The 133,698-nt window shown below is 39.9% G+C and overlaps 8 protein-coding genes across 9 annotated transcripts; 5 read left to right on the plus strand and 3 right to left on the minus strand.

Moving 5' to 3' along the window:
- Positions 1-9,662: 9,662 nt before the first annotated feature.
- Positions 9,663-10,622, plus strand: LOC116599745 (olfactory receptor 52B4-like). The gene has a single exon (XM_032359722.1). It carries the CDS (start codon positions 9,663-9,665, stop codon positions 10,620-10,622), a length of 960 nt encoding a protein of 319 aa, XP_032215613.1.
- Positions 10,623-21,039: 10,417 nt separating this feature from the next.
- Positions 21,040-33,674, minus strand: TRIM21 (tripartite motif containing 21). 2 transcript variants are annotated; one of them, XM_032358690.1, is made up of 7 exons: positions 33,591-33,674; positions 31,396-31,851; positions 27,693-27,788; positions 26,410-26,640; positions 24,560-24,582; positions 23,797-23,897; positions 21,040-23,536 (listed from the first exon to the last, which is right to left on the minus strand). In XM_032358690.1, exons 2-7 carry the CDS (start codon positions 31,801-31,803, stop codon positions 22,989-22,991), a joined length of 1,407 nt encoding a protein of 468 aa, XP_032214581.1. In that variant the 5' UTR covers positions 31,804-31,851; positions 33,591-33,674; the 3' UTR covers positions 21,040-22,988. The 2 variants fall into 2 exon arrangements, with proteins under 2 accessions (XP_032214581.1, XP_032214582.1); XM_032358691.1 differs by having other exon boundaries at positions 33,608-33,630.
- Positions 33,675-46,746: 13,072 nt separating this feature from the next.
- Positions 46,747-47,784, plus strand: LOC116599746 (olfactory receptor 51G2-like). Its single transcript, XM_032359723.1, has one exon. The coding sequence runs from the start codon at positions 46,747-46,749 to the stop codon at positions 47,782-47,784; it is 1,038 nt and encodes a 345-aa protein (XP_032215614.1).
- A 14,858-nt stretch (positions 47,785-62,642) lies between these two features.
- Positions 62,643-63,590, minus strand: LOC116599051 (putative olfactory receptor 52P1). Its single transcript, XM_032358695.1, has one exon. The coding sequence runs from the start codon at positions 63,588-63,590 to the stop codon at positions 62,643-62,645; it is 948 nt and encodes a 315-aa protein (XP_032214586.1).
- Positions 63,591-78,633: 15,043 nt separating this feature from the next.
- LOC116599747 (olfactory receptor 52K1-like) lies at positions 78,634-79,584 on the plus strand. The gene has a single exon (XM_032359724.1). It carries the CDS (start codon positions 78,634-78,636, stop codon positions 79,582-79,584), a length of 951 nt encoding a protein of 316 aa, XP_032215615.1.
- An 11,431-nt stretch (positions 79,585-91,015) lies between these two features.
- On the plus strand, positions 91,016-91,960 carry LOC116599748 (olfactory receptor 52K1). Its single transcript, XM_032359725.1, has one exon. The coding sequence runs from the start codon at positions 91,016-91,018 to the stop codon at positions 91,958-91,960; it is 945 nt and encodes a 314-aa protein (XP_032215616.1).
- A 10,919-nt stretch (positions 91,961-102,879) lies between these two features.
- On the minus strand, positions 102,880-103,833 carry LOC116599049 (olfactory receptor 52M1-like). The gene has a single exon (XM_032358693.1). It carries the CDS (start codon positions 103,831-103,833, stop codon positions 102,880-102,882), a length of 954 nt encoding a protein of 317 aa, XP_032214584.1.
- Positions 103,834-121,850: 18,017 nt separating this feature from the next.
- On the plus strand, positions 121,851-122,804 carry LOC116599050 (olfactory receptor 52M1). The gene has a single exon (XM_032358694.1). The coding sequence runs from the start codon at positions 121,851-121,853 to the stop codon at positions 122,802-122,804; it is 954 nt and encodes a 317-aa protein (XP_032214585.1).
- The last annotated feature ends 10,894 nt before the right edge of the window (positions 122,805-133,698 follow it).

The following is a 133,698-nucleotide window of genomic DNA, read 5'->3' on the forward strand; positions in this document are numbered from 1 at the left end:
TCAGAGTTTGGATGTTTCCCTTCCACTTCTGTTTTTTGGAATAGTTTCAGAACAATAATTATTCTTTGAATGTTTGGTAGAATTCTCCTCGGTAGCCATCTGGCCCTGAACTTTTGTTTGTTGGAAGGTTTTTGATTACTGATTCAATTTCTGTGCTGGTTTTGGGTCTGTTCAGGTTTTCTATTCTTCCTCTTTCAGTTTTTGTAGTTTGTTTCTAGGAATGCTTCCATTTCTTCAAGATTGTCTAATTTGTTCACACATAGTTGCTCATATTATTCTCCTATAATTATATTTCTGCAGTGTTGGTTGTGGTCTCTTCTGTCTCATTCATGATTTTATTTGGGTCCTTTCTCTTTTTGATAAATGTGGTTAGGGGTTTATTGATCTTATTCTTTCAAAGAACTAAGTTCTAGTTTCTTGATCTGTTCTTTTTGTGTGTGTGTGTTGTTTGTTTGTTTCTATTTCATTGATTTCTGCTCTAATCTTATTTTCTTCTCTTGCTGGATTTAGGCTTTATTTACTGTTCTCTTTTTGGGCTCCTTTTAGGTATAAGTTTTGTTTATGTATTTGAGACTTTTCTAGTTTCTTAAGGCCTGTATTGCTATATACTTCCCTTTTAGGACTGCCTTTGCTGCATCCCCAAAGTTCTGAATTATTGTTTTCATTTTCATTTGTTCCATGTATTTAAAAAAATTCTTTAATTTCCTGGTTGATTCATTCATTCTTTTGTAGGATGTTCTTTAACCTTCATGTGTTTGTGGTTTCTCCAACTTTTTTTCTTGTGTTGTCTTTGGACTTTTATAGCATTGTGGTCTGAAAATATGCATGGTATGATCTTGGTCTTTTTGTACTAGTGGAGATCCAATTTGTGACTATGATCTGTTCTGGAGAATGTTCCATGTGCACTTGAAGAATGTGTATTCAGTTGCTTTAGGATGGAGTGTTTTGAGTATATCTGAAGTCTTATCTGGTCCAGTGTGTCATTCAAAGTCCTTGTTTCCTTGTTGATCTTCTGCTTATCTGTTGCTGTGAATGGGGTGTTAAAGTCCCCCACTACTATCGGATTAATGAGTTCCCTTAATTTTGTTATTAATTGGCTTATATAGTTGACTGCTCCCAAGGTAGGGGGATAAATATTTATAATTGTTAGATCTTATTGAATAGACCTCTTTATTATGATACATTGTCTGTTTTAATCTCTTATTACAGTCTTTGGTTTCAAATCTAGTTGTCTGATACAAGGATGGCTACCCCAGCTTTCTTTTGAGATTCATTACCATGATAAGTGGTTCTCTACCCCCTCATTTTCAATCTGGAGGTGTCCTTGGGTCTATAATGAGTTTCTTCTAAGCAGCATATCAATGGTTCTTGTTTTTTTTCCCCTAAATCCATTTTGATATCCTATGTCTTTTGATTGGACCACTGAGTAGTACATTTATATTCAGAATAAATATCGAAAGATATGAATTTAGTGCCATTCTTTTTCCTGTAAAGTCACTGTTCCTGTAGATTGTTTCTTTCTAGTCTTCATTATTTTTAGTCTTTTTCTCTGCTCAAGGGATCTCCTTTTAAATTTCTTGTAGGGTTGGTTTAGTGTTTACAAATTCCTTTATTTTATTCTGGAACACTGAAAAGAAATAAAAAATAAAAATTTAAAACAAATTCCTTTAGTTTTTCTTTGAACTAGAAACTCTTTCTCTCCTATTCTGAATGACAGCCTGGCTGGATAAAATATTCTTGACTGTATATTTTTCCCATTTAGCACAGGCTGTCCTTTCTTGCCTTCCAGGTCTCTGGACAGGTCTGCTGCCAGCCTCATGTGTCTACACTTGTATGTTAAGGACCTCTTGTCCTGAGTTGTTTTCATGATTTTTCTCCTTATTTTTGTAATTTACAAGCTTCAGGATAATATGTTGAGGTGTCGATCTATTTTTGTTGATTTTTGAAGTGGGTTCTCTGTGCCTCCTATACCTGAATGCCTGCTTCTTTCTCCAGATTAAGGGAGTTCTCAACTATAATTTGTTCAAATCTTCTGCCCCCTTTTTCCTGCTCCTCATCTTCTGGGACTGCTATAATAAGGGTATTATTTTGACTTATGGAGTTGTTGAGTTCCTTGACTTTCCCTTTGTGATCTCCGTTTCCTTTCCCTCCTTTCAGCTTCCTTATTTTCCATTTTATTTTTTATATCACTGATTTACTCTTCTGTTTCATTCATCCTTGTTTTTATGGCCAGCTCCTGGGACTACATCTCTGCATTTTAAATTTCAGTCTGACTAGATTTTAGTTCTTCTCTCTATACAGTAGGGGATTGTCTAGTGTGTTCTCTGCTTTCCCCCTACCCAAGCCCAGCTAGTATCTTTGTAATAGTTGTTTTAAAATTCTAGTTCAGATATCTTAATTATATCTATATTGATTAAATCCTTCGCAATGAGTACTTCCATTCTTTTGAGGGTGAATTTATGTCTCATTTTGTCCAGAAATGAAAAGAAAAACCAAAACCAAAAAAAGTATATATAAAAATAAAAATTAAAGAATAAAATTAAAAAATAACACATATTAAAAGACTAAAAAATAAAAATACAAAGAATGCCATATACTGTTTTCCCCAAGAGCTGAAGCTTTGCAGGCCTCTATGATCAGTAAATTTGGTGAGAGCGAATTGTTTGCACTGGTCTTTTGGGGGAGGGGCCTGTTGTGCTGATGCTGATTGTTAGGAGTACTTGCCCTAGTGGAAATGCGCCTCCAGTGCACAGGGGGAGGGCTTGGTGTAAGGGGTTATGGACTCCACCAGGTGGTGCTGTTTTGCTCCCTGAAGGCTCTCAACACTGATGGGTGGAATGAATGGGGCTCCTCTGCTCTCTCGCCTGGAGCTGAAAATTCTCACCTCTTCACTCCTCAGTAAGCCTCAGAGAAAAGCAGCCAATCACTCTTGTTGCCATAGTTTCTGTCGGAACTCTGTTCAGGCGGCCTGTGACCAAGCATTTTTATTTCAGGCATGAGACTGAGTTTTAAAACTCCAAATTTCAGGGACTAGGCACAACTCTGCCTTTTTCTAGACCTCTCCTACGAAAGTGGTCATGTGACTATGCAGCAGTTCCTAGTTTATAGCAACACAGAGAAGAAAGCTGGTACCTAGACCCACTGTTCTCAGCTGGCTGTCTTGCTTCTATGCCTTGGAACTCTGCTGCACTCAGACACCACTGCCTGTTTTTCTTGTGACCCTGGGGATCCTCAGGCCATGCTGTCACACCTGGGATTCTGCTCCACTTCACTTGAGCACCTTTAAGCCAGGCACATCCCCTCACTGTAGCAGACTTCTAAAAGTCCCCATTTTGTACTCTACTTCTTTACAATACTTTGCAGTAGCTTCCTTAAGCAGGTTTCCCACCCCCTCTTCTGTATCATCAGCTATATCACTCTGGATTTAAGCTTCCACACCTCTAACCTTCCAAACAGTGGCCTCTTTTCTACTTGAAGACTTGCATCATTTTTCTTAGCCCTCCAATTGATTTCTCAGGTGTTCAGAATATCTAGTTATATTCGAGGGATGAGACAAACTTAGGATATCTCTACTCCTCTGTCATCTTAACTCCTCTATGCATAATTTATGACAACTTTATTGCTATTGGAAATCATTTGAAATTATAGATTTAGGAATATATTGTTTACTTGAAAATATTAGCAATAAGTATAATGTACACATGAAGTATATTTTGTGCCAAAAGAAATACTTGTTATGTAATAGTAAGTAAAAATATGACCTACAAATCATGATATATTATACATGAAGGTATCACTAAATGACAAAATGTTTTCTAAATATTAATGGTTTTATGAATAATTATTAGTAATTATACTTTTTTTTAAAGATTTTATTTATTTATTTGACAGACAGAGATCACAAGTAGGCAGAGAGACAGGCGGAAAGAGAGAGAGGAGGAAGCAGGCTCTCCACGGAGCGGACAGCCCGATGCGGGGCTCGATCCCAGGACCCTGGGATCATGACCTGAGCCGAAGGCAGAGGCCTTAACCCACTGAGCCACCCAGGCGCCCCTTAGTAATTATACTTTAAAGAATATTGTTAAAGTGCTGAATAATAAAAACTTAAATCTAAATAAATAAGTGGGATAAAAAAGATAAATAATGGACCTACTTTATTTTTATTTCTTTTCCATTTAAAAAAAAATTTTTCTTTTCAGCATAACAGTATTCATTGTTTTTGCACCACACCTAGTGCTCCATGCAATCCATGCCTTCTCTAATACCCACCACCTGGTTCTCTCAACCTCCCACCCCTCGCCCCTTCAAAACCCTCAGATTGTTTTTCAGAGTCCATAGTCTCTCATGGTTCACCTCCCCTTCCAATTTCCCCCAACTCCCCTCTCTCCATCTCCCCTTGTCCTCCATGCTATTTGTTATGCTCCACAAATAAGTGAAACCATATGATAATTGACTCTCTCTGCTTGACTTATTTCACTCAGCATAATCTATTCCAGTCCTGTCCATGTTGCTACAAAAGTTGGGTATTTATTCTTTCTAATGGAGGCATAATACTCCATAGTGTATATGGACCACATCTTCCTTATCCATTCATCCCTTGAAGGGCATCTTGGTTCTTTCCACAGTTTGGCAACCGTGGCCATTGCTGCTATAAACCTTGGGGTACAGATGGCCCTTCTTTTCACTACATCTGTATCTTTGGGGTAAATACCCAGTAGTGCAATTGCAGGGTCTTAGGGAAGCTCTATTTTTAATTTCTTGGGGAATCTCCACACTGTTCTCCAAAGAGGCGGCACCAACTTGCATTCCCACCAACAGTGTAGGAGGGTTCCCCTTTCTCCATATCCTCTCCAACACATGTTGTTTCCTGCCTTGCTAATTTTGACCATTCTAACTGGTGTAAGGTGGTATCTCAATGTGGTTTTAATTTGAATCTCCCTGATGGCTAGTGATAATGAACATTTTTTCACGTGTCTGCTAGCCATTTGTATGTCTTCATTGGAGAATTGTCTGTTCATATCTTCTGCCCATTTTTTGACATGATTGTCTGTTTTGTGTGTGTTGAGTTTCAGGAGTTCTTTATAGATCTTGGATATCAACCTTTTGTCTGTACTGTCATTTGCAAATATCTTCTCCCATTCCGTGGGTTGCCTCTTTGTTTTGTTGACTGTTTCCTTTGCTGTGCAGAAGCTTTTGATTTTGATGAAGTCCCAAAAGTTCATCTTCGCTTTTGTTTCCTTTGCCTTTGGAGACATATCTTGAAAGAAGTTGCTGTGGTTGATATCAAAGAGGTTACTGCCTATATTCTCCTCTAGGGTTCTGATGGATTCCTGTCTCACGTTGAAGTCTTTTATCCATTTCGAGTTTATCTTTGTGTACGAGAATGGTGTAAGAGAATGGTCGAGTTTAATTCTTCTACATATAGCTGTCCAGTTTTCCCAGCACCAGAAAAATAGCAGTTTTATAAATGTATTGTAGTATGTCACTGATGTGGACTATTTAGTCACTCAAATTTTTCAGGGAATATTTATAGACTACTATGTGGCATTGCATTAGACTGGAGACATATGCAGCTGAATTAAAGGAGCTACATGGCTGATAGAACATTTATTACAAACTGGGGACATTTATTACCAATTGTAAATTCAAAATTCCTGTATTTTGAAATAAAGCATGCAACATGTACAGTTTAATCTTACCATATATAAATCCATGAATAAGGGAGAAAAGAATCTTGGAAGGTCATCAGTGAAAATGTTCTATTGATAATCCTTGGATGTTGGAATCAAAGGATTAGTCCTATATACAAAATGATATAAATAAACTTTCTGTGGGTTTGATTTTATTAACATTTTATCATGGCATGGTCAACATAGCACTTAATACATATTGATTGAATGGGTGGTGAAAGAATAAATGAATGTTTGAGAGAATCTATAGGATTTTAGCTCCTAATATGCCTCTGTGCCTTCTGGAAGTCAAGGATGAAAAGGATGACCTAGAGTGAGGTGTGGGGCCTTGATAAACGTCCCTAACCACAATCCTATCCTCTGCCCTGCCCTCTCCCCTCTAAAACTTCTCTCTCCTTCTCTGTTCTCCCAAGTCCATACAGCCTCTTGGTACTTTTCATAGGGGGCTTCTAGTATTCAGGCAAGGAAGGGTTAAGTGCTTACTGTTATGTCACTGCAGTAGTGGAAATCCCAAGGGAGAAGAGAGTCACATGAATAAGTTCATGGTCGCCATGATATTTCAAAGATGCTCAGATGCAGTTCCTCTTTCAACCTGGTCCCCTGGCCACTGCACAGAGTCTCCTGGTTGTGGGAACACCCTGCCATCTGGGAAGGGGCATGGCTTCTGTCTGTGGTTCCTCAAGGCTGTGACAGACAGTTTGGGTGAGGAGAGATGTAGGTTGGTATTGACTCAGGATAGCCTGATTCCTCTCTGGGCTCTTCTGTTCATAGGCATCAGTGGTGGGGTCTGAGCATGGGGATAAATTTATTGTTGAAATATATAGGAAAAATGATGGATTGCCATCATCATTTGGTAACCCTTTAGAGGCTGTATTTGGAATTCACCATCCCCTGGCGGCAAAGACAGAGAGGAAAGACTAAAATGTTTCCCTAGATGCTTTGTGGCATAGTGGAAATACGAGTGGAAGGAGAAGCAGGAGACCTTCTTGACTCACTTTCTCTATAAACTTGGGAAAATTGCCTTTCTGTCTGTGGCCTTGGCAAAAAGTTACATGATCATTCTAAAGCAGGGGTTGGTAAAATTTTTTTTGTAAAGGGCAAGAGTAAAAGTCTTCACCTTTAAACATGGTCTCCATTGCAACTACTCTGTCCCACAAAAGTAGTCCTGAACAATAAGTAAATATGGTGAATGGTTGTGTTCCAATAAAATTTTACTCACAAAAGCAGGTAATGGGCAAGATTTGGCCCACAGGCTGTAGTTTGATGACCCCTGGTGTAAAGTGCCAACCAGAATTGATCTACCCAAACATGAGTCAGAGATCTAAAATATTGAGGTGAACTGGCGACACAGGAGTGTTGTCCTATGGTTGCATTTCTGTGAGAGTCCTTTCTTCTGGCAGTGGTAAGGGCTATAAGCCTGGAGACAGGGGAAGAGTGGAATAGTCTCTGGAAGCTCTACCTCTCAGAAGAAACTGATTTCATGTGAGGAGAATCAGTGTGCTGAATGAAGACAGCAAATTTATGACCTAGGTAAGTCGTAACTTACCTCTGTGGGAGTGAGTTTGTTAATGACTGTGTGTGAATTTGGGTGGGTATGTCTGTGAAGAAAAGTTTAAAAGTATGTATGTGCATGTTAATGTGTTCACAGTGCGGCGCTATTTGTATTAATAGTGAAAATGTGTGTTAGTGTATAAATCTTCATCAAAATTGGTAAGAGTGATTATACACGTGGTGACTATACAAATGAATGTTTGTGATAATATGCACCTGAATGGAAGATTGTGTGTCTGTATGTGGATCTGTAGCAGGCACAACTGGAATCAAATACCAGTGGGTCTGGTTCTAAACCTCTGTGATTTTTTTCTGTATTACATTGTCTTGCATGCCTTACATATTGTGGAATAGATAGGATTAGAAGAGAGTGGGGAGGAAGCCAGAGAAAGGTGGCTTAGGTAGTAAAAAATAACAAAATGGAAGTTTTAAAAGATAATGGAAGCTTTTATTCTAATGATCTTGGATTTAAATATCAGCTTAGCTATTAGTTGTTTGACTTTGAGCAATTTCTTGTCTGAGAGTCAATTTCTTCATGCATGAACTTGTGTTACACTCAATTTCATAGATTTAGTGTGATGATTATGAAATATCTAACACTTTTTAAAATTTTTTAAAATAAGTTTTTATTTTTTAAATTTCTTTTCAGTGTGCCAGAATTCATTGTTTATGCACCACAACATTAATAGGTATTTAATGATCACACAAAAGTATTGACAGAAATTGGAGATTCCTGATAGCAAATTAAAAGTAACATTAGATTTGGCAACTGTGATATGATAGATTATTTTAGAGAAGGAAGCCTTAGCAGCATATTGGGGTTATAAGTAAAGTGGGTTTGGGTAAAGATTAGGGGATGATAAGAGGGTAGAAGGAGAGAGAGCACATTCTTCTGTGAGACTAAGATGAAGGGGAATGAGATAGTTGAACATATTTTCACATGATATAAGAAGCTAACAGAGAGGGAAAGTTTGAAGTTACTAGAGTGACAGATTAGTGGGGAGAGGCTTAAAGAGAAAGTTGGGGTCCAGTGTGGATGGGGTCCAGCCAGATGGATGGCTGAGCCTTGAATAGGGGGAAAAGGTGATTCAAATATAAATTTGTAGATGGCAGAGTGATGGTGGGAAGTTTAAATGAATGAAAAATAATTGTTTTTATTGTTTTTGTTTCACCTTAAGCCAAGAGGAAGGAAAACACAATCCTGATGAAGGGGACCAACGTGGAGTAGGGCAGGTATGAGTGACTCTAAGGATGGTGTGGTAGCCAAACTCTAGCTCCACAATTTACTGGCTAGGTGACCTTGGGTAGGGTACTACTTAAATCCTGTACACTCTGTTTGCTCCCCTATCAGTAAGATGAAGGAAATGACTGCATTTATCTCAATCACCACAGTGTGAAATAATGTACATGCAGCCCTTAGTACAGAGCCCCTCCTAACTAATCTGTCTCCATTTTCCAACCTGTCTCCTCCCTTCACCATCCATCTTACACAAAACTGAGAGAGAGAGAACTACTTAAATAGCTAACTTCATCATGCTATTCTTTCATCACAAATCCTTCAGTGGCTCTTATTGCTTCAACATAAATTCTAACCTCCTTACACTGGTACTCAAAGTCCTCAGTGATGACCCCTACCTCACTGCATGACATTATTTTCTACCATTTTGTACCACATCCTCTTTGCTCTGGTAACAGTGAATCATAATTTTCCTCTAAACTCCATGTCCTTCTAGATCTCTTGGACTTTGTTCATGTTATTCCCTCCTCACATGACTTTATTTGATAAAACATTACTTCGTCAAGGTTCCACTTAGACTAGTGCCTTTTAGAAAACCTTTTCTGAATTCCTGGGAAGCTCTTCATGTTCCTACAACTCCTAGTGTTTAACTTTTCCTTTACATTATCTGTATCATTTAGATATTTTACTTAATTGTCTCCCCCAAGTAGGTTCCCTAAAGAGCCATGGTAGGTGCTCAGCAAGGCTTGTTAAAGTATTGTCAACTGTGACAAGTTTCCTATTGAGAGGCATATTATATTCTGATAGTCAAAGTGGAAACTCCAGTATTTGTTATTCACAGCTCTTAACTCTTTATAACAACCCGAGACTGAGATCTATAGCATTCTAGAGCTGGAACAACTCTATTACAAATTAAATAATCCAACTTCTTCCCAACATTAAATTTAAGGCAATTAAAGAGAGACCCAGAGCAGGGAAGTAATTTTACTGAGATCACATAATGCATAGAATGTCAAAGAGTTTTAACCCATATTTCTGGACCTTCTGACTAGGATTCTTTCCACAGCTCATCCAGTGAAAAATGATCTTTTCCTACCTACTTCAACAGTAGTCGCCCTTTTTTGGCAAAAGAGAAGAGGTGTCTGCAGATCTTAGACATCAACACTGGGTGACTTGTCCTGGGAATGGCAACCCTCAACTATACTGGTACCAGCCACTCATTCTTCGTTCTGGTGGGCATCCCTGGCCTGGAAGACCAACACACGTGGATTTCTCTTCCTTTCTTTATTTCCTACCTGGTTGCTGTCCTTGGGAATAGTCTCCTTGTCTTCATCATCATCACTGAACGTAGCCTCCATGAACCCATGTATCTCTTCCTCTGCATGCTAGCTGTGGCTGACCTCATCCTGTCTACTACCACTGTGCCCAAAGCCCTGGCCATATTCTGGTTTCATGCTGGGGAGATTTCCCTTGATGGCTGTGTCACTCAAATCTTCTTCATCCATGCCACCTTCATTGCTGAATCAGGGATTCTGCTGGCCATGGCATTTGACCGCTATGTGGCCATCTGTGACCCATTGCGCTATACTGCAGTGCTCAGTCGTGCCATAATCATAAGGGTTGCCCTGGTTGTGGTCATGAGAAGCTTCTCTGTGATACTCCCAGATGTGTTCCTGGTCAAGAGACTGCCTTTCTGCCATAGCAATGTGCTACCACATACCTACTGTGAGCACATGGCGGTTGCCAAGTTTGCTTGTGCTGATATTCGTGTCAATGTCTGGTATGGCTTGTCTGTTCTCCTCTCTACTGTAGTGCTAGACTCCTTGCTCATCTTGGTTTCTTACACCCTCATCCTCAATGCAGTCTTCCATCTCCCTTCCCGAGGAGCTCGGCAAAAGGCCCTAGGCACATGTGGCTCCCATCTTGGAGTAATTTCCATGTTCTACTTGCCTGGCATTTTTACAATAATTACCCAGCGGTTTGGACATCATGTTCCCCTCCACACTCACATTCTGTTGGCCAATATCTGCATGTTAGCTCCTCCCATGCTGAATCCTATAATTTATGGGGTCAAGACCAAGCAGATTCGAGAGCGTGTGGTCAGTACTTTTCACAGTGGAACCATGCTGAGTCTGTGTGACTAATCAGGTGGTATATTTACCACTATAGGGCCTCACATTTTCTTCCCCTGCTTTGCAGTGCCTTATGAACTAAGGGTTCTATTGGTTGTGAACAAAGTGATACATTATGACTTTGAAAGATAGATTGCCATATTGCTCTGAGAAGGGTAGTGTTTAGAAGGGTAGTGTTTAGGTAGTGTTTAGAAAGTTCATGCCCTTAGAAAAGGGCATGAACTTTTTTGGATATCAAAGTACAAGCAATAAAAACAAAATAAACAAGCAGAACTACATCAAACTAAAAAGCTTCTGTATACTAAAGGAGGCAATCAACAACAACAACAACAAAAAACAGGCAACATATGGAATGGGAAAAGATATTTGCAAATCATGCATCTGACAAAGGGTTAATATCCAAAAAATACAAAGAACCCATACAACTCAATAACAAAACTCAGTGGCAAAAGAATAACATGGTTAAAACATGAGCAAAGGGACTGTACACACTTCTTCTTCTTCTTCTCCTCCTCCTCCTCCTCCTCCTCCTCCTCCTCCTCCTCCTCCTCCTCCTCCTCCTCCTCCTCCTCCTCCTCCTCCTCCTCCTCCTCCTCCTCCTCCTCCTCCTCCTCCTCCTCCTCCTCCTCCTCCTCCTCCTCCTCCTCCTCCTCCTCCTCCTCCTCCTCCTCCTCCTCCTCCTCCTCCTCCTCCTCCTCCTCCTCCTCCTCCTCCTCCTCCTCCTCCTCCTCCTCCTCCTCCTCCTCCTCCTCCTCCTCCTCCTCCTCCTCCTCCTCCTCCTCCTCCTCCTCCTCCTCCTCCTCCTCCTCCTCCTCCTCCTCCTCCTCCTCCTCCTCCTCCTCCTCCTCCTCCTCCTCCTCCTCCTCCTCCTCCTCCTCCTCCTCCTCCTCCTCCTCCTCCTCCTCCTCCTCCTCCTCCTCCTCCTCCTCCTCCTCCTCCTCCTCCTCCTCCTCCTCCTCCTCCTCCTCCTCCTCCTCCTCCTCCTCCTCCTCCTCCTCCTCCTCCTCCTCCTCCTCCTCCTCCTCCTCCTCCTCCTCCTCCTCCTCCTCCTCCTCCTCCTCCTCCTCCTCCTCCTCCTCCTCCTCCTCCTCCTCCTCCTCCTCCTCCTCCTCCTCCTCCTCCTCCTCCTCCTCCTCCTCCTTCTTCTTCTTCTTCTTCTTTCTTTCTTTCAGAGAAAACCTACAAATGACCAACAGGTACATGAAAAAATTCTCAACATCACTAATTACCAGGGAAATTCAAGTCAAAACCACAATGAGATTTCACCTCACACCTTTAGCATGGTTTTTGTAAAAAAGACAAGAGATAACATGTGTTGATGAGGGCCTGGAGGAAAGGGAGCCCTTGTGCACTCTTAGAATATAAATTGGTAGAGCCACTAAGGAAAAAAGCATGGAGGTTCCTCAAAAAACTGAAAACTCAAACTGTCATATAATCAGAAATTCTACCTCTGGGTATATATATATGAAGGAAATGAAGTCACTATCTCAAAGAGATAACCGCGTGCCCTCATGTTCACTGCAGCATTATTTACAATATCCAAGACATTGAAATGACCTATGTGTCTAGAGAGATGAGTGGATAAAGACAATGTGATATACACACATACACACTATTACACAAAATGGAATACTATTCAGATATAAAAAGGAAATTCAACCATTTGTGACAACATGGATGAGTCTTGAGGCATTACAGTAAGTAAAATAAGTTGGAGAAAGACCCATACTGTATGATCTTACTTATATGTGGAATCTAAAAATAAACCAAACTCATACAAACAGAACAGCCTGGTGGTTTCTGGAGGTGAGTAGTGGGGAATGGAAGAAAGGGGTGAATGTTGACAAAGTGTACAGCTTCCAGCTATAAGATGAATAAGTTCTAGGAATGTAATGTATAGCATGGTGACTACTATAGTTAGTTAGGACTGCACTGTGTAATTTGGAAGTCTCTAAGAGAGTAGATTCTAAAAGTTCTTAACACATGGAGAAAAATATAACTATGTAAAGTGATGTATGAGTTAACTAACCTTATTGTGGCAATCATTTTGCAATATAGATGTATTAAATCATTATGTTTTATACCTTAAGCTTATAAAATGTTATGCCAATTATATTTTAATAAACCTGGAAGATAAAATGTACACATATACAATAGAATACTATTCAGCTATAAAAAGGAGAAAATGCCACCATTTTTGACAACATGACAGGAGGTGTTTTACTACGTGAAATAAGCTGGACACAGAAAAAAAATATATGATCTTTTATATGTGGAATCTAAAAAAGGCAAATTTACAGAAGTGAAGGGTGGAATGGTGGTTGCCAGGAGCACCAGGGTGGGGGAAATAGGCATTGGTTGAAGGTTACAAACTTTCAGTTATGAAACCCAAGGATCTAATGTACAGTCTGATGATTATAGTTAATATATTATTGTATACTTGAAACTTGCTGAGAGTTGACATTAAATGTTCTCACTACACACACAAAATGTAACTATGTGAGTCAAGGAATCTCTCAATCAGCTTGATTGTGGTAATCATTTCATAAAGTATACATGTATGTACATGGTGTACATATAAGTACACCTTAAGTGTATACAGTTTTTATGCCAATTACACCACACCAACACTGGAAAAAATTTAGAATATAATGGATAGTTTCATAAAAGTATCATAATCTATAAATTCCTTGATTATACCTTTATCATATGGCTGTGAGAGAACTAAAAAAATATAAACAGGATCTTGAATATATATGACAGAGTAAGCACTGGATACATTTTTAACTTCTTAGCTTGTTTATCTTTAAATATTTGGTGTGATAATTTCTGCCTCTTCTAATACAAAAAGAAGTTGTAGAATCAAAGACCACAAAAGTCAACAGGCCTTACTTGCATTTTAGTGGAAAATATTAGAATTAGAATTATTGCGAGACCTGTAACCCTGGGGATAAAAATATATGTTTATAAAAAATAAAAAATTAATTAAAAAAAAAAGAATTATTGCTGGTACAATCTTTCTTCATTTCTCAAGAGAATTTTTGTTTGATATGCAGGGTATACCTGGATCATTTTTTAGTAATTATTGATGGGTTAGAAGTTGAGATACTCTAAAATCTCTACAACTTAATTCCTTTCAATGGGGCCCAGGGGGATGGTAGTATGTCATTTGTGTAGTGGATATCTCCAAGTATTGGGGTAACCAGATATGCCAAGGTATTTGGATTTTGAGAAAAGAGAATATTTAAGTTTATATCATCATGTTAGTTTTCTCCTACTAGAATATCAATTCAAGGGAACAACTAATGGTGTACTATACAGTGGCTAACTGAACATTAAAAGAAAAAAAACGAACAAACTATCATTTACATTAATCACTCCAAGGCAAAGACATAGCAGCAGAAAAGTGGATTTTATAATTTACCCTTAAAAAATTTCTCTGTGACCTTGACATACAGAATCCCACCATTTCCCAGTACATCCCCATTCATATAGGACTGGGTGCTCCTTTTCTTCCTTCTGTTTATCAACCAAGACAACATTGATTTTGCAAACTTTTATTGGTTTAGCTCTATAATATCGTCATCTTGCCTGAAGATTCTGTTCTTTTTATCCTTCCTTCAAAGTAACTTCGTCCATTGTTAAGATAGACCTATATTCATTCTTATAAATAATTCTTTTTAATAAACCTTAAGGTCACTGACATCTTTGTACATTATCTAAATTTCATGAAATGAATATTTACCAGATTTACAGAGAGCAAACTGAGATTCTATTTTATTTAAAAAGATTTAATTCCAGTGTAGTTAACATACAGTGTTTAATCAGTTGCAGGTATATAATAGAGTGATTCAACAGTTCCATATATTACTCAGTGCTCATCAGATAAGTATACTTTCTTTTTCTTTCTTTTTTTTTTTTTTTTAGATAAGTATACTTTCTGTGTGTGTGTGTTTTTTTTTTTTTTTAAAGCGTGTGCTCCATACACAGTGTGGAGCCCAACATGGGGCATAAACTCACAACCCTGACATCAAGATCTGAGCTAAGGTCAAGAGTTGGAGACTCCACTGATTGAGACACCCAGGTGCCCCCAAGTAAATGTACTCTTAATCCCCCTCATCTATTTTACCCATTCCCCCACTCACCTTCCTTCAGGTAACTATCTGTTTGTTCTCTATAGTTAGGAGTATGGTTTTTGTTTTCTCTCTTTATTTTGTTCTTTGTTTTGTTAAATTCCACACATGAGTGAAATAATACAGTATTTGTCTTTACCTGATTGGCTTATTTCACTTAGCATTGTGCTCTCTACATCCATCCATGTTGTTGCAAATGCCAAGATTTCATTCTTTTTTATGCCTGAATAATATTTCATTGTGTGTGTGTGTGTGTGTGTGTATGTGTGTGTGTGTGTGTGTTTCACATCTTTATCCATTAATATATTGATGACCCTTGGGTTGCTTCCATAATTTAGCTATTGTAAATAGCTATAAACATAGGGGTGCATATATCCCATCAAATTAGTGTTTTCATGTTCTTTGGGTAAATACTTAGTAGTGCATTACTGGATTGAAGGATAGCTCTGTTTTTAATTTTTTGAAGAAACTATACTGTTTTCCACAATGGCTCTACCAGTTTGCATTGCCAGTAACAGTGCATGACCGTTCCTTTTTCTCCACTGCCTTGCCAACACTTGTTTTTTGAGTTTTTGGTTTTAGCTATTCTGACAAGTATGAGGTGATATCTCATCGTAGTTTTGATTTGCATTTCCCTGATGATGAATGATTTTGAGAATTTTTTCATGTGTCTGTTGGCCATCTGGGATTTGGAGAAATATCTGTTTATATCTTCTGCCCATTTTAATTAGATTTTTTTGGGGGTGTGTGTTGAGTTGTATAAGTGATACATAGAATTTTTTTGAGAGTTAGTGCATGAGTAGGGTTGGGAGGGGCAGGGGTAGAGGGAGAGAGAAAATCTTAAGCAGGCTCCATGCTCAGCATGCAGCCCAATGTGGGGCTCAGTCTCACAACCCCAAGATCATGACCTGAGCCAAGATCAAGAGTTGTATGCTTAACCAACTGAGGCACCCCAGTTTTTTAAAAATTAATTTGAATATAAGCCCTTTATTGGATATATTATTTGAAAATATCTTCTCAATCAGTAGATTGTCTTTTAGTCTTATTCGTTGTTTCCTTTGCTGTACAGAAGTTTTTTATTTTGCTATAGTCTCAATAGTTCATTTCTTCTTTTTGTTTCCCTTGTCTCAGGAGACATCTAGAAAAAAGTTGCTACAGCTGATGACATAGCAAGAGGTTACTGCCTGTGCTCTCTTCTAGGACTTTTGTGATTTTAGGTCTCATATTTAAATAGTTTATTTTTGTGTATGGTGAAAGAAAGTGGTCCAGTTTCATTCTTTTGCATATAACTCTCCAGTTTTCCCAACACCATTTGAAGAGATGGTCCTTTTCCCATTGCATATTCTTGCCTACTTTGTCAAAGAATAATTGACCATATAGTTGTGGGTTTATTTCATGTGCTTTCTCTTCTGTTCCAATGATCTGTGTGTCTGTTTTTGTGTCATTACTTTACTGTTTTGATCACCACAGCTTTGTAGTATAACTTGAAGTCTCGAATTGTAATGCCTCCAGTTTTGTTTTTCTTTTTTTAATCACTGTGGCTATTTGGGGTCTTTTATTTTTCCATACAAATTTCAAGATTCTTTGTTATAGTTCTATGAAAAATGCTCTTTGTATTTTGACAGGTATTACATTTAAATGTGTAAATTGCTTTGGGTAGGATAGACATTTCAAAGAAGAAATAATGCCTATTCTTCTGAAGCTGTTTCCAAAAAATAAAAATATTTGTTTTTCCAATCCACAAACATGGAATCTCTTTGTGTTATCTTCAATTTCTTTCATCAATGTTTTATAGTTTTCAGAGTATAGTTTTTCACCTTTTAAATTTTATTAATAGATATTTTATAATTTTTGTTGTAAATGGGATTGTTTTCTCTATTGCTTCATTATTGGTGTACATAAATGCAACAGATTCCTGTACATCAAATTTGTATCCTGTAATCTTGCTGAATTCATTTATCAGTTCCAGTAGTTTTTTGGTGGAGTCTTTAGGGTTTATTTGTATAGAGTAGCATGTCATCTGCAATAGTGAAAGCTTTACTTTTTCGTTACCTGTTTGGGTGTCTTTTATTTCTTTTTGTTATCTGATTGCTGTGACTAGGACTTATCCAGTACTGTATTGAATGAAAGTGGTGAGTGGACATCTTTGTCTTTTTCCTGACCTTAGGGGGAAAGCTCTCGCTTTCCCCCCATTAAGGATGATGTTAGCCGTTGGTTTTTCACATAAGGCCTTTATTACTTTGAGATATGTTTCCTCTAAACCTACTTTGTTGAGGGTTTTTATCATGAATGGATGTTGTACTTTATCAGATGCTTTTTTCACATCTACTGAAATGATCATTTGGTTTTTACCCCTTCTTTTGTTGATGTGATATATCATGTTGAGTGTGAATACTGAACTACCCTTGCATCTAGGGAGTAAATCCCACTTGATAGTGAATGATTTTTAAAAATGTATTGTTGGATTTGGTTTGCTAATATTTTGTTGAGGATTTTTGCATCTATGTACATCAGGGATAGTGGCCTGTACTTGTCTTTTTTGGTGGTATCTTTATCTGGTTTTGGTATCAGGATGTTTTCCTTCCTCTTCTATTTCTTGGAAAAGTTTGAGAGGAACAGGTATTAACTCTTAAATATTTGGTAGAATTCATCTATGAAATCATCTGGACCTGGACTTTTGTTTGATGGGAGTTTTTTTCTTTTAAATTAGGTTAGTCACCATACAGTACATCATTAGTTTTTGGGAGTTTTTTGATTACTGATTAAGTTCCACTGCTGGTAATCAATCTGTTCAAATTTTGTTTCTTCCTGCTTCAATTTTGGTAAGTTGTACATTTCTAGGAATTTATTCATTTCTTCTAGGTTGTCCAATTTGTTGGCATATAATTTTTCATAATATTCTCTTTCAGTGCTTTGTATTTCTGTGATGTCAGTTGTTATTTCTCCTCTTTCATTTGTGATTTTGTTTGAGTTCTCTTTTTTTAATGAGTCTGGCTAGAGGTTTATCAATTTTGTTGATCTTTTCAAAGAACAAGCTCCTGATTTAATTGATCTGTTCTATTTAGTTTCTAGGTCATTTATTATTTCCTTCATTCTGTGATTTGGGGATTATTTTTGTTTGTTCTTCTTTTTCTAGATCCTTTAGGTGTAAGGTTAGGTGGCTTGAGATTTGTCTTGCTTCCTGAGATAGACCTCTATTGCTATAAGCTTTCCTCTTAGCACACTTGTGCTGCATCCCAGAGGTATTGGACTGTGTTTTTTTTTTTTTTTTTTCATTTCTCTCCGTGTAATTTTTGACTTTTTAAAAAAAATTTCTTGGTTGGCCATTAATTGATTAGTAGCATGTTATTTAACCTCCATGGATTTGTGCAGTTTCCAGATTTTTTTCTTGTGGTTCCTTTCTAGTTTCATAATGAGGTCATGACCATGAGGTCAGAGAAGATAGATGGTATGACTTTGATCATACAATGATCAAACTGATTGAGACTTGTTTTGTGGCCTACTATTTGATCTAGCTTGGAGAATGTCCCACATGTACTTGAAAAGAATATGTATTTTGCTATTTTAGGATGGAATGTTCTGCATATATCTGTTAAATCCATCTGATCCAGTGTCATTCATAGTGACTGTTTCCTTGTTGATTTTTCTGTTTGGTGATCTGTCCCTTGATGTAAGTAGAGTGTTATGGTTTCCAACTATTATTGTATTATGATTTATTAGCTCCTTTATTTGTTATTAACTATTTTATGTATTTGGGTACTCTCATATTGGGTGTATAGATATTTACAGTTGTTCAAATTTTTGTTTAATTGTCCATTTGTTATTATAGTGTTCTTGTCCTTTGTTACAGTCTTTGTTTTAAAGTCTATTTTGTCTGATCCAAATATTGTTACCTGGCTTTCTTTTCATATCCATGTGCATGGTAGATGTTTCTCCATCCCCTCATTTTCAGTTTGCATGTGTCTTTAGGTCTGAAATGAGTCACTTGTGGGCAACACATAGATGGGTCTTGTCTTTTCATCCATTTTGTCACCCTATGTCTTTTGATTGGAGTATTTAGGTTCATTTACATTTAAAGTAATTTTTGATACATATGTATTTATTGTCATTTTGTTACTTGTGGGTTTTTAAAAATCCTTTTTTTATTAACATATAATGAATTGGTTCAGAGGTACATCTGTGATTCATCACTCTTACATAATTCACAGCACTCACCATAGCACATACCTTCCCCAATGTCACCTCATCCCTCCCACTCCCTCCCTTCCAATAACCCCCAGTTTGTTTCCTGAGATTAAGAGTCTTTTATGGTTTGTCTCCCTCTCTGGTTTCGTCTTGTTTCATTTTTCCCTCCTTTCCCCTATGATCCTCTCTTGTTTCTCAAATTTCTCATATCAGTGAGATCATACAATAATTGTCTTTCTCTGACTCATTTCACTTAGCATAATACCCTCTAGTTCCATCCATGTTGTTGCAGATAGCAAGATTTCTCTTTTTTGATGGCTGCATAGTATTCTCGTGTGTGTGTGTGTGTGTGTGTGTGTGTGTGTGTGTGTGGCATCTTCTATATCCATTCATCTGCTGATGGACATCTAAGCTCTTTTCATAGTTTGGTTATTGTGGACATTGCTACTATAAACATTTGGGTGCATGTGCCCCTTTGGATCACTGCATTTGTATCCTTAGGGTAAATACCTACTAGTGCAATTGCTGGGTCTTAGGGTAGTTCTATTTTCAACTTTTTGAGGGACCTCCATACTGTTTTTCAGAGTGGCTGCACCAGCTTGCATTCCCACCAACAGTGTAGGAGGGTTCTTCTTTCTTCTCATCCTCACCAACATTTGTTGTTTCCTGACTTATTAATTTTAGCCATTCTGGTTGGTGTGAGGCAGTATCTCACTGCGGTTTTGACTTGTATTTCCCTGATACGCAGTGATATTGAGTACTTTTTCATGTGTCTGTCAGCCATTTGGATGTCTACTTTGTAGAAATGTCTGTTCATGTCCTCTGCCCATTTCATGATTATTTGTTCTTTGGGTGTTGAGTTTGATAAGCTCTTTATAGATTTTGGATGCTAGCCCTTTATCTGATATGTTGTTTGCAAATATCTTCTCTTATTCTGTCAGTTGTCTTTTGTTTTGTTAACTGTTTCCTTTGCTGTGCAAAAGCTTTTGATCTTGATGAAGTCCCAATAGTTCATTTTTGCCCTTACTTCCCTTGCCTTTGGCAATATTCCTAGGAAGAAGTTGCTGCATCTGAGGTCAAAGAAAGAGGTTGCTGCCTGTGTTCTCCTGAAGGATTTGGGTGGATTCCTTTCTCATTGAGGTAGTTATCCATTTTGGGTATACTTTTTTGTGTGGTGTAAGTAATCATCCAGTTTCATTCTTCTGGATGTGGCTGTCCAACTTTGCCAACACCATTTGTTGAAGAGACTGTCTTTTTTCGACTGGACATTCTTCCCTGCTTTGCCAAAGTTTAGTTGACCATAGAATTGAGGGTCCATTTATGGGCTCTCTATTCTGTTCCATTGACCTACGTGTCTGTTTTGTGCCAGTACCATACTGTCTTGATGATGACAGCTTTGTAATAGAGATTTGTGGCTGTTTTTGTTGTTCTTTCTCATCCTTCTCTCCCTATTATGGTTTGCTGAACTTCTTTGGTGATATACTTGGATTCTTTTATTTTTTGCATGCTTATTACTGGTTTTTGATTTGTGATTATATATACTAAATTTGTATATAACACCCACATATAGCGGTCTATATTAAGTTGATCACTTAAGATTGAACCCATATTTAACTCTTCTCTCCCCATGTTTTAGGTATATATTGTCATATTTTTCATCTTTTTGTGACTCTTTTGACTGATTTTTACAGATACACTCATTCATACTTCTTTTATGCTTCCGACTTTTTAAAAAAATATTATATGGCCATTTAAAATCTTTAATCAAATTTCATCAAAGATTACCAGCCATATTACATGCCATGCTTAGCTTTCTATAAACAGCTTTGCTTTCTGTGTGTAAATCAGTGTTAACGAAATAAAAAATAAAACCGTATCCTAGGCAAAGAACTTTATTAACCTTGTTTCAAACTTTATTTGCAGGCTTCTTCAGCTTAATTAGCTGCAAAGAATGCATTGTGTATAAGCAAAAACTGAAAAGAGCTGCAGTGTCCAAGGGGCTTGGGCTTAAAAATATCAGAGATCTAGATTTTATCAGATCCATGAGCAAAATCTTAAAAAGCAGTCATAATATAAAATAGCAGCTCCCAGTAACTTCTTCAAGTTTTATCTTTTTCAGAAGTTGACTCAATTCAGTTTGCTTCATTCTTGGAAGCTTCATCAAAATTCCCCACAAGATCTGGAACTTCATCATCATCATCTGCTCCAGTAGCAAGTGGTGCTTTTCTATGCAGAGATTATTTGGGCAGAGCTTCAGCCAGTCTTCTTAAACTAGTCAACCTGTCTGCACCAAGTTGGTTTAAGATACTGGGTAGCATTTCTGTCAGCTGCTTTGTCTCAGCATGGCCTGTGTTCATGCCAGCGATGCCTGAACTTTGGGATTGTTAAAGTGGATTACTGTTCCTTGGTTTGTGAACATAATTCACTTTTCAATATGAGAGATATTGTTTACCCCTAACTTCTTTAAGGAGAACTGAAGTTTTTTTTTTTTTTTTTTTTTTTTTATCATCTGCTGTAGCCGTTCTATGAACCACCTTCTTCTTCCGCGAGCAGTTCCTTTCCCACCAATGTGCACTTGTGCTTGCAGTTTGGTGAGTTTCTCCTGGTTCATGAGTTTCTTTCATTTTGTTGGAGCAGAAGTGGGACCGCACAGGGGACTAGGGTGCTCAGAGGGGTCTTGGGCGGACCAGCTGAGATTAGGTGCACACACGTGGGGACGCAAGATGGCAGCTAGAGCATGCTTCCTACTTTTACTTGTCTTTTCTTTCCACTCAGAGTCCCTTTAACATTTCTTGTAGAACTGGTTTAGTGCTCATGAACTCCTTTAGCTTTTGTTTGTCTGCTAATCTCTTTACCTCATCCAGTCTGAATGATAGCCTTGCTGGATAGTCTTGGCTGCATTTTTTTTTTCACCTTTCAGCACTTTGACTCTATCATATCACTCCCTTTTGGCCTACAAAGTTTCTGCTGAAAAGTTTGCTGAGAGGCTTATGGGGTTCCCTTGTACATAACTATCTTTTATCATGGTGCTTTTAAAACTCTCTCATCATCAAAGAAGCAGAAACTAGTAGGAGATAAATATGATGGGATTTATTGCAAGGAATTCACTTATGCAATTGTGGGGGTAGACAAGGCAGGTCCTAAATCCACAAGACAGGGCATCAGAAACAGCAGGCTATAACTTTGGCAGGAGCTAAAGCTGCTAGGGGTAGATGGATCATCTTCAGTAAAGCTTTGCTTTTCAGGTTTTTTACTTAATTGTCCTGTATAAGTTAGGCAGGCCTAATAAAATCTCCTTAAAGTCACATGATTATGGACTTTAATAACATCTACAAAATGCCTTCACAGCAAAATTTAGATTAATGATTAAAGAACTGGGGGCTTATGGCCTAGCCAAGTTGACATATCAAAAATCTATCCCACCTTCCATTTAGATTGATACACCTTTTGACCAACTCCATTAAGAATATGTGGTTGGAAGTGCATGATAGGGATAGGGGAGCACAGGAGCTGGATATGTGATGTGGTAATGTAAGGCATGCATCACTCAGCCTTTATTTTCAAAGGATGATTGTTTTTCTATAAGTTTTGTGGAGCCATTTATGATCTGATGTGTGTATGTTACAACAGTAATCCTAAATGTATACAAGAACAAGGATCGAATGGGATATGTCAAGGCCCAATGCATTTAGGAAGCCCTTTTGCAAACCATGCAAGGTGTATAAGAGATCTGACAAAAGGGCTAGAGCTGGAGAGGAGAAAACAAGACTTGGGTCACATAAGACAGCAGAAACAAATTTTGGTTGATTGAGGTGGTTTGAGCCAAATAGAAGTAGTTTATTTCATGGAAGGAATCAGAAAGCAATCTAGTGCAAGAATGCTGATGTAGATTTTCAGGGAACTCCCCTGCCAAAGTCTGCTTGCTGGTATCCTGGCCCCTCTGCAGAGACAAAGTGGTTCAGAGTTCCTGGGGAAATGAGGAGGGTCAGTGGCTGAGAAGGGCACCAACAGGAGAGGTATTGGTATCCAGAGAATGCCACAACAGGTCAGTGGATCCCTATCACCCCATCTCCAGAGGACAGAGGACAAGAGGAGCTGCATTTCTTCCTCCATCATTAAAACCAGTACTGAAGAAGGGCCGTAGAGGTCCAGCGAAGGCACATTCAGAGAAGGTATAGATGAGGGAGCCGTGGTCAGTGATGTTATAGAAGGAGACAATGCGGGCCTCATAGTCCAGGAAAATCCCAACTTGGCGTGGAGGGACCTGAAGGTGGAGGGGAGTCTGGATGCAGGTGCCAGCCTCATATTTTTGTTTGTTCCACAGCCAAATTGTCCAGAAGCCCGTGTCAGGGCTGAGCAAAAATTGCCCCTTCCTTTGCACAGAGTCTCTACAAACACCCAGGTCCCAGGCCTCCTTCCCTGTCACATCTACCTCCCAGTAAACCTGTCCAGAGTCAAAGCACTGGGCACCCAGGACCATGGGATAATGGTCAAATCTGTCCTCATTTTCAGGCACTTCCTGCTGTCTGTCTCCGAGCCTTACTTGTCTCCGATCCTCTGAAAGGATGAGCCATGGATTGGCTGTGTGTGGATCCAGAGTGATGTGTACTGCAGAGAGAGGAGCACAGTCAGGCAGGGAGAGGGAGGGGAATCAGGAACCCTGGGCCTGTGGTGTGAGGTAAGGATGAGAGGTAAGCATGGCCTCACTGCGGGAGGAAATACCCCCCAGCCTGATTTTAGAAGGAACCACCTATCTGTCCCTGCCTCACCTTACCCTGACTGGCTATCTCTCCCTGACCCTGGGACCCATTCTGCACCCTTAACACCCCCTGTGTTCCCCAGTCCCACTTTCCTGGTGCTTGCCTCACCTCCACATGTCCTCAGCATCCTCTTCAACCCTGGCACAAGGCACACATTCCTCAGGTCTGGGGAGGTGATGTCCAGCTCCTTCAGGTTCCAAGACTCACTCCTGGGCAAACAGTTATAGACTCTGTTTCCAACTCTTGCCTCACCCTCCTGAACCCTGATACTATAACCTCACTTGTGGATAACACTTTGGTGCAAATTTACAAATACCTGTATTAGGATCCCTGAGGGTAGAAGGCAAAAAGTGGTAGAACTTAGTTCCTATCTAGGTGTTCCTGATTACATGAGCTCCTGAAGCTACGGTGTAGTCTCTATCTCCTCTTCAAGCCTGAGGTCAGCAGGCAAGCACATTCTGTTTCATTTTACAGGTGAGGTATCTGCTACAGATGGAATTACTTCCATAAGGAAGATTCCATGTTGCTGGTCTCCCCACCTGGCTATTTCTGGGAGATGTGTAACCAACCAGATTCTTTTTAAAGAAAGAGTTCTAGGAGGCTGTGGACTTAGAACTTCACAGAATTTCCCAGTTTGTTGGGGCTTCACTTTGTAAAGCTCTTATAGTCCAATTACTTTGGGCAGCTCACTGAGATGTCCATTAATTAGCATCAGACCAGAAAATATTTTATGGAAGACTGGATCTTTGAGAATAGGGAGTAGAATGGGGAAAACATCAGTGCATGTTTTTCTAACTTGAAAACCTTTCCCACAGGTATATATGTATGCTTCCTTCCACCCCCTCCTCTTATAAAGAAAACCTCCTCTTACCTTCCCAGGACATTTTTCACCTCCTGAGGAGAAAAGAGATAAGAGTATGAATTCTGGATCACTGGTTTATCATGGAGACCTCAAGACCTCAGTTCTGTGGGTGAGGTGATGCCCTTCCCCACAGAGGCCCATGGGACATTGCTTTACCCTGTTCCTCTGGGCCAATACCTGAAATATTTCCCACCAGCCTGGAGGAGAAAGGGTGTGGATATTTGTGGGGTAACCAGCATGGGTGTGACCTCTAGCGAGGAGAAGAATGACCAGTTTAAGGACTGTGATTCGGAAGGTAAATGAGAATGCCCAGACTTGTGGGTAGAGGAGTTGGAGGAAAGTGGAAAGAACAAGTAGCCCAGCTTGGCCAAAGCCCAGAGGCAGTCACAGGGTGAGAATGGCCAAGTCAGGGTGCACAGAAACTGCTCCATCTCATTTGCAGGCTTGTGTTGTTTGGGAAGGAAGGGCTTTTATGCTGGAGTTAATGCTACTTTCTCATGTATGTGAAATTGAATCATTTGAGAACATGCTGTTTCAGGCCTTGGGAGCTCTTCACTAGGAACTGGCGCCCTCCTAGGCCCAGTCAAAAGTGTGTTTAGAAAGCATGGTTCAGTGTTGGGAAGAAGCAAGCTTTAGAGTGGAAGAGGGTCTGCCAAATCAGGCCAATCCAGTCAGTCTTTTTGCACAAACAAAAACAAAGAATGGCTTCATGACCACATCTGACAGACACCTTGAAAAAGTTTGGGAAGAGGAAAACTGTAGGACATCAGAGCAGAAGGGACTTTTTAGACTCTGGTCTCCCATAACAAGGTAAACATATAGGGGATGAGAGAACATACAGGGATGAGGTTTTTGGTTGTTTTTTTTTTTTTTTTTTTTTTAAACAGTTATATGCTTATTTTAATTTTAGCTATGGCTCTTACTATTTGGGCTAAAGTGGTTAAGTTATTTAGCTGTAGTCTCTGAGTTTCTCAACCTCTCCGCTCTTCTGTTTTCTCATCTATGAAATGGGGATAACAGAACCCACCTCACTGCATTGTTGTGACAGAATGAATACACTGAGGTGTGTCCTACGTGCTATTTAAGAAATGGCCGTTGTAGACATGAAAACAACAACAAAAAAATCAGTAACATATCAACACATAATTTTGTGACTACTATTGCTTAGGACAAATTTCCTTTTATGGTGAATTTCTTCCAATGAAAGAGTGAGACCATGTTAAGAAAACACAATGCTAACAGGATTTGGGTAGTTCATAGAAATGGCAGGAAGTATGAAGATGATATACATTGTGACTAAAATCTGGGGAATCTTTGTTATTCAGTCCACTCCCTCCCTCTTGTTTCACAAGTGGAGAAAGTAGGTCTTGGAAAAGAAGAGCACTTGCCCTAGAATTATGGAGAGAACTGATGGCAGGGCTGGGGCTGGGCTACTGTCTCTTAATTTCTAATGCCATGTTCTCAGTTACGTCTATGAGAACTTTCCCAGGGCCAAACCATCATGAAGAAGCTTTTGTGGTTTCTCTCATTTAGTCCTCACAAAAATCCTTTGAGATATGTAATATTATAATGTCCACTTAACATAGGAGAAACCTGACACTCTGAAAGGTTAAGGAACTTTCTCAGGATCGTGAAGCTGGTATGTGTCAAAGCAGCTCTGATGGGGATGCCTGCTTTTTAAAATTGCTGCAAGGGAAATTCCCTCCTAAGTTGGACCTTTCCATGGCTTGAAAGCAGACCACTCATGGGTCTGAATTCTGGTTAGTCCAGACACCGAGTTTCATTTGCTGATGCTAGAGCTCTCTGAGGCTACCCATTTTTCAGTTCATCCTTGAGCCTCAGGGAGAGGGCCGGCTCACCTGCAGCAGCTCCACAGCTGAACCCCTGCTCCTCCTCTCCAGCTCCATCACCAGCTCCTGCAGGGCTTGGCTCTTCTGGGCCAGCATGGCCTCCACCTCCCCCAGGATTCTCAGTTGGTTCCTCTCCTCCATGTCTAACCTCTGCAGTTGCCGTTGCTCCTCTGTAGCCAGGAAGTTTTTCTGCTGCACAAACTCTGCATGAATTCTCAGTTTGTGTGTTTCAACCTGATTCTTTAGTGTCAGTGGGAAGAAAGAGAAGGTTCAGGAACGAAGGTGTTTATATCTATTTCTATTCCCTGTAGACTCATCACTCTGGGTCTGAGAACATACATATGTACACACTATTTTGCTGGGGAAGTACGAGGGTGAGGCTTCTGGGCTAACAGAGAAATGGGATTATGGGGCAGGGGGCACACTGTAGCAGTCCTTCAACCACAGCTGCATGGGCCCATGGTATCAGACTTTCTACAGCCTCTTTCAAAACCCAGTCAGTACCCAACTGAGCTGCTCTGTCTTCATTTCTCCATGAGTTCCTGAGACTGTAACACCTGTCCCCACCGCCAACAACCTCCCTCGCAACACTGTCCTCAGTCCTGAGGAAAGAGAGTCCTTGGATAATCTTTGCCATCTCCTATTAGTAACTGAAGGTCACTTGATGACACAGGATGACTCCTTTTGTCATCACAGCCTGACTTACCCTCTCCAATCCCAAATGTTCCCTTTCTGGGCTCTATTGGCCATGAGTTCCCTCCATTCCTCTAATCCCTGCCCCCTGCCGCCCCCCCATCCCACTTACAGAGGCATAACAAGCTTTAGTTCTCCATTCTACTTTGGACCAGTGATCTGGACAAGGTCAAGCACTTACCCAGTCACACTGTTTTTTCTATGTTTTGCCTTGGTCATTCCTGTAAGTCTGTTACTCACAGCCTTTGTCATTTCCTGACAGGTATAGTCATTGGTGATCTCTATATTTCTATTGGGGAACCTCTGTCCCAGACACCAAGGCAGGCATGCTATCATGTTTTAAGACTAGGCTCAAGGATTGGGAATTTAAGGTATGGCTTGCTCCTCTTGGCACCTTCTCCTAAAACTCTTGATTTTTCTGATTGGGAACACTCTCCTTTTTATTTTCTATCAGAAGATCTAGAGGGCAGCTGATTCTTCGAGAGTGAGATATACTATCACTCCACATATGGGCATAGCTATGGTTAGAGCTTGAGACCAGGACCCTGGACTCTGCCCTGGCTTCTGATCAGAGATTCCCTTTGGGATGTGACACTTGCCTTCCAGGCTGTTCTCTTTGTTGCAATATTCACTTCCATCTCTTCGGCCAACTCCTGTCCTTTTCTCAGTTTCCCTAATGCCACTTGAAGCTTCTCCTGCAGAGAAAGATAGGTTAGCACCCAATTAGACCAAGAAGTGGGGTGGGGTGGCATGAAGATGACCATGCTGGTACTTTGAAAAACCTGAGTGCAGAGAAAGAGGGAAGACTACAGTCTGACTGGGATAGGAATTCTGTGGATAAGAAGACTTTGGGAAAAGCCTGATGTTTCTTAAAAAATGCATCCAAGAAGATGGCAGAGGAATAGGAGAACCTATTTCAGCTGGTCCCCTGAACTAAGCTAGATATCTACAAGAGCACCCTGAACACCTGTGAAATAAGCCTGAGTTGTAAGATTATACACTTCTGGATCTCTACAGGGGCAGAGGATCAGCAGCGGAGTGGTACAAAGTTGTTGAGAGTGCACAGACTGGTATCAGAGGATAAACAGAAGGGGAAGGGAGCCACCAGAAGATAGAGCTACCCCATGACCCAGCAGTTGCACCTCTGGTTATTTACCCTAAAGATACAAATGTAGTGATCCAAAGGAGCACATGCACCCAAATGTTTATAGCAGCAATGTCCACAATAGCCAAACTATGGAAAGAGCCTAGATGTTTATCAACAGATGAATGGATAAAGAAGATGTGATACACACACACACACACACACACACACACACACACATACACACTGGAATACTTCAAAAACCTTAAAAATTTGCCATTCGCAATGACGTGGAAGGATCTAGAGGGTATTATGCTAAGTGAAATAAGTCAATCAGAGAAAGATAATTATCATATCTCTCTTACATGAAGAATTTGAGGGGCAGGGCAGGGGGTCGTGGGGTATAGGGAGGGAAAAAAATGAAACAAGATGGGATTGGGAGGGAGACAAACCATAAGAGACTCTTAATCTCAGGAAACAAACTGAGGGTTGCTGGTGGGGGGGTGGGATAAGGTGGCTGGGTTATGGGCATTGGGGAGGGGTATGTGCTATGATGAGTGCTGTGAAATATATAAGCCCGATAATTCAGAGACTCATACCCCTGGAGCAATAATACATTATATGTTAATAAAAAGATTAAAAAATCAAAAAATATCAAAACAAAACAAAATAAAACAAAACCTCCCAAAAAACTAGAGTCCGGGACCTGATGGATTCTCTGGGGAATTCCACCAAACATTCAAAGAAGAAATAATGCCTATTCTTCTGAAGCTGTTTCAAGAAATAGAAAGAGAAGGAAAACTCCCAGATTCTTTCTATGAAGCCACTATTACCTTGATCCCCAAACCAGGCAAAGACACTATCAAAAAGAATTCAGACCAATACCCCTGATGAATGTGGATGCCAAGATTCTCAACAAGATCTAGCTAATTGGCAAAGAAGTCAAACTCTCTGTCTTTGCAGATGACAGGATACTTTATGTGGAGAACCCAAAAGACTCCACCCCCAAACTACTAGAACTCATACGGCAATTCAGTAATGTGGCAGGATAGAAGATCAATGCTCAGAAATCAGTTTCTCATACACTAACAGTGAAACTGGAGAAAGGGAAATTGAGAAGTGATTACATTTACAATAGCACTGAAAAACACAAGACACCTTGGAATAAACCTAACCAAAGAGATAAAGGATCTCTACTTGAAAACTATAGAATAGTCATGGAAGACTGAAGAAGATACAAAAAGATGGAAAAACATTCCATGCTCATGGATCGAAAGAATAAACAATGTTAAAATTTCTATACTTTCCAGAGAAATCTATACTTTCAATGCCATCCTGGTCAAAATATCATCAGTATTTTCCAAAGTGCTAGAACAACCCACCCTAAAATTTGTACGGAACCAGAAAAGACCCCGAAATGCCAAGGAAATGTTGAAAAAGAAAAACAAAGCTGGGGCATCACATTGCCTGATTTCAAGCTTTATTACAAAGCTGATCACTAAGACAGCATGGTGTTGGCACAAAAACAGACACATAGACCAATGGAACAGAGTAGAGAGCCCAGATATGGACCCTGAACTCTCCGGTCAACTAATCTGCAACAAATCAGGAAAAAATATCCAGTGGAAAAAAGTCTATCCAATAAATGGTGCCAGGAAAATTGGACAGCTATATATAGAAGAATAAACTGGACCATTCTCTAAAACCATACAGAAAGATAAACTCAAAATGGATGAAAGATCTCAATGTGAGACAGGAATCCATCAAAATCCTAGAGGAGAACATAGGCAGTAACTTCTTTGACATTGGCCAAAGCAGCATCTTTCAGGACACGTCTCCAAAAGCAAAGGGAAAAAAGTGAAAATGAACTTTTGGGACTTCATCAAGATAAAAAGCTTCTGTACAGCAAATGAAAGAGTCAACAAAACAGGGGCAACCCATGAAAGGGGAGAAGATATTTGCAAATGACACTATAGACTAAGGGCTCATATCCAAGTTTTATAAAGAACTTCTCCAACTCAACACCCATAAAACAGATAATCAACTCAAAAAGTGGGCAGAAGACATGAACAGACACTTCTCTAATGAGGATATACAAATGGCTAACAAACACATGAAAAAGTGTTCATTATCATTAGCCATCAGGGAAAGTCAAATCAAAACCACATTGAGATACCACCTTATGCCAGTTAGAATGGCAAAATTAACAAGGCAAGAAACAACAAATGTTGGAGAGGATGTGGAGAAAGGGGAACGCTCTTACACTGTTGGTGGGAATGCAAGTTGGTACAACTGCTTTGGAAAACAGTGTGGATGTTTCTCAAAAAATTAAAAATATGAGCTACCCTATGACCCGGCAATTGCACTACTGGGTATTTACCCCAATGATACAGATGTAGTGAAAAGAAGGGCCATATGCATCCCAATGTTCATAGCAGCAATGTTCACAATAGCCAAACTGTGGAAAGAACCGAGATGACCTTCTACAGTCGAAGATGTGGTCCATATACAAAATGAAATATTACCCATCAGAAAGGATGAATACCCAACTTTTGCATCAATATGAATGGGACTAGAGAGGATTACGCTAAGTGAAATAAGTCAAGCAGAGAAACTCAATTATATGATTTCATTTACTTGTGGAGCATAAGGAATAGTATGGAGGTCATTAGGAGAAGGAAGGGAAAAGTGAAGGGGGGAATTGGAGGAGGAGACGATGAACCATGAGACTGTGGACTCCAAGAAACCAACTGAGGGTTTTAGAGGGGAGGGAGGTGAGGGGATGGGTTAACCTGGTGATAGGTATGTATTGCATGGAGGATTGCATGTTATATGCAAACAATGAATCTTGGAACACTACATCAAAAACTAATGATGTACTGTATGGGGACTAACATAACAGAATTAAAAAAAATGAAACCAAACTGTTGTTGGGCTGCAGGGGTGGAGCACTACTCATTCCGAATTAACAGGAGGCCACAGGAAATGTGATTCTTGCAGCATTTTCCCCAAGTATATTCCCTGCTCCTAGGGAATGAGAAAGTTGTGCTGAGCTTGCAGTTCTCTGCTTACATTAGATACGGAAGGTGGGAGACCCCCTACCTTTCCCCAACCCCTCCACTTCCACAGGTGATGCTGCCTGCCCACCACTGGGGAACAAAGACCTCCAGAGACCCATATTCCTTTTACCTGCTCATGCCTCTATGCTAGGGCCTCACCTGGTATTCCCGAGCAGCATCTTCAATAGGAACCATGTGGTGGTTACGGTGTCTCTGGGACTGGGAACACACCCAGCAAAGGGTCTTCCCATCTTCCTCACAAAACAGGTGCAGTTTCTCTCCATGCACCTTACACCGGTCCCCCTGTGTGTCCTCCTTGGCACTCTGGGCCATTTGTTTGAGGTTGTCCACCATGTTAGCCAGTGGCCAGTTGGGTCGGAGGTTTTGGAGCAAGAAGTTGTGCTTACACACAGGACAGACACCGCCCCCATCTTTCCCGACTTCAGAGATGCATTCATGGCAGAAGTTGTGGCCACAGTCAATGCTCATAGGCTCCACCATGGGATCCAGGCAGATAGGGCATGTAACCTCCTCCCACATCATTGCCAAGGGCGCTACTGAGGCCATAGGGCTAATGTTCTTAGTAAGCAGCAACGCAGAGATCCTGAGGGTAGCCTGGTGGGGAGAGGAGAAAAGGAAATGAGAAGATCATAAGCGTTGTGTGAGAAAAAACAGTCCAAAGGAGAATATGAGAATGAGTTTAGTGGAAGGGGTGAGAATAAGACCAGAACAGTAATTTAAATAATAAGAACTTCTCTAGTCTCATTCACTTAATCTAGTCAGATAGAAGGGAAAACTGAGTCCCCTTAAAGAGACTGTGAATGTTATTGAGAACTTCAGAGATAAAGCTGTTTACAACTCTTTTCTCCTCATGGCCATCCTTGCTTCTTTGTGCCTGCCCAGGTTTCTCCTATCCATTCCCTCCCCTCCCTGGTCACCAGTCCTCTGCTCAGTAGCTCATCATGATAGGGGCCGTTCACTACGCACACTCCCTATGCCAGAGAAGGTGCTGTGTGCTCTACGAACATCACTAATATGCATGATAATGGCAATCACATATCTGTGATTATGTACATAATATATTTATTATATATGTCTATCTGTATGTATCCATACCTGTAGGTATGCATGTGTGGATATGTTTGTGTTTCCATACACACACAAACTTGTAGACCAGGGCACTTCCTTGGGGGAACCTGGCAGCTGTCTCCATTGCCTCTGGGGCATGAACTCTTTTTTTTTTTTTTAATTTATTTTTTATTTTCAGCATAACAGTATTCATTATTTTTGTACCACACCCAGTGCTCCATGCAATCCATACCCTCTATAATACCCACCACCTGATACCCCGACCTCCCACCCCCTGCCCCTTCAAAACCCTCGGATTGTTTTTCAGAGTCCATAGTTTCTCATGGTTCACCTCCCCTTCCAATTTCCCTCAACTCCCTTCTCCTCTCCATCTCCCCTTGTCCTCCATGCATGCTATATGTTATGCTCCACAAATAAGTGAAACCATATGATAATTGACTCTCTCTGCTTGACTTATTTCACTCAGCATAATCTCTTCCAGTCCCATCCAGGTTGCTACAAAAGTTGGGTATTCGTCCTTTCTGATGGACACATAATACTCCATAGTGTATATGCACCACATCTTCCTTATCCATTCGTCCATTGAAGGGCATCTTGGTTCTTTCCATAGTTTGGCGACCGTGGCCATTGCTGCTATAAACATTGGGGTACAGATGGCCCTTCTTTTCACTACATCTGTATCTTTGGGGTAAATACCCAGGAGCGCAATGGCAGGGTCATAGGGAAGCTCTATTTTTAATTTCTTGAGGAATCTCCACACTGTTCTCCAAAGAGGCTGCACCAACTTGCATTCCCACCAACAGTGTAAAAGGGTTCCCCTTTCTTCACATCCCCTCAAACACATGTTTCCTGTCTTGCTAATTTTGGCCATTCTAACTGGTGTAAGGTGATATCTCAATGTAGTTTTAAGTTGCTAACACCGGAAACCATCCTACCCTTCTCACCCTCGAGGGTTAACTGTCGACAGGGGTCCCTGGGCCACGCTCCAGGCTAGGTTGCTGCCCCATTCTCCTGCTCAAGGTGGTCAGGCCGCGGTAAGAAGGCAGCCCTCAACACCTCCTCCTTCCCGGTGGGGTGGGAGTCACTTTCCGAGCCAGGCGCCCTCGGGCAGGGGCTGGGGTGTGGCCCCGACTGGGGCTCAGAGTGCTCCATTGGGACTGCAGGCTCTAAGGGGTGAGCAGGGATGGAAGGGGCCCTTCGGATCTGGGGCAGGGGAAAGAGGTCCCCCTGTCTCTGGGCCACTAGGGTCGGGGCAAGTCACTTACCTTTTCAGGGTACTCACCAGCCGGCTGCAAGTTGCCTATTTCACTTTCGATTTCCCGTCAGAGGCGCGTCTTGAAGGGAGGCGGGCTGAGGGGCGGAGAATGGGAGGAGAGAGTGACAAGCCAGCTGGGGCGGAGCTAGGGCGCAGCTGGTGGTGGAAGCCGAGGCTGGCTCTGGTGAGAGCTCCTTAGCTCTTCGTCCTTGCTTCCTGCTCCCTCCCATGTCCTCAGTATCTAATAAGAAAAAATATCGCATCTAATATGGAGGAGTCATGCTGCCTCCTTTGACACTGTTCACCATCACTCCATACCAACGTGCTGTGCCGTGCCCACTTACGGGAGCTGCCCTTAGGGAGGTTTGGATGGCGACAACAGCGCCTGGAGGTCTCTCTTACAGGCCACCCTCAGCTTCCTACTTCCAGAAACAAGTCCATTTGAGGAAGGACTCGATATTCATTCATTCATTCATTCATTCATCCATTCATTTAAAGATTTTATTTATTTGACAGAGAGAGAGAGAGAGAGTGTGTGTGTGTGTGTGTAAAGGCAGGAACACAAGCAGGGGGAGTGGGAGAAGGAGAAGCAGGCTTCCTCCCAAGCAGGGAGCCCAATGTGGGGCTTGATCTCAGGACCCCGGGATCATGACCTGAGGTGTGGGTAGATGCTTAACAACTGAGCCACCCAGGTGCCCAAAGACTTGATATTCTTTTAACATCAGGGGGTAAGGGATTTATACCACATGACACCAAGGCAGGTGTCACACCAGTGACTGGTAAGAAGGGAATTGACATTTACTGGGCGCCAACTGTGTACTTGTCACTGAACTAGGGATTTTCTGAGGTTATTTTTTATTTTAAAAATTGTAGTAAACAAAACTTACCATTGTAACCGTTTTCAAGTATATAGTTCAGTGGCATTAAATACATTCACTTCATTATGTGACCAAAAGCACCATCCACAGAACTTTTTTCATCTTGCCCAACTGAAACTGTTATCTGTTCAACAATAATTCCCCCATTATACCCTCCCCTCAGCCACTGGAAGCTACCATTCAATTTTTAGTCTCTACAAATTTGACTCCTTTAGGTGCCTGAATGTAAGTGGAATCATATAGTATTTGTTCTTTTGTGACTGGCTTATTTCACTTAACAAAAGGTCCTCAAGTTTCCTCCATGTTGTAGCATGTGGCAGGATTTCCTTTCTTTTAAAGGCTGAATAATATCCCAATGTTTACAAATGCATTTTGTTTATCCATTCATCTGTGAATGGACACTTGGGTGGCTTCCATCTTTTGACTACTGTGAATACTGTTGCTATGGCAGGTTGTATGATTTAAGCCACATAACAATTTAGTGATTTAGGAATTCTTAAACTCACATCCCAGGAGAGGACATGGAGTCTGAATGGAGTAAAGTGACTTGATTGAAGTGGCATAGTAAGTAGATGCATGAGAATTAAAGGTCCAGGGAAGACCCTTATTTTAGTGACAGCCCAGAGATAATAGGCTGCCCCGTCAGCTCAAGCAGAGGTTGTAGGAGCAGCTGGGAGGGATGTGGTCATAAGCTGTAGAGGAGGAAGGGGAAAAAAGGAAGGGCGAGGAGACTAGAATGACTCTCAATTCCTTCCAACTCTCATATATATATATATGTGTGTGTGTGTATATATATATATATATATACACACACACACATATATATACAGAATAATTGAGAAAAAAAAATATATATATATATTTGTCCCTGTATAACTGCTTAATGTTTTCTATAGATTTAGGGAACCTACAAATACTTCATGCCTTTTTGAAATTTCCAGTTCTGTTTTTAAGAGAATTTGTGTAGTGGAAGGTTATCATGTGACATCTAACATCCAAGTTGCATCACTGTACTGATTCGATTCCTGGACCATAGTTCCAGAAAGCAAAGTGGAAAAAAAAATCAAAGGAAGAGACCCATGTATGAATTTTCAGACACTCAGAAAATGCTCTGCTTCACATCACTGCACTCACTCACTCCTATAGGCAGTGAGTAAGCCACTGTTGGGTGTGGTAGAAGAGAACACAGGTCCCATGATAGGGCAGGCATGGATTCAGGGCTAACCCTGCCCTTTACCAGCCACGTGCCATCTCTCTGAGTTTCCTTTTTTTAACCTATTAAGTAAAGATATTAATAAATAACACAGGGTTGCTTTGGTTATATTCAATAATATGCATCCAGACTGATGGATAGAACACAGGCAAGCTCAGTATTGGTACTGGCTGTAAGACCAAAGCTGCTAGTCATTCCAACTTCCCCTCACTCACTGCCAGTACCTTAGTCCTCCAGTGTTATTTTCCTGGTGAGTCAACCAAATCATTCCTGAAGGATCAGTATCCTTAATGTTCTTGTCTTTAATGCACTGGCCATTGCCATCAGGCAATCATAACTAGGAATCTCTCCAATGTATATTTTGGGTTTTAGGCATAGTCCTTCTTGGCCCATTATGTACCAGCCATTTGAATTCTTCTTGGTAATAAGGATAATTCACTACAGCCAGTATGGAAACCCCATCCTCTATTTATCAGTGGCTGAAAAGCCCCAGAGCCAAGGGATAGTTGCAAATTCCAATTTATTAGAACCAGCTTTGCTTACTCTGGTAGAAAGTCCTAGTCATTGTCATTGTGCGCCCCACCTTTTTTTTTTTTTTAACTAAACAGGCTGAGCACTATATTGGTGGATGGAAAGAAAGTGTTCTATAAAGGAGCTATTAGTTTGGTGATAATAGGGGCCCCTTGATTCTCTGAAGTGTGTGTATATAGTAGATACGAAAAAATGCCACCATATATTTGTTGATTTTAATCACTTATCAGAGTTTATGGGACAACCTTCCTATGTCATATGTTGGGGTTTCCAAACTGGTGTCATAGCTGTGCCTTTAGCAGGGCATCTCATAGTCTTTTTGGGCCAACTTTTTTGTCTGATGGTGTACGTTGTAAGACTAATGCATTCCATAGGGCAATCCTATTATCAGAATTCTTTAATTGCAAAATCAGTTGCTCAGTTACAAGTGATGTTGGGATATCCTGATGGTTTAAGTCTAAAAATGGTAGTGCTGGAAGAAGCAGTGTAGGAGAGAAGATGAATCTGTCTTTGAAATATTACTACCTATTTTGTGAGGACAAATTGCTGTTGGTTCAATGCAACTAATGTGCCACTAGAAGACTATCTAGGTTCTTCTAGAAATAGTGAAAATTCAGGCTTAGAGTTGGCCTTTTATTTATCTGTCCAGAGCAGCAGGGATGGAGGCTCTAACTGAGCACGGGCTTCCCCTCACTGAGGCTTCTCTGTTTACCTCTACTGATATGGACCCTTGCACAGAAGTCCATTGAATGGCAACAGGTCACTGGAGCAGAGATAGATCAATAGCTACTGGATAGGTTTAATTATTACTAATTAAAACTGATGCATTTAGAGTATAGGTACCTGGCACGGGGTATCTAGTTTAGTAATAAGGGTTTAAGCCCTGTTTGATTCCATATGCAATGATCTTCACAACAGTCCTGGCAAGGCTTTTTAATATTTATTTATTTGAGAGTGAGAGAGAGAGAGAGAGAGCACGCATGGGCAGGATAAGGGACAGAGGGAGAAGCAGACTCTCTGCTGAACAGAGAACCTGATGTGGGGCTCAATCCTAAGATCCTGGGACTATGACCTGAGCTGAAGGGAGATGATTAACTCACAGAGACACCCAGGTACCCCCCCCCCCCAGCAAGCCTTTTATTTCTACATATTTAAGGCCAACTCTTCTCAGTCTCAACTCAAATAACATTTTCTTTATATAAAGACTTCTCTATTTCTCTCTTGTCTACTAAAGAGTCCATTTTAGTTTTTATACATACTTTACTTTCTTCTGGAGGCATAAGTTAGGATAGGATTGGTGCCTGATTAATCTGTAGGTAAAGTGGAACCCCAATATTGCGAACCATTTCAAAGACTACTAGATAATGTAGACTTTAGAGTGAATAGAATAGTCTCTCGGGAGCAGATGGAATTGCTCTTAGGTTTCATCCATCTACTTCCATTTACCATCTTCCCTTCTATTCCAGATTTGAGAGACAACCTAATATTAGCTATATTTATTAGCTTTAAGGCAAAGAATGCATCTCAGAATGCAGAGCTAGAAAAGCTAAAGAAACAGTTCATCAGAAAGATGCCCAAATGTCAACATAATTAATTAAAAAAAATAGTTAAGACTCTATTAAAAATCATGTCAACTTTTTAGAGCCTGAAGCATAAGAAAATGAAAAATTTCTAAGATTTCAATGAATGAGAAAAAGGGATGTGTGGTAGGTATGGGAAAACCTTATATTGGGGTACATCCCATGGAGGACCGAGCTTGGTCTCCTAATTGGGAAAACCACTAAGAAAACCTCAGGAGATGCTATGGCCTCAAGCAGACAGAACCTTGAAATGTCCTGTTCTTGAATCTGCAGGACACACTAGGACCTGGAGTGGAATAAAGAGGAGTCAGGACATCCTGTGGGGTAGCCTGTTACCTCTATATCGTCCCCCTTTCCATGCTAGAGAGAAAGGAAGAGGGGATGGTTGAAGTTAGTGAATTAAATGCTCTGACATTCTAAAATAACTGGCTGGGGCGCCTGGGTGGCTCAGTGGGTTAAGCCGCTGCCTTCGGCTCAGGCCATGATCTCAGGGTCCTGGGATCGGGTCCCGCATCGGGCTCTCTGCTCAGCAGGGAGCCTGTCCTCCTCTCTCTCTGCCTGCCTCTCTGCCTACTTGTGATCTCTCTCTGTCAAATAAATAAATAAAATCTTAAAAAAAAATAAAATAACTGGCCAATATTTTTCAAGACTCTCAAGGTCACAAAAACCAAGTAAAAATTGAGAAACTATCACAGATTGGAAGAGCCTAAAGAGACATGATGGCTAATTGCACTATGGTTCTCTGCACTGGATCTAGGACCAAAAAATCAATACTAATAGAAAAACTGTCAAAACCTAAATAAAATCTGGACTTTAGTTACTAGTAACGTACCACTCTTAATTCCTTAGTTCCAACAAATGTATTGTGTGTATGTAAGTTGTTAACATTAAGGAAAGTAGGGGGGAAGATATATAGAAACTACATGGCTTTTATAACTTTTCTGTGAATCTGAAAGTATCTTCAAATAAAAAGTTTATTTAAACCACCTCCCTCCCACTCCTGACCCTACCCAAACCTCTATGAATGTTAGGGGGAATGTGACCTGTGGATGGCAAGATAGGGGTGTCCAGACATTACTGAAAGCCTGTTCTCGATTTCCTACTGGAAAGGAAAGGAGGGTCTATGGAGCTTATATGATGTGCCAAGTCCTTTTCTGCATGCCTTCATAGTCTAGCATAATTCTAACAATCCTATGAAATAAGCATTATTCCTAGTTTATAAGTAAAGCATAAAAGGCTCAAGGGGTTAATTTGCTCATTACCACACAGTTGGTAAGTGACAGATCCAGAAATAGATCCCAGCTTTTCTACTACATCATGCTTGATGTGTGACCTCAAAGGGTATTACCAGGAGAGAGAGACATTGCTTCATCATTATAGCTTCATTTTCAACCACCTTCATTCCCTAGGTATGGGCAAAAAGAGAACTGTTTTCTCCTAACATGTTCCCCATGTATGAAGCACTCATGCACATCTCTTTGGCTACACTACCTGGGTTTCTCTTTGGGAGAATTTGGAAAGAACTTATATCTATTCTTTCTAGAAATGGAAATTTTTCATGGCCTCTGGTGCTCCAGCAGGACAGTTGGGTGCCCTGGTCTCTAACTATCCTCTTGGTCCCTACCTGCCTTCATCTGTCACCAGGCTGTTCATGGGGCTGGCCCTTTGGGAAAGGCAGGTGCTCAATCTGGGACAATTTAGTATTCTTCTGATACCCCCTATGAAAAATCATCAGGATTTTCTGCTTGATGCTGCGTTCCAAGTCCCAGAGCTGCCTAGCAGCACTCAGGGGGTTCAGGAAGTTCAACTACGAAAATCTCTTGGATTTGCACTTGGATCCCAGAAGACCAGTTATTCCCCTACTTCTATCAGGAGGATTATAAAGTATTGGTCTTTACTGACACAGCCAAAAAAAATGCTTTTCACAAACAGAGGAACAGATGAAAAGAGATTCCCACTCTGGAGCGATGGTGAGTACTGGCACTGGAAGGTCAAACCTGGGGTCCGGGGTGAGGAATCCTTATAGCTTCAGCCTGTTTCAGCATTTCTGCCTCTGGGCCACACTGAACAGTCTCTGTTTAGGGCTGGCAACCACCCTTCTGGTCTTTCCAAATCCCAAGAGATGAGTGTTACTTTAAGGCTTCTGCTGATCCTTTTTCTTATACATAATAGGCTTGGGTGGACATCTGTAATGAGTTCTTATTACATTAATCAATGCCTTCTTTCGAGCTAGACCATTCCTTGCTGTTCTGGGCTGAGAAACATGGTTACTTCATGATAATAGGAAACACCATTCCTTCTCAGTCTTCAATTGCCCGGCCAAATCTGGGCCAAATGAGCTGTAGATGAATCTCCAGGTTCACCTGCAGAGGCTTCTTGTAGGACAGGCTGAATCTGACAGATTTCCTGCATCATAGTATGGGGTTTCTGATTTGGGGGCAAAGACAGGTATAGGGGATGGACTCTGCCTCAGTCTGGGGTTCAGGTTTGTGACCAAACCTCCCTTGAAACAGCATATTCTGATTAGTTTCGGCCAGTATGGAGGGGTCACTTTCCATTTCATTCTAAGTCAAGAAGGCAGTCAGCTATGTAAGAGATAATCATAGTAAACATTGAAAAGATGGTGATTTCCTGATGAACCCATTTAACCTCACCAAAACTCAATGAGAAAAGTACTCATTATGTTTTGTGGATCAGAACATTAGGACAGAGAGGTTAAGAAATTTGCCCATAGTCATGTGGCTGATCAGTAGTATGAAGCCACGATTCAAACCCAAGCTGTCTGGGTCTATTGGTATATACTTCTACTCTGTACTGCCCATCCAGAATAAAATACAGGTTAGAGGCCAGCCTGTCCCAAACTCTGAAATGCTAATATGAGAAGACACATAATTTTAATAGAACATACAGTATTCATGTTATAAAAAACATTCAAGGAAGTTGGAGAGATCACTTTCGCAGACACTTTTGCCTTGTGTGTTGATTCTGGAGGGAAGATCACAGAAGGCTGGGTTATAACACATTGATAGGTACAGGCCTGTACACCAGGATGATAAATTTAAATTTAAAAATTTAATACCATTCAGTACTAGAGATATTCCCACCCCATCCCAGACCTTGGCATCTCATTATAAATAGCCAGACTGCATCAGTTAAATCTAATCAAGGATTCATAGTTGCCAACTTTTGAAATCAGGCAACAGATATAGTTAAATTTGAAGGGGATCTACTGTTCAAAAATATTTAAAGTGATTTAGAAAAGACTGATAGAATCAGACTTACTTAATGATTTTTATTACTATATAGATCCTAAATTGATACATAAATGAAAACCTTTTGAGGAACTCTGATTTTATTCCTCCACTCAGATTTCACTGCAATCTCATTGATAGCTTTTGGGATCTAAGTCCTGTATTGAAGCTATAGGCTCTGAGAATCTCTCTTTATATGTGGTAGGAGGAAGAAAGATGTATGGAGGGCAGGAAATCTCCCCACACATCCCCATTCATTCATAAATCATAATAGCAACTTCAAACAGCTAGAAAGCAGCTGGAGGTGGAAGGAGCCTGAGTTATTTCTGGGGAGTTAGAGACCCTGCAGACAGTTTGTGACTGCCCAGTTATAGCTGTGTGGCCCAGGCAGGTTTATGCTAAGCTTATTTCTGAGCAGAGCAGTGATAGAGCTAATTTTGACTACAGCAAAACAGCATCATGGGCTTGTGGAAAACTCGGATCCCTAGTTCCAAGATGCTGGTCTCTGCTAGGCTAGAGCTGTCCATACCAAAGCTGATTTTTCCATAAACTTCCTCTTGGCCCCAGGCCTGGGGCTTCTTCAATCCTAGGACTTGGCTGGCAAATCCAGAGGCTTAAAGCTTTACATCGCCACCTCGAGTGCTGGGGACTGATGCCTGGTTGCCATAGAAATCTTTTGGGGTAGGGGAAGGTGTCTCCAGTCATCTCTAAGCTGGGTTATTTCTTTGCAGTGGCTCATAGTTCAGCTACAGGCCATGTGGGCACAGAATTCCCTGACTAGAGAAAGACAAATTCTTTCTGGAACCTGAATGAGGAAGATTGCGGAGGGGCAGAAAGTGTAGTTTAATTCTGTCCCTCCCCACCCCTGTCCTCAGAAGGATCTGCTCTGCATTGTTTCCCTCTCTGTCTCCCTCTTTTTTCTTTCCAGATACAGTATTATCATGTTTCTCCTTTGCTTTCTCAGGAGACTACTACTTTGAGGAGAAAGTTCTTCTTCCTAAACCATGAGCCTATCATTAAACTTATGCATTATGCAGCACAGGGACAGTTAATAAGCACATGGGCCCCTTATAAACTTAGAACTTTTCTATGGGGGAAATTCAAGATTGATGCATATTATAAGTGATTGGAGAGGAGGCAAGGGTGGTAAGAGATCCCATACATCTATAGTCCTGAGCTTCTTTGGGGATGAACATCTGTGGCACTAATAATCTAGCTAGCACAAAGCAGCAGCATAACACCGTGCTCAAAAATGACAGTTCTAGAGTCAGACTGCTTAGATTTGAACCCAGGCTCATCCACTTTCTTACCTCATGATCTTAAGAAAGTTTTCCAATGACTTGGAGGCTCAGTTTTCACATAGCAAAGTGGGAATGATAATAATAATAACCACCTTACAAAGCAGTTAATACTCGAATATTAGCTTTTATCATTTTTAAGTGCTTATTATGTGCCAGGCACTGTCCTAAGTGCTTTGCATGCATTCTCATTTTACAATACTCTCAAGGGATAAATATTATTTTCAAAGATTTTAGAGGTGAGAATTCTGAGGAATGGACAGCCACATGAACTTTGGAGTCAAATGGATGGAGCTTGAAGCTGGCCTTCTGCGGACCTTTTGTGTGGTCCCTGTCAAGTTTCTGCATCTCTCAGACTATTTCTCCATTTCCAGAAGGGGTGTGTGTGATGCCACTAATAGGCTTTGGAAGTAGGGAGACTTCATGAGATAATGAATGTGAAATATGCTTGTTATTACATTTCAGTGCCTACCATGTGCTAAAGAGTTTATAATCTTTCCCTGTGTTCATGCTCTGTGATGTCAGTGTTCTTGTCCTTTTTAGGACAAGAACACTACTTTTTGGTGAACTCCTTGTTACTCCTGCAGCACAGGAGTGGAAGAGGAGGGAGCAGCCTCTCTGTATCAACCACCACAACACTCTTGGGTCTTGGGTGCAGGTGGGCTATGGAAGGGGACTTGGCCACTGCTTCCAGGGGATGAGTCACAACCTGTGTGAAAAGGCTAGAAAAACTAGAAATGACTGGAGCAGAAGGGTGTAGCTGGGCTGATCTGAAGACCGCTTTTATTGGGGGACCTCATTCCAGTGTCCAACTTCTGCATCTGCTTTAGAGGAAGTGGCTTTGGAGGGAGGGGACAGAAAAACTGGCCTTTAAATTGTCTTGAGGGCTGGGCACCTAATAATCATAAAGTGCCAGAACAATTCTTCCTTGTATAAAGCAATTGAGCAAATAGCTTTCTCTTTAGGCCAGCTTGGATTTAAATCCCCAGATCTACAACCTAGTTTCAAGACCTTGGCAAAATCACTTAGCCCCTCTGAACCCCAGTTTTTTTCAGGGAGACAAACCATAAGTGACTCTTAATCTCACAAAACAAACTGAGGGTTGCTGGGGGGAGGGGGTTTGGGAGAAGGGGGTGGGATTATGGACATTGGGGAGGGTATGTGCTTTGGTGAGTGCTGTGAAGTGTGTAAACCTGGTGATTCACAGACCTGTACCCCTGGGGATAAAAATATATGTTTATAAAAAAAAAAAAAAAAAGAAAATGGAAAAAGGGTTTCTCCACAGGGTTGAGGATTAAGCCAGCAATATGTGTATGGAACATTTATAAAAAGCCAATGTGTTATTTCTGACTTTTACATTATTTTGTAAGAAAAAAGACCTATGACCCTGAAGATGAAGGAAGGAGAAGGAAGAAAGCAAGGAGCATAGCAAAAAGGGAAAAATGGGGGCACCTGGGTGGCTCAGTGGGTTAAGCCGCTGCCTTTAGCTCAGGTCATGATCTCAGGGTCCTGGGATGGAGTCCCATATCAGGCTCTCTGCTCAGCAGGGAGCCTGCTTCCCTTCCTCTCTCTCTCTGCCTGCCTCTCTGTCTACTTGTGATATCTCTCTCTCTCTCTCTCTCTCTCTCTGTCAAACAAATAAATAAATAAATAAATCTTTAAAAAAAAAAAAAGGGAAAAGTGGGGTAGAGCAGAGTAGATTTAACACTAGCACACTGATATACAGATCCCTAGGAATCAGAGATCAGCTTCCACGTGCTTGAGATGTCAGACACTGACTTATTCTCAGGTGTGACTGTGGGCTTGTGGTTGTCATTGCACTCTGCTATGGACAGAAGCTTTGTACAAAATGACACTATATGGAATGGCAGTTGGCAAAAGTGTTGCTTTGGATGGTCCCTAAGCTGCTCTTTTGCTGAATAGACCATTGTGTTTTTTTGAACAGGGGAAAAGCCCCTCCATTTGGGCTCTGGTCTATCAGATAATGCATGTCTTGCCTGACATTAGGACAAGTTTTGTAAACTGTCTACTGCACTGTCTTGAGAATCAGTGCTGAGCTGAGATCAGGATCGTTCACTTACAGCAATTTAGTCAACCTGAGACTCATCTTATTGTTATGAGTGTAGGTAACATCCTTACTCAGTGTCTGGTACATGGTCAATAAATGATAGCAACTATTCTTATCATCACCATCATCATCATCATCATCAGAGACTGATGGGTGGATCCATATACACTCACATTGAGACAAAACCACATTCCTTTAGTCTATCCCTGCCTTATGTGAATTTTCATTGCTATATGCCACTTCCTAGCACAGTGCTTAGCATAGAACAGAAAGTCAGTTTAGTAAGATAGTGCTTTTAAGACAAGTCATCTATTCATCCTTTCAGCAAATAGACAAAATTGAACGAAGGAAGGCACATAGAAGAGTGTATATTGCATGATTCTAACAGGTAAATTAATCTGTGATATTAGAAGTCAGAAAGGTGGTTATCATTGAGAGGATGGGGTGACCAGAAGGGGTCCCAGAGTGTTCTTGGGGAGCTGACAATGTTCTGTTTCACTTCAAGGAAATTCAATCTTGACACTTAATTACAGGTAGGCTTTTCTATGTGTTTTATATACTTTAACAAAAAAAGAATTAACAAGTATAGTAAATTTGCTGGTAGAAAGATATCTTATGAGTAGTGTTTATAATGCTTAGGGAACTGGTGATAGAATAAGTTACAGATTTAGCATGGACAAGGTCTCTCCCTCTCTGCCCCAGTATAAAGATCTTACTTAGACCTGATCCTTCAGAATGAGGGGCCAGATCATTAAAAGAAGTTATGATAGGAGACATCCTCCTATAACAAATCTGATCACTGTTTCCTCTCTATGCATGTACTCATTTAATTGTCCATACTTCCCTTTTTTAAAGTTTTCTGAGAATTCTGTTGGAAATTTTGATAATGAATACAGAAAGACTGAAGAAAGTAGGACAGTTAGGAGGCATAAATATCTAGAGAAATGATGACAATTTGTAGTTTCATTGGGATCTGATTTGAGGAATATGTGTTGGAGTGGGGGAAAAAAAAACAAAAACCAAAAAACAGATCTCCCCCTCTCCCCCGGGAGATTTCATGGATAACAGGAATGGAAGGAAGGCCTGGCAGGTATTAGAGGGTGAGCCCTGGGGACAAAGTAGGGGAATTACAGTTTGTGCTTCTGTGAGACATTCAATTTATAATGCAAACAGATGTGAAGTTAGTAGACACAGGGAAGATGCAGTGCTGTTGCTGAAGAGAGAATCTGGAGAGAATGGAGAGTCTGAAGGTGTGATGGGAAGTTATGGGATCAGAGGAACTTTCACACTACACTCTGGCCTCCTTGCTTAACTTTATTAATCCTGGGGTTCTGGAAATTCAGCTGCTCTAACTCTTCAGGTGGTTACCCTCAGGCCAGTCAGCCTCACCCTTCTGCCCACACAAAGGAGAACTTCAAAGTACTTGGGGGCTATCATAAGAGCTTTTATGGCAAGAGGGCTGAAAGAGATATTTCAGAGCACAGTGCCTTCCTATTGAGTCCATGTCCATAGGACTGCCTCAAAAGCAGAGTCAGAAGCTTCAAGCAGCCAGGGAGGTGGAGATGGGCCTGGGGAAGATGTCATTTTAACAGAAGTACATCATCTGAGTTCCTATTTTGTTTACCAGACTTAGCTTGAAGAACTCTTGGATACTTACTCTTAAGTCAACCCATCTTCTCAGGAGAGAAATTTGTCGCTATTGAACACATTCAAAAGAACCTATATGCAGCCCCAAAGGAATTTCCAGAAAAGAAATACAGAAAATGTTGGTTTTATACAGCACTAGAGGAAAAACCAAAACCAGCCTCCTCAGACAGAGATTTTGAAAATACAACCTTTGTGTGCCTGTGTCCTTTCTAGTGTTGTTTGTTAATAGTGTTGTTTGTATATTGGGCTGTGGAAAACCTGCCTCTAAGAGTAAATAAAAATGGAGTCTCTTCTGCTTATTCATAATACCATAATACCTAAATCTTGACAGAAAATTATTCTCCATTCTTCATTATTTAATTTGAGGAGACACTCTGGAGATAGGCCTTTGAGTATAGCTTAAGTGAATAAAGAAGGTTGTTTAGGCCCAAGAAAAGATACTGAGTAGCTAAAGCAGTAAGCAGAGATCAACGCTTACAATGTATTCATTGTCCCTATATCCAAAGAGAAGGTTAAAGTAGCCAGGAGATGGAGAGGAATGGGCTTCTAAGGGGAATGAGGTTTCTTTCATGGCCTAAGAAAGGGTTATGGGGTAGATTTTCCTTTCCATACTACACTTATTAGGGACTTTATATAAGTGATGATCAAATGAATGAATGTCTCTTACTTGTAGGATGGACAACTCCCTCCTGGAAACACTATGTTCTCCTGCAACACCAGCACTTCTGGTCATTCTACATTCCTCCTCACTGGCTTTCCAGGCCTGGAAGCCTCTCATCATTGGGTTTCCATCCCCATCAACCTCATCTGTGTGGTTTCCGTCCTGGGTAACAGTTTCATCCTTCTCCTGATCCGCACAGATCCATCCTTACATGAACCCATGTACATCTTCCTATCCATGTTGGCAGCCTCTGATCTGGGACTTTGTGCCTCTACCTTCCCCACCATGATGCGGCTCTTCTGGCTGGGTGCTCGTGAGCTGCCCTTTGATCTCTGTGCAGCACAAATGTTCTTCATCCATGCCTTCACCTATGTGGAATCTGGTGTGCTGCTGGCCATGGCCTTTGATCGTTTTGTTGCCATCCGGGAACCTCTGCATTATGCCACAATTCTGACCCACTCAGCCATGGCCAGAGTAGGGGCTGCCATCCTGGTGAGGGCTGTCCTGCTCAACCTCCCAGGACCCATCCTCCTGCGACGTCTGCTTTTTCCCCAGATCAGTGTACTCTCTCATTGTTACTGCCTACACTGTGACCTTGTGGGATTGGCCTGCTCAGACACCCAGATCAACAGCTTGGTTGGCCTGGTCTCCATCCTCTTGTCACTGGGCCTTGACTCCTTCCTCATCATGCTCTCATATGCCCTGATCCTACGAACAGTGCTGGGCATTGCATCACCTGGGGAAAGGCTCAAGGCACTCAACACATGTGTCTCACACCTCTGCATTGTTCTCATCTTTTATTTGCCCAAACTGGGATTATCTGTGCTGCACCGAGTAGAGAAACACAGCTATCCTGCTCTGGCAGTACTCATGGCCAACCTGCACTTCTTGGTCCCACCCTTCATGAACCCCATTGTTTACTGCATCAAGTCTAAGCAGATACGTCAGGGCCTCCTAAAGCGCTTCCAGCAGAAAAGGGTTGATATCTCCCAGAAGAGCAGAAGGACCCAGAAACACAAGACCTCTGTGGGGAAACCTGGGTCTTTGGGTGGGGGAGAATTAGTGGTGGAGAGTTAATTTTTGAGGCTTGAATGATTCAGCTTCCATGGTTGAGCCCTTTGTGGGGACACAATCAGCTTATATAATTATAATTTTGGGGGACTTGAGAGCACTGAAAAGTATATTTAAGTATTACCTTGTTAGTCCTGTCATTGTTCTTATTAGAGCTATACTATTTCAGACTCACACTGTGACATCTCCTTTTCTAGGGGACCTAGCCACAGCACCTGAGAGGATGTGTATGCATACCCATTTGTGCAGGCACCTCTCTCCTTTTCCCCACTGGATTCCCCTCCCCCCATTTCATTTCCAAGCCTAAGGAAGAATTATATCCCTGTTATATATAAGGTTAGGTAGAAGTAAACTATATTCACTTTAACACTGCTTTCTCCCAAATTCAATATTAACCAGCTCACAAATCAAGAAACAGACAAGGGGGGGTGTGGATGGTGGGAAACACACAAGGTGACACTGTACATGTTGAATTTATCTAGCACTTATTTACAGCTTAGGGAGTGATATTTTTCTCTTGATTCTCTTCAGGCATGTCTCTGCTTTGAGCTTGAAGTTTGGTACTGGTAAACCCAGGAAAGCTGCTCAGCAGAACTCCTGGATCATGCTGGAGCATCAATGGTACAGGTGGAACAGCCCACTCACTTCCAATGCAGATGATTTGCTAGGATATAAGCTCAATGAGATCAGAAATTTGGGGACTGTTTTGTTCACTGATATGTCCCCAGCTCCAAGAACAGTGCCTACCATATAACAGGTGCTCAATATATATTGTTGAATATATATTGAGTAGGGAAGACAAAGGGACAAAAAAAAGACTTTATGGCTGGTCCTCAGGAAGGGAAAGGACTAAGAGATCTGAATGTCTGAGGCCTGTGGGGATAATGAGTAGTTGATAAATTGCAGTGGAATGAGGTAAGGATGGGATGTCAGATATCACATGATCAGGACATCAGGATGTGACGATATCACATGATTAGGAGGCCTGTTTCCAAGGATGCAGCTCAGAGAGGAGCTTCAATTTTTTTTTTTTTTTTTTTTTTTTGTGTGGAGATTTCCCCAAAGCTGTTTGCAAATTTCCAGAAGGAATTTTACCCAGAAACTGAAGGGTACCCCACACTAGAACTAGCATTGCTCTTGGCCTGCTCAGCCCTAAAATAACCAAACACTTGATGGGGAACTGAAATAGGGATATTCCTGGTAGAAAACCACTACTCAAATTTAATAGAAAAAGCCACAATAAAGCTATTTGGAAATTCTTGCTTTTATCTATAGCTACCTAGATAATTGATAATTTACTGCTTATAGTCATTTCTATGTATCATTTTCATGAACTGAGAGGAGAGAATAGGAACTCAGAGGCAGGAGGCAGGATAGGTAGCTGCGAGCCCTATACATGCAGTTCTAGCTGGAAAGGCTGTTTCCCCATTAGAGGTATTCATTTTGGCCACTGTATCCACTGTAGGATTCTAAAAAACTCAGATCCCCATGCTTATCAACAACTAGGAGAAGGCCACTGCCAACACCGTGTGTCTGAAGGTCACAGATCCTGCCCATAGAGGTCAAGAAGCAAGGATAATAAATCACTAGTTTAGAGTTACCATTTCAGAATATTGTATCTAGTAGTAGCCAGCTAAAGGCTTTAATAAGTCTAGTTTTTTTTTTTTTAGTAACCCACTAGTTTTTTTTTTTTTTTTAATTTCTTTTCAGCGTAATAGTATTCATTGTTTTTGCACCATACCCAGTGCTCTATGCAATACGCGCCCTCCCCAATACCCACCACCTGGTTCCCCCAACCTCCCACCCCTCACCTCTTCAAAACCCTCAGATTGTTTTTCAGAGTCCATAGTCTCTCATGGTTCACCTCCCCTTCCAATTTCCCTCAGTTCCCTTCTCCTCTCCATCTCCTCATGTCCTCCATGTTATTTGTTATGCTCCACAAATAAGTGAAACCATATGATAATTGACTCTCTCTGCTTGACTTATTTCATTCAGCATAATCTCTTCCAGTCCCATCCATGTTGCTACAAAAGTTGGGTATTCATCCTTTCTGATGGAGGCATATTACTCCATAGTGTATATGGACCACATCTTCCTTATCCATTCATCTGTGGAAGGGCATCTTGGTTCTTTCCACAGTTTGGTGACCGTGACCATTGCTGCTATAAACATAGGGGTACAGATGGCCCTTCTTTTCACTCCATCTGTATCTTTGGGGTAAATACCCAGTAGTGTAATTGCAGGGTCATAGGGAAGCTCTATTTTTAATTTCTTGAGGAATCTCCACACTGTTCTCCAAAGAGGCTGCACCAACTTGCATTCCCACCAACAGTGTAAGAGGGTTCCCCTTTCTCCACATCCTCTCCAACACACATTGTTTCCTGTCTTGCTAATTTTGGCCATTCTAACTGGTGTAAGGTGGTATCTCAATGTGGTTTTAATTTGAATCTCCCTGATGGCTAGTGATGATGAACATTTTTTCATGTGTCTGATAGCCATTTGTATGTCTTCATTGGAGAAGTGGCTTTTCATATCTTCTGCCCATTTTTTTTATATGATTATCTGTTTTGTATGTGTTGAGTTTGAGGAGTTCTTTATAGATCCTGGATATCATCCTTTTGTCTGTACTGTCATTTGCAAATATCTTCTGCCATTCCATGGGTTGCCCCTTTGTTTTGTTGACTGTTTCCTTTGCTGTGCAGAAGCTTTTGATCTTGATGAAGTCCCAAAAGTTCACTTTCACTTTTGTTTCTTTTGCCTTTGGAGACATATCTTGAAAGAAGTTGCTGTCCATCTAGAATTCTGATGGATTCTTGTCTTACATTGAGGTCTTTTATCCATTTCGAGTTTATCTTTGTGTATGGTGTAAGAGAATGGTTGAGTTTCATTCTTCTACATATAGCTGTCCAGTTTTCCCAGCACCATTTATTGAAGAGACTGTCTTTTTTCCACTGTGTATTTTTTCCTGTTTTGTCAAAGATTATTTGACCATAGCGTTGAGAGTCCATATCTGGGCTCTCTACTCTGTTCCACTGGTCTATGTATCTGTTTTTATGCCAGTACCAAAAGAAATTGAAGAAGACACAAAAAGATGGAAGACCATTCCATGCTCTTGGATCAGAAGAATAAACATTGTTAAAATGTCTATACTGCCTAGAGCAATCTATACTTTTAATGCCATTCCGATCAAAATTCCACCGGTATTTTTCAAAAAGCTGGAGCAAATAATCCTAAAATTTGTATGGCATCATAAGAGACCCCCGAATTGCTAAGGAAATGTTGAAAAACAAAAATAAAACTGGTGACATCACATTACTTGATTTCAAGCTTTACTCAAAGCTGTGATCACCAAGACAGCATGGTACTGGCATAAAAATAAGTCTAGTTTGACAGGCTACTGAAGAGGAGGTCATTTGAAAAGATAGCTTGTGTTATAGGACAAGGTTCCTCATCAGGGCCACAAATCCTGGACTGGACAAGCCTGTATATGACAAGCCCATGTTACTAGGTCCTTCTGCCCACTTCATCCAGCACCCCAAAACAGGAAGGTTCTGGTCAGAGATACAGCAAGTTCATCTTTCTGAGGAGGGTCCTACCTATTTCTGGTAGAAACTCACAGCCGACATGGTGATGGTGTTTAGGACCACAAGCAGCCCTGGGGTGTAAAAACAAAACAAAAAGTGTATACATGCCCCAAGGCTAGAGAAGTTCTATTGAGAGGGTTGGCAAAATTAAGCTTGGATATTCAACACCCAATCTAGGATTGTAGGGATCCTTTGACTTTGTCATTTCTTTTCTTTTCTTTTTTTTTTTAAATGATTTTATTCATTTCTTTGACAGAGAGATCACAAGTAGGCAGAGAGGCAGGCGGGGGCTGGAGCAGTTTCCCCACTGAGCAGAGAGCCCAATGTGGCACTCGATCCCAGGATCCTGAGACCATGACCTGAGCTGAAGGCAGAGGCTTAGCCCAATGAGCCACCCAGGTGCCCCCTAAGAGGATGTTCTTTTTTTTTTTTTTTTTTTTAAATTTCTTTTCAGCGTAACAATATTCATTGTTTTTGCACCACACCCTGTGGTCCATGCAATCCATTCCCTCTCTAATACCCACCACCTGGTTCCCCCAACCTCCCACCCCTCACCCCTTCAAAACCCTCAGATTGTTTTTCAGAGTCCATAATCTCTCATGGTTCACCTCCCCTTCCAATTTGACTCAACTCCCGTCTCCTCTCCATCTCCCCTTGTCCTCCATGCTATTTGTTATGCTCCACAAATAAGTGAAACCATATGATCATCGACTCTCTCTGTTTGACTTATTTCATTCAGCATAATCTCTTCCAGTCCCATCCATGTTGCTACAAAAGTTGGGTATTCATCCTTTCTGATGGAAGCATAATCCTCCATAGTATATATGGACCACATCTTCCTTATCCATTCGTCTGTTGAAGGGCATCTTGGTTCTTTCCACAGTTTGGTGACCGTGGCCATTGCTTCTATAAACATAGGGGTACAGATGGCCCTTCTTTTCACTCCATCTGTATCTTTGGGGTAAATATCCAGTAGTGCAATTGCAGGGTCATAGGGAAGCTCTATTTTTAATTTCTTGAGGAATCTCCACACTGTTTTTCAAAGTGGCTGCACCAACTATAACCTGAGCTGAAGGCAGAGGCTTTAACCCACTGAGCCACCCAGGCACCCTTGGCTTTGTCATTTCTACCTTTTCTAAACACCAACATTGAACTTGGAGACTTCTCTCATTTTAATGGCTGTCACCGTGCACAACTACTCTTAGATTCTGTGACTCTACTGACTTCAAAAACTGGAAGAGATTGGGGGGGGGGGAGTCTGTGTCTCTACTACTTTACTTTCAGGGTACAGACATCACAGCATGTTCCAATAATGCATTCCTCTGCTCCACAGATGTGATAACTACTGAAGTACTTGAGCCTGGCACAGGCGGAATCCTAAGATGGTTTCTAGGAAGTTTTGCTACTAGTTTGCCCACTTAAAATTATCAAAGTGGGAGATTATATATATATGTATATATATATTAGGTATATTATTAGTTATTAGTTAAAAAAAGTCTATGTACATGTATCTAAAAGCTCCTGCTCTTAATCTTTGGGCTAATAAGACTATCCCCCCAACCATGTCTGGGTGGCTCTGTCAGTTAAGTGTTTGCCTTCAATTTAGGTCATGATTCTGGGATCCCAGGACCCACATCAGGCCTGGGAGCTTGCTTCTCCCTCTCCCTGCAGCTCCCCCTGCTTGTGCATTTCTCTCTCTCTCTCCCTCTCTCTCTCTCTCTCTCTCTCTGTCAAATAAATAAGTAAAATCTTAAAAAAAAAAAAGACTATCCCCCACTCATGCAGAAAATTGGAGTTTTAAAAAATCTTACTTCTGGCCTATACCAGTAAAGGGCAGAGGTCCTCCATGGTAGCTTTCAAAGCTTTCTGCAGCCAGAAGACAGACTATTGAAAATCAGACCCAGGGTAGGATTTTAAGGCGGCCATAAATAAGAAGACAACTGAATGTTCAGTCTCAATAAAAAGTTTGCTTTGGTGTAGATGACCTAATACAGAAAGTGACCTGATACAGAAAGAGCAAGAAATGAAGCATTTCAGTGAATGAGCCTACAACTACTCAACCTTCCTTATTTTCTGAATCTTCCAGGCTGGCAGAAGCACTTATTTTCCCTTCACAAGGAGAGAAAAGTTTCTCTGCCTGAATATCACGACATGACCTTATTTGAAGAAGGTGCTTTGCAAGAAGTTTCTTGCTCTCTTTAAGAAGAAGATCTACTTCATCACTTTTCATGGTTTCCAAGCCTGGTTATACCTTAGTACAGTGTAGGTAGAGAAATACAGTATTTGCTTTTAGAGAAAATAACTTCTATGCAAAGAAAGTTGTAGGACAAGGGGTATACCCCTTGTCTCCCTCCACAAGAATCCCAGAAGTCTGAATCCCCGTTGAGAAACACTGTATTAACATAATACAGTTTCATCAGTTCTTCCCTTGTTTGCTGTCTTTTTTCCCTTCTGACCTTGCATCCTAGGGTGGCTCAGGCTCTGTATACCAATCTTAAGACTGCAACTGTCTCTATTTCTTAGAAAAACTGAATGGATTGTCCTGACCCACTTCACATGGATAGTCTTCTGTTTCTAGCCACCAAAACATTTAATATCCATCTTCTGACTCTTGAGATGGTCCAGACAGATACTTTATATCTACTCATTACTTCAAAGCATGTATTATAGTAGTAACTTATTTAAGCCACTTGTTTGAGTCATTCATCTGAATAGGATATAATGTTGGCCCCAGGCCTATTAGAGTTACAAAATAGAGAAAAGTAGTGTCATGAGAAGGGCTTGGACCTCTAACCCTGCTGGGAGATTGCTTAATTTAAATAGTGGATATCAGAAGGGAAAGAGAAACCAAAGGACTCTAGAGTGGACCAGTAAGTGAGGAGAGCAGGTGGGCCTAAAGAGAGGATGAGACAATAGAGCAGTACATGTTAAGATGAACCGGTTGGACAAGAATGAAGGAGCAGTGATCCTGGGCACCAGATATAGTTTTTCCTGTATTACAAAGTCAGAGAGACTGAAACTAAGAAAGTAACTGTACAATAGCTTAAATTAGGGTAGCATCCCTGATATCAGCAATTTCCTGTTGGGAAGACAGAGTTTGGTATTTTAGTTTCAGTAAGTTGAGAACAATTGGTAACATCTCAGACTTTAAACCTTCATAAAAGCTGTGCTTTAATAGTACATCACATACTAAAGACTTTGATCTTAGACTAAGAGAAATATAGGAAAATAAAATCTGAAAGCCTGAAGTTAAACCTCTTAAGATAAGATCTTGACACATCAATAAGTAAATCATGCCTGCTAGACAAAAACTAAAAACTCCTCAAGGCAAGAAAATGAGATCAAGAGATTTTTCAATACATCATTTACAGTGTCTGGTATACATTGAAAAATTACTATACATACCAAAAAAGCATAATCAAGGGGACACAAAGTTAGCAGAAAGAGACTTCTCATAGCTCATAATTTGGGTTAAACAAATATTTTCTCTTTGTGTTTAGAATTAAATATTAAAGCAAATATTTTACCATAACTATAAAAACAGTTTAAAAAATACAAAGAAGATGGGTAAATAAGTAACAATTGTTAGTAGGCAACCTTCTTGGGAGCTTCCTAGGTGTAATCTGAAACAGGTCCCTGTACACAGAAGGCAAGGAAAGATCGAAGAAAGAGGCAAGTCACTCCAGATTGGTGGGTAGAAGGTTTAATAAAGGCACTTACATATGAGTCCTGTCTTGGGCAGCCACAAGGTGAGTTGATCTCTACATCCACCCACCAGAACTTTAAAAGTTTATATAGAGGCCTTAACTGAGCTTAGTCATGTATACCACTCAGATGGTCTCAGACACCTTACTCTCTCAAGGATATGTCCTGGGAACAGCTCCCAGTGTGAGGATGGTAGGCAGAGCATACTCCCAAGGACAGGAGAGGAGGTGAGAGTGTCTGATTGTCTGGGTCCAATGGTTCTCCTAATTACCTCCTGATATGAGGATTTAAGGAGCGATTTAGAAACCGCATAAAAGAATCAAATTAAAATTATATATCTGAAAATATATCTGAAGTAAAATCATTATTGGGAAAAACATCAGATTGGATAATGTGAAAGAAAGGATAGAGAACCTGAAGACCAAGTCAATAAAAGTTATTCAGTATTCTATTAACCGGTTAAGAGAAACAGAAAAGAGTTTAAATAAGTAGAATGACATTTGGGTCTCTATCAAGTAGTCTTACATATAAGTAATTGAAGTCCCAGGAGGAGAAAAATGGGTCAGAAAAATAACTGAATTAAAAACATTTTCCAAATTTGATTACAAAATTATAAAATTAACCCACAGACCCAGGAAATTCAGAGTCCTAAGCAAAATGAATACAAAGAAAATTACACACTGACACAAAGTCAAACTGATGAAAACTAAATACAGAGGAAAAATGTAATCAAAACTTCTGAAAAAAGATATAATTATGGGAATAATAAGAATTATGAAAGACTTTCATAAAAAATGAGGTAAGAAAATGAAGGGCCAATGTATTTAGAGTGCTAAAAGGAAAAATAAATCTATCAATTTAGAATTCTATAGCTAGCAAAAAAAAAAAAAAAAGAATTCTATAGCTAGCAAAAATTTTTTTAATCTAAAACACATTTTTAAAAAAGATTTTATTTATTTATTTGACAGAGATCACAAGTAGGCAGAGAGAAAGGGGGAAGCAGGCTCCCTGCTGAACAGACAGCCCAATGTGGGGTTCGATCCCAGGACCCTGAGATCATGACCTGAGCTGAAGGCAGAGGCTTTAACCCACTAAAAGCCACCCAGGTGCCCCTCAAAAACACATTTTAAATAAGAATATTTTCAGGTAAAAAGTGAGAGAATTTCTTTCCAACAAACTTATACTACAAAAATGCTAAAAGAAGTTTTTCATGTTGAAGAGAAATACTATATGAAAATTTAGATTTATAGGAAGGAAAAAAGAGCACGGAAAATAGTAAATATATGCATAAAATAGTTTTATTAAATTCTTTGAAGTAGTTTAAGTTTAAGTTTATAATGCATATAAAATATATGTAAATACATAGCTTATGTAAAATATGTATAAAAATATCACAAAGGACAGAGTAAATGGAACTGAACTGTTTAATATTCTTATGTTTTACATGAAGAGATATAATATGAATTTAAGGAAGATTGTTATAAATTAGGGATATAGAGGGTAAGCCCTAGAACTATCTGTACAAAAATAATATGCAGTACAGATAATCACAAGTAGAAGGGATAGAATAGTATTTCAAGTATACCTAAGTATCCAAGTATTTTAATAATATGAAATACAGCTAACCACAAGTAGAGGGGATAGAATGGTATTTCAATATGTGTTCAATTACCTCCCTCCCCCAAATGCAATATAGCAGAAATAAAGGAATAAAGAACAAAGGAGGTAAATAAAAAACAAATGGTAAGACAGACAAACAGACTTAAAGTATATTATAACATTAAATGTAAACAGACTACACATTCCAGTTAATAAGCAGAATTTGTCAGACTAGATACATAAGCATTTTTGTTCTTTACAGTTACCTAAATTGAATTTAAACAAAAAAATTTAAAGATAAATATATAAAAATTAGAAATACGTATACACCTAATAACAGATCTTTGAAATACGCAAAGCAAAACTGACAGAAATAAAAGGAAAAATAGAGGAAAAGCCACAATTGTAATTAGAACTTTTTAACAGCTCTGTCAGTGACTGATAGGAGAGCCAGATAAAAAAATCTTTAAAGATATGGTAAAGTTGACCATTGATCAACTTGACCTGAGTGATAACCCTAAAATATACTCTAAACCTGAAGAAATATTAATTTGAAGTGCACATGGACTATTTACTCAGATAGGCTATATAAGGGCCATAAAACAAGTCTGAATACATTTTGAAGGGCTGAAATACAGTCAGCCCTGTATATTATGGTTTGCCAGCCATAATGGAATTAAATTATAACTTAAAAGCAATAATAAATATAGGAAATCACCAAGTACTTGAAAAGTAAACAATACACTTAAAATAACCCATGGGTCTTAAAAAAGTCATAAGGGAAATTAAACAGTAGTACAAAATATGTTAACACAACATATTAAAATATGTGGGATACAGCTAAAGCAATGCATACAGAGAAGCTTCTACATGTGAGTTTTTATGAAAAAAACTTAAAAATCAGTGACCTTAAGTTTCCACCATAAGAAGCTAGAAATAGAGGAGCAAATTAAACCCAAAGTAAATAGCAGAAAGGAAATAAAGAGCAGAAATTAAAGAAAAACAAATAGAGAAAAGTCAACAAAGCCAGTCTCATTTTAAAAATTAATAGAATTGATATACCTCTCTCCCCTACCAGCATGACAAAATAAGACAAAGTAAACATGAATAATGAATATAATAAAAGGTGACAAATCCTACAGAATTGAAAGGAAAATAAAAGGATATTATGAATAATTTTATACACTTGTTGGTATATTATGACAATTGTTATTTTGACAATCTAGAGAAAATGGAAAGATTGTGAAAATAGAAAATTTGAATAGAATCATATTCATTAAAAATTAAATGTAAAATAAACAAAGGAAACTTCAGACCCACATTTCTTTCCCATGTAATTTTATCAAATATTTAAGGAATACAATACATGTTATATGAACATTTTCAGAAAATAGATCAATAGGGAATACTTTAATACATTTTAGGAGGTAAACAAAACCCTGATATAAGAACTTGACAAGGAAATTACAAGAAAGAAAATTACAAGATCAGTATCTTTCATGAACACAGGCCAGTTATCCCTACCAAAATATTAGCAAACTTATTCCAGTAATATACAAATTTGATAGCACATCCTAACCAAGTGGGGTTTATTCCAGGAATACAAGGTAGTTTAACATTGAAAAATAAGTCAATTGGTATACTCCATTAGTAGAATGAAGGAGAAAAATCATGTGATTGCCTAACTATATGAAAAAAATGATGACCAAATTCAATACCATCGGAATAATTTTCAATAATTAGTAAAGAAAACTTATGAAAAACCTATAGTTAATATAATACTTAATTAAGAAAGATTGAATACTTTCCTCCTAAGATCAGAAATAAGACAAGGATGTTTGCCTAAATTTATTGAATGTTGTATCAGAGGTCCTAGCGAATATGAGATCAGAAAAAAGTTTCTTTTTTTTAAAATCTTATTTTTTTAAAAAAAATTTATTTATTTATTTGACAGAGAGAGATATCACAAGTAGGCAGAGAGGCAGGCAGAGAGAGAGAGAGAGAGCAGACTCTCCGTTGAGCAGACAGCCCCGATGCAGGGCTTGATCCCAGGACCCTGGGATCATGACCTGAGCCGAAGGCAGAGGCTTTAACCCACTGAGCCACCCAGGTGCCCCCTAAAAAAATAATTTCTACAAAAATTATTACTAGGGTTTGATTATATGTTTTCTAACAAATTTATATATATATATATTTACATATATATGTACATATACACATATATATATCAGTCACTGTGGAAGTACAGTGTAGGAGGACTTATACTATTTTGAGACTTATTATAAAGTTATTAAGACAGTGTTGATATGAGGATATGAGATTGATATGATAATCAAATAGATTAATCAAAGAGAAAAGAAAATCCAGAAATACATCCACACATAAAGAGTTGACTGATATTTGACAAAGTTGCCAAGGCAATTCAATTTGGAAAAGAGTCTTTTCAACAAATTCAGGAACTGAGTATCTGTAAGTGGAAAAATAAATCTTGATCTCTACTTCACACCATATACAATTATTTTTTGTGTTGGATCACATAGAATTAAAAGTTAAATCTATAAAACAAAGCACTAACCATGAATAAGATTGCTAATTTTGAATTTGCAACTAAAAATTTGTTTCATTATGTTCAGTTAGCCAACATATAGTACATAAGTTTTTGTTGTAGTGTTCAACGATTCATTAGTTACTTTATATGCAACTAAAAATTTCTTTTTATCAAAAGAGATCTATAAGAAAATCAAAAGGCAAGCCACAAAATTAGCCAATATTTTCACTATGTTTATATAACAAATGACTTGTATTCAAAATATATAAATGACTAGTACAAATCAATAAGCAAAAAGTTCAATAAAAATGGACAAAAGGCATTGACCTTTTATAGAAGGTGTATGCACAAACATTAAGTGTATAAAAAGTTGCTCAATGTCAGTCACCAGAAAAATGCAAATGAAACCCATAAATTACCATTTTACACATATTGGAATGGTTAAAATAAAAAAAGTTTGGTAGTTTCAAGAGTTGATCACGATGTGGAACAACTGAGAAGTGTCTTACAGCCCTGGCAAGAGTATAAAATGGTACAATTACTTTGGAAAACAATTCGGCAGGTTCTATTAAACATGTTTACCTTATAACCCAGAAATTCTACTTTTAGTGTAAGAAATAGTCATAGCAGTTTTTTATAATAGTAAAAAAAAAAAAAAAAAAAGGAAGCAACTCAAGTGTCCCCAAGTAGTTAAACTCAGTGTATTCATGCAATGAAATATTAGCAAATAAAAAGGAATTCACAGCTCATGCACAATATATGAATGAATCTAAAAAACATGTTGAGCCAAGGAAGTTAGACACATATATATTACATTATTTCACTAATATGAACTTTTAGAACACTTAAATTTGATCCAAGGTAATCAAAATCAAATAGTGGTTTTCTCAGTGGGAGACCCCTAAGGGTTTTACCTGGAAAGAGCACAAGGGAACTTTCTGGGATTATAAAAATATTCTGTATCTTGATTAAGGTGGTGGTTATTCTGTTGCACACATTTGTCAGATATCATCTATATATTTAACATATGCATTTTTTAGGTAAATTATACCTCATTAAAAAATAGTTTTAGAAAAATAAATCAACTGTAATCAATAGTCCCAGGTAGTGTATAGCTGGTTTTCTTGATTTCCCTAATAATTTGAATTAAATATCCTGGAGACTAGAATTTATTGGCCAGTCTGAGGTCTCTAGTTGCCTGGAAACCTGGGCTGTTTGTGGGTAAATTAAAGCTACTACTTTTGAGCCCTAAAGTAAAGGAAGAATTATTTTCATAACACAGGAGTCATTGAGAGTACATGGGTGGGAAGATTTTGCTGAGGCTGCCTATTCAAGTTGTCACCAGGGATTTATCTTCCTGAATCATCATTATATTTCCATACCTTAGAAGAGTGTTCGGCATGTTCCATATTCTCAGAAGGGTCAGTAATATTAGGAAATAATTATCCCCTCATTCCTAGATTAAATATTATTAGATTTTTGGTTTCAGGGTCTAGATTTATAGGAACTTACTGGGTAAGGGTAAACAACACAGAATTTAGAATTAAAAAGATCTGTATTCTGGCTCTGATATTTACTGATTTCTTGGGCAAGTTATTACCTTCTTAATCTTCTGCCTCTGGCTCTGTAAAGTATGGGTAATTATATGCCCTCATCAGATGGTTATGAGACTATAAGATGATGATGCATATTCTTGTGAGGCACTGCAGAGTGTTAGCTAATCCATTGCTATAACTGGAGGAAGTTCTGAAGACCTAGGTCTTCCTGAGCCTGCGAGTAGCCTTCTGTGCAAGCTCTTCCCTAACTTACTAAAATGCTTTGCTTGGGAGCCAAATACCTATTAACTCCCTATCTGCATGTGGATTCTAAGCAGGGATGTCAAAACCAGAGACTCTGAACTCTGGATCCTAATGAGCCTTCTAATCATAGCCATCACTCTCAATTCTAAAACCTGCTCTGGAGGTCAAACTGGACTGCTTTCTTGATTTTCTCTCCAACGAAGGGGTCTGGTCTTTTCCCTGGATATTTGAGGCTTCTTGGCAGCTCCACATGGCCACTCCCAGAGAACGGACTTGATATCATCTAGCCTGAGACTTTGTTACCGCACCTTACACCCAGGCATTGTTGAAGGCTTCTGAGAAAACAGGCTTTCCTATCTGTACAGACGTGGAATGAAAGAGGTGGGTACTAGGATCTCTTTTCTCTGAGCAATTTAGGTGTCCTTACTCAATACCCATGGTCCCTGTGCTTTTCCTAAACATACTTGTTTAATTTAGCTAATTAAACTAATTTGTTTCACTCTTGTCTCCCTACATGTAGTTCTCCTTTAAGAGTGAACAGTGAACAGTCTCCACAGGATTTTTGACCTAATCAAGTCCATACCCCTAGATTTTTAACATACTAAATGCTCACTGAAGAGATGAAAACTTTCACCTTCCTAGACTGACATTACACCTTGTTGCTTATTTCTCTGTACCATGGACATAGTTGTCCCTGTGGTCCATTGTTGAGTGTTCTGTCTCCATTTCTCTGCTTCTCCTCTCTGTGTATGTGTTTCTCCTGTCAAACTTGGAGTTCACTGAGGGAGGTATTCATGTATCCATACCCAAGTTGAAACACTTGACTATGGATGAGGATTATTTTTCCTTTTTAGATCATCAGTCCTATCTTTCTCATTTTATCAAGGTCTCCTAGAAGGTAGGAGCCATGTTAGAAGAGCAGTGTAGAATTCTCTGGGAGGCCATCATCAGCCTGGTGACCATGTTTCCCAATAGACAGGGCATCCATAAGCTTTGTAACCATATCTACATCACAAGTGGGAAATATCTGATGATTCTTCACGCAGACTGATGCTATATCTCCTTATCAAAGTAAGGATACCACTGGGTATGTGTTTTTCTCTCTCCACCATGCTGGTGGAGAGAGACCATTGACCATTGACCAGCAATGGTCAAGAGACCTTTGCTATTGGTTCACAAACTGGCTCCCATACACAAAGAGCAAGAAGAGATGAAGGAAAGGGGCAGACCACTCAAGACGGGTAGGTGGCAGGTTAAATAAGCAAGGGACTTCCTTATGAGATTAGTCTTGGTGGCCACAAGATAAGTACCTATCTGCAAAATCATTTTTTTTTTCCATCTGCTAAATCTTAAAAGTTTATATAGAGGCCTTAACTGGGTTCAGTCAGATATACTGTCCAGATGGGCCCAACAATACTTTACTCTCTCAAGGCTGTTTACATGGAACAGCTCTCACTGTGGGAATGGTGGGAAGAATGTACGTTCCAGGGACAGAAACATGGATAAGGATTGCCTAAATGCCCCCAGCCAACTCACAGGTTAACTGGCGGTTACATCCTCTCAGTGGCCTCCTCCAAGAATTGCTCAAGGCTTAAAGGAAGAAGACAGTTCCAGGGTGGGGCTGAAGACTTAAGAGTGAACAATGCCCCGCTTCATCAGTCGGAGGGCTCCATCCCGTATCTGTTTGGTCTTCATGCCGTAGATGATGGGGTTGAGCATGGGTGGTACAACAAGGTAGAGGTCAGCCAGGAGGATGTGGATGTGCCGGGGTACATGCTGGCCAAAGCGCTGTGTGTAGAATGAAAAGAGTCCTGGTGTATAGAAGAGAAGGATGACACCAAGGTGGGAGCCACAAGTGCCAAATGTCTTAGCCCTTGCCTCTTTGGAGGAAAGGCCTAACACAGACCGGATAATGAGTGTGTAGGAGACAGCGATGCAAATGGAGTCTGTGCCCACTACCAGCGTGGCAGCAGTGATACCATAGATGTTGTTTGGCCGTGTGCCCCCACAAGCCAGCTTTACCACAGCCATGTGCTCACAGTAGGAGTGGGCCACCACTCGGCTACAGTAGCTCAGCCTTGCCAGTAAGCAGGTGAGTGGGGTCATGAGCCCCAAGCCACGAAATACAGCAGCAGCTGCCAGCTTGCCCACAGCCTCTGGGGGCAACAATGACCCATAGTGCAGTGGCCGGCAGATGGCCAAGTAGCGGTCAAAGGCCATTGCTAGCAGGATACCAGATTCGACAGCTGAAAAGCCATGGATAAAGAACATCTGGGTAGCACAGGCCTCAAAGTTGATCTCAGTAGCATTTGTCCAAAAAAGCGCCAGGAGCTTGGGCACAGTAGAAGTGCAGAGTACCAGGTCAATGATGGACAGCATGCTTAGGAACAGGTACATGGGCTGGTGCAGGGCAGGCTCTGATCGTACCACCAGTAGCACTGCCATGTTGCCAAGTACTGCCAGGGCATACATGGAGCAGAAGGGAAATGCAATCCAAAAGTGGGATGCCTCCAGGCCAGGAATTCCCATGAGCAAAAAAGAGTTTGGGTTCTGATGGCTGTGGTTTGTGAACTGCATGGTCAGGTCCAGGTAGGGTGGGTAGAGAAGACCTTACTACCCAGCTCTGAGCCCCAGGAAGCCCTGAGAGATGAAGCCACAGGGATTCATTCTTATTCTGTGGCTGAAATGAAGTGGGCAGCAGAAAATATTTGAGTTAGATCTCATGAGAAATATCCAGGGATCAGGGTTGTAGAGCATTGGAAAGTGATGCAAGGCACAAGGTGAAGTTATCATTACCAGGGATCAAAGGAGTCCTTTCCACTTGTGCCTGATTCAATGATGTCTAGGCTGGGACTGCAGGGTGAGTGGCATGGCTATAGAACTCACTCTATGGTGAAGGAAAGTGACTAGAGAATCTTACCAGTCCTTACAGAATCCTATTCTGTTTAAATGTTCATTTCTTTCTGATCCATCTGCCTGTGGGACAATGAAAGGGTGACATAATGATGAAAGGCCAGGCAGATTGGATGGAAGACTCAAATGTAGTTACTTTTTAAGATGGGAAGATCAGGATGAGAAGTAATAGAAAGGAGAGTGGGGGATATTCAATGGGTTTTTCAGGGCACTGAGCCCATGGTTACTCATGGATGAGGCTCAGAACCTGGCTTCTGACCCAGAACAACCACCATATGGTGAGGGCCTGAGTCTCTTACAGCCTGCTAAAGCCATAACATTGCCTGGCTCATGTTAGTACTAGGATCCTGTGGTTGTTGTAGGTGTCTGTATGGATACTGGTAGAAACAGTGAGATGATGCAGAGTTGGTCAGTGGCAGAGGTCAGGCTAATTTGGCCATAATATGTGATCTGATAAAGTTATTGAGGGATGAAAACATAGTCTTATAAAAATCGAAGGTACATAAAGATGGTATAAGTGATTTTTAATCACTGGGGACACAATTGTTAACTGTAAGCAGATGTTAACTATGTCCACTGTGTATCTTTGCCTATTATCCATACTTTCCATGTCCCCTGATCTTCCCTTACCTATGTGTACCTTCTCATTACTCTCTTATCCACTAGCCAGCCAGTAACTGAGAATTTGAGAAAGAATTTGATTAAATAATAAAGTCAAGAAGGGGATAGTAGAGGAACAGGAATATGAAAAGGAAAGTTGAGAACAAGAACTAGGAATAGACATAGGAGATAGAAAGTATCTTTCTCACATTGATTTCTAATATAATGGGATTTAACTGTGTTCTGGTTGCTAGTTGGGACAGAGTGGAATTAACTGAAACCTCTGGAGATAGCCCATTTATATCCCCAACATTAAACCGCAATGCTTCTAACAATCCTTTATATCAGCTATACATACCCAGAAAAAAGAGGCAAGAAGGGAAAGTAAGCTCTTCTAATGTGGTCTGGGTGAAGGGACCCTGGACCAGTATGCCATCCCAGTGCCAACTGTGGCTTTCACTGTGATACTGAGACAATCATCTTGTCCCTTTATGTCTCATCATCCCTTCTTCCATGTGTTTCCTATTTTTTTTCTTCTGTACTATTTCCCCTCCCTGAATTTCTATCATTCAGCTTGGGATCAAGTATATCCAGAGGGTATTTCAGTTTTGTTGGTGGCTGAAGGGTCAGGGACAGAACAACCTGGGAGGGCGGTCCTTGTAAAATGGTATATGTAAACCTGTTCTGTTCTATGAATGAGCATATTATGTGCTTAGTTAAGCATGTAACTGCGTCTCTATATATGTTGCTGAATAAAATGCATGAACAAGGCTATACTCAGAAGACACAGGTACATACATTTAGTTAAGACACTGTTTTGGAGTGTCCATACTTCAAGGCTCTTTCTTTGGTGTGGAGAAAATTGAAAGCTGAATAATCTAGACATAAATGGGACAGTCTTGCTTTTCCCCTTTTTCCTTCTTCCACTCAGCCTTGTAATAATTGACTCGGTTCCCTCAGCCTGAGTTGCCTCTCAAAGAATGTTCACTCTATCTTTGAAGTTACATAGCGCAATGACTGCCTGCTCCCCTTGCCTCAGACCCATTTGCACAGATAGAGAAAATGAAGTTGGAAAAGCATATGTTGAACATAGTGTGCCCGGATTCTAAAAGAGATCAAGGTGGAAGTCTTGGGGGTCATCACTTCCTGTCTTCAATAATATTTGAGTTAGATCACATAAAAATGTCCAGGATAAGACTGTAGGGCATTGGGAAGTGACACAAGGCAGGAGGTGGATTACCATTGCCAGCATTCAAAGGAGCTTTTGTCACTTCTGATTCAATGATCTCTAGGCTGTGGTTTGGGAGCGGAGTGGCATGGCTCCCAAACCTTCTCCATGTTGGAGGTGAGTGGCTAGAGACACTTACAACTTTTTCTCTCTACCTGTGAATGCTCTTCTGCTATATTGTAATTTTCTTCTGATTTATCTTTCTCCAGAGATATGGCAAGGAGAGACTCTCAGCCCCTTCCACATAACTCACCCAGAATAATTCCACTTTCTGTCCCTCCCATTGTTCTGAATTGCCTTAGCATTTTGTATTAAAAAAGGCTTTACCTAAAATATGTTAGAACAGGAGCTCAAGTACAGCAACAAAGCTGCCTCCTGAGGAAAGGAACAAGTCGTTCATTGCTGGAAGTGCTTATGAGTATCTGGAAGGCTACTTGCCAAGGATGAGATTTTTATTAGTGGAAGAGTAAGAGAAGCCCACTTCAAATCTCAGCTCTCCTTTTTAAGTTATGTTTTGTTAGTCACCACACAGGACATCATCAGTTTTTGATGTAGTGTTTCATGACTCATTGTTTGCATATAACATCCATTGCTCAATGCAAATCTCAGCGCTCCTAACTCACCAACCGTGTGGTCGCAGTCAAGTCACCCAACCTTTGTCAAACTGCTTCCTCATCTGCGACCTGGAGAGATTGATTCCTACTTCAGAGGTTACTGTGAGGAGTCCTGATGGGGGACATTCATCTGAAGAGTACTATATGGTGCATAGCAGTGGTCAAGAAGTGTGATTTATTTGTAAGTCCCTTTTATCTGAAGCAAAGACCACCTCAGTGAGAAAATGATCTTAGTGCAGCCAGGTCTTTGGCCTGCTCTTAGTGTGCATATTATGGGGTTGATTATACAGACAGACTTACCAAGTCTGGGGCAGGGAGTGGTAGTGAAGTCTCAGGTCCTGTAGGGATTAGTGTGTGGGGAGCAAAAAGGCTGGAATATTTATCCTATTAAGGCCCTATTTGAGAGTAAAAATTCCTTAGGGATGAAGATGTTTAAAAAGACCTTTGGGATTCAGAAAGAGGTGGAAAATTGAAGTTAGAATATTTGGCTAAGGGAAGGGGGAAAATAGGGTAATACATATTTATCCTGAAAGCTTGGAGTAGATAGGAAAGGGGTGGACAGACACCTGCACACAAATAATATTAAAGGCTTTCTGGCATAGGAATACAATTTAAGAAATTTCACTTTTTCTCCTGGCCCCTTCCATGTGTCCTAGATATTTACTTCTCAATGTTTCTTTTGGCTAAACTACTTAGCTTCTCTGTCAGTTTTCACTGCAAAATGGAGAGGCAATTAAATGAGATGACATATGCAAGGCACTTATTGTGCCTGGTCTGGGCCAAGCACTTGGTAAAAAATTATTTCATTATCTAACACAATGATCATTGACTGAGCATCTACCATATGGAAAGAATTATGCTAGATGTGAGGGCATAGAGTTGAAGGATCACACCTTTTTGTTCATAGTCTGGTTTGGGATGGGCAGACATAAAAAATTAGTTATAATTTAATGAGAACTATAGATATAAAAAAAGACACAGGCTCATTCAGCAGAAAACAGTTAGTGCTGTAAAACTTAGCCAAATATTCAGAAGTAGAAGGTAGGCTTGGAGGAAGGTGTACATGAAGGAGAGAAGACAGCAGGTGTAAAACATGGCACACAAAGGATAATAGGCATTTTCTGGCAACCAGTGAAGCCCAGTTCAAAGTTAACATTTAAAAATTTTATTTGACTATAGTTGACACACAACATTACATTAATTTCAGGTGTACAAAATATTATTTCAGTATCTCTATACATTATGCTATGCTCAACACAAGTGTAGCTACCATCTGTCACCACACAGCACTATTACAATATCATTGACTATATTCTCTATGTTCTGCTTTATTCCTGTGACTTATTTATACCTGAATCTCCCACTCCCCTTCATCCATTTTGCCCATCCCCTCACCCCAACCCAATAGAACAGAGAACCCAGAAATGAACTCTTGCCTACATGACCAATTAATCTACAAAGGAGACAAACATACAATGGGGAAAAGACAGTCTCTTCAATAAATGGTGCTGGAAAAACTGGCGAGCAGTATGCAAAGGAATGAAACTGGATTGCTTTCTAATACCAGACACACAAAAAACCTCAAAATGGTTTAAAGACCTAAATATGAGACTTGAAATGGTAAAAATCCTAGAAGAGAACACAGGCAGTAATTTCTTTGACATTGAGTGTCAATGTCAAAGGAGTTAAGTCTCCTAAGACAAGGGAAACAAAAGCAAAAATAAAATATTGAGACCACCTCAAAATAAACTTTTGCACAGTGAAAGAAATCATTATAAAAACAAAAATCAACATACTACATAGGAGAAGATATTTGCAAATGACATATCCAATAATATACAAATAATGAATCATGGAACACTGCATCAAAAACTAATGATGTACTGCATGGCGACTAACATAATAAAATTTTAACCAACTGAGCCACCCAGGCGTCCCATAATAAAATTTTAAAAGGGGGTTAATTTCCAAAATATATGAAGAAATTATACAAAACCAAAAAAAAATCCAATTAAAAAATGGGCAAAGAAACTGAGTAGGTTATTTTTCTAAAGAAGAAATATAGATGGCCAGACGCATGGAAATATGCTCATCATCACTAATCAGGAAAATGCAAATCAAAGATAATCTGAGCTGTAGTGAGTATCCTTTCTTTCCTTTCATCCTCACAACACTTTATCAAATGCTATTGTGTGTGATGCTGTCACTTTGAATTTTATTGGTGTAACCTTAGTCAAATAACAGCTCTTAGCCTCTTGTTCCCCATCTGTAATAATGGGTAGGGTTTTCATGAGATAGTACATATAAGATGTTTAATAAACTGTATTAATAATATTAATAATAATATTAACAATACAGTTTAATACAGTTCATGTGACATGAAAAATCTTCATTGATTATTATTGTTATGATCATTACATTATCACCTTTCAGTCATCTTCCTACACAGTGGGTTTTGTGAAGGCAGATACCAGGGTGAATTAGTCTTTGATAGTACTCAAAAGAAGATAGTAATGATGTAGGGTATAGAGAGAACACTGTTGAATGAACAGATGGGATTCTAATTAAATGTAGGGCAGGCAGACATGAAGCTTGACTTCAGACAATAAGTCAACAAACCTACTGATGACTCAATTTTTTTCTGACATTGTCTTAGAGATACAAAGACTAGAAAAGATTCTTGAAAATGCAAATCAAAACTACAAAGATATCACCTCATGCCTGTCAGAATGGCCAAAATTAACCACACAAGAAACAACATGTGTTGGCAAGGATGTGGAGAAAGGCCAACCCTCCTACACTGTTGGTGGGAATGCAAGCTGGCGCAGCCACTCTGGAAAACAGTATGGAGGTCCCTCAAAAAGTTGAAAATAGAGCTATCCTATGACCTAGCAATTGCACTACTGGGTCTTTACCCTAAAGATACAAATGTAGTGATCTGAAGGGCCCAGGACTTGAATAGACATTTCTCCAAAGAAGATATACAAATGGCCAATTAGCTCAAGAAAAGATGCTCAACCTCACTAATCATTAGGGGAGAGCAAATAAAAACACCATGAGGTATTACTTCATATCCATTAGGATGGTTATTATTAAAAAACAGACAATTCTGAGTGTTAATGAGGTATTGAAATAGGAATCCTGTACCTTGTTGATGGGAATGCAAAATTGTACAGCTGGTGTGGAAAATGGGATGGTAGGTAGTTCCTCATAAAATGTTAAACAAAACTACCATGATCTTTCCCTAATTCAACCTGGGTGCTTCCTCTCTGACTGCTCCCAAATGAGCTTGTGAATCTCAAATCAGGATCACCACCTGTCTCTGTTTCTGCAGTTTAACTCAGACTTTAACACAAGCTCTGTGTAGAAGGCTTGCCTAAAACCAATGTGTTCTGAAGACTCTAGGTGAAGACAATTCAGTGCTTGTTCCTGAAGGACAAGACTGAGAACATCTAATACAGACTCTGGATGTTTCTGTCAGATGAGATGGGAAGCCAGAAGTATATAGTCTCAGTAGGAGCTGTTGGGCTGTCTCATGGAGAATTAGTTCAGGTTAAATGACAGAGAAGCCCCTCTGAAAACCAAATTCCCCTCTCAGGACTATGGCAGAATAGCAGATGCTGAGACCAGTGATAGGAGGAAAGCATTACCTTTGGTATTGTTATTAATGGTTGATAGTTAACTGAGTAATAAAAACATGGATGAGTATAGCTCAGTGATCTCACTGGATCCCAAATTGTGAGAGGTAGGCAGGACTAGGATAATTGTCCCCATATGGTGGGTAAGGAAACAATCCAAGAAACAGAAGTTAAGTGCCTCATCAAGGTCACAAACTAGGCTTTAAACCTAATCTCCCACTCATAACCTCAACTCACAGTTCCATCCACAAAATGAAACAAAACCTTAAAACTCCAAACCAAAAAAACAACAAAACAAAACAAAAAACCCCAATAACCTTGACCTAGTTAAAACTGAACCCCAGCTTTCTAAGTCCACAATCCAAGTACACACAGCAGGCATCTATTTGCATATTCTGAGGCAGCTCTATTTCTCAGTAGGCACTGCAGGGCAGGAAGGTGAGGGTGGAAAGAGGCCCAGTGATTGTGAAGCCAGACTACACTGTGCCTCAAGGGAGGCACTGAGTGCCACAGAGTGGTGAGAGAGTAGGGTTGTAGGAAGCCAGGAGCAGGAACCCCTGAAGATCAGAAACTGGGACAGAAGTCTCTAGAGTGACCTCCAGGGAAGACACCAGGCCCATCTTGGGTCCCTTTCAGGATGTTCCTCAGGGATTGGGCCTGCTGTTTCTTTTCTTTTGGGGAAAGAGTAGGTGATTATGAGGATATAGCCAGGCCTCTCCTTTCCAACTCTCTCTTTCCCAGCCTTCTCTCACTAAGGAAAACTGTATCAGGTTTTCCTAAAACCAGCAGAAAAAGAACTGAGCCTCCAGCTGGGGGGGTGAGAGCACACCAGGTTATTGGTGGCAGGGAAGACCAGGCGTACACAAAGCATAGTCAGGGAGGTAGTGTGAATGGGGTGAGGAGCAAGCAGACAGAGGAGGGGCACTTATGCTAGGTCAGCTGGCTCCTAGAGGGCTGGAACAGGGTACCTGGAAGACATAAGCAGCCATGTGAGCTAGGCTGACAGAGAAAATTAGAATAACCGGGATAATGGCAGAAATCAGACTGAAAACAGTAATGACTAGAAGGAATACCCAAAGGCTAAGTGGAGAACCACTAGGAGAAGTGTGTGTAATGTTTGAGGGGAAGAGACTAGGTTAGTATGTATGGGGAGGTGAGCTTTGGAGTGCATGGGCAGAGTCCCTTCCTCAGTACCTCTCATGCCCAAACAATTTATCCTTGTCTCAGGCATTATCTCACCTCCTGATTCTCTTGTCTTCTAGCATTCTCATCCTATATGTCTGTCTATCGAACAGAGGACCCACTTTCTATCCTCCTGAAGACTTCATCTTCTACAAATTTCAGATCCTCCCATGTCGCCGTTTGAAGAAATCCCTTTCTGCTTCCCAGGGCTGTGCTCCTTCTGTATGGTACATTAGGGACCACTTCAAGAAAGCCTTAACTAAATAACCCATACCAGGTTAGTTAATTTCTTATTAGTGCCACTTGCTTTCCTCCTACTTCACATTCTGGCCTCACCACAGTCAGAGCTGGTGTGATCGTCCTGGGACAAAAAGGAAAAATCTGAAATGGGGAGATGGAAGGACCAGGTCGGTATACTTGCTTATTAAAGGCGTTAGCAACAACTAGCTGTATCATTGCAGCATGGTCCTGTAAACAGCATTCTGGTGTGAGGGTCAGAAGTTGTGGAATCTAGTCCTAGTTCTGCTACTTACTTCCTCCATGACCCAATTTGGGGACTCAGTTTCCCAATTACATCTTTCTAAAGTCCTCTCAAGTTAAAGGGGTAGCCAGTTTATAATACTGACTGAATATTTTAGGTACAGAGCCACATGCACTTTTGGGGGAGACGAAGAAACAAGTGACCCAGACTTCCTTTTGTCATTTGCTGATGTCTTGACTATGCAAACAGGAGGCATAGTACAATGACACGTAAGGACTGGATAAAACACTTATACCAAGCAGGTTAAGAGTGCTGGGGTCAGAGGAGACTGGATAAGCAGGGTTGGATTGTGAACAGAATTGAGCTAGATTTCATTTAAACTTGGAAAGAAGGAAGCTTGATGAATTATTAAGGCATATAAACAGAATAGGCAAGCTGTGAGAATGAGGTATATGGGCAAATAAACCCGAGGGCCAGATATGGGCAACAGGAGCATACAGAAAGTAAGAGACAGGGGCACTCAGAGAAGAGGAGGGACCTGTTTGAAATCTGATCTACATAACTAAAATTGGTGAGGATTTCACAGAATTTCTCTCTGTGGATGTGCTCAAAACTGGGTGATACTCAGTAAATTTCAATTTGAATTAGATGGTAGTATATAATACATCAGCAGGAGAGGAGAACCTTTCTCCAGAGAGTCATTCATACATTTATTTAAATAGCACTTACTGATCATCAATAATGTTCAGTAGAGTCTGTGAATATAGAAATAAGTCACAGCCCTTATACTAGCAGTACTCACTCAAATGGGCAGACATTTGCACTGGCAACAAGGATCATACTCTCCTTATGTCATTTAATTCAAGGTATTAATGAGTCCTCATTGACAACACTGAGAAAAATCCGCCTGGAGGAGTCTGAGAAGACTTTACTAAGAAGGTGGCAGGATCTTGGCCAGGTATGGAAAGGGGCAGAGGAAAGCATTTCAGATAAATAGTATGAGCTTTAAGCATGCCTTTCAGGAAGTGACAGATAATCCAGTGTGGCTGAAACCAGGATGAATGTTTTAGGGAATGGTGAAGAAGTGAGGTTAGTAATTTAGGCAGGAACAAATTAATAAGCATGTTGAGTAGTTTTTAATTTTCCCTGTAGCAGTAAGTTCTTATAAGCAGTTTTCAGTAGGGATAGAATATGTGGTCTGTCACATTATAGTAGTAGATTGAGTAGGGGTAGAAGACTGAAGAGGAGGTTTTTTATTCAGATATAATTAATATGGTATTATTTTAGTTTCAGGTCGACAGCAGAATGATTCAATAATTCTGTACATTACTCAGCACTCGTAAGTGTACTCCTAATCCCCTTTACTCTTCTCATCTCCCCACCCACCTACCTTCTGGCAACCACCAGTCTGTTCTCTGCCTTTAAGACTTTTTGTTTGTTTTGTTTCTTAAATTCCACATATGAGTGAAATCACATGATATGTGTCTTTCAGACTTATTTCACTTAGCATTGTACTTTCTAGGTCCATTCATATTATTGCAAATGGCAAGATATCATTATTTATGGCTGAGAAATATTCCATATATTGTGTGGTGTATGTGTACATATCACATCTTCTTTACCTATTCATCTACGGATGGACATTTGGGTTGCTTCCATGTCTTGGCTACTATAAATAATCCTGCAATAAACTAGGGCTGTATATCTCTTTGAATTAGTGTTTTCATTTTCTTCCAGTGAATATCCAGTAGTGGAATTCCTGGGTTTTATGGTAATTCTAATTTTTTGAGGAACTTTCACAATTTTCCAGAGTGGCTGCACCAACTTGCATTCTAAGCAACAGTGCACAGAGTTTCCTTTTTTTCCGCATTCTCACCAATATTTGTGTGTTTCTTCTTAATTTTTAGCAGTATGACAGGTATAAAGGGGTAGCTCATCCTGGGTTTTTTTTTTTATAATTTTATTTTTTAAGTGTTCCAAGATTCATTAGCCATCAGGGAGATTCAAATCATCCTGGTTTTTATTCACATTTCTCTGGTGAAAAGATGTTCAACCTCACCAATCATGTGTCTGTTGATCATCTGTATGTCTTTGGAAAAGTGTCTATTCAGGTCCTCTGTCCATGTTTTAATCAGATTGCTTTTTTTGGTGTTGAATATATTCTCCTGTTCAGTAGCTTGCCTTTTTTCAGTTGATAGTTTCCTTCACTGTGCAAAAGTTTTTCATTTTGGTGTGGTCCCAATGGTTTAATTTTGCTTTTGTCTCCCTTGCCAGGGGAGAGCTGTTTGGTTTTACAGATCTATATGTCTATTTTTGTGCCAGTACCATATTGTTTTGGTTATTACAGCTTTGTAGAATATCTTGAAATCTAAGATTGTGATACCTTGATTGCACTGAATCCGTAGATAGCTTTGTGCTTTGGATAGTGTTGACATTTTAATAATATTCATTCTTTCAACCCATGAGCATGGAATTTCTTTGTGTCATCTTTAATTTATTTAAAGGTGTAGTCATTATAGTGACACAGGCCAGTGATATGAATCTGGGAAGACAAAAGTCACTGAGAGGAGAAAAGCAGCATGGGAGACAATTTAGGGGCAGGATCAAGGGGGCATCACTGACTTAGAAAGAGCTTCAGGAGCTTTGGAAGCTGGTAGGAGTCTATGACTGGAGCGTAATGAAGGGAGAGGTGAGAGGGGAGAAAGCTGAATAGTGAACAGGGGCCAGACCATGCAGAGACTTGTAAACCAGAGTGAGGAGTGTGGATTTCATCCTCACTGCAATGGTAATTCCATGAAGGTCTTGGGACAAGCCCTGGCCCAGTATAATTTGCCTGTTTAATGGGTTATTTGGCTGTAGTATAGAGAATGGAGTAAGCGCTCAAGTTTCAGACCACAGAGACCAGTTATAAGGCTTTTGTGGTCTGGATGAAAGATGGTAAATTAAATGAGAATGCTGTCAGGGGATAAGGAAAAGAGTAGGGAATAAATTACAGATTGTAAATAAAAAATTATAAATTTTTCAGATTGATAGGATTTGCTTATGAGCTGGATACCAAGGAAGGGGGAGAGGATTGAATCAAGGATTATACCTGGGTTTCTGACCTTGCTACAGGATAGATGGCCAGAATATGTGCTGAGATGGACAACGCAAGGGGAGGAAATAGTTTGTGGGGAGATAAAAAGATTTCCATTTTGGCCGTATTGTTTGATATGAATGTGGAACATCTAAGTGGAGAGGTCCAATAGGCAGTAGGATACACGTGTCTGGAACTCAGAGTAGAAGCTATGCATTTGATAATCCCCTGAATGTAGATGATAAAAAAACAAAACAAAACAAAAACAAAAATCCAAGTGGAACAAAAGCTAGCACCTAGTAAGGTAATATGAAAATAAAAGAGGGAATAAAAGAAGACAGAAAAGGAGAAGGAGAGAGTAAAGGGAAAAAACATAAGGGAAGGAGTGGAGATGGAAGGTGGCTTGGAAAGGACTGGAAATTAAATGAGGGATGAGGAAGTAGAGATCAAATACAGTCAAGTTTTTTATAAAATTGTGCTGTGAAGGGGAACCAAGTTAAGGGGTGATTAGATGAAAGAGGCAAAGCCAAAGAATACATGATGGTGCTGATATTAATCAAAATAAACATTGTAGAAAAGGGGGCAGACAGTAAGGACAAATAGCATGTGCACAATGCGTCACAGTTTGCGAGGTCTATTCTCACATGTTTTTGTCTTTTCTCACCATAAAACTTGGTGAGATGGTCGTGGGAAGTATATTGTGGGAAGTATGGTTATTGCCTTCAGTTATAGGTTGAGAAGCTAAAACTTTAAAAATATCAGAGATTAATGTTAGTTTCTGCTGGTAGACTGATGACACAATCATTACTCATGCCTAAGAATTCTAAAACTTTTCCCTACACCATGGTGAGGAGTTAAGAGTTTTATTTCTTTCACTTGGACATGCTGAATTTGAACTGTCTGTGGAACAACAAGGTAGAGGAAGAATACAGCAACTTAAGACATTGGATTTGAAGGCGGGAAACAAGAGTTCTCAAAGTTCAGGTTTAATATTTGACATTTTCTAAATATGTGATTGTCAGTGACTTAACTTTTAGTTTCTGCAGTCCAAAAAAATGCCCATATTTACTAAGCACATTTTTGTATTCTAGATTTGTGCTAATGGTTTTTATTTTTAAAATGAATTTTTTCCAGCTTTAAGATAAAAAAAAAAAAAAAAAAAAAAAAAAAAAAAAAAAAAAAGATATAATTGACTTAGAATTATATTAGTTTGAGGTGTTCAACAATGACTTGATATATATATTATAAAATGGTTGCTGCAATAAGTCGAGTTAGCATTCATCACATCACATAGCTACAATATTTTTCTGATGGTGAGAACTTCTAAGATCTACTTTCTTTGCAACTTTCAAATATATGTTATAGTATTAACTATATTAACTATAGTCACCAGGCTGTACAGAACATCCCCAGAACTTATACCTGGAAGTTTGTACCATTTGTCTACCTTCACCTATTTCTCCCACCCTTAGTAGCCATAAATCTGTTTTGTTCCTGAGTTCATTTTTTTTTCCGAGTTCATTTTTAAAAAATCTTAATTTCAGTGTAAATAACATGTGTTCTATTAGTTTCAGGTATACAACATAGTGAGTCAACAATTCCATATATTACTCAGTGCTCATCAAGATACTCCCAATCCCCTTCACCTATTTCACCCATCCCCGACCTACCTCCCCTCTGGTAACCCTTTGCTCACTATAGTTGAGAGTCTTTGGTTTGTCTTTTTTTCCCCCTTTGTTCATTTGTTTTGTTTCTTAAATTCCACGTATGAATGAAATCATATAGTGTTTTTCTTTCTCTGACTGGCTTATTTCACATAATATTATACTCCCTAGATCCATCCATGTTTTTGTAAATGGCAAGATTTCATTTTTTTATGGCTGAATAATATTCTATTGTGTATATATACCACATCTCCCATATCCTTTTATCTATTGGTGGACACTTGGGCTGCTTCCCTAATTTACCTATTATAAATAATGTTGCAATAAACAGAGGTGCATGTATCCCTTTGAATTGTTTTTGCATTGTATTGAATTTTGTATTTTGTATTGAAGTGTTTTTGTATTCTTTAGGTAAATACCCAGCACTATGACTATAGGATCATAGGGTCTATTTCCAAATTTTAATGAATTTCTACACTATTTTCCAGAGTGACTGCACCAATTTGCATTCCCACCAACATTGCATGAGGGTTCCTTTTTCTATCTATTCATTTTTTAAAGATTATACACAGAAGTGAGATTGTACAGTATTTTTTTAAAGATTTATTTTTTAAAAATATTATTTATTTATTTTACAGAGATCACAAGCAGGTAGAGAAGCAGGCGGGGGTGGGGGGAAGCAGGCTCCCCCTGAGCAGAGAACCTGACGCAGAGCTCTATCCCAGGACCCTGAGACCATGACCTGAGCTGAAGGCAGAGGCCTTAACCCACTGAGCCACCCAGGCACCCCGAAATTGTACAGTATTTTTTATCTGACTTATTTCACTTAGAATAATGCTCTCAAATTCCATCTATGCTACTACAAATGGTAAGATTTCCTTCTTTATGGCTGAATAATATTTGTGTGTGTATCACATTTTCTTTATCCATTTATCCATTGTGCTAATTGTTTAATGATATCTCCATTCTCAGAATAAACCTTTAAAATATAAACTGAGAAAACAGAGAAGGAAGCACAGATCAAATTTCTGAGAAACAAATGTTTAAGCTTTTTCAAAGAGAATGATAAAAGGGATAAAAAGGAGATAGAAAGATAAAGGATCCCAGAAGGAAAAAGAATGGTGTAAAGTTCAGTCTTCCAAAAAGGTGGGAGTGGAGCATCTCTTCCTTTGAATGTCCTGGATGTTAGAAAGAAAAGTGGGTAAAGGTAGAAGCATGTAGAAATGGAAGTTAAATTTAGGTGAAGCAAAACAATGATAGGTCTTTTCATGTTCTCAAGTTGGCTGCAAATACGCCTTTAGGGGGGCCTGGGTGGCTCAGTGGGTTAAAGCTTCTGCCTTCAGCTCAGATCATGATCCCAGGGTCCTGGGACTGAGCCCCACATCGGGCTCTGCTCGGCAGGGAGCCTGCTTCCCCCTCTCTCCCTCTGCCTGCCTCTCTGCCTACTTGTGATCTCTATCTGTCAAATAAATAAATAAAATCTTTAAAAAAAATACGCCTTTAGTTGGTGAGATTGCTGAGCATTAAATAAAGACCTATGGAACCCTTGCTAGAGAAAAATTTATAGAACATGGAGGAAAGTGAAATATTAGAATGTGCTAGTCTTAATTATTTTTCATACAGCCAAGATAGACATCTGAAGGACAGAGACACTCCTTTCATAATTAGAGATGCAGCCTGAGTTTGGAACCAATTGGAAGACAGTGAATGTCTTGGGTAAGATTTGAACATAGCAGGGGTCTATATCTTTTACAAAGTGGTTCTGGGCCAAAGACCACAGAAAGCTCCTTTTCCACTCAATTCCTCAATGAAGAGTGCCTTGTGATATTCGCTTAATTGATATTGAATGTTGATTACCCAATGATTTTATATATATATATATATATATATATATATATATATATATAAAATTTATTTATTTATTTGACAGATCACAAACAAGCAGAATGGCAGGCAGGAATGGGGGGCGGCACAGAAGCTTTAACCCACTGAGCCACCCAAGTGCCACTTACCCAATGCTTTTCAAACATGTTGAGGGCAGAGATCATGTATTTCTCATAATGTATATTAGGATTATTTTCTAATTGAAGGACTAGAAATGAGATCAAGAGCTAATCCTTCCATGTGAATGGTCAGAGTTTGAAATTGAATGCTATAATTCTGTTGATACTGGATACCTTCTGGAAGAGCCCTGTGGAAGTGGATGACAGGAAGAAAATTTCCAATGGCCACATCAGCCTCCAATATCACCTCAACCCATCCGGCAGTCTTTGTGTTAATGGGAATCCCAGGCCTGGAGCACTTACATAACTGGATTTCCATTCCCTTCTGCTCAGCCTATACTTTAGCCCTGCTAGGCAACTGTACCCTCCTCTTCATTATTCAGGCTGATGCAGCCCTCCATGAGCCCATGTACCTCTTTCTGGCCATGTTGGCAACCATTGACCTGGTCCTCTCTTCTACGACACTTCCCAAAATGTTAGCTGTTTTTTGGTTCAGAGATCGGGAGATCAGCTTCTATGGCTGTCTGGTCCAGATGTTCTTTCTCCATTCCTTCTCTATCATGGAGTCAGCAGTGCTGCTGGCCATGGCCTTTGACCGCTACGTGGCTATCTGTAAGCCCCTGCACTACACTACGGTGCTGACTGGGCCCCTTATCACCAAGATTGGCATGGCTGCTGTGGCTCGGGCTGTGACACTAATGACTCCACTCCCTTTTCTGCTCAAACGCTTCCACTACTGCCGAGGCCCCATCATTGCCCACTGCTACTGTGAGCACATGGCTGTGGTAAGGCTGGCCTGTGGGGATACTCGCTTCAACAATATCTATGGCATTGCTGTGGCCATGTTTATAGTGGTGTTGGACCTGCTGTTTGTTATCTTGTCTTATATCTTCATCCTTCGGGCAGTCCTACAGCTTGCCTCTCAGGAGGCCCGCTACAAGGCCTTTGGGACTTGTGTCTCTCACATAGGTGCAATCTTAGCCTTTTACACACCTGTGGTCATCTCTTCAGTCATGCACCGTGTGGCTCGCAGGGCTGCTCCTCATGTCCACATACTCTTTGCTAATTTCTATCTGCTCTTCCCACCCATGATCAATCCCATCATCTATGGTGTCAAGACCAAGCAGATTCGTGAGCGAGTCTTAGGACTATTCCCAAGAAAGAATGTCTAAGTGTAGTGTGAGAGGCAGGTGGAGAAAGAGTGGGACAGACTGAATGCTGGAATCGGGGCAGGGGTATGAGAGGAAATAGAAGGATGCCAGAGTTTACATGCACAAGGAGGAAAACTGAATGATGTCCTGGTATAATGAAAAAAAATTAATTGATGCCCTGAAACTCAGTCATCAGTCTGATCAGGATTCATGGTACAATGTCCTTTGATAGCCTTTGGATTCAAACTGCTGACTTTGCTTTCTTCCCAAAGAGCCCACTCTATCACAAGGCATGACAAAGCCTTGACTCACTCTATCTTTGGTAATGTCATCTAAAGACACAAAGATGCTTTCAATTTTACTAAGACTTTGAGAACCTGAGTTTCTCTCCAGAGTCACTGGGATTAGGACCTGGGAAGGACCAAAATTTCATCTGAGGCAAGAGTAACTGTAATAATCTGAAAGCTGATGTCCAGTCTCTGGGTAAATACTACCAGTTTGGGGGAGCTCATGATCTTCCAGCACTACAGGTTCTAAGTCAGTTTTGCTTGTTAAAATTTATTTCTTCAATTGAATCAGCTTATGTAGTCTTTGACTTCTTTTAACCTCTATATTCTCATGGCCAATCCCTTTCATTAAACATTTTGAGAAAACATGTCCTCTGACATTTCTTTATCCATCATACAACACTTTCTTTGCAAATACATGTAGCTTATGTTTTCACCAAGAATGTGAATTCTTCATTTACTTGAGAATCCAGTCACATAACATCGAGTACCACATCTATGCTGGGTACTGGGAATATATCTATATCTATGTCTATATTTATATCTTTAAGATGGGCATGCTATACTTATGTCTATGTCCAAAGAGAGAGAAGTCTGCTTGAGATTTTTCTCCTATCCTATCTGTCTCCCTCTGAATCCACTCCCTGCTTGGGCATGCTCCCTAAAATAATAATAAATCTTAAAAAAAATGAAGGTGTCATGTGGCAATCTCACTTTGTCTCAATATCCTAGGTGATCATCTATCATGGGAGAGTGCTGAGTCCACATTACACCAAGGCCAAAGTTAGGAAAGATGAAGTAGGATCCAGTATACTTCTGTCAAAAGGGAATATGTATAGCTGGGGCATAGAGCTTTGAGATTGCTTTTAAAACATAACCTACCAAACCTAAATCATGCAGAAATAGAAACCCTAAGCATAACTTGTGTGAAAATTAAATCAGTAATCAAAACCTCCCATTAAAGAAAAACCCAGAAACACAGGGTTACATTGGTGAATTCTACCAAATATTTAAATAACTAACTCCTTCTCAATTTTGTAAATTTGTAAATAAACAAAATTTGTTGGTTTACTCCTTCTCAAATTTGTAAACAATCAAAAAAACCATGACTCTGTACAAAAACTGTACCTATAGTCAATAATGTATTATACACTAAAAATTTGTTAAGAACACTTAATATGAGAGCTATCCTCTTATCACAATAAGATAAAATAAAGACAATTTAAAAAGCATCTTTAAAATTAAAGTTATGGAAAACTTAGTGAGCAAAGTTCATGGCAGACCCTGATATTAACTAGTTTCCTTCTTTGAAAAATAGCATGAAAGTCAGCTGTAGGTAGACTATCACTCTTATTTATAAATATCTGAATTATTAATAAGTAATCACATCATCATCAACATCATAATGGCTTCTTGATTATATAGTTAGTGATCTATTCTTCCAGTGATTTAGGAACAACTGGACTTATTTCCATTTTAGAGGAAGGAAACAGATCTGAGATCAGGGAAGTGTCATTCCGAAGTTACTAATTACATTCCAAAGTTAGCTAGAATCTGCTTAGCTTCAGTCAATATGTAAAATGTATGCAAAATAAGATCAGATAACTTTGCTTGGTTAAGGTGGAGATCTTCCCTTTGCAGGTCACAGTCGAACAGGAATTGGGTGAAGTTTATGTTTTAATAAGGCTCTCTTTATTAGAAGACACTGCAAGGAGCGGGTAGAGGTAAGCAGAAGCAAATTAAAAACTAAGGCACAAGGATCTACCTGAAGTGGTTGGTGTCTGGAGAGTTAAGCATGACCCCTGGGAGGTATGATATGTACCACAAAGGAGAGAGGGGCATGGGCTGCAAGAAACTCCAGGGGTGGGAGCCCTGAGTTAGGGGAGTTCCCTTGTGTTAATCCCTAGAGAAGAGGCGGAGCCTTCCATGAGCCCCTGAAAACCCAGTTTGTGCTTCTACAACCTTTTCAGAGGAGATCAGAGGCTTGCAAAGACAAAGCCAGTGGCTCCCTTCCCAGCTCCCTCCTTCTCAAACTCCTTCCACTGAAGTTGCATGAAGCTAATGGACTGGCCAAGAATTCTACATCAGACAAATCACTGCAAACCCAAAGCTGGACTAAGGGAAACAAGAAAGAGGTAACAGGTGTGGAGTGAGAAAGGATAAGGGCACTCTCAATTTCCTCCTACAGCTAGCCTCAGTATCCGCTCCCTGCTCGCTCTTCCCAATTCCTTTATTGCCTCTATTTTGGTTCTTTTTTTTTTTTTTTTTAAGATTTTATTCATTCATTTGACAGACAGAGATCACTAGCAGGCAGAGAGAGAGGAGAAAGCAGGCTCCCCGTGAAGCAGAGAGCCCGATGTGGGGCTCCATCCCAGGACCCTGGGAACACGACCTGAGCTGAAGGCAGAGGCTTCAACCCACTGAGACACCGGGGTGCCCCTATTTTGGCTCTTTTTAAAAATTTTATTTTTTCAGTGTTCCAAGATTCTTTGTTGATGTACCACACCCAGTGCTCCATGCAATACGTGCCCTCAATACCCACCACCAGGTTCTCCCTACCCCCTGACACTTCCCCTCCAAAACCCTCTGTTTCTCAGAGTTCACAGTCAAATGGTTTGTCTCCCCCTCCGATGTCCCCCAGTTCACTTTTCCTTTCCTTCTCCTAATGTTCTCCATGTTATTCCTTATGTTCTACAAGTATTTTGGCTCTTCAGTGGAGGAGGTAGAAGTCCTAACAGTCCAACCCAAATATTTTGTCTACAAACTCCAGAAACTCCCACTTTTCTATGCCAGACACTAGTTCACCTCCAAAAAGTTTGGCTGATTATTTCTAAATGGATCCTGTCACTTCTCACTGATCATTTCTTTTCCCAAATTTGCCAGTATCCCTGTTCCAATTAGGAGGCTTCTGCATTAGTCAAGTGAGAGAAAATGAGGACTGAACTAAAAAGATACAGGGAGAGGTAAAAAATATGTATTTTTGAATAATGACATGTTTATTGAAACATGCTAGTTCCACCACTGTCTAATTGTCTCTTTCTAGGAAATTCGTGCTTTTTAAATTTTGGGGGGGGGGGATGTGTATTAAGGGAAAAAATTAGAGCCATTTATTTTGGCATTATTCTTTAAAATAGTCTTTAGAACAACCTCTGCCACACTGTAAGCTCTACAGGAAATCATTTTGCAATGCCATTTCAAATATATGGAGCCCAAATAATCTTTGCAATAAGAATATGGTCTTGGAAATTCAAGATTCTAAATCAAAGAAATAAGAGAAAACAAATATGATTCTCCTCTACTCTTTTTGAAACAGACCCACTTGAGTATTATGATAGAGACCGTACAGTAGAGATTGATACAATAGAGACTGGTTTTAGAAGTGTGCGCAAATTGTCACAACAGTGTAAACTTTCACTCTTGCTTAATCATCATCAGCAAAGACTTTTTAGTGGTAATTACTTCATGTTCCTCTCCAATAAAAACTCACATTTTGCTATATCCCCTATGAGTTCGATCATTTTATACTTCAGTATTTATACTTGGAAATAAATTTTTAAATCTTGCAAACAAAATGTGTGAGCATCTCACATTGATAAAATTGAGTCCATACTCTTGAAACTCCATAGATAAAAATATCCATAATCTTCAAAATCTTTTACTATACCTAGAGCAGGCAGACAGATACTTTGTAAAATTTTATTTTTTCCCTCCATTTTTTGGAGTTCCAGGTTCTTCCAGAGTTGCTGATGGCCTAATCATTCTGGCACCTTTTGAGTAGCGCAATGGGATTCGTTTCTTATAGGTTCTTCTCCCACAAGCCACATCCTTAAAGGACCTTAGGTCAGTGACTATCTTCCTGTCTCTGGGTCTTAGTCTTTCAAATTCATCATTTGGATATCTTTTTAAGATATGTTTATTGCAAGCATAACTGAGTACTTTCTGTGTACAGAGACTTATCTAAGCACTTTTGGGAGAAAAAAAATAGACAAGTTCTGTGGTCTAGTGTTGACATTTTTGGCTCTTGAAACAGTACAGACAGGATAAAATATTCACTGCAAAACAGGTTCCTAGGTTCTGGATAGTAGGGGACGATGACGGGCTCCATTCATTCTCCTATGCTGAGATTCTGATTCTGAGAGAGGTATATTTTTTATGAGCTTCAACAGAAATAGGGTTCATGCACTGTTGGACACCCTGTGTTTGGGGGAAGAAATTGCAAAGAACAGGTAACTTTCATTGTGTGAGGAAGTGTGGTCAAGTCATAGGGTCATCAGTTATGTTCAGAAGGTACACAGTAAGCCAGAAGAATATAGAGACTGAGAGGTAAAGTCAATTATGTTAGGTTTTGCATATTTACTGAGGGTTAAGATGCAACAGGTATGTTGGAACGCTAATCATTTATAGAGTGTGTTATGTAGCAGGCACTGTTCTTGGCAACTGTGAATATATGCTAGTGAAAAATGAAAAAAGTTCCTGCTGTCTTAAGTTTGTTTCCTACAAAGCCAAGAGCTCAACCTGGCAAAGAAGTGCAAATATTAAAAACACATGGAAAAACCCTCTCCAATGGGATTTGGATTTTATTCTGATACATGTAACCAAGGCTGGTGTAGCTTTCTTAGAATTTCTATCCTGATTCAACGTTAAATTAGAATATAACCAAATATTCTGGGCTTGGATAGTATAGGAAGGTCTGAGCAGGGTGAGAAGACCTATTTTCCAGTAGTCTGGTTGTCCATGCTTCATTTGATGAAATAGTTAACACTTAACCATGTATGTGAGAGGCTGAGGTTATAGAAGTGAATAAGGCATAGTCCCTTCATTCTGCAATATGGATGGTATTTGGAGAAGGATAGAAACTGAAGGAAAAAACCAGAAATCTGTACACTTGTTAGGCATCTTTTTTTCCAGTCGTGAGAGATAATAGTGCTTGAATAGTGTGGACATTAATTGGAGTAAGCAACTTTCCAACTAACTGTGGAGGTTGACCCAATTGGACCTGCTGACAGACTAAATCAAGGATGACTTGATTTTACGTTGAGCAACTGGCTGGAGAGGATACAATGTCCTGAGATGTGGAATGCATATGAAGATTAATGCCTTGAGAGTGAATTGAGATATCTGTGACTGCTACAGTGGAATATTAAATTGTTGGATAGATTAGCTTGCTGCTTAAAGAGGAAGATAGGGAAATTTATATTCAAGGTTTTAGGATCTGATAACCAAATTCAGGGTAAGTAGTAGAACACCTAGAAAAAGGATTATGTTAAAAGACTGTGACAAAGCAATAGTTTCATTTCTGTCCTCTATTTTAAGGCCCCTTGCCACTGGATAATTCTGTTCCATTTAAAAACATGCCATTTTCCCCTTTCCTTCTTAAAAACAATTGAGTACTCACACACACAACCCACATACATGCATACAAAGACGCACATGCACAAATAGCCTTCCCTTTACTGTACTTTCCTGTGCAGCCAGTATCCCTTTTACTGTCCCTTTTACTGTTGGTCTTTGCAGCAAACCTCCTCAAAAGAGGGAGCCATATCAACCGACTTAATTCCTTCCCACACTCCTCCTCCCCCATCTAACTCAATCAAAACAGGCATTGTCTCCCTCTATTCTAGAAAAATTTCTTACCAAGGTATCTAACCATTGCATTTCTCAACAGAAGGCCAGTTCTGTTTTGGAATGATCTGACTCACTAGTCGCATTAAACATGGTAATAGTTCCCTCCTCCTTGATGCATTCATTACATTCAATAGCCTTTCAAGAAACAGATGTTCGTATCATGCTTAGCGAAATAAGTCAAGCAGAGAAAGACAACTATCATATGATCTCCTTGATATGAGGAAGTGGTGATGCAACATGGGGGCTTAAGTGGGTAGGAGAAGAATAAAGGAAACAAAATGGGATTGGGAGGGAGACAAACCATAAGTGACTTTTAATCTCACAAAACAAACTGAGGGTTGCTGGGGGGAGGGGGTTTGGGAGAAGGGGGTGGGATTATGGACATTGGGGAGGGTATGTGCTTTGGTGAGTGCTGTGAAGTGTGTAAATCTGGTGATTCACAGACCTGTACCCCTGGGGATAGAGTATTATGCCTCCATCAGAAAGGATGAATACCCAACTTTTGTAGCAACATGGACGGGACTGGAAGAGATTATGCTGAGTGAAATAAGTCAAGCAGAGAGAGTCAATTATCATATGGTTTCACTTATTTGTGGAGCATAACAAATAGCATGGAGGACATGGGGACTTAGAGTGGAGAAGGGAGTTGGGGGAAATTGGAAGGGGAGGTGAACCATGAGAGACTATGGACTCTGAAAAACAATCTGAGGGTTTTGAAGGGACGGGGGGTGGGAGGTTGGGGTACCAGGTGGTGGGTATTATAGAGGGCACGGATTGCATGGAGCACGGATTGCATGCAAAAATAATGAATACTGTTATGCTGGAAATAAAAAAAAAAAAAAAGAAACAGATGTTCTGGAAATGTGGACAAGATGCCATTTTCAGTCTCTTTTGCTGACTCTTCCTCAACTCCTTACCCTAAATCCTTTCCACCCTAGTTCATACTGTTGGGATTGAGCCCTTGGTTCTCTGTTCTTCATGAACCCTTACGGTCTCGGTGATTTCAGTCTTATAGATCTTACCTGCTCCCAGTGATACCCAGTTTTTATCAGCAGACAAAAATCTCTCGAACTCCAGTCTCAAGTATACAAATGCGTCAACATGTTCACTTAGATTTCTGATTGACCTCTCAAACAACATATACACAGGTAACATCTTGATCCCCTCCTCCACAACATTCCCCCACCTCAGTTGAGAAAATTCCTTTTATTGGTGTTGAAGCCAAATCTCTCCCTGACATCTTTTTTTTTTTTTTTTAAAGATTTTATTTATTTATTTGAGAGAGAGACAGTGAGAGAGAACATGAGCGAGGAGAAGGTCAGAGGGAGAAGCAGACTCCCCATGGAGCTGGGAGCCCGATGTGGGACTCGATCCTGGGACTCCAGGATCATGACCTGAGCCAAAGGCAGTCGTCCAACCAACTGAGCCACCCAGGCGTCCCTCTCCCTGACATCTTTGACTCCCTTTTCTCGCATGACCTACATTTAATCTGTTGGATTCCACGGTTCTTTTCTCAAATATATCCAAAATTGGATTGCTTCTCACCACAAACAGGGCCATCCTGGTTCTTAACTAACATCCTCCCTTCCCTAATCTCTGGAATAGCCACAGAGTCTTTTCTCCTTACACCCTTACACTTTCATGCAATTCTTAGCATAGAGCTTAGAAGAATCTTAAAATTTGTCAAGGATGTCATTTCTTTGCTCTAAAGATATCTTTGAGAGAAATGAACATTTGCCAAGTTCTACAAAGGGCTACAAGGCCCTGTGTGGTCTGACCCCATCTTTATGGCCTCTATAGCTCTCTCACTCATTCACATCATCTAGCTACACTGGCCTGGTAGCTCAGCTTTGAACATTAGGCATATTTCTGTTTTAGAACATTTGTTATGACTGTTCCTTTTGCTTAGAATTTGTCACTGGGGTCTATTTCTTTATATTTTTCATCTTTTATGCCTCACTTCCTCTCATTCACCTTTTTGTTTTGGTCAATGCTGTGACAACCACAGGTATAGCCTTAGCGCAGATATAGCCTGACTTCAGCTGCATCCTGCCTCTGGGCTTCTCTGCTCCATTACATGGGGCACCTGCAGGAGACTGCTCAGCTACCCTGGTGAATATGTGAACCTGGAAGCATGAAGAAATTAACACTCTTTGGGTGAACCCTTGCCCTGGGTGGGGTGGAAACCAGTGGATAAATATACCCCTCTTCCATGTCTCCAGTGGACAATTCGGAGGTGCCTTCTACGTGATTCTTCCTATGGGATTGGACACATAGATCAACATGACCCAGCTCAGTAATGCATGCTTGGTTAGGATTCTGTACTTTCCTGTTTCATTCTTTCATCTCTTTCTTGCTCCCCATCATTTTCCCCACAAAATTACCTGTATGGAACCTAGGTTCTGCCTTTTAAAAAGAGACTAGATACTAAGCTATTTTCTTACCTCATTCAATCGTTGCTCAAGTTCCCTTCCCAATGAGGCCTATCCTGATCTCTTTATTTAAAACTGCTACATTCTCTCTCTCCAGCCTCAGGACTTCTTCTCACTCTCCTATGTAACTTACTTATTAGGTTATTATTCTTTACAAACCTTTAGTAAATGTGTTTTATGAAGGCATCAGTCTGTCTTGGTCTTAGATTTATCCTTAACCAATTTAGTAAAAATATTTACCCTCCCCAAAACTTGTTGAATATATTTACTAAATGTTTTCTGAATATAAAATTGAATGGAATATGTTAATAAAAAATAAGAAATTAAAAGAAATAAATAATAAAGGCAAAACCCACAAAAAAACAATTGAATGGAGTTTGATATTGAGCCCTCAAGAAATTCAATACTCAGCGGTAATTAGAAACTGGAGACTAAAATGACAGACAAGCTAAGGGAGATGGAAATGGTAGCATCAATGTACCCAACAGTAAAGAGGGTTTTAAGAGAGAGACCGTTGTCAATTCAGATAAAAGTTGCTGAGAAGTCAAGTTGCTTGAAAGCAGGTAAGTTACAATGGCACCATCATTCTGGAGGTCTTTGGTGGTCCAGATGAGAGCAGTTTCAGGAAAGTAATGAGAATGGAATACATATTTGAGTGTTTGATTGCCAAATGATAGTTGAGAGAATGTTGAGACAGAATATAAGCATTTTCTATATGTTTTCTGTGAAGAGAGGCAGAGATTTGCATAGGAGGATATAAGATCAGAGAAGGGAGAATATTAATTTTTTTAAAGTATGGTTCTATGGAGGAAGAGAAATATATCCTTAAATGACAAATAAGGTTCAGCAAACACTAACTGAACAAAAGGATTTTATATATATTCCCACTTACTATCCTCCCCTACAATTCTCACATAAAAGCAGGGGATTGCTATTCCTCATTTATAGGGGGGGAAACAGGGGCTTGAAAATAAGGGATTTATGCAAGGTCATGCAGTCACTTGATCCCAGAACTTAAGGTTTTAAAATTTTTCTGTACTGCATGGAAAGAAATTAGTTTTCAATTTGGGTATGCTGAGTGTGTGTTACTCATTAGGCATTCAGATAGGAGCAAAACAGTCTAGTTATTTAGGACTTTGGAATTGGAGAAAGCTGGAACTCAAACTCAGTTGTCTAATTATTAACTATGATATCTTAGACATATCAAGTTTTTGAAATTGATTTAAGATTGAAAAGAGACCAAATTTTTCAGAACTTGCTTTGTTCTGTTATAGTGGAAATATTTTAAGTATTATCTCAATGCTTACAAAAATTACTTGGATCTTATAAGAGAAAAGAGATTGCATAAAAACAGGGCAATTCCAATGTTTAATGATTTGAAAAAAGAAAAGTGAACTAGAGGGAAAGATAAAAATTGTTAAGAATAAAGGGCATTTGTTATGGAAGCCAGATATCAGTCCTCCTAAAGATAAGAGGTCTTCTGTGATGAAAATGAAGAAGCTGGGAGATACTCACATGAATAGGGATTTTAACACAAATTTACATAGAGAACCAAAAGGCACAGCTCCTTATTGTCTCAATAAGCTGGAGGCTGGGCTGTGCTTAGAGATTTGTGGGTGTGGAAAGGACCAGAAAGACATGTTCCAGAGCAGTTCTCACAATGATGGAACTATTCTGTATCTGAATAGTCCATTATGGTAGCCACTAGTGATGGTGGCTGTTGAGCACTTAAAAAGTATTGTGACTGAGATACTGGATAACTCTAAACAAAATTTTGAACAAATTTAAACAGCGACATGTGGCTAGTGGCAATCATATCCAATAGAGTGGTGTTAAACAGATACTGTGATTAATAGGGGAATTAGAAATTGTAAGCTTTATTTGACTTATATAGATATGCAAGGCCTAAGATTTCATGGCAGAAAATTGGTTTTTGTGATTGTGAACTTGTCATGTAGAATGGTACCAACACATATTCTAAAGAAATGGGTTGATTTAAACATTTTCATTTTTTTAAAATTTCTTTTCAGCGTAATAGTATTTATTGTTTTTTGCACCACACCCAGTGCTCCATGCAATCCATGCCCTCCCCAATACCCACCACCTGGTTCCCCCAACCTCCCACCCCCCAGCCTCTTTAAAACCCTCAGATTGTTTTTCAGAATCCATAATCTCTCATGGTTCACCTCCCCTTCCAATTTCCCTCAATTCCCTTCTCCTCTCCATCTCCCCTTGTCCTCCATGCTATTTGTTATGCTCCACAAATAAGTGAAACCATATGATAATTGACTCTCTCTGCTTGACTTATTTCACTCAGCATAATCTCTTCCAGTCCCATCCATGTTGCTACAAAAGTTGGGTATTCATCCTTTCTGATGGAGGCATAAAACTCCATAGTGTATATGGACCACATCTTCCTTATCCATTCGTCCGTTGAAGGGCATCTTGGTTCTTTCCACAGTTTGGTGACCGTGGCCATTGCTGCTATAAACATTGGGGTACAGATGGCCCTTCTTTTCACTACATCTGTATCTTTGGGGTAAATACCCAGTAGTGCAATTGCAGGGTCATAGGGAAGCTCTATTTTTAATTTCTTGAGGAATCTCCACACTGTTTTCCAAAGTGGCTGCACCAACTTGCATTCCCACCAACAGTGTAAGAGGATTCCCCTTTCTCCACATCCTCTCCAACACATGTTGTTTCCTGTCTTGCTAATTTTGGCCGTTCTAACTGGTGGAAGGTAGTATCTCAATGTGGTTTTGATTTGAATCTCCCTGATGGCTAGTGATGATGAACATTTTTTTTTTTTTTTTTAATCAGGGTATTCCTGGTGTTACCACGAGCACAGAAAACACTACCTTTTCTCCATTCTTTATGTAAGTGTCTTGTGATATCAATTCTAATGATGTTTAATGTTCTACCTACTCAATGAGATTCAAAGTTTCTTAAGGGTAGAAAATATGGATTATGCCTATCCAAGTCTATGAGGACTACTAACTAATTTTGCTTAAGGTATAGCAATGGGAACAAGCGCTAATTCTCCTAAGAAGGTATATATAGAAGGTGAAGGGACCCTGTAAAAACGGACAAAAAAAACTTCTACAAACCATGACAACCTCCAATATTACCACAACCCATCCAGCTTTCTTCTTGCTGGTAGGAATTCCAGGTTTGGAGCACCTGCATGTCTGGATCTCCATTCCATTCTGCTTCGCCTATACTCTGGCCCTGCTAGGCAACTGTACCCTCCTCTTCATTATTCAGGCTGATGCAGCCCTCCATGAGCCCATGTACCTCTTTCTGGCCATGTTGGCAACCATTGACCTGGTCCTCTCTTCTACGACACTTCCCAAAATGTTAGCTGTTTTTTGGTTCAGAGATCGGGAGATCAGCTTCTATGGCTGTCTGGTCCAGATGTTCTTTCTCCATTCCTTCTCTATCATGGAGTCAGCAGTGCTGCTGGCCATGGCCTTTGACCGCTACGTGGCTATCTGTAAGCCCCTGCACTACACTACGGTGCTGACTGGGCCCCTTATCACCAAGATTGGCATGGCTGCTGTGGCTCGGGCTGTGACACTAATGACTCCACTCCCTTTTCTGCTCAAACGCTTCCACTACTGCCGAGGCCCCATCATTGCCCACTGCTACTGTGAGCACATGGCTGTGGTAAGGCTGGCCTGTGGGGATACTCGCTTCAACAATATCTATGGCATTGCTGTGGCCATGTTTATAGTGGTGTTGGACCTGCTGTTTGTTATCTTGTCTTATATCTTCATCCTTCGGGCAGTCCTACAGCTTGCCTCTCAGGAGGCCCGCTACAAGGCCTTTGGGACTTGTGTCTCTCACATAGGTGCAATCTTGTCCACCTACACACCTGTGGTCATCTCTTCAGTCATGCACCGTGTGGCTCGTCAGGCTGCCCCTCACGTCCATATACTTCTTGCTATTTTCTATCTTCTTTTTCCACCCATGATTAACCCCATCATCTATGGCGTCAAGACCAAGCAGATTCGTGACCATGTGCTCAGTCTATTCCGGAGAAAGAATGCATAGATGCTATTGAGTATATGGATGTTGGATTGAGGTGGTAGGGAAATATCTTAAGTAGGAAAACTGTAATCTCCATGTTTGGCAGTTCTTTAGTATGACAAGGGAAATGAGGTTTCATTCCTCACAGATGCAGTTAGATCAAACTTTACCCTAACTGATAGCAGAGATTTGACCTTCCTATTCTCATAAGCTCATCACATGACTAAAGAAAACAAAGAAGCTTCCAAAATGCTATTGTTATCTAGGTGAAAGACAATAGGAATATTGGCTGAGGATGGCACAAGAATTTGAGGTTTTGGTGAACTCTTCATCTAGACTATGAATGAAAAATTGAACCACACATTTTGTGACCCAAAGGCCAACAATACTTCAAGTACTAAAACTGCTTCCATATCTTTTCTAAATGGTATTCATGCCTCTGCCAATCTATTAGCTTACTACCACCCAATGTTATTGGGTCTACATTTGGATAGATCCACTTAAAAAAAAAAAAAGATTTACTTGAGAGAGAGAAAGAAACGGAGAGATAGAGATAGAGAGAGAGAGAGAGAGAGGAGAGGTGAGGTGCAGAGGAAGAGGGAGTCCCAAGCATACTCAGCACAGAGCCCAATGCTGGGCTCTATCCCATCATCCCAAGACCATGACCTGAGCTGAAACCAAGAGCTGGATGCTTAACCGACTCTGCCACCCAGGAGCCCCTGAACAGCTACACTTCTAAGCAGACTTATTTCTTCTATTAAATCAGTAGGAGTCAGAAAAGAAGTCCAAGGAACTAATAGCCAATTCCTTTGTCAAACATTTAGCAAAGGAGGCTTCTGACATTCCTTTATGTAAATTTATATCACATAACTTTTCATGTGCATATGTATTTTTTTCTCAAACCACTTAGTAATATTTATTGAATGAAGAGACGAATACCATCTTTGAGCTATGTATTATGGAAACAAAGATTAATACCCTTTCCTTTTGAAGTTGAGACTTCTGAAGCTAAAGAAGTTAAAATATATAGTTGTGATAGGCTGTATTATTGTTCACAGATATTTACTCTCCCATCTATCTACTATGGGAGGGGAGTTTTCTCACTCTTGGAATGTTAAATATTGATATGTGACTTTCTTCAGCCACTGGAGTTTGAGTGGTCTTAAAATATTCCACGATAATTACAAACTTCAAAATGTGTTCCTGTAGCTTGGTCTAGTCTGTCTTGCTTTTTGCTTGTGTTAAAAGAATGGGCATGTCCCAGGACAGAATTTTTCCTTCAACCTAGACCAAGAGCCCTTGACTGTTCCCTGACCCTACCCAAACTCTTGCTTGGTTTTCTTCAGTAGAGATGGGGCATTGTGCGTGATAGACTAGATTAAAAAAAAAAATACTTACTCTCTCAGGGTATAAAACCTCACTGACTATGGGATTGGCTGTTTGCACCACTTTGGTCAATGGGACATTAGTAGATGTGGTACAACCAGAAACTTGAAATTTGCTTGTGCAATGGGGCTTGTCATCTTCTGACTTTGCTGCACCATAAGGCTATACCCTGGTTAGCCCATTTATCCAATGATAAGAGGAAAAAGTGGAGTAGAACTGCCTGATCAGCTTGCAGCTTGAAGTGGAACCTTAACAACCAAACCCACCTTGGATCAGCAGATTCCCCAGCTGACTTGTGCATGGATAAGCAAATCCCCCTGATAACAGCAGAGTCATCTTAGCCAATCTCCAGATGTATGAGAGATACATTTTTATTGTTATAAGCCACAGAGTCTGTGGATATTTTTTTCCACAGTACATCTTGGAAACTAATTATCTGTCATTGCTATTTAGTAAACTGAATATAGTAAATGGACTAAATAAGTATTTCCAGGCTTCAAGATCTGATTTGTCCTTATGTTTGGTACAGAAATGAACCTGCCCTTCAGGTGATACTCCTACCCTCCACAGAGAGTGATTTTGTCCAAATATAAGTCTAGTAATATATGAAATCAATTACTATGTAATAAACAATGTTCTGCATGTCTAGTTTTATTCACAATAGTCAAAGGTGATTTATCATCATATATTAATACTATGTGCTTAGATGGAACATAGCAGTATGAGAATACATACATGCTATTTTTAGATTTGAAGTTTTTACAGTTACATAAATAATCAAGAGGATATGGAAAATGTGTACTAATTCAAACTTAATTATAACACTTCCAACAATTCTTGCACCCCAGTTCTGGCTTTTTGGAGCCTGAGTAATTGTAAGTTGCCCCAACAATGCTTCTTCATGGACCCTTGACTGAGCCAACATCCTTTTTAGCTATGGTAGCCCCAAACCCATTGATAGCTTAGAATGGCCAACTGACAGAGTTGGAATGCAAACGAACATAAAGAAGACAAGCTTCATCCAATATTTTAATAAGCAATGTTAGAAAGAAGCACAATTCCTTGAATATAATTAAGTAGTGTTTTGTTCAGGATGCTTCCCTATCACTGCTGTGTCTGTTATATCCATTTATTGTATTTTTTAATCTGATATTGTACATTTCATCTGATATTGTAATTAGTAGGTAAGTATATATATTTTATCTCAGATATTGTAATTTCCTTTTTTGAAAGTTTGATTTAGGCATTTTTTTATATCTTTGATGTCTCTAAACATGCTCAATCTTTCCTCTAGCCTCTTAAACAGTTATAAATGTTTACTGTATATTCAACCTCCTTATTTACTAATTTTATTATCTGTACTTTTTAAAAAATTTGTTTTTGTTTTTCTTATGTGTATTTCCTGATAATTTTTGATTGAATGTCAGATATGTTTAATTTTACTTTTGGAAACTGGATACTTCTATATTATATATATATATATATATATATATATATATATATATATATATTCTTGATATTTATTCTGGGTCATCATTAAGTTGTTGAAACATGAAACCACTTCATCCTTTCGGTTTGTTTTTAGGCTTTGTTAGTCAGGACCAGAGCAGCTTTGAGTTTAGGCTTAATTTGTTACCACCATTGAGTAAAAACATTTTTGGAAAAAAAAAAAAAATCTGATGACTCATGAGGATTTCCACTCTGGCTTGTGGGAACAAGAACTATTCCCAGTCCAGGGTGAAAACCGGAGATTTTTTCCTCTAATATTCTGGGGGTGGTTTTGCATTTTGGGTAATTTCCTCCCAAGTAATCACTGAATGGTACTCAGATGATGGACTGCAGATCTCTAATGCATTTTTTCTCTTCTCTGGTATTCCAACCTATGAACTCTAGCTCCTTTGGACACTTATGTTTGATATATTATTTGGGGTGCCACGTATCTGAAATTAGAAGTCAGATTTTTTAAGAGTATGTGATCACCTATGTAGATAGAACAATCCAAGGACATAGCTAGATCCGGGCCTGGTATTAAAAAAAATTATTTTGTTTTGAGAGCAAGAGTGAGCAGGGCAGGGAGGGGCAGAAAGAGAAAGAGAGAGAATGTTAAGCTGGCTCCATGCTTAGCATGCAGCTCAACATGGGGCCCACTCTCATGACCTGAATCAAAATCAAGTGTTGGTTGCTCAACCAACAGAGCCACCCAGGTGTGCCTGGATCCTGGCATTTCTATCGCCATGGAATAGAACAAAAGTCGAGAATGATATGAAATTCCTCATATTAGAGAGATCATATGATAACTATCTTTCTCTGATTGACTTATTTTACCTAGCATAATACTCTGAGAGGCAGGGCAAGGGGGGTTGTTGGGGGAAGGGAGGGGAAAAAAAGAAACAAGATGGGACGGGGGAGGGGGAGACAAATCATAAGAAACTCTTGGGAAAAAACTGAGGGTTGCTTGGGGAGGGAGGAGAGGAATGGGTGGTTGGGTCATGGACATTGGAGAGGTTATGTGCGATGGTGAGTGCTGTGAATTGTTTAAGACTGAGCATTCATAGACCTGTACCCATGAAGTAAATAATACATTATATGTTAATTAAAAAAATGCAGTTACCATATGACCTAGGTCCACCCAAGAGAAATGAAAACATGTGTTTTCATTCATTAAAAACTTATACACAAATGTCTACAGCAGCATTATTCAAAATAGCCAGAAGATGAAAACTGATGAATGGATTTTTAAAACGTGTTAAGTTCATACAATGGAATATTATTTGACCATAAAATAGAATGAAGTAAAGATACATGCCACAACATGGATAAACCTTGAACATGTTACATCAAGTGAAAGAAATCAGTCACAAATGTCTACATACTATATGTTTTTTATATAAAGTGTCCAAAATATGCAAATCTAGAGAGACACAAAGTAGATTAATGGTTGCACAGGGCTCCTGGGGGAATGCAGGGCTAGGGAATGTAATGGCTTTTTTTTTTTTAAATGATGAAATGTTCTAAAATTAACTGTTGTTCATGTTTGTATTTTTCTGTGAATATCCTAAATTCAATGAATTATATACTTTTTGGTGTGAATTGTATGGCATGTGAATTATATACCTCAATAAAACTGTTTTTCAAAATAAAAAAAAAGAATGACATGAAAACAGGAGTGGTCCTCCTGTTTTAAATACAAAGTTGGATAAAAGACCAGAGGAGTCAGGAAGTGATAGAACATCCATAATCTACAGAAGATGTTGAAGTTGTACATATATCATTCTGTAGATTCCAAGATCCCTAATTGTCTAAAAAGGATGGTTTGCAAAATAGGAGTACAAAATGGCCTGCTCAGGTAGAGAAAAACCTTAGAATTTATTTGTTGCTATTTTCTTCAGCCTTTTAATATTTACATCATTGTAGGTTTTATATATATAAAATATAATGGTATGTGATGGTTAAGTACATATTTATAGGTTATGTACAATTATAGAAATACAATAATCAATGTGTAATTATATATACACACATGTAAATGATCGAATTTATACTTTATTGACTTGGATTTCCTAGATCTATTCCAGCCATTTGTACCTCTTTCTTGGGGAAGCATGTTCTGTTTTCTGCTCTAATCTTGGCATTAAATCCCTCCCTATTCCCAGGAGTGGCACTTGGTCTGTGTTTCAGGTAGTATTGACATCAAGAAGAGTTGAATTCTAAAATATTTCTATCACCACTCTTTGAAGAGATTCTTGCCTGCCTGTGTTTGGGAAGTGAGTTAAAGACAGACCAAACTTAACAGGACCAGACTGAAGAATGGTCCTCGATGCTACCCTCACTATAGTTTCATCTCCACAAATGACATGACTAAAGTCCAGGGATCTGAGGACCTCTCCTTTGGGTTAGATTCCAGTTTGGGAGGTGTCTAGTTACTTTTAGTTGATGAGTTCCTGTAATGCTGAGACTGCCCTCTGAGAATGTGGTTGGTTGGTCCTGGCTTTGTATCCCTCCTTAGTTCTCTCTCTCTCTCTCTCTTTTTTTTCTTTTGGTCCCTCCTTAGTTCTGAAGCTTTTTGTGACACTGGCAATGTAAAAAACACTTTTCAAGACAAGTGTGATAGTTTACAGAGAAAGAAGGATGATGTAAAGTTTGACTGTTAAAGGAGATCTTATCCTTATTTTAAACAGATGGGTATCAAAATATTTTTATAACACTGAATCCATTTAAAAGTTTGGTATAGCAGTTTTATTACAATGCCAATATTTAATGCAATCCAGGAATTATATATTTGAACTAGAGGACAAAAATTCTAGATGTTAAGTTGATTTTGAAAAATTATATATCTCTTTAGGCAGTTAAGGAGTTCACTTACAAGAAGTTAGAGAATCTCTTCTTTAAAGCACATATGTAGACCCTAGTGTTTGACTTGAGACTTCCAAAATGGGCAGAATTTGGATGGGCCTATTTTCATTCTCGAAATGCAAATCAAATACCTTAGCTTATGCTTCAGGACTGTATTCTGATTGTGATACCAGTCTCAATCCCTAATGATATTACACACTAGCTGAGGAACTAATATCATGTGCATGGCAATGTCAGCTTATAGGTAAATATAAAAATATTTGATCCTTAATACTGATTGCTAAGTCCATTGTTAGCACTTGGCGTGGGCTATAACAAACAGCTGTCTATGACCCAAAGGTTTTTTTCCTGAAGACTTAAGACTGCAACATCTTAATTGTATCAAGTTATAAAATACCTGGATGATATTTGATCATCTCATCCATCTGAACTTAAAGAAATTCATGCATTCTTAAATTCATTTATCCATATATCCAAACATTTGTTGATGCCTTAAATATGTTATGGGTGGCATTTTTGTACTCGTGAATTACAGGATCAGAATAGGCCAGTGTGACAGACTCATTTCAAAGAAACTTGAATGGTAGGAGCTAGAACCACTGTCTCTTCAGCACCCAATTTGTAACAGCCCATTCTGCCTTAATTCTGTTTTATCATCTGTTTAAAGCTTATTTTTTAAAATTATGTTCAGTTAGCCAACTTACAGTACATCATTGGTTTTCATAGTTTGGTTTTTTGTTGACTGCTCAAAGTTTTGCCCAAGAATTAGTTTGGAGTCCAAGTATAGTCTATTTGATGACTGACACCTTGTTTCTTCCAGTCTCCTGACTTTGGTTCACCTTCTTGTAAGCTTCTGTCATTATCAGGAATATCACCCACAGGAAAGGGAGTGTGTAGTTATATAAATGGAAGGAAGACATTTGGATCCTGAATCATGAGAAATGGAAGTTTCTATCCTCATTTAATGGGAGATAGAAAGCACAGGAAGTGGAGTCTTCTGAAAGATTCTCAATGGAATACTGCTCCTTCCCATAGCTAGTGCTCACAGGCATGTAAAAGGTTCCATTCCTGTCTTCCCTTGGTAAACAGACTTTTTCATTTTAGGATCTAGTAAAAGAGCTTAGGTGTCGTCTCCTAAAATCTTATTTTATAGATGCCGACAAAATTCCCAGATTAGTAGGGAAAAATCTCATTCAAGATAAAGTCATTGGTCCTCTATGTGTTTTTAAAATAGCCATAAAATGGTACAGCTTGATTTTCACACAAAGATAACACAAAGATCTTCACACAAAGATAAAGCTTGGGAAGATTGAGATTGGGGAAACCTGCCAGTCAAGAAGATATTTCTCTTACGTAAGACTATATTGTTAACCCAGAAAGGGCCTTAAGTGGTGTGGAAGTGGATCCTAAGCACTCCTGAGGTAAGTGAGACTAGGGTTGGGTAAAAGAAAGTAAGAGTGATCAGTCTGGCCAGTTTGTACACAACTCTGCTGCTGGGGTGAAGAAATGAGAATTAGAAGGTTATAGAGGAGACCATCCCTGCGAGGATCCTGTGGGGACATGATTGCAGTATCAATGGATCAACAGTATTAGAGAATCTAGTAAGAGACGGTCATTTCCCACAGTCACAATATGAAAAAGTATCATAAATCTAGCATAAGGATGTACTTGGGGTCAGAGACCCGGGAATAAGGAATAAGGAAGGAGAGAGTCCTCTCCTATGTGACTGCCATGGTGGAAATCTTAGAGGAACACACCCATCCCATACTGCAGTTTTAAGTTTAACACAAAGAAGAAGGTGACAGAAAAACTTCTAGGGGACTTTTAAAACCTGTATCAGACTAAACTACAAATTGGAATTAAGTTTTATAGCTCAATTTGATTTTAATTTTACTCAATTTTAATTTTAAGCCCTATTGTGGATGATGGAGGAAAAAACCTGAAGTGACATTTTGTGCAACTGAGCCTGTGACTTTGGATCTTTTTCACAGGTTATACGGGAGATGTTTAGAAGTATGTGGCCTCTTACCATCCCAAGACTAAATAAATGGGTGTCACTAGTTGAAAATCCTCAGATGTACACGAATGGGTGCTGGGGCAGCTAAGGAGACCAGAGGAAAGCTGGCTCTGTGAATGGACTTTCTGAGAGAAGCAAAGAAGAGAGTTTCCTAGAGCTGAGGTTGATAGATTCATAAATGAGAAACAACTACAGATATTCTATTGCTTTTCCAGGAACTTGCTTCAGTTTTTCCTCTCCTGGGTCTCTCAGTGCACAATAAAATACTATTATTTTTAAAAGGCAAGTTTATTCTTCATGTGAGGAATTATGCAGGCATGTTAGATCATCTCATTATATCCTTATAATAAACTCAAGAGAAGCTACTATTGCTACTTTCATTTTTAAGAAAAGAAAACTGGGGCTTAGATTATGAATACATCCAAAGCCTGCCAGTTATTGGTTCAGATCCATCTCTGCCTTTTACCTAAATCCAGAGCCCAAGTTCTTACTCACGTGTGTCACATGACCATTTACTAAAATAACTGTAAGGATGTCCCCTCCCTCAACTTTACCCCAGTCTTCACTCCTTCCATCAAGACTTACTTGCAGACCCAAGAGGTGCTGAGTATCTTTTATTCCCATCTTCAGTGTGGGTGATAGAAAAAGGACAGAGATTTGAAGAGGCACATGCACCCCAATGTTTATAGCAGTAATGTCCACAATTGCAAAAATATGTAAAGAGCCTAGATGTCCATCAACAGATAAATGGATAAAGAAGAGGGGGAGGTTTTATATAAGTATATATTATATGGGACTAGAGGGTTTTGTGTATTATGCTAAGTGAAATAAGTCAGAGAAAGAAATATTGTATAATTTCACTCATATGTGGAATTTATGAAACAAATCAGGTGAACATAGGGGAAGGGAAGGAAAAATAAAGGGAAAACAGAGATGGAGGCAAACCATAAGAGACTCTTAACTATAGGGAACAAACTGAGGGTTGCTAGAAAGGGAGTGGGTGGGAAGATGCGGTAACTGGGTGATGGGCATTGAGGAGGGCACCTGAAGTAATGAGGACTAGGTGTTGTATATGCAACTGATGAATCACTGAATTCTACCTCTGAAACTAATAATACACTATATGTTAAACTGAATTTAAATAAAAATTTAAATAGTCATATTTGTGTGGAGAAATGAGATACTGGATTTGAATAAGATGTTCAGTTACTGGACTTGTCATGTCCCCATACTACATTCACCGGGGTACATTCCCTTCCATACTCTTCTGAGCTTAGCCCCTTCATGAAAGTTACAAAAGAGCCCAGACAGGACTATGGTTGACAATGGGATTAAATGCCGTATTATAACTAAGCTTACACCCTGGGTCTGATAGGTCTGGGTGTTGTCATGGGTGGTTGTCCCTGGATGGAATGGGAGCACACGTTTGCCTGGTATTTCTCCTCTTTACTCCCAATCATTCAATGTCATTTAGAAACATCATATGGGGTATTTCTGAGATTATTTGGCTAAAAATTTTTTAGTAGTAACCCTGCTAAATGCAATTTAAACCGAGAATAAACGCCTTGGAAATCCACACACATTCTCTGCCTTATGTGGTATAAATCAGACTTAAGACAATATGCCAAAAAGCTATCCCATGACAAAGGTTCCTTGTCATTTCCTTTAGCATTGGTGCCACTGTTGGGTTTGAACATTTTTCTTTATTTTCTCTGAAGTCCAGGGCTGTGGTTAGGAGATAATTCTGTTAAACAAACTTTTAGCTCTGGGCGTCTATCTTTTCATCAACTCCTAATTATAAACAAAAATAAAAACAAAAATATAAGTAGGTAGGTTATATTTAGCACCAAAATTTATATTCATAGAACACAACCTTTCTAAAATAAGTGAACTTGGGTTTGGCACTGGACTCCAGAGTCCCTGATAAGGAGATGGGGAATGAACACCCCATCCCAAAATAGAGAAAAATTAATATGCTTAAACCCTTAGCTAGTTCCAAGTTTGTTTTCCTTTAACATTTTTTTTTTTTGGAAGATATGAGGTTTGAATACTGTTCTTGTTTAATCACTGGCTTCTTTAGATTATGCTTTCAAAACACTAAGATTTATTTTTAACCTAAGGTCATTCACCTTAGCTTTGTAATGGTTTGTAAAATGAAGTTAAATTCATTTGAACATTTTGATTTAGAACTAAAATAGACATACCATAATTCTGAATCACTAGAATTGGGAGTAGTTGCTTTATTTTTCATGCATTACCACAAGATTCTTGTAGGTTCCTAACCTGAAGTAATCATCTTGTTACAGAACTTCTATGATCAATAAAAGGGTCAAATCATAACAAAATAAATATGAACGAAGAATTTTTTTAAAAGATCTGAAGTTATTTCAAGGTTTGTATCTACCACTTATTCATTTTTACTCCATTCCCTACCCAACTTCTTTCGTGTCAGTAATCCCACTGTTACTTTCTTCCCTCTTTGTCATTTTATTATTTCAGTGTGGCTACTGTACTTCAGGACCATTTCAGGACTGCCAAAACAAAATCTCCTAGTGTCCTTCTGTCTTTTCCTCCCTGTTGCCAGTTAATTATTAAGAGGAAATGTGGAATAGTGTATTTCCATTTATTTAAATGGGGGAATAACCTGACTTGAGAACTTTAACGTTTATGGGCAGGAAGGTCCCACTCTAAGTCCTATTAGATAAAGATTTCTCACATTCATATTGCTATTCATCCTAATTTCTGGGGCAAGCCAAATAGATTCAAAAACTAGCCAATGCAGTTGAATTTTTACAAGTCTTCACTAAAAATTTGTAAACGGTCTTCAAGAAGGTGTTAGAGTAGAATTTTATCTTCTACAAATTGTGCAAAACATTCTTCAAAGAGAAACTAGAAATCCTTTATAAAAAATGTCAAATAGACCTATTTCTGTGGCCTCTGTGCAATTACTTTTATGTCAAATATGAAAAGAGATACTGTATAAAAACTCCTACCTTGATTTCCCCAGGTAGTCCTCTCTCCACTTTGAGAAAATCCACAGTCAAGTGGAATATATTCTAGCATTTTGCTTAGAACTTTATGGCTCATCTCAGGTAAGCCTGATCTTCATGGGTATGATTGTACTGGCTTCCCCAGTCAAAGTCATTTCCTGCTGTCCTTATCTGTATGCCCTGCAGATGCAGAATGGTCACTTGGGTTGAGTGCCTGCCTTGAGAACGTGGAGAAGTCTCTCTCGAATCTGTTTGGTGCGGACAGCATAGACAACTGGGTTGAGGATGGGTGGGATGAGAAGGTAAAAGTTGGCTAAAAGGATATGGATATGGGGAGGCACATGATGGCCAAAGCGGTGAGTGAGAGAAGAAACAGCAATAGGGATATAGAAAACAAGAATGGCACAAATGTGAGAACTACAGGTCCCTAGGGTTTTAAGCCTAGCCTCAGGGGTGGCCAACCCCATTACAGCCCTGAAAATCATCACATAGGAGGCAGTGATGGCTAATGAATCCAGGATCAATACCAGGAAGCCAATTCCCATTCCATATAAGTTGTTGACTGTTGTGTCACCACATGCCAAGGTAACTATGGCCATGTGCTCACAATAGGAATGGGCAACAATTTGGGTCCGGTAAAGAGGCAGCCTCAGGCGAATCATCAGAGGCAGGGGTCCAATGTAGAGTACTCCACGAAGGAGGGCAACCAGGCCCAAACGGCTCACTGCTGCATGAGTGAGCACAGAGGTGTGGCGTAATGGGTCACAGATGGCCACATAACGGTCAAAAGCCATGGCAAGGAAGATTCCTGACTCAACAGTGGCAAAACAATGGATGAAGAACATCTGGGTCAAGCAGGCATCCAGGTCAATGCTGTGGGCCCCAAACCAGAAGATGGCTAGCAGTTTGGGCATGGTAGAGGTTGACAGGACCAAGTCAATGACAGCCAACATACACAGGAAGAAATACATGGGTTGGTGCAGGCTGCGTTCCACCTTTATCACTGCCAAGATGGTCACATTCCCCACTACAGCCACCAGATACATAGAGCTGAAGGGGATGGAGAGCCAGATGTGCAGGGATTGCAGTCCTGGAATGCCAGTAAGCCAGAAAGAACTAGGCACCAAGCAGGCATTATTAGACATGAACATGTTTCAGGCAGTGGAGTATCCAGGAGTCAGGAGCACTTGATTTTTACTCTTATGAGAGATACAATTTCTGGAAACTGTAGCTAGATTCTTACTTTCATCCTGTGCAATTGGTGGAGCCTATAATAAAGAATTCTGAATGACTCCTTGGTATGTTACAGATTTTATTAAAGAAACTACATGGGGTGCCTGAGTGGCTCAGTAGGTTAAACATCTGCCTTCGGCTCAGGTCATGATCCCTGGACTGAGCCTAAGGTAGATGTTTAACCACCCAGGCACCCCAAGAGCACAGAGTTTACTTTGGGTCCTGTCCTGGTTAGGGTTGCCATCTTGCTGTTTCCCATCAGATTCTCAGCAACATTAAGTCTCAGATTCCCCATCCTCACCAGGGTGACTTTCTTCACACAGCCAAGTTTGTGCTGAGAGGTTTCACCACCTTTTTGGTCTTTACCCAGGCAAATTCCCCACATATTTCAAGGCCCATCCCAGATCATTTCTCCTCCACAAAGCCTTCTTTGGGATCTGTAGTCTATACCAGAGTGGGTGAGTAGTCACTAAATTCAAACAAGCCCATGCACATTTCAAATATTCTTTTAATTGTTCTTTATATTTTAGATATTATCATGGCAAATAAGCATGAAAATGGCCCTATGTAACCTCAGGGATTCCTAATTCTAGCTCCAACATAAGTTTTTACAGGGTTGCTTAATTCTTGGTCAGCCATAATTGCTGAAAAGAAAAAGGAGATTTGTGAACTTTAAAATATTCCACAAGTGTTCTTGTTATATTATCTCACCAACTTCAGCAATTCTTTGAATTAAGAACTTTAATATGCCAGTAAGTGATAACATGTGAAGTCTTTTCTTCAGAACTCAATTGTGAGCTTCTGTGGATTTATTGGACAGGAAAGGGAAAGGCATCTGGAGGCTGCACCACAGGGCACAAGCTTTGCCATCTAATAAACCAGATTTCCCATCCCAGACCTTTATTTTACTTGGTTTCTGGGCAGGTAACCTAACCTTTTGACAGTTCATTTTTTTCCATATAAAATATGGAGAGAATATCTACTATAAAGGATAATTATAGGGAACAAATGAAAGTAGGAGGTTCTCGGCACATGGCAGCAACTTTCTCTCCCTGAATTCTTACTGTTCACTATGGGGAACAGATCAGAACTTTAGATTCTGCAATTTGGAATAGTTCCTTTTTCTCTGTTACATGGGACATCTGAGGAGGTCTCAAAAATACAGGAATTACAGAGATGGGACAGGGATTTAAGTGGAATGGTAATAATTATACAATTTTATCTCACACCAAGGAGAATGAAGTGTTGTCTAAAAATATTGTGATAGACCCCCAATCCAAAGCAGAAAGAGGCTTGATTACTCTGTAAGGTAGGTTATTTATGAAAAAAGGAATTAATGTTCATAGGATGGACTTAAAACCAGATTTCTGATTTGTGCCAAACCCAAATTTTGTGCTGGGACAAGCAGAATATGAATATTTATAAAAGTAAAATCCACCAAGTTGATAACTGGCATCTTAAGGGGTGGTCTGAACTAGATTGCAGCCCTGGAATTGTGTTACTTTACAAACATTCCAGAGAAACAGTTTCTGTGTCAGCCTACATAAAAGCTTCCCCACATGAACACCGTCTCCAAGTCCTATTAGAAGCATCTTGGTAGGTCTGAAGCTTCTGAGAAAGAGGTTTTATTGTGGCAAAATGGATTAGCAGCAAGATAAACTTAGGTTCAACTACTAATTGCTGTTTCTGGCTTTGATTGAGGGAGTGTATACTTTGCCTCTGCTTTCAATCCTGTTTCCTAGTCTGTAAAGTGGAGGAAATAGCTACTGTAGAGTTTCTTCATGTATTAAATCAACTGTCTATAAATGTGTGAGTTTTTGTGAGCATGCAGAAGGTCAAGTGTTAGGAAGCCTGCCCCTCGGAATAGGTACTGTGTTCCCTCCTTATCTACTCCTTCCCTCTGTTCTTTGACCTCTTCCACAGAACACAGACACATAGTACTATTTCCATATCCTTCTTTCCTAACTATATGAATAGCTCTTTTAACATGGGTATAGTCAGTTGAAGAGACCTGCTGATGGTATAAGGATCAACTCAGGAGAGTAGTTTGTCTGACTGTGGGGGAAGAGACCAGAAGCCCGATAAGGTTAGAATAGTCCAATTTTTCCTCTTGTGTTCTGATGGACAGTATTAGGCAATGAGGTTCCTGCCTTGGGGTTTCTCCTTTTTTTTACAACCCAAGCCAAATTGTACTCTTTATTCTACTTTTGACTAGACCCAGGAAAATGATAAGTCCTGGCTGAACCAGAAGACAAATGTAGTTTCTGGAACTTGGAATTTGTGCCCAATGACTTTGTCCCCCTGTCTGAAATGTACTTACCCATTGGGAGTGCTGTCCACAGAGCCCTACGCTGTGTTACTGACAGGGGTCATCTCTTGTCTGTGTACTTGGACAAATTTAGTCAAGGGGAGGGCATAGCCTGGATCTCTTCACTATTTTGTTCAGTGTCCTCTTAATCCAGGTGCTGAAAATAGCCAGTTCTTTCCCAAGGGCAGCACAAAGAAACCTAAACACTTTCCCCTGGACCTTCAGTCACCCTGTCTTGGGAGCAGTCTTCAACTTCTAATCCCATTTCACTCCCAGCACTAGATTATAGACTTAACCTCTATTCCCCTAGCTGGGGTTCTTGACTGGCTCCAGGTTTCTGACCACCCAACCCCCAAGACGGAGGTATTTTAAGGACTCCAAAGGGGATACTGGGAGAAAGTTCACAAGAGAAGGGTGAAAAACCACCAGCTGTTTATATAATCCCCATGGATACTTTAGTTATTGTTTATGTTATTTAAAAAAAAAATCTAAGCTATGGCCTAGGTTTACTTTATATACTATGTATATTCACCAACATTGTGAATTTCCCTTCTTTTTAAAAAAGCATGTTTGGGGCACCTGGGTGGCTCAGTTGGTTAAGCTCTGCCTTTGGCCCAGGTCATGATCCCAGGGTCCTGAGATCGAGCCCCACACTGGATTCCCTGCTCAGTGGAGAGCCTGCTTCTCCTTCTCCCTCTGCCTGCCAGCTCTGCCTACTTGTGCTATCTCTCTGTCAAATAAGTGGATAAAATATATATATATAAAAATAAAGCATGTTTGATTAAAAATAAGATTTGTGGGGCACGTGGGTGGCTCAGCTGGTTAAGTGTCTGCCTTCAGCTCTTCACTTGCCTTATTAGCTCTTACTTTCCCTCTTTTTCTCCTTTCTAGTTCTTGGGTGCCATTATGAAAGTACGAAGTTGACTGTGCATTCTCTAAATGTTAATAAAACTTTGATTTTTTTCCATCTAGCTCTAAATCTTCCAACCATCTCTGGGAAGAATCTGTTTTAACATACATTAAGATCCCCAAGTAGTTCAAGGGAGGATGGTCTTCTCTGTGAAGATTCAAATTAAATAACTGTTAACATCTTAGGCAAAACTGGAAAGATATAGAAATTTATATGTAGGAGAGAGGCATCAAACTGGATTTTAAAGGCCACCCCCAGCCCCTCCATCAGGTTTGAGTCTAACTGGTATATTACATTTGTTTGAGTTAAGGTGTATAAGGTGATGATTTGGTACATATATGTTTTCAGATATTTACTACAATAAGGTAGTTAATACATCCATCACCTCACATGATTATGATTTTTTGATAAGTATACTTAAGATCAACATGCTTAGCAACTTTCAAGATATTGTTAACTACAGTTACCATGTTATAGAGGTGATCCACAAAACTTATTTTTCTTATAACTCAGAGTTTGAATCCTTTGATAAACATCTCATTTCCTTTAACCTCCAGCTGCTGGCAAACACAATTCTACATTTCCAGGAGTCTGGCCTTTAAATTCCATAGAGAAGTGAAATCATGTGCTATTTGCCTTTCTCTTCATGACTCATTTCACTTAGTGTAAAACAATAAAGGTCCGTCCAAACTGTCAAATTACAGGATTTCTTTTTTTAAAATTTAAAATTTTTTAAAGGTTTTTTTTTTTTTTTAAATTACTTTTCAGTGTACCAGAATTCATTGTTTATGCACCATACCCAGTGCTTCATGCAATATGTATCCCCCACAATACCCACCACCAGGCTGGCCCAGCTTCCCACCCCCCACAGGATTTCTTTTTTATGGTTTTATGTTTTATACCATTTTTTCTTACTGCTATGAGGTATTTATTCTTCAGTCAACCCTTATGAGGGCACTTATGAGTGCTAAGTACCAAGCAGAAAGATCTCACTGCTAGTATAACAAAACCCCTATCACATGAGAAAACATAGAGTAAGGCTATTTTCCCAACCAAGGGTGAGGGATGGTGTGGGAGGAAGGAAGGAAGAGACTGAGAATGAGAGTGAGCCACCACTGGAATATATTCCGTGTATCTCAGGCACATGTTCTTTTCTCTGCACCAGGTAGCCCCATGGGTGAAAATCTGCTTCTCTGAGTATCATCCACTACTCCTAAATCAGTGCCTTAATTGATGGATTCATTGTACAGGTCTATGACTTATTTGTCCTTAGTATGGATAACACTACAGAAGTTATCTTATTGTAGCATTAGGGACGGAAGAATATTCTGTCTTTCAGAATTGAACAAAGTTTTTTTTATATTGTGTATATCATTGTTGAATAATGGGCTACATATCTCATAAAATAGATTAGATGGTAATCACATACCAGGTATGTGATTAAGCCCAGATATGTGATTAAAAATCACCACCACCACTAACAAAACAGGACACATAGAGATTCCTGAAATGGTCAAAGATAGATCTATATGATCCAGCAACTTTACTTCTGGGTGTATACACACAAAGTAGATGAAAACAGAATAACAGATGTATGTATTTCCATGTTTACTACAGAGTTATTCACAATAGCCAAGATAATGGAGACAAATTAAGTGCCTATCAATGGATGAATGGATAAGGATGTGATACACATACACACAGGAATACTATTCAGCCATGAGAAAGGAGAACATCCTGGCATTTGTAACAATATGAATGTACCTTGAAGACATTCTCAGTGAGGCAAGTCAGAAAGAGACAAATACTATGTGACATATATATCCACATATCATATATAGATATGGCTATATATGATATGCGGGCTCTAAAAAAGCTAAACTCAAAAAAAGTACAACATAGTTTGGTAGAGAATGGGTGTGTGTGTGTACGTGTGTGTGAAGGAGAGAAGATGAGTGTTTAAAAGGTACAAACTTTCAGGGCGCCTGGGTGGCTCAGTGGGTTAAGCCTCTGCCTTCGGCTCAGGACTCTGAGATCAAGCCCCACATTGGGCTCTCTGCTCAGCAGGGAGCCTGCTTCCCCCACCCCCACTCCCCACCTGCCTCTCTGCCTATTTGTGATCTTTGTCTGTCAAATACATAAATAAAATCTTTAAAAAAAAGGTACAAACTTTGAATGAGTAGTAAATAAGTCCTAGAAATCTAATGCACAGCAGTGAATATGGACAATACTGTATTATAATCAAAGCTGCTAAGAGACTGGATCTTAATTATTTCAACCAATGAAGAAATTATTTGATGTAATGGAAATAGCTAATTATCACTGCAATGGCAGTCATAGCAAAGCATATAAATATATCAACATGTTGTTCACTGTGACATAATATGTAAACATAATTTCAATTAAAAAATTGCTGTTTAAGTGCTGAAAGAAAAAACACTGTCAATCAAGAAATCTCCAAATTATTCTTTAAAAATGGAGGGAATAAAGACCTTCCCAGAGGAATGGATTCATTGCTAGCAGAGTTTAATGATAAAGGCTGTCCTTCAGCCTGAAAGAAAAGGATGCCAGAGGGTAAATCAAGCATGTAAAAAAGAATGAAGACCAGAAACAAGGGAAATTTCATGACTATTGTTAGGTTTTCTTCATTTATTGACCTATTTATGTATATCCTATATACACATAACAGAGCACCAAAACGTAGGGAGGAAAAACTGAATTGAAGGGAAAAATAGTTGGAAATTTTAAAACCATATTCAATTTATGTAATAATTAGCAAGGATATAGAAAATTTGAATACCATCAACCAAATCATAGTTGACATTTATAGAACACTGTACAATTATAGTAGAACACACATCTTTTCAATCATGCATGGAACATTCTCCAGGATGAACCATATGGTATTCCATAAAACAAGTTAATAAATTTAGGACTGAAACTGTGTAAATATATTCTCTAATAACAATGGAATTAAGTTTGAAGTCAACATTCAGGAAGTCCTGAATATATGTAAATTAAACTTCTGAGGAATCCATGGCTCCAAAAAGAAGTCTTATATGAAATTAGAAAACATTTTGAGCTGGGTGAAAATGAAAACATAACCTATCAAAATTTATGGGACGGAGCTCAAGCAGTGCTGTGAAGGAAATATATAGTTTTAAGTGCCAAACATATAAGGAAGAAAGATCTCAGATGAAGAGTCTAAGCTTCCATCTTAAACTATAACAAGAGCAAATCAAACCCAAAGCAGGCCAAAGCAAGAAATAACAGTTGGAATGGCTATCTGTAAAATAAAACAGAAAAGTCAACAGAGGAAAAAAATTAGACCAAAAGCTAGTTCATTTAAAAAGAACTGTTATTCAGTCTTTAGTTAAGACTCAGAGAGAAAGAGACAAATACTAAAACCAGGAATGGTCATTGCTGACCCTGAGTTTTGTGGGTATGGAGAGGGCATGCTATTTAATGGCCTCTTAGAATTTTGGAAAAGACATAGCTAGGGTTGGCATAATTCAACTTTGGAATGTGTATAACTCTTTTAGTACCTTTAAAAAAATTTTTTTTTGTTGTGTTATGTTAGTTTATGATGCAGTGTTTATATACAACACCCTGTGCTCCACGCAATACTAATAAAGCACAGGCCTGACTAATTACTAGAGAAGGAATCCATCTCCCCACCAGACATCAGCTTGGGTGAGATTAGGAAAAGTTCTGAGATCCTTCTGGACAGACTGCAGTACAATTTATTCACTCCTGAGTTCTTCCCCAGTCTCATCTACTTATGCTGAGTGAAATAAGTCAAGCAGAGAGAGTCAATTATCATATGGTTTCCTTATTTGTGGAGCATAACAAATAACATGGAGGACATGGGGAGATGGAGAGGAGAAGGGAACTGAGGGAAACTGGAAGGGGAGGTGAACCATGAGAGATTATGAACTCTGAAAAACAATCTGAGGGTTTTGAAGGGGTGGGGGGTGGGAGGTTGGGGGAACCAGGTGGTGGGTATGAGAGAGGGCATGGATTGCATGGAGCACTGGGTGTGATGCAAAAACAATGAATACTGTTACACTGAAAAGAAATAAAAAATTAAAAAATTAAAACAAAATCTTGGAAATTAAAAAAAGGCATAAAAAAAAAGAACTCAGTAAAGCTTCAAATTGTCTAAAAAAAAAAAAAAAAAAAAAAAAAAAAAAAAAGAGAGAGAGACAGAGAGACAGAGAGACAGAGACAGAGACCCTGGTCGTGATACTGGTTTTCAAAGTCAATAGTAGACTGGAGTAGTGAGGCAGGAAGAGTGGTTTTGTTTCTATAGGTCATATGTTCAGTTTGGTGGGGTTTATGGCTGGCAGAGGTTACTTGGGATATAGCAGCTAAAAATCAACTACAAATAAAGTCAGCAGAGAACACTTTGATCCCTACTCACATTCTCCAACATTTTACATTGCTCTTTTTTTTTGAATATAGATTTCTCCCTTTTTGTGCTTTCACCTAGTAAGTCTTCCTTACCCTAACTTTATTCATGGGAGGAAGAATCTGGCCTACTTTGGATTTGCCACCTTCCTTAGTTATATAAACCAATTCCTTAAGATTACTCCTACACACACACACACACACACACACACACACACACACACACACCCCTCTGGTTCTGTTTTTCTAGAAATCCCTAAACTCAGCTTTTGGAAACTAGAAGAACAGACTTGTAAAAGTCAGTTTTCTAAATTGATTCTAGTGTCTAGAATTGGTTCTCTGATCTGATTATATTTAAAAACACTACTATTTCCAGCAGTAAAGAGTAAAGAATGAACAGTTCATGGCATGATAGGGCAATAGAGACACATGAAGTATTACCACGGATATTTGTAATTGAATACTTTTAGGAAGTAAAAGTATTCAAGGTTATAAGTGACCCTGTAGGACAGCATCAAACATTTATCAAGGTAACAAGTAGAATGGAATTGGCTAGTTATTCCTAATATTGCTGGACAAAGTTGGAGGGGGGAATAGATGAGCTCTGACATTTGAATTTCTAGTTCAAGAACTATATAAATGACCTGAAATTGTCTATGTGTGCCCTGTGGCCACAGGCCTGAGACTGCTGGGGTAAAACAAATAGAAATGACCACAGATTATCCTGGGACTGGCTCAATTACAGTGCATGTTGAACTCAGTCTTACAGGGTCTCTAAGAAAGTAAGGATCTTGACTGGGAAGAAATGGGATCCTGAAAGTTGGAATGGGGATATAGGAGAAGAGCCTGATAATGCTGGGACATTGAGCCCTTTCATTCTGATGAATCATCTTTGCCAGTGAAAGTGGCCTGTCTGAAGGGGATTCATCCTAAATTGGCTGAGGAACCTGTAGTGACTTCCCCTAAGGCAGTTGTCATACAGGATAATGCAGGCTCTCCTTGGGATCCACTTCCACTTTACTTTTTGGCCTATTACTGTGCTCAAGTTCCAGGAAGAGCTCTAAAGATGGGGTATAAAGTGTCACCTATGAGAAAAAGCATTATACTCCAAGAGAACTCAACTTTTCTAATTCATACAGACAAATCCAGAGAATATGTGTGGGAATGGACACTAAATGTGTTGGTTAATAGTGGAAGGAAGGTAAAATGGGATCTGGTTAAGTTTAATGAGGGGAGTCCAATAAGCAGAGATTCCAGATTTAATGTTACAACTCAAGGAGTTAGAAAAGGTCTAACAGTATGGTTTATTGGCTAAAACACGGACCAAAACATGGCCCACAATAAATTAACTTGAAATGCCAAATCTGCCTTGGAAAACTGTACAGAAAGGAATTCAGAGACTGGAAATGGAAAGTTAAGGTAGATTTGTCATTTAAGGTCTGTTTGCCCACCCTTACAGGGTCCAGAGAACATATCTTTCACCACAGCTGTGACAAATGAGTTTGTCAGGGGAACCCCAGTGTCTTTGAAGAGCTCTGTGATTGCTCTTTTCTGCAGGTCAGACCTTGGAGTCTACATGCAATGGGAGTAATCCTGCCATCCCAGTATCCAAGTGGCAGCACTTGGTCATATTTTCTGTCTCCTGGTGTTAGCTCTAGGCCTCAGCGCTCAGCTCTACCTCATAAAAGCTATCTGTGAAAAGCCCACAGCAAATATTCTCAATGGAGAAAAACAGAGCTTCTCTCTTAAGATCATGAACACAATAGGGATGCCCAGTCTCACTGTTGTTCAACATAGTACTAGAAGTCCTAGCATCAGCAATCAGACAACAAAAAGAAATATAGGCATTCAAACTGGCAAAGAAGTCAAACTCGTTGCAAATGACACACTATGTCTCCACCCCCAAATTACTAGAACTCATTAAGCAATTCAGCAATGTGGCAGGATACAAAAATCAATGCACTGAAATCAGTTGCTTTTCTATACACTAACAATGTAACTATAGAAAGAAGCTAGGGAATTGATTCCATTTACAACAGGACCAAAAACCGTAACATGCCCAGGAGTAAACCCAACAAAAGAGGTAAAGGATCTATACTCTAGAAACAAGAGAACACTTATGAAAGAAATTGAGGAAGACACTAAAAGATGGAAAAACATTCCATGCTCATGGATTGGAAGAATAAACATTGTTAAGTTGTCTATACTGCCCAGAGCAATCAACACTTTCAATGCCATCCCTATTAAAATACCATTGACATTTTCCAAAGAGCTGGAACAAATAATCCTAAAATTTATATTGAACCAGAAAAGACCCTGAGTCACTAAGGGAATACTGAAAAAGAAAAACAAAGCTGGGGCATCACATTGCCTGATTTCAAGCTATATTACAAAGCTATGATCACAAAACAGCATGGTATTGGCACAAAAACAGACACATAGATCAATGGAACAGAATAGAATTTCCAGAAATGGACTCTCAACTCTATGGTCAATTAATCTTTGACAAATCATGGAAAAATATCTAATGGGAAAAAAGACTCTAGTATATGGTGCTGGGAAAACTGGACAGGTACATACAGAATGAAACTGGACCATTTCCTTACATCATACACAAAGGAACTCAAAATGGATGAAAGACCTCAAGGTCAGACGGGAAATCTATCAAAATCCTAGAGAAGAACATAGGCAGTAACCTCTTGGACATTGGCCACAGCAACTTCTTTCAAGATATATCTCTAAAGGCAAGGGAAACAAAGACAAAAATGAACTTTTGGGACTTCATCAAGATAAAAAGCTTCTGCACAGCAAAGGAAACAGTCAACAAAACTAAGATACAACCTATGGAATGGGAGAAGATATTTGCAAATGAGAGTACAGATAAAGGGTTGGTATCCAAGATCTATAAAGAACTTCTCCAACTCAACATCACCCAAAACAAATAATCCAGTCAAAAAAAATGGGCAGAAGACATGAACAGACACTTCTCCAAAGACATATATTTGGCTAACAGACACATGAAAAATGCTCAATATCACTTGGCATCAAGGAAATTCAGATCAAAATCACACTGAGACACCACCAGTTAGAATGGCAAAAATTAACAAGACAGGAAACAACAAATGTTGGAGAGGATGTGGAGGAAAGGGAACACTCTTACACTCTTACACTTGGGAATGCAAGGTATAGAGCCACTTTGGAAAACCGTATGGAGGTTCCTCAAGATGTTGAAAATAGAGCTATCATATGACCCAGCAGTTGCACTATTTGGTATTTACTCCAAAGATACAGATTTAATGAAAAGAAGGGGCACCTTACCCCAACATCCACAGCAACAATGCTCACAATAGCCAAAATGTGGAAGGAACAGATATGTCCTTCAACAGATGAATGGATGAAGAAGATATAGTTTATATATACAGAATATTACCTACCTCTTACATTAAGGTGGATGGAACTGGAGGCTATTATGCTAAGTGAAATCAGAGAAAGAAGATTATCATATGGTTTCACTCACTGTAGAATATAAGAAGTAGCACAGAGGATCATAAGGGAAGGGGGAAAACTGAATGGGAATTAATCAGAGGGAGACAAACCATGAAGACTCTCTACTATGGGAAACTGAAGGTTGCTGAAGGGGAGGTGGGTAGGGGAATGGTGTGACTGGGTGATGGGCATTAAGGAGGGCATGTGATATGAGTACTGACTGTTATATGCAATTGATGAATTATTGAACACTACATCTGAAACTAGTGATGTACTATATGTTGGTTAATTGGATTTTTTTTTAAGATTTTATTTATTTATTTGTCAGAGAGAGAGGGAGAGAGAGCGAGCGAGCACAGGCAGACAGAGTGGCAGGCAGAGGGAGAAGCAGGCTCCCCGCCAAGCAAGGAGCCTGATGTGGGACTCGATCCCAGGATGCTGGGATCATTACCTGAGCCGAAGGCCGCCGCTTAACAACTGAGCCACCCAGGCGTCTCAGCTAATTGGATTTAAATAATTAAAAGAAATCAATGAAGTTGAAATCAGGAAGTCAATGGAGAACATCAACAAAACCAAGAGCTGGTTCTTTTAAAGAATCAGTATAAGTGATAAACCTATAGCCAGGTCAAGGAAGAAAGAAAAATTACTAATAACAGAAATAGAAGGACCACAACCACTGATCCCATGTAGGATTAATAGTATTTTGAACCACTCTATGCTCATACATTCGGTAACCTAATGAAACAGATCAGTTCCTTGAAAGACAGGTTACCAAACTCAAATAAGGAAAGTAATTAATAACCTTCCATAATGAGACACCTGGTCCAGATGGGTTCCCTGGGAAATGTCTCAGAAACAAAAAATCCTCTGCAAAAGGCTAGCAAACCAAATCTGACAATGCATAAGTATATGCTCTGTGACCAATGGATTTATTGTGTATGCATGGCTGACTCAACATTTCAAAATATTGTTGTAATTTATCTCAATTGTCTAAAGAAAAAAATCACATTATCAATAGATGCAGAAAAAGAATCTGGCATTCATAAACTATTAGCAAACTAGGGCTAAAAATGTAAAATTTAAGCCTACCCAAACTTTTGTTTTTCATTGCTACCTATGTAAGATTCAGGCAAATTAGTTAGCTTCTTTGTGCCTCAGTATCTTGATCTGAGAAGTGAGGACTCTAAGAGCTCATATCTCAGAGTGTTGTTTAGGTGAGAAGAAGGATTTGGGAAATGATAGCCAGAGGACCCAAAGTATAGCAGCACAATAAGTAAGGGGATGAGAACATGAGACGGAAGAGCAGTACTTGATACTGGCATAGCAATTTCATTTAATGAGTTAAACATTAAAAGAGCTTCTAATTCTCATTGGTATATTACAACCTATCATTTGTCAAGTCATTCTGACACCTGAATGAGCAGAGATTTCAAGTGGTATCTAGACTAATCTCATTGTCTATGAGGACATAGATCTGAAGGGGATTCCCTCATCCAGCTGTACATCCATAGTTGCTTCAGGCTCTAAGAGAAGCCTTCCACATACTGGAAAACACAGAAAAGAGGAGATTATTAATGGCCCTGTGTAGGGACTGGTTGAGGGAGGCTAGAGATTGGATGGTCCAAGCTGAGAAAGTTTATTGGAATAAGGGATATACAGGGGGGTTCAAGACAAGGAAGAATGTGGGGAAGCTTACAGAGTGAACCAGGTTTAAGGATAACTTCATCAAGGGCATAGGTCTCGTTAGTGTCAGAACTGGCAATTCACTAGACAGATGTGGGCTCAGGTCATGCTCCTAACCACTATGGTAGACCAGTTCCCCCAGAAGTGAGTAGGAGATCAAATTTGATCCCAGATTCTAAATCATGGCTCTATCACTTGTAAGAAGATTTGGCAAAATTCTTTATATTGAGCATCAGCATTCCCATTTATATATAAGAAAATTCACCTTTAGACTTCAGAGATGTATTCATGGCACCCAAATATTTATTCCCACATACTCTAATACAGCAGCTAGCCTAACAAGCTTAAGAGTTCTTTTCTAGAATTGCACATGAAGGATGGCTTATTTCAGAGCAAGAATAGTACAACTCATTGATAAAATTATAAACCAGAAATCTAGGTACTCTGGTATCCTTAGGCCAGCCTGACCTCTACATTTCACACCTTTGACCTCCATGGTAAACCAAATTGTAATAAGACAAGGCAGCACATTCAAATGAAGGATTATGGTATCTAATAAAGCTTGAAGTTTTCCTTTGTGTTGTGGAGCCCAGACTGTCCTGGTATCTCATCCTTGGGCCAGGATGCCCTCTCCTGGACAGTGCTAGAATCAATAGGGACCATGTTTTTGTTTTTTTGTTTTTTTTTTTTTTTAAGATTTTATTTATTTGACAGAGATCACAAGTAGGCAGAGAGGCAGGCAGAGAGACAGGAGGAAGCAGGCTCCCTGCTGAGCAGAGAGCCCGATGCGGGGCTTGATCCCAGGACCCTGGGATCATGACCTGAGCCAAAGGCAGAGGCCTTAACCCACTGAGCCACCCAGGCGCCCCAGGACCATGTTCATTCTTGAGTCACCTCTGCTTCCAAGGCTGAATAGACACCAGACACATTTAACATAGATTTAAGATACTAAATTATGGGGGAAGTTAATACCTTTAATGTTTTTATACAGCCCATAGGCATACCTCTCACAATGTGAGTGGGGAGAGAAAATTGCACAGTATCTGATTTTTAGGGAATAGGCATTCATTTGTCTTAAAGTTAGAGAAATTATTATCCCCTCTAAATACTGTAAGATATCAAACTTAATTAGAAACTTACAGCCAGGCTGAGCTCTAATTCTAAAGAGATTCCTCATCCTTTCTCTAGAAAGACCTTTCTGATTTCTATTCAGTGTCCTCAGAATACCTGCAGACACCAGGGAGGCCAGATACAACCAGCAAGAGCAGGACTTGGACCCTACCCAAGGGATCATGACTCAGTTAGAAAGTCTATTTTCCCTAGACCTCTCTGGATGAACTCTGACATACTAAGCATAGCTGTGCTTAAGTTTAGATTTTACATTCATTCTTCTGGGAAAAAGCCTGCTATTTCCCATGTCCACTGAGGGAAGTGGGAAGGTTACCAGTCAAGATGGAATTCCCTTGGCCCATAAACAGAATGCTTATAAGTGCCAGGCCTCAGAGACATTTGCAGAGCCCTAGGCTCTTGCTCTGACACTACCCAGCCCAGGTAAGAGCATCTTGTAAAGGGGAATCTGAAAGAACAGAGATCATCAGGAAGGCTTCCAAGCCTTTTAGGATGAACAGCCTTGGGACCCTTAGGCATTCTACTTCTGATTATATTCCTGTAGAACTCTCCAAGACCAGACTCCAAGGGAAGGAATGCTCTTGCAAGGGGATGTGAAGTGTGGAATTTGCAGAGTCCCACTCAGGAAGTCTGAAGCAGCCTCTAGTTCAATGCCAATACAAGGCCCTCCAAAACATCTCCAGGTGCTTTAAATAGGCAGTAGGTTATTCTTATTTGACATATCCAGGTGCTGGGCTCTCACAGGGATTACACTAGAGAATAAGATAGGCATCCTCTCTACTCTATTAAATATAGATTCTGTTTGAGGAATCATGCATGAGAGCAGGCAGCTCAGAACACTGTGTATATAGTACAAACATAGGCACTGAGCACAGAGGGAGGGTTAGAGCAGGTTTAAGGGGACATCTAGGCTATGGCAAGGAGCAATCATAAGGATTAGCTAGGTGAGGAAGAGGAGTATACCATCACACCACCAGGAGAAATCATGGGTAATTCTCAGGCAAAAAACATGCTACAGTTGGGAAGTGGGAAAATTCAGCCTTGTTGGAAGGTTGTGGGCAGCGTGAAGAACAGTAAGAGCCATGGCTGGTGTTTTTGCATAGAGCTCAGGTGGCACGTTGTGACTCATACCCTCACAATTATTCTGAGCAGGAGCAGCAGTAGCCCTTTTCTATTGTATTTAAAGTGTGAAGGTTGATTCTGACTAGGGAGGCATAAGCTAAGGAAAGTTAGGATCTTAGGGATCGAATGGGGGTTGGCAGAGTTAACCAAGGCTCAGTCCAACCCCATTTCACATCTCTCCAGTCATGGGTAGCTTCTTGTTGTGATGGAGTGCTCCTGGAGATGGATAAGAAGAGGAAGCTGCCATTGGGAAAACAGCTCTGTATGTTGTCAGGTATAGGATGAGGGAAAGAAACCAAATCTATCTTCAGGGCTTGAAACTAGTCCAGAGGAATGAAGACTTGTGGGTTGGCTTTAAGAAGGTCTATGATGTAGTAGAGGCTGGCTTGCTGGCTTTCAAGAGAAATTTCTCCCCATTTCTAGAGTTCTCTTGGTATATTTAGCCTTGTATGTACCTTGGGTTGTGAGATCCTCCTAAAACAGGAGGATCCTGCCCAAACTCAGAAGAAAACTGTTGATCCAGGTGTGACTCCGTAAGGGCTGGGACTCAAATGGCATCAAAGCAATAAGACTGCTGAAACCACATCACAGGAGAAGGGTAACTACTATGATGGGGGAGGAGCATGGGAAGAGAAGACAAATTCACTCGGCAAGTCCTGCCAACTTTTCCATTCAAAGACTTTCCCTTTCTGGAGTAAAGCTTACTGTCCACTTGAATATAACTTTGCTTAGTATAACATCAGGTTATGAAGGCCAGTCAAGTAGAGGCAGGGGTGAAGGAGCCAGGTCCTCTCTTATTTTCAGTTTATAAGTCCTGGTAGAGGTCATTTAGCCCTTGACTACCAGGAAATTGTTTTGCCTTTAGAACCAATTCAGTAAAGTTGACAACTTTTAGATTATGTGTCCTGCTGAGGACGCAGACTGCTTTGCAAAGACAATACTGAGTGAAGATTGTGTACTCTTGGGATCTGGTCTGACCCAAACTAGTGGCCTGGTGAAGGGAGCAAATGAAGGGACTGTTTGCTGAGGCCTGGGATGAGTTAAGGAAACTAAATAAGCGATGGTGAAGCACCAGAACAAACTTTGCACAGCATTACCTAACTCAGGCCTGATGACAAAAGGGAAGACACATTTGGTAGAACACCATGTCAGTGCCGTGTTTGGCAGGAAGGGAACTGGGGGAACAGATTCCTAATCTCTAGTCTCACTTTCCTATCTCCTAGTGGCCTCATTTTGGTGAGCCCACCCAGAAACCACAAGAGAAGGGAACCTGAGTGATGCAATCCATAAATATCAGTTTCTAGGGACCTAGGGCAGAGCTTCAGATGGACAAATGGAGAATAACTAGCACACAGGGTGAGAAGACCAGGAAAGGCTCCCTTTATCTGAGCTCACCTGGTTTCTACAATCATGGACTGATTCCTGTGTGCTTGTCTTGCCCAGCCCCACTGACTCAGCCTTCTTACCTTGCCTTTTTTGGCTATTGCCAACACTGTTCACATTTGTACTGACCTAGGAGAATCTTGGGTTGGAGAGGAAACCCAGGTCATGAAGACTTTTGTGGGATCAAGTCACTAGTATGGTTGTCATCCTCCCTGTTCCATGGCTCCCTGCAGAGACAGGCATTCCAAAGTCTGAGCTTTCCTGGATGTATTTTTGGTTTTGAACATTATTCTCAACAACTAGAAAGAGCTAATAATGCTTAGTGTTAATGTGTCGCACATTGCTTTCTCCTTTAATCCTCATGCCTCCTCTACGCCACAACAGTTTAAGTTTGTTGTCATATGAAGTCATTCATGTAACTGATAGGATAATAGCACTTGTGTCAGCTCCTACTGCCACAAGCTGAAACCAGATCTGGAAAATCCCAAAGCCCAGACTACTAACTACCCTGCTACACTCAACCCTACAACACACAAGATCTAGGAGACAAAGCTTCTTATATGCTTTTCCATGTCCTTGACATTCCTCTAATATGATAGGAAACATTCCAGTATGATCCTTTAGATCCTAGAAAACAAAACTCCGAAACTGTTCCCACGTATTTTTTTCATACTAATCTCTCTGAAGCCGGTTGCCCTGGACTCTGAGTATGGTATTTTTTCTCTGACCAAATACTATTCTCTAGGCTTCTTGCCACTAGAGCTTAATGTGTTTTCTTTCTTCCTAGGGATGGCCCTCTTCTCTTCTGCAATCTTCTCTATTCAGCCTCCATGAAGGGAGAAGGCCCTTACAAGGACCTGCCTTTGGGCAGACGCACAGACTGTGCTACATTCAGCAGCTTTCACCTTTCAGGAATCCCTTTGTTTCCATCCTCTGAAGTCCTTTATTGGCCCATGCCTCTGCTTTGTGATTTTTGGCTTGCAGGCTAAATGTTTCAACTCATGTATTAGCAAATGCTGGGCTTTAGCTTAAACTTCAAATTTACCATAGAGCCTAGACAGTCCCAGGAGTCTCTCACTGTATCTTTCAGCATCAACTATTTCTTCTTTTCAAGGAGCTTGCATTTTAAGACCTTCTAATATAATCCTGGGAGATGTCACATAGCCTACCTGCAGAGTTAAAAGACTAAAAACTAGTACTAGTCTGTCTCATGTAATTTTATTTATTGATGCAAGTACATTATTCTGAGAGTCCTATTATAAAGAAATACTCCTACATTCATTTGAATATGTGTTTAGCTTTTACTTGGCAATTTTTCAATACTCTGAAAGCATGAACGCGACACCTAAACTAGGACATTGTTCTATAGTTTCTTCTAAGAAAGTCTGTGGCATCAATGATCTTATTCTTTATTATAGAACTTAATAAAATATTCTTGTTTTTTATCTCTAGAAAAAGTTTCTTCTGCATTTTGGGCCACAGGTGAGAAGGTTCATTTATGAATCATGCTCCCTTCTCACAATGTCTGTTCAATACCCAGCTCCTTCCAGCTCACCGGCATCCCAGGGCTGGAGTCGCTGTATATGTGGCTTTCCATCCCCTTTGGCTCAATGTACTTGGTTGCTGTGGTGGGGAATGTCACCATTCTGGCTATGGTAAAGGTGGAACATAGCCTGCACCAACCCATGTACTTCTTCCTGTGTATGTTGGCTGTCATCGACCTGGTTCTGTCCACTTCTACTATGCCCAAACTGCTGGGAATCTTCTGGTTTGGTGCTGGGGACATTGGCCTGGATGCCTGCCTGGCTCAAATGTTCCTCATCCACTGCTTTGCCACAGTCGAGTCAGGCATCTTCCTTGCCATGGCTTTTGACTGCTATGTGGCCATTTGCAACCCACTCCGTCACACTACAGTGCTCACTCATACTGTGGTGGGACGCTTGGGGCTGGCTGCCCTCCTCCGAGGTGTACTATACATTGGACCTCTGCCTTTGATGATCCGCCTGCGGCTACCCCTTTATAAAGCTCATGTCATCTCCCACTCCTACTGTGAGCACATGGCGGTGGTCACCTTGGCATGTGGTGACAGCAGGGTAAACAATGTCTATGGGCTGAGCATTGGCTTTCTGGTCCTGGTCCTGGATTCCATGGCCATTGCTGCCTCTTATGTGATGATTTTCCGGGCTGTGATGGGGCTGGCCACACCTGAGGCCCGGCTTAAAACCCTCGGGACATGTGGTTCTCACATCTGTGCCATTCTGATCTTTTATGTTCCTATTGCTGTTTCTTCTCTCATTCATCGATTTGGTCACCAAGTGCCTCCTCCAGTCCACACTCTACTGGCCAACTTCTACCTCCTCATTCCTCCAATCCTCAATCCCATCGTCTATGCTGTCCGTACCAAGCAGATCCGTGAGCAGCTTCTTCAAATCCTAAAGACAGAAGCTAAGATTAAATGACTTACTTTCTTTTCTTTCAAATAAGCACATAGAGAAGGAATTGAAATCCGGTAGGCAGCTTGCCAAATGGGAATTTCAGCCAGTCTGAGATGTTGGGCCCAGTGTTCTCTAGTTTGTGTGATTCCAAAGGAATGCCAAGACAGAACAACTCTAAATTCTAAGGGTAGTTGTTTTTACTTTTCTTTTCTTTCTTATTTTTTTTTTTTTTAAAGACTAAAGGGTATTTGAGCTTTCAAGGTGAAGTCATGATGACATCAGTAATATAAATAGCAGTGAGTGTCCAGTCACCACTTATGCAAGTCTTATAGATATCCTAACATCTTTAGGAGGTAGCTAGTTTTGTTCACATTTTACACATTGGAAACAGGACAGAATACTCTTACTTTATAAACTGCATATGAGGTTTCTAAGATGCATAGATCAAGGGGCACCTGGGTGGCTCAGTGGGTTAAAGCCTCTGCCTTCGGCTCAGAGACCCTGGGATCGATCTCTGTCTGCCTCTCTGCCTGCTTGTGATCTCTGTCTGTCAAATAAATAAAATCTTTTAAAAAATGCATAGACCAAGTGCTTTGGTTGATAACATTGTTATATAATATATTCTACTCAGTCCGTTTTTATGTATGTTTTTTAAATAAATCCTAAAAACCTGGAATCATTTCATTTAGGTGGCCTTAGCAACAAGCAAAGCCGTTTTGATTTAAGCCTTTAGCAGATGCTACTAAAAACCACTTGTACTAAGAAAGCATGGAGTGTTCTAAAAGAACATGGTCTGGGAGAATGTCAGAGTAATGAGACAAGACCACCAGGTCTTAACACAACACTTGTACTTCCCCTGCAGGCCCACTCCCGTCAAGTAGCCTGAAGCATGGGAAAGGTCCATGAAGAGGAGGCTCTCCTCTTCATGGACCGGAAACAAGAAGTTTCCGTGGGTCTATATGTAGGATCCCTGATCATGAGGTCTGTTCTTTTGACTCAATCACAAAATAAGGTGAAGTTATGAATTCTAGCCTGTCTAGGAACATTAATCTTACCTTCCAAACTATTAGTTCAGTATCTACAAGGTGACTACAAAGCACTTTGCTAGTTAAGTAGCTGCTGAAAGTTACTAATGGAATCCTTACAACCACACTGTACAGGCAGAAATTATCTCTGGTTTGCAGAGGAGAAAAATTGACATTCCCAGAATTGATAGGATTGTCCAAGGTTACTCAGTTAAAATCAGGAATTTGGCAGTTTAAAAATGCCAAAGCTTCTAATCCTTCTAACCTGCATTTTACTCAGCCATGGAAAAGCTGACAAGCCTCTTCCCCAAGGACTAAATGGTTGTATATTTAATGTTCCTTATACAGCAGACATACTCCTTACTCCCACCTCGGAATGCCCAGCTCAGTCTCCTCTCATAAGGGTAGAGCTGGATTCAATCCAAGTTTGATTACAAATCCCTAAGTATAACTAGGCAGGGAGATGTTGTATATCCAAAGCCTAGTAGGTACAAGTGATCACAGAGCTTTGTATAAAGGGAAGCAGTCAAGTACAAAGGAAAGATCACTACAGGACAACCTGAATAAAGGACTTGTCATTTTGCTTTGGCTATTCATTAATTGCCTCACGATTGGGGTATCTAAATGTGTGATCATTTAGGGTTCTGATTATATCCATATTTCTTCTAATATATCTAACTTCTATCCCATCTTTCCATCATGGTGTTCCTTTTTCCTGAACCTTATGTCTGAATTTGGGAAGAGTCAAATATTCTCCAGATGAATGGAAAACCAATCCAGTCATAATCCTGTTTGGCCTATCCCCACCATGGTTGGGGACCAAGGGAAGAGGTTTAGAGTTAAGAGCCAAATACAGCTCACTGGCTCTCAGGGACCTCTTGTTGGAGTGCAAGGAAGGGTAAGGCTCAAAGACCCAGGATTACCTCTGAAGCTCTAACATTTAAGCAGGTTAAGATTGGAATGTTAGAAACCTCGTTATTCTCTTTTAGTGCAGAGCATTTAAATTTTCTGAAGGAGAATATACTCAAGGGAGTTGGACATAAGCTTGGACCCAATTTATGGCACCTATACTTTGGAATTGAGCCTAGCATGTGAATTTGCCTTTATACTCCAAAGACTGAATTTTGTCAGACTGGCTATGGAGTACCACAGTCCCTCAATTCTACGGTCTTAATGTATTCTTTTTTTATTTTATTTTATTTTATTTTATTTTATTTTATTTTTATTTCCAGCATAACAGTATTCATTATTTTTGCACCACACCCCGTGCTCCATGCAATCCGTGCCCTCTATAATACCCACCACCTGGTACCTCAACCTCCCACCCCCCGTCCCTTCAAAACCCTCAGATTGTTTTTCAGAATGTATTCTTTAAGATTTATTGAGATAGAGAGCGCATGCAAATGGGGAGGGCAAGAATCTCAAGTAGAGCCACCACTGAGCACAGAGCCTGATGTAGGGCTCAATCCCATGACCCAGACATCATGACCCGAGCAGAAAGAGTCGGACACTTAAACTACTGAGCTACCCAGATGCTCCTAAGTATTTTTTTTTAAATTTTTTTCAGTTTTCCAAGATTCATTGTTTATGCACCACACCCAGTTCTCCATGTAATATGTGCCCTCCTTAATACCCACCACCAGGCTCACCTAAATATTGTGAAACCTGCATGTATCCAAGAGGCATTCAGTTGGCTACCTAGCCAGAAAGACTAAGGTTTAGAGAGCATACAATAAACCATGGAGATTATTGTGGCAACCTCTAAATATGCCTCCCTGATCAGTGTAGGAGTGTGATCCACTGATAGCCTTAGCTGTTGCCATCTAAAAACCCATCACTGTGTTCTGCCAAGGTCACATTTCCTCACAAGCAGCTCATAGCTAATGAGTAGGCATTATAGGGATGTAAAAGTAGGCCCATTACTTCTGACAGGGAACTATGGCTCCAGGACTCCTCAATGGCCTTGCTGATACTTTTACATGTACAGTGAAGTCTGAGACCTTTTCTTCCTTAGCCTTCTTCAGTCTTCTACAGATGTCAGACTGGCATTGTGATCTGATAGCTTGCCCAGCATCTAGCTCCCTCTGCATTTCCCTCATAGGCATAGCTTCCAGTAAATTTCACATGTGTAATCCCATCATGTGGTTCACTTCTTGGAGGACCAAGAGTGGTCAGAGCAAGCAGAAGATAAAATGGGTATCTGGTTGGATCACAGCTCCAGCAGCAGCGAGAGATGGAAGTGGTTCATCCAGGATCAAACCTAGAAAGACACACACAGGCTTAAGTTGCAGGAGCAGGTATCCTAGATTCATGCCCTCCACAGCATTTTCACCAGTCCTTCTCCCCCAAATCACATCAGTGGCTGAATGAAGGGTCTGTTAAACCAACAGAAAGAGGAAAAAAACAAAACAAAACAGGGGCTTGTTTCCATTAGGAGTTGGGAGGCATGTGTTCTGCACAAGATTTTGTAACCATGTTTTGGCTTAGAAAAGGGAAGAAAGCTATTATAAAAAGCTAATAGAAGAAAGGAATCTACACATAACTGAAGGTAGTAGCAGGCAATAAATGAGAATAAGGCCAAGTTACATCAAATCAGGTACTTAAAACAGCCAACCTCCTTAGCTGGGGAAGCCCAATGAAAATAACCAGGCTGGAGTCCTGATTTAGAGGCCTAGGTGGAGCATCCTCCCCTCAAGGGAGACATCCAAATGATCATCTCTGTAAGGGCTAGGAATTATAGGACAAATAATAGGGTTTGAAACTAAATATCTGCTTGCCTATGTGCAGTCTGGAGCGAGCTGCATTTTTATGTTAGCATGTTTCCAGATTCTCAAGGAGCCTGGGCTATGTGTGTCTGCCTCCCCTCTGGGATTCCATTCTGGGATCCCAACCAAGCCTGGAGCTGGGTGGGAAACATGATTTGTAGCTCTTGGCATCCAGAACAGAAGGGCCAGTTCTGACCTGCAGGCCAGATAATACATAACACAACAAAGCCATTGAGGTTATTGTGCCAGTTGACATTCATCAGCTATCAGTTCAGAACTCGTATGATGAATTATTAGAGTGGCAGCCATAACAGCAAAGGAGACTATGTGGGCCCATCCAAGAAGAGTCCCAAAGACCAAGTTTGAGTAGCTTCTACTGCCTGTGAAGTTCAGCAGTAGAGATCAATGCTGAAACCCAGACGTAATACTGTTCCTTAAGGAGGTCACCCGATGGCAAGTCAACTATGCTGAAGGTTTGTACTGTCAGTGCTATTACTTCTGGATATGGATTTGCTTTTCTTGTCCACAGAGCCTTGGATAGCAGTACTTTTAGGGCTTTGAATAGCTGATTTATGAGCAAGAGATCCTACATGACACGGTAACAAAAGAATGGGTATTCTTCACAGTAGGATATGCAGGATAGGGTTCATGGCCACAGGAATCCACTGCAAGAATTAACATTACTTCACACAAACCAGGAGCAGCTGGCCTCAGTATGCTGGAGCAGTCCTCTGAAGGCTAAAAAAGCAGCTCAGAGGCAACACTTGACAAGAATAGAGTATCTTCCTTTAGGATGCCACATTTGCATTAAATCAGATCTCTATCTGGTGCTTGGTACACAATAGGACACAGAAGTCCAGAACAAAAGGGTAAACACAGGAATATTCTACAGTCTCCATGATCTAATAGGGGACTTTGGTTTCCTGTCCCAGGAACTCTTCAGTTCTTCAATATTGGAAGTCTGGATCCTCTTAGGATACAGCAAGGGTTCTACTGAGCTACAATTTACAGATGCCATCCGGCTACTTTGGACTCCAGTGCTCAGGGACTAACAGCTAAGGAGTTACCTTACTGGCGGAAGTAACTGACCTAATTGAAAAGACAGCTGCTTATTACAATGGAAACAGGGAAGAATTTGCAAGAGAGAAGCCATTTGGGCATTTTCTGGTATCCATGCCATATTGTAAGCAGGAGTGTACATTTGCAACAACCCCACATTTGAAGAGTATGATTACCAAGTGTTAGCCTCCTCATAAATGAAGAATCATGTTACTCCATCAGGTAAGCCACCAGGATTGCAGTGGTGATCGTAGAGGGTGAAAGGAACTCCAAGTAGACAATGGGAGGAGAAGTAAGTGAAAGTTGTGGTTCTGATAGGAGTTTGAGACTGGAGCTGCCATTCTCCCATCAACCTTCATCTAATCTACCCTTAGCAAGTGCTCATGGAAACTATGAGGTGCTGCTACCAAAATCTGAATGACCACTATACAGTGGAAGAATGCACTATAGTCGCCATGCAAACATGCTGCTCAGATCTGACTGCAGAGAGCACGTTTGACTGACAGCCTCTATCACTATGCTCAGAAATCCACAGCACTGCCTAGGTTCCACAGCCAGTTAGTGGCTCCCAACCAAATCAATGAGCTTAATACTAAGAGGCACACCCATTATTGAGGGATGCTGGAACTGGACTCCTCTTATGGATGCCTTTGGCACAGGGAATTTCTGGCCTTGACAAAGCTTTCTTAGAAATGCAGAGTTTAAGACCTTCCTTTCCTTAACCTCCCTCCCTCCCAGAGATCAGACCTGCACTGTAATCTCATATTTCTTCCCACCTCAGGATCCCTTTGTATCTTCCTTCAAGGGCATTTCCCCCTGAATGAAGAAACCTCTGATATATCTCATCCCATCTTGGCAACAGCTCTTTACAGAACCTATTCTGATGCAATTATGGGGAATCCCACTGAAAAATCTTCAATTCATTTTCACAAGTTAGTCCTGTGGGAAGAGCTAATACCACATATGAATATAAAACCTTTTATGAAGACTGACTTTCCGACTGCTCAGACATTTAAGAGAAAAAAAAGTCACATAATCATCACAATCCTCAGTAAGCAGCTCAACAATGCCTTTCTTACACTAGAACAGAAGACCTGGGGGACATTCTAGTGCTGATCTAAATCTCTAAGACCTAGTGTCAAACATGTGTTACACCAACTGAGTTCAAAGTGCAGCCTTAGGCAGAGCCACTCTCTTGATAATACCATAAGGCACTCCTCAGAATCAGTGGTACTTTATGGAAGTGAGAGAGCACAAGAATATCTATTAGTCCAGAGCAGTCCTAGGCTATTGTTACAACTCCATTTCCTCAATTTCTTTGTAGCAGCTTGTTTTTGTGTGAAGTTTACTTATGGATAGGGAATTTAGGTTTCTACTCTAAGCTACTTCTCTCTCCCTCCCAACTCCCGGACTTACAATAGATGAGAATACTGCCTGGTCCTTACAAGGGCAAAATTTCTAAACAGCTCTGGGTTCTAAGAGCAAGTTAAAAAAAAGGAATACTCCTGGGGGAACTTCAGGCACTCAGCTGAATGTTCATTGTGTGGACTGCCTGAGTTGCTAGGATCTCTTGTGTGGAGGTCCCATTCTCCACCTCTGTTCCATGAGGTGGTCTTCTGCTCCGCTCTACTAAGCCCACTCTTAGAAAATATCTGTTATTTGTTTCCTAAAATGGACATTTTCGGCCCCAAGCAAAGGATTTACTATTAGAACATTCATGGCTATATTTTTGCACAGTCTTTGTGACAAACAGTGGGATTTGCTGCATACACAAGATAAAATAGCTTCCTACTCAGACTATACCTCTAACCACAGAGTGCTACTGAATGATATGTTTTCAGCATGGTTATAAGTAGGTGTATTCACAAATGAAAATATTTTTCTTTCTTATTTTTTTAAAATTTTATTTATTTATTTATTTGACAGACAGAGATCACAAGTAGGCAGAGAAGCAGGCAGAGAGAGGGGAGGAAGCAGGCTCCCTGCTGAGCAGAGAGCCCAATGCGGGGCTCAATCCCAGGACCCTGGGATCATGACCTGAGCTGAAGGCAGAGGTTTTAACCCACTGAGCCACCCAGGCACCCCTGAAAATATTTTTCAAAGTTCTATAGCACAGTATCACACACAAGTACCTCCAACATGAAGTCGAAGGCCTAATTAGCACCACAGGGGTAATTGTGAAAGATTAAGACTGAGCCTCCTGAGCATCTGAGAAGGTCTTTCCAGGTGTGAGATCCACAGGGCTCTTAATCTTAAATGGTAGACCAGTATAACTGCTGGCTGCTTTCCAAGATCAATCTCAAAGGTATCTACCCTATATGGGAAACTAAGTCAGCAATTGAAACTCTGGGGGAGGTTGGGATGGGAAATAACCAGCAGGTTGGGGACAGTAACTTTGGCCTGAGATAGAAGATAGACCTCCAAGCATGGCTGTGGGAAAATGCAATCAATAACAGACAGCAGGATCTTGGGTCTTGTTCTTCCCCTGCATTGCCTTGGAATAAGCAGTGTCTAGTTAACACTTGTTTGCGTGGACTCCGTTGTCCTCAGAAGTCCCATTATAGAGCAGCTCTGTGCTGATGAGGTCACATGAGAAACAGGTAGGGTACAACTAACCTCAAGTACCTGCATCCCCACCCTCTGACATTCTCAAAATTGACAAGTTACTCAAGGAGACTTCTCCTTTAAGTCTTCTCCCTAGGGAACACAGAAGGTTTAGACTTTTGTGGGAAAGGAAAAGATTTACTATCTAAATTTGGTACCTTGGGCACTTGTTTTGGGGCATATACACCTGCTCATTGGTGCTGGGAATCTGCAGTGCCATGTGAATCACATTGTTTGATAGTAGCCAATACCACCAGGGAAGTGAACTCACAGAGCAGAAGATGTTTAAGAAACAACTAATCCAATAGGTAAACAACCCACTGAAGTAGGATTAGAGCAGATGAACCATTACTAGCAGCAGTCACACACACTTGATTAGCATCTTCATAAGGCAAAATAAATTTTAACCTGGCATAAAGCAGCTCACCATGCTCAATCCCACTGGTACATTCTATATCTGCAGCTTCTTGGATCCCACATACCCACAGGGGTATGAAGAGTTGTTAAGGATGATGCTGAAATGTTATATTCCATCTTGGTATAGATCACAGCATAGATTTCCTATGAGAGTCTTGTTACTTCAGCTATACAGGTCCAAGACCAGTCTCCCAGGCCCCCAAGTCCAGGTATAGTCTCAGACAGCATACTCCTAAAGAAGACCATCGGCTCTTTGTACACAATATTTTCTTAACTCAGTAAGGTCACTTACTGAAAGGAGGGCTATTCAGTTAGTCCAGCTGGGGAAAAAATTATTCACATAGTAAGTCGGATGACTTACTTTATTCCATATGTAAAAATAAGCTCCACATATTAAGGATTTATATATGAAAATAACATTTCAATTCTTGGTAATGAAATATGGATAAGTTTCAGGCCTTGGGATCAATGAACTTTTCAAAAAAGATCTACAAGAAAGTTAGAACTTCTGACTAAATTCTCAAGAACTGCCTTAAATTGAGAGGTTACAAATGGAAACTCAGAATATACACAAATGACTTATAAAGAACTGCCATGAAGAATCAATATCAAGAGACAAAAATAACAAGTTATTTCACAAAGAAGAAAATCTTTAAATACATGAGAAGAGACTCATGCTCAGAAATATACATCAAAATTGTAGTGAATTAGTTTTTGAAAATTAAAGGTCTAAAATTAAAAGTTGGAGAGGATGTTCTGATTTTGTTTACGCTATACCTTGACTTCTAAGAGTGCCAAGAGGCCAACACGTATGGTAGTAGACATGTAAAGATGCTCATGGCTGCACTTTTCAGCTAATACTTGTCTCCATGTTGCAAATCTACTTCTCATTCTGAAGATAGAAATTTTTCCTTTGGATAAAGGCAATTAAGCACAGGTGGCTATCTCAACCACCAGGTGAATTTAGGACGAGGCGGCCAGAATGCTATTAAGTTCTTCATTATTGTCTTTCTTGATAGCCAAGTAGATATATCCCATTACATGCATGCTAAGTGTATAGTATTTCTGTATTTGTAATCTCTAGTAATTTGTAATCCCTGTAATTTGTAATATCTGTCTTTGTAATCATGACTGTTGCTTGTCATGTGCATCACATGCTAGTATTTATTCAGAACTTTTCTCTTCTACCTTTGTAGAGAGGTTATGTTGCCAGGACATTGTGTTTTTCTGTTTTCCTGAGACTTCAAAGCAGAGTTTCAGCTAGACAATACAAACCCTCAGAATCCTAGCTGCAGGATGCTAAATTTATGGGTATCTCAGATTCTTATGGGTAGCTCATATTCTTCAACCAGAATCTCTCAGACTAAGTTTAGTTATAAGGAAGACTTTCTCAGTTTGGGATGGGTTTAATATTATCCATGAAAGATAACTTATCTGACAGGAAATGCTCTGATCCAATCTGGCAGTGACCCATTTTATTCATATTGGATTGCAAGGAGTTCTGGGAGATGGTATTGTAATTGGATCACTTGTTTCAGGGTCATACAACCTCTTTCACAGAATTAAGCAAGCATCTCCTGCCATAATAAATGTTATTAGTTTGTAAAGTACTCTGAATATTGCATTGGAACAAGTTTGATTTAAATCACTTGACTTCCAGCCCCTGATTTGTTTTTAGACTCAGATTATGTAGTAGACCCGTGTTTCATTAAGGCTCTTGGCAAAATCCCACCTTTCTTGGTTTTAGTAGGTTTTTTGTTTTGTTTTGTTTTAACTTGACTCCCACCCTCATTACAGTCTAGAGCTTTGAAAATGCTATGGAGGACAATTTCAAGTGCAGCTTAAAGCACTCCAAAGACCTGCATGCTAGTTGCCCCAAGGTTACCTAGAGATTGTGGAAGTGTGAACAATGTGCCTCCCACAGGAGGACTTAAGCCATTAAAAAAAAATAAGTAGAACAAACAAGTGTGCTAAAGAGCAGCAGAGAGAGAATCCTCAAGCACACTTCTCCCTGCCGAGTATGGAACCCAAAGTGGGACTTGATCCGAGGTTCCTGAGATCATGACCTGAGCTGCAATCAGGAGTTGGATGCTTAAGTGACTTAAACACCTAGGCACCCCAACATTTATTTTAAATACCTTATCTGTGCTCCTTAGCACAATGTGTTTACATAGGAGTTCCAAGTCTTACCCTGTATGAATTCTGCAGACTACAGCAGATAGATAGCTTGTCAGAATTGACAATTGCGATCAATGCACATTTAGTTCACATGTCAGTGTTACCCAACTGAAGGAACTAAGAGGATATTCTTATATTCCAAGTAGTTAAAGCTGTATGTTCAGTTAATTAGCAAATATACATTTGGAGGACTAGTTATGCAGTTGGTATTTTGGTCAAGATTCAGCTCTCATACTAGCTAATATGTATGCACTAGTACATATAGTGGGGTTCTTTGTGTTAAGCAGGTTTAGAAGTATGCAAACCTGTTATTTCAGCTCCTGGCAGGGAGATTATGGCTTTGCCTAATTATACACCCAAACACGACTCCAGGAGACAAACAGTAATTTCCATATCCTTAAAGTTTCTTTTTCTAGAAAGCTAGAAGTTAGTGATACATTCCATATTTAGAGGGGACTCCTGGGGCTCAATTGATCTCTTGTCAGAAAACCAGAATTTTTAAAACTAGTTTTAGAAGACTTGCTTCCTCCATAAGCAACTTTACACAACTGCATTCTTTATAGGAGTTTGTGTTAAAAGCAGAGTTTGGAACATTGGATGTTAATAAATATCACTTGTTAAAGTGTAACTTCTGTTTATAAGAAAACCAAAATACCAAAAGCCTAGAATATCAAATTAACTGTAGCTCTTGTGTTGCTTATCATGGCTGTGTAAACACTTCAAGGAAGAAGTCAGTGTATCCTTTTCACTTGGAGCAGATCCCAGACTTGACTATACATACTCAGTAAACTTGTTGAAAGTACAAGTTGAGTACAAGTTGAGCTCGCTTAGGGGAGTCTTACATGGGTTGAGAAAAATCAATGTTTACTA

Source organism: Mustela erminea, chromosome 9 (assembly GCF_009829155.1).
Source record: "Mustela erminea isolate mMusErm1 chromosome 9, mMusErm1.Pri, whole genome shotgun sequence".
Taxonomy (NCBI): Eukaryota; Metazoa; Chordata; class Mammalia; order Carnivora; family Mustelidae; genus Mustela; species Mustela erminea.

Bases quoted from the DNA above. Each gene is read 5' to 3' on its own strand.
- LOC116599746 (XM_032359723.1), top strand. From the start codon at position 46,747: ATGTTCTCCTGCAACACCAGCACTTCTGGTCATTCTACATTCCTCCTC.
- LOC116599748 (XM_032359725.1), top strand. From the start codon at position 91,016: ATGACAACCTCCAATATTACCACAACCCATCCAGCTTTCTTCTTGCTG.
- LOC116599051 (XM_032358695.1), bottom strand. From the start codon at position 63,590: ATGCAGTTCACAAACCACAGCCATCAGAACCCAAACTCTTTTTTGCTC.
- LOC116599049 (XM_032358693.1), bottom strand. From the start codon at position 103,833: ATGTTCATGTCTAATAATGCCTGCTTGGTGCCTAGTTCTTTCTGGCTT.
- LOC116599745 (XM_032359722.1), top strand. From the start codon at position 9,663: ATGGCAACCCTCAACTATACTGGTACCAGCCACTCATTCTTCGTTCTG.
- LOC116599050 (XM_032358694.1), top strand. From the start codon at position 121,851: ATGCTCCCTTCTCACAATGTCTGTTCAATACCCAGCTCCTTCCAGCTC.
- LOC116599747 (XM_032359724.1), top strand. From the start codon at position 78,634: ATGGCCACATCAGCCTCCAATATCACCTCAACCCATCCGGCAGTCTTT.
- TRIM21 (XM_032358690.1), bottom strand. From the start codon at position 31,803: ATGGCCTCAGTAGCGCCCTTGGCAATGATGTGGGAGGAGGTTACATGC. The intron at 27,789-31,395 runs GTGAGGCCCTAG...CTTTCTCTGCAG, and splicing joins ATGCTGCTCGGGAATACCAG to GAGAAGCTTCAAGTGGCATT. The intron at 26,641-27,692 runs GCAAGTGTCACA...CTGACACTAAAG, and splicing joins CAAAGAGAACAGCCTGGAAG to AATCAGGTTGAAACACACAA.